Source organism: Malus domestica, chromosome 10 (assembly GCF_042453785.1).
Source record: "Malus domestica chromosome 10, GDT2T_hap1".
In the NCBI taxonomy this organism is placed as follows: domain Eukaryota; kingdom Viridiplantae; phylum Streptophyta; class Magnoliopsida; order Rosales; family Rosaceae; genus Malus; species Malus domestica.
Window position 1 is genome coordinate 8,705,432 of NC_091670.1, and position 144,179 is coordinate 8,849,610.

Sequence of the window (144,179 nt, forward strand, 5' to 3'; positions counted from 1 at the left end):
TGGGTTCATATTGGATGGATGATGTCTCTTTCTCTCCACTGTATTGTCTTTGAAGATGGGAAGGGAGGGGAGGCTTGACAAATATTGATCCTAGCCCTTCTCCTCCTAATATAGCAGAATGAGAGAGAGAGAGAGAGAGAGAGAGAGAGAGAGAGAGAGAGGGGTTAATCCCTCCCTTTATCTCCAAAGAATATGATATACAAGAAAAGAGAGGGAGAGGTGATATGGATGGAGCACTATTGTTAACTCATGGGAGACCAGATCACAAATTAATTATCAATTATCAATTAGTTAGAGGGTTGCTTTTCATACTTGTTAATCACGCGTGGAAGATTGTCAGCTTTTGATAATTCAAAGTAGGACTTACATGCATCAACAATTAATTATGTGTATACTCACTATTTTGAGCATCAATTACAATTTCGTATTCTTGATTAGATTTAATATTTAATGGGTGGACCTACTTGTTCACTCACTTGTAATTTGTTTATGGAGATGATTTTCACACACATTTTTTACCTTTTCAAGCATTATTTTTTATTTATGGTAAATTAAACGAAAACAAAAGACATGACTAAGCTGAATGTGTAGGAGAATAAAAATGATGTGTGTTTTTCATTTGGGTGATGCTACAGAGACTATCTCTTTAAACCATATTTTATAAACCGCATAATGTTGCGGTTCTTGGTTATATTCATTCTTTAAATTAAAAACATAACCATCAACCATCATATCATGTGATTTAAATAATCTCCTTAGCATTTTCCTTAATTTATTTCAAAGTACATATGTCACAATAAGAGCTATTCATATTCGTTATCATTGTCTAACAATCAACTGTGAAAAAAATATCAAGGTTGGAAAATCATCATTTGGTCTTTTTATTAAGGGAACTTTAACGAAAAACTTCCAGTATTATTCAGTTTAACGAAAAACCATACTTTTATACTAAAAAGTCAATTATGATACTATTTACTTTACCCTTTATTATTTTGTCATTGTTGTTAAAACTCAAAGTTTTCAAGCTATTTTTATTAATTTTCATTTTTTATTAAAGTAGGAATATGAACAATTTGATTATGACGTCGATAATAAGTCTATGGACAAGTAGGACGGCAGGAGAGACTTTTAGTGTGTTTCAGAACAAGAGGTGGTACATTATGTATTTATATATAAGTGATGAGATACTTATATTAAAAAATTAACTGCTTGAAAAATAAATTTTTTTATTTATATAATAACACGTAATATAATACCTTTATTTCGAGCATATTGAAATTTTCTCGACAAGTAGATCCTTGACACAAGTATTTTTATTTTATATTAGCAAAAAGTGCAAAAGGGGAAGAAAGCATAAAGACGCAATATTATATGGGATATAGATGCGCAATTTGGCAAGTAGCATTCAATCAATTGATGAAAGGCTATAAAAGCTTTCGATTAGCAGCATTATGTCATTGTCGGCAGCCAAACCACACCAGCTGCAACCTTCCAAATAATCATGTCAAGGAATGAAAATAGTTTGGAAAACGAAAAGGCATTCCAAACTAGAGGGGAAATGGTATTTTCTTCAACACAATAATTAACAAGGCCTAATTTTAAGCAAAATAGAAGCCTAGTTTTTGTTTTATTTTTCTATCAGCATAGGGAATGAGATGAGCAGAGGAGGATATCGGGGTGGTCCCGAGATTATTCAAAAGCTCGGATAATTGGCTGTGAAGAACTCAAAAGACTAATTAAGTTTGGGATGTGGTGGAGTAGAAGAGTAGCCATGGTTGCAGATCGCAATAAAGGTTTTGCAAACTCAAAGAGAAAGAAGGCTGTTTTTATTATTATTACTTTTTATTATTTTTATAAATGGTTTGGCCAAAACTATGTCGTATTGAGCCGAATCATTTAAAAAAAAAACAAAAATATTATTCATACCATCTATTTGTACCATCATGTGTACCATTTCTAATAGAGATGAGACTCACATGTGTTAGTGGGTCATACCTCTAGTAGCATAGGGAATGAGATGAGTGAGACTTTTTTTTTTTTAGAACAAACGATATTATTTACACTAAGAGGGTGGAGAAGTGAGCTAAGCTTTACAATGGACTAGCAATAATGTGGTTTAAACTTGCCTTTGGCGAGAATCGAATCTAAGACCTCTCACTTACAAGTAAAGAAGAATACCACTAAACAGTAATACTAAGTGGCAAAATGAGTGAGACTTTTAGAACTCGAATATGTTGAGAGGTCGATCCCTCGTAATGAAATGACTAAAAAAAACTTAATAAACTCACCAATAAAACTGTAAACCTCTAAAAAGTAAACAAATTTAAATATAAAATCCAAGTTTTTCATACAATAGGTTTTCTAAGTCATCAATCATTGGGAAGCATTATGCATAAGAAGCCTTGAAGAGTTGATGAAAGCTATTTTTGTTAAAAATGTCTCAAAATTCATACTACTATTTAAGAGTGATAAATGATCATGACAAATTAGACTAAAAATAACTTTTCTAGTTAAATAAAAAAAGAAAAAAAAGAAATCAACCCTTTTTACACATAGAAACTCTTTAGTAATTAAGTGTAAACTTTCTCATTCAAAACTTCAAATAATGAAAAAGAGACCATTGCCTTCTGTATTATGAGCATCTCTAAATAATAAGGAAAACTAATGAAAAATGCTTGAAAACTTTGAGTTTTAATGATAAGGACAAAATAAAGGGTAAAGTGAATAGTACCAGGTTTGACTTTTTAGTGTAAAAATGTGGTTTTTTGTTAAAGTGAACAATACCGTGGGCTTTTCGTTAAAACTCCCTAAATAATACCCTAATTTTTTGGGAAAATGGTGTATCTTTTCTATATGTATTACAATTAGGAAAATGCCTAGAAAACAATACAATACGAATTAGTTGCGTTTTAGAATTTTGCCTTATGCCCCCCTCCCCACCACAGGAAATTGCCTTACATGTTGCCTCACTCATTTGATGGGTGAAATTAATTAATGTTTGAACTGTAAGATAAATTAGGTTTACCTCTCTTTTGACTTGCGTTCTAAAAACAAGGTTCTAAAACACATTGTTGAACTTAACATGTTAGATGAACTCCCAAACGAGATGATGTAACACGATTGACTAATGTGACTTTGTTAGTACGTTTCAACTAAAACTTTAGGGATTGAAGACACAAAGAAGTGAAATTAAAAAAGGGAATAGGGTTTATGTTCAATTTTTGTCAAAAATAAATTTGAACCACATTATTGTCCGTCCATTGTGAAGCTTAGCGCTCCCCCACCTCCTTAGTGTAGTTTGTTAAAAAAACAAAAATTATTATTAGTACTCAAAAAATCTCATTTAGCATTCTAAATTTTTTACAATACACCTACAAAAAATACAAAATAAACTTTTTAAAGTGCTAATAGTAATTTCTTTTAAAAATTAAACAAAAACAAAGCACGGTGATGGTTGGCAGCTCCCCATGCCCCACTCCCATATGCACGTTATAGGATAATGGGAAAGCAAGGGAAAGCAAGAAAAAAATTCCAAACAAATAAAGAAATGGGAAAACCAGTAAATGACAAAACAACACTTTTTCAGGGTTAGATAGGGATGATCTTGACTGAATCATTCAAACATAAAAGAACGTGAAAGATATGTACGACTCGTATTCCTCTATATCACCAAAAGATACGCAATTTGTATGTAAGCATCAAAAAGGTTGAAGGAGATAAGAGATCAAGCATCTCCGTCGTATCTTTGGTTATTATAATATTATCGAGTCACGTTTTCTTCATCGTCTGATTGCAAAAAGTTTTAGGTTGCGTTGTTTATATAATTTTTTTTATACTTTTTAAACACTTCATATTAATTTTTGCGTTGTTTATATAATTTTTTTTATACTTTTTAAACACTTCATATTAATTTTTATTTTTTGATCATTTATGATTCATTTGAATTAATAGTCGAAAATTAAGAAGCATGTGTGAGAGGTAAACAGAAGTGTGTAGATAACATATCTAATATTTTAACTATTTTTTATGTTACGTACCAATATGTGGCTTAACAATTAGGTCATGCCTAAAGATCTAATGTATCCATACAACAATTAGATTGCATAAAATTTATATCACTGAGTAAGACATTATTGTAGCCAAACTCCAAAGATCCATTCATTGTTAAATTTATTTTCAAAATCTGAGAAAAGTGCATGCATTCATTTATTCTACATTTTATATCAAATCCAACAACGAATGACAATTCATTTTTTGATCAACATGTGATGAAGACAAGATTTCTGTATAATTATTCTTATCATTTTGATAATTGAATATAATTATGATTATTTGGTTGTAAAGTTCCAATACCATCTCCTTACATGGATGGTATTTTGGAGCATAAATTAGGAGATGCCTTGTTTTACAAAATTGTTTTCAAGTTTTTCCCCACTGAAGAGAGTGGGTGAATGACAGAAGGTGCATGTGTTTTTGTATGACAGACCATGTGAAAAAGTGCTCGCTCACCCACTACTCAATGTCTAGAGAAATTTTTCAGTGTGATCGTCACACGGAATGGTACACTACGTGTCGTTATATAAATGGTGAGATATGTGTGTTAAAAAGTTAATAACTTAAAAAATAAAATTTCCCACCACTTACATAAAAACACGTGATGTACCACTCGTTTTCCCGTTATAATTAAAAATTTCTTCAATGTCTGCACTACTACTTTTGTGATGCCATATAGTGTTTAAGTTGAGTACAAACTTTATGGATCTCCTAAAACAGTCTTCAATGCAAATTGTCTATTTGGGTTGGCCTGCCGTCAGTTTAGGTTTATACTTAAAAATACAAAGTATTTTGGTGATGAGGAGCACGGTGACGGTATACGAATGCTAATCATGTTCAATCTTTTCAGCTCAAAGCTGGCTGCTGTCGACATTTTATGATATCGACAGTTTAAGTCGAAACTTCTCCTTTTATCTTTTCGGCTTTTTCACCATCCTGTAATATTGTATAATAATTAGATTAAAAATTGTTTAAAGGTTTCTTAGGAAATAGACGATTTAAATTATCGTGCAACTATACATAATGAAAATAAGAGTCGAGAACGTTTAAATAAGAAGATTCTAAATCAAATACTTGCTAATTATTAAGTATGAACGCTATGATATGCATGTGCAATAGATTTAGTGGTTGAGCATCGTATGAAGTAAATAAAAAAACTATTATATTAATCTAGTCATATCATTCTATACAATGTTAAAAGAGACTTCAAATCCGAGTTTTTCTTTTCAGTGTTAGACACATAAAGTAGCTAGGTATATATTGTTCTAGCTGTACTGGCAACTTATATGCCGAGGGTGATTTCATGTATAGGAGTGACAAAGACCAAAAGCCATCCAATTTGATAATTATAGTCAATACGATCATACGATCATACGATTCATTGGTGACAAAGTTGATTCATTGGTGACAAAGTTGAAAAATTGTGAGTTGTGTGATCATCCTAATGACCATGACTCTGTTGCCATCTATCTCTCAAATTGTTGCGCATTATTATTTCAGTGTGCATTTGATTATAAAACTCACTTCTATTAGACTTCAATTTTTCTGATTTAGTGTGTGAGTTTGATTCCTAAATGTTCGCGTTCATTGTAGGAGAGATTTTTTAATGTGCATTTGAAATTGCTTTGAAAGCCTTTTAGTCATCTTAAAAGCATTTTCAAATAAGCTTCTTATATTGTGGTGTTCTAAGAAGCATCCTATTGTGTCCCGCTCTAGTGCTGAATCGGAGTACCGCTCTCTTGAGCATACCTGTCCCAAGACAACTTGGTTTTGCTTTTTGCTTAGTGAGCTTGGTGTTCATCTATCTTTCCATGTACTCTTACATTGTGATAACCTGCGTGCCACCTATTTAGCGACTACTCTTGTTCATAATGCTCATACTCGGCATATTGAACTTGATTACCACTTTGTCTGTGTAAAGGTGGCCCCTGATAATCGAAGGAAATGTGACATCTCCTATGTTGATTAACCATCTTCTCACCAAAGCTCCATCAGCCTTGTCATCATCAGCTTTGTTTCAAACTCGTTCGATCAGACTCGTCTAGTTTTCCAAGGTGGTGGCAGCAGAGGTGGTGATGGTGTTAGATTGGAGAAACTTAACCCCGAATCGTCTTTGTAATTATAGTATATATTATAGGAATGTTCCAGTTGTAACTACTTTAGGGTTCTTACCTAAATAGAACTAAGGCCATCTCTAACCGAGGGCTGGCCAAACGGCTCGTTTTAGCCATCTGGCCCTCCAAGATTCTCCATGATATTAATATTTTAATGAACAGTACATTGCCATATTTGCCTCCATCTCCAACCGAGGACCAAAGGGCCAGAGGGCTCGTTTTAGCCTTGTCACAAAAAACCATATCCAACCGAGGGCCAAAGGGCCATAGGGCCAAACATAATTTATTATTTAAAAACTACAACTAAAATGTTGTTTAAGTTTCATGTTGTATAATTTTTATGTTGGTTAATGTTATTTAATGTTGTTTCATATTGTTTAATGTTGTTTCATGTTACTTAATTTAATTTAATGTTGTATAATGGCTTAGGAAGTTATAGGAAAAAAATAGAATTTAAAAAAAATATGAAACAAATTTTGTCAAATAGAAGTTATAGGAAAAAAAATGGAATTTAAAAAAAAATATGAAACAAATTTTGTGAAATAGAAGTTATAGGAAAAAAATGGAATTTAAAAAACAATATGAAATAAATTTTGTGAAATAGAAGTTATAGGAAAAAAAGAATATGAAACAAATTTTGTGAAATAGAAGTTATAGGAAAAAAATGGAATTTAAAAAAAAATATGAACCAAATTTTGTGAAATAGAAGTTATAGGAAAAAAATAGAAGTTATATGAAAAATTTTGTAAATAAAAAAAAAAATAATAATGTAAAAAAAAAATCATGTCGGTTATAATCGACAGGAATAACAAAACTTAAAAAAAAAAAATAGCCAGCCAGCATCCAGCCCTTTGGCCCTTTGAAATTCCGTGGGGCCCTTCCAGATTCTCGAGCCCTCTGGCCTAGCTCTCGGTTGGAGACGGTTTTAGGGCTATTTTCGGCCCTCTGGACCATTCGGTTGGAGATGGCCTAATATAACCCTATATATTGTCAAATCCTACAGTCATATTCCTATAAGTTAAAATTTCTCTATAAAATAGATAAAAGGACTAGAGATACTCTAAGTGGTCATTTGCTAGTAGATAAAATAGGTATTACACACTCTTTTTTTTTTTTTTTGAACAAATTATATTATCTACATTAAGGGGGTGGAGGAGTAGGCTAGAAATAATATGGTTCAAATTTGCATTTGACGAGAATCAAATATAAGATCTCTCACTTACAAGTGAAAAGAAATATCGGTAGACCGTAGTACTAAGTGGCAGGAATTACACATACTTAAATGCTCTTAAAAATGGGCATATGTTATTATGTCAACTTTGGGTGCCGATCACCACTATTTGTCATCATTGAAAACACCTTCAAGACTTTAAATACTAATTGTACTTTATTTTGCAGCTGATTATACTTAAAGCACAACATAATTTTTTATTTTTTTTTAAAAGAACACATCAATCCCACACTAGCCCTTACTGTTACGCAATTGTCCTATTTTTTCACCCGTCTTATGTTGACATCCGTTATGAATTTTTTTGTTGATACAAGTATAAAGGGTTGGGGAGAATCAAACCTTTCCCATCACCTGTGAAGTTTCTAAAAGAATTATAATTTCCCCACCCACCATTATTCCTTTGGCATTCCTTATTATGCGACTACAACGACTTTAAGAATAAACACTTCATAAAGCAATTTATGAACACTATCTATTACCTTGCACACTTTTCACTTTTTTTCGAGTCACATTGAGTAAACTAAAAGAAAATCAATAAACAGAATTAAGAAGGTGCATTCGAAAACTCTACAAGAGTTGATCCTTTTAAACTTCCACTTACAATATCAATAACTAGAATTGAAAGAAGGTGCATTCGAAAAACTCTATGGAAGTCAAACCTACTAAACTTTCCACTTACAAATACTGAAGAATACCACTAAACCATCACAATAGTTTTTTTTGGGGAAAATTGGGGAACTTTAACGAAAAGCTCCCGGTACTGTTCACTTTAACGAAAAACCACATTTTTACACTAAAAAGTCAATCCTGATACTATTCATTTTACCCTTTATTTTGTCCTTATCGTTAAAACTCAAAGTTTTCAAGTCATTTTTATTAGTTTTACTGAAAAATTGTTGATTTGGATACGTTGGCACGGGCCCTTTTCCAAAGCTAGGGCTTTATTAAAGGGCCGGTAAATAAAGCATTCTTTGATGGTATAGGCCCCAAAGCTTCTCATCCATTCATCCCCACAAAGCGATAACAGAAGAAAACTCTTGATATACAAACTTGAACGCCCATTACTACTGGTCCCTCCTCTCCCTCTCCCTCTCTCTCTCCCGCCACAGCCCGTACCTACGAGCTTCCCTCCAATGGCTTCCTCATCATTACTCACGCCCGCGCCTCTGTCCGTACAAGTTCACCGGTGCTCCTCTTCACATTCTCACTCCCACCAGGTTCCTTCCTGATACAATTCTTCTTTAATCTCCGTATATAGAAGCTAATGAAGCTCTGAGAAAATGTAGTACAAAAGATACATGAAAACTGACTTCTGAGTGTTTTTGGTAATTTTTGTTGTTTTTGGTAGTTTCTCTGTCAATATTTGATGACAGTTTGTGGGTTTTCTTTTTCTGTAATATTCTGAGTAGGTGCTTTGCTGCATTGGTTTAACAACGTCATTTCTCAAGAAATGGGATGTTGCGGGGATGTTGTGGAGGCCAAAGCCGTTCGGTTCGAACAATCATACGGATTGGAAGAAAAGGTAATTACTTTTTTCTTCTGGCTTTGAGTAATGATTTTCCTTTTCCTTTGGTTTTCCATCATTCCATTTCCATTTCCATTAGAACTTGCCATTACAAAACCTTCTTGCAAAGGATGTCCAATAATTTGTAGCACTTATGCGAAGATGTTCTAATTTTTCATTGTGGGACATTTGTGAGATGATAATTGATTTTACAATGTGGGACATTTGCAAGATGTTGATAATTGATAACCCGCCACACTTTGATATCTGATGTCCTCATCGTCACCACTGTAGAGATACCGGTTTAATAACCTGATATTAGCCCCTTCCTATCTTTGTGGTAGCTCTGGCATGTCTTTACAAGTAACAAAAATGGGGAAGAAAAAAAAAATCTGCCCTATCCCAAACCAAATATAATGGTCCTATGATACAACACCTGCAAGGAAAGGGTACTAAAGAGCTCATACTCTCTTTCTCTCTCTCACTTCAGAAATATGACACTGATGTGATATCTTTTAGGGGATCACTAGGTGGGTATGACAGTGTTCTGAAGGGAAGGAGCTTACATACATCCCCATTTTCGTACTCTATCTACTCTTGGTCTACTATTATTATATTAAGATAGAAAAAAAAAAAAAAAAAACCCAAGAGTTGTCATTTAGTTAGTTAAAATAATGATTCTTGCCTGTTGTTTTCTATTTTATATTCTTTATTGTTGTTTTTCAGTTGGAAAAAGTTGATTAGTATGGTCAGTTAAAGCCGTTAATAAATAATTGTTTGCCTTTTTATAAAGAAAGACAAAGAAAATCAAGAATGGTCATTTATTCATGTTAAGTATCAGAAAAGAAAAAGAGGATCAGGAATGGTCATCTAGCTAGAGGGACTCTGGAGGACTACTTTTACAAGTGTGTTCTATTTTCGGTTTTTTGGATTTTTCCCTTTTCTTTTCTCTTCAAATGTTATGTTGTGTGTTATTGGTTTATTGTTGGAAAGTTCATTTTCGTAGTCTATGTCTCTATATTCTAACATGTTTTGTTCCATTTTATGGTTCCCCTGTCCATGAATCTGGGTGATGGAGTTTACAATACTCAATAGTAAACTTGTGTGTTTCGATCTAATAAAACAGGAGAACTTTGATCTGTGTAGCAAATCAAGATGCTGAAGAAGCATTCAAAAAGACTGTAGAAGTGGATAGGCTGATAGACAAACTGAGGGATTCAAATCCAATTGAAGTACGTAGATGTCTGATTGACTTACTTCCACCAATTATTTCCTTTTTAGCAGCGAATTAAACTGATTTGGATTTGTTTACTTGATGTTGTCCTGTCTCTGGTAATGAGACTATAAACTAGTTACAGAAGTTATTCTATCATCATCTTAAGTAATACTAGTAGTAAAGAGTATTACTTTATCTGAAAATTTGAAGAGACATGGGCTGAGACCAAGTTAATATTATAATTTTAAATGCACAAATGGCAGTAGTAAGAACAGGTCTTTGTTTCAATTTGTTTCAAATTTTTAAGATTTGTCAGATAAGACGGTAAAGGCAATTCTTTCAATAGGCCTTTTCTGGTAGTGCCTGTGAAGGACTAGGGTATGTAATTAATGAATTGTTTATATATGATTATGATACGAAAAAAGTAATACCTGTGAATTCTAAAATATTTGAATTTCTTTGCAATAGAGTTTCTAGTTTTAATTTGATGTATGATAATATAAAGTTTCAATCATATGGAGCATGTGGGGGAAAGGGGGTTTTGGGATATGAGTTGTTTGATTAACTATGGATTTCTTTACTGCAGCTTTCATTGACTTCCACCCGTAAAGTTATCACTGAAATTCTTATTGCTGGTTATGATTTGTGAACAGCTTCAGAAGCTTGTTGTTCAAAATGTACTGGCTTTTAATGAGGGTTTTTGGATACGGCTTGCGGCAAGAACTGATACCTGTAAATCGGAGGATGATAAAGCACGGTTTTGAACTTGGTTAATTCTATTATTTTTTATGATATTTTTGTTTTTTGTCTGCCTCCTTTTCGAGTTTGTGAAAGAAGGCTTAATCTTTTCCGTTCTTTCAGAAAGACTACGAGGAGTTGGCAATATCTATTATGAGCATAGTGGATCGCCTTGTCCATAAGACTAATGTATCTCTCTCTCTCTCTCTCTCTCTCTCTCTCTCTCTCTCTCTCTCTCTCTCTACACCCCATAATTCAAGGGGGATTATTCTTGTTTTTGGTTCATGTTAAATTGTATTCCCGAGTGTTTCAAGTACAATACAAGTTTACATTCTAGTTTTCCTTTCCTTGTAGGAAAAGATAGATTCAGCTACTGATGTCCTCAAAGGGGTTCTGAAACCTGTAGTGGATGATGTAGAAGAAATTCGATGGCCCCCTAGAGATCCTGAAGCTCTTAAGTTAATGGAGAAAGTGAGTCTTTCTTTCTTCCGTTTTGTTTTAATTTATTGCAGTGTTTTTCTTTTGGGTCGGTACTCACTGTTGAATATATGCAATTTGGTTGGCAGAATTTGAATTTGTATTATTTTTTCATCCTTTTGTGTACCTTTGGAGTAAGTTTTTTTATCAACTTATTTTAGCTTTATTGTTACTTGCTTCTCTTGCATTACTGCTTTGGTTTGATAATGATTGTACAGATGTTTACACTTTTGCCATATGTAGAAGATGTTTTTGAGAACTAAACAAGCCTTCCTGCCTGTTTAAATTTGTCGTCTGCATTTTCTGAAATTGCTAATGTTAGGCCATTGATTTAGTTTCAAATCATGTTTCATCAATTCTATTGTGAATATAAAAAAGGCACGTGGGGTTGCATCTTGATATAAAAATCTTTGGCATCTCCATTTCACCTGGAATCAATTAGTTTCATTTTGTGCTGCAACTCTAACATGGTATTCCATGTCAAATTTTATTGGATTAATAAAATTGATCTACGTCTTTGGCTCTCTCTAGTCACACGTGAGGGGGCGTGTTGAAAATCGTAACCACCCCCGCCCCCCACCCCGCATTAGGTGTCTTAAACATCAATATGCAAAGTTGTGGATATCTCCACCGGTACCAAATTGGTTGGGAATTCAATGCTCCAACAAAAACAAATTGTAATTTGAAGTTGTTTTTTTTTTCTCTTCATTATATTGTTTGTTCAATTTGTTCATCTTTTTCCTTTTTGATCATCAGGAAATATTCCACAGGGAGCAAGAAGGGCAACTAGATGAAGGCTTTCTTGCAGAAGTTAATGCACAACTACGACAAGTGAGTATGTTTTAATACTTTAATTGCTACTGCCTGAGTATACTCTTCTTCAAACCGTAGGATCTTTCATCCTTGGAGTAGTAATGAGCTAGTATGTTCTCACCTTGCCCTCGAATTGTAGTTTCTTGACAATTTGGATTGTGGGTTTTTGCTTGCATTTTTATATTGCATAAGAAGTTATCTTCAGTATTTTCATACACATATTCTTCTTCTTCATCCGTTTTAACTTAAGTGATGCTACTAGAATATACTCAGCTCCACAGTGTTGTCCTTGATATCTTGTTTTCATGAACAATCTCTTCCATTTGATGCTTTAGACATGCTAATTTATAAAGTTCCATACAAAACTTCAGAATTCAAATTCATACCTATTTTGGAATTCTGCTTGGATGCTATGATTTTTTTTTTCTTGGTCATTTCATATATGATTCAATTTGTGATGTATTTTGTTAGTTATTTTCAGGCGAAAGGAGATGGGGATAAGCCAGGGTTTGAGGCTATGTTACAAAAGGTTTTGCAGCTCTATGCTTCTACTGTTCTATCTAAACGTAGCTATGCAAAGAAAGGTAATTACAATGGCCACATCGCCTTTGCACATGATATCATTTGCTGGATGCATAAAACCAAATAATATGTGTCATCTCATAAACATGCATTTTCAGTAGTATAATTTTTGGGTCTCTGTTTCCAATCCTATGCACGTTGTCCAAACAAAAAGAAAAGGAGGAGGGGGGAAGAGGGAAGGCTTAGAGCCGCCCCCGGGGGGGGACACTTTTGCAAAGGTGGCAAACCAAATTTTGCTATACATGATAGAACAATGTTTATATTTTTAATACCTTGCATTATGTACTGTGCTTGTTTTATCTCAGAGTTCGGATTTCTGAATAACAGTACTATTTGCAGGGGATGAAATTCTGAAGCCCGAGAAGCTTCTTGAAACCATAATCAAAGGTGTCTGCCATCATTTATAAAAGAAAAATTGTCATTATAATCTAAATTATCTCGCAGTGTATATAGTTGTTGAAAGCTTACTGGTTCTTAAGAAAGAGATTGTTCTCCTAACCTTCAGTGTTTACCATTGACTAGTATGTTTTCTGCAGTGGTAGTTACTTTATCTTTATGAATTTGTTGCATTATAAATTGATGGTGTTTCCTTGGCCTTGGAGAATCTGGTGTCTCTAGCTGTTGTCGTCTAAAGGAATATATTTAGGGATTTGCAACATATTTGTGACTCTAGTATGTTGAAGGAATATCCTGAATGTGGGATCATAATGTTGAAAGAAGTGATTGAGAATCCCGTATAATAGAGACATATAGGGCTTCAGTTAGGTTTCAAGGCCATTGAGGGCACCCAACGTTTGTTTTACCCTAATCATCTTACAAGGGTAATTGGAAGAATTAGCTGTTAGAGTTTTTAGTATTTGTGCTGGAATTTTGTCATCAATTATTTATACAATCGGTTGTCAGCTTAACTTATATATGCCTCAGAGCTGTGAACATGACTTTCTCTGTGCATTTTGATCATTTAAACTAAGCATGGGGAGGTTGGTTGACCTTTCTGTTAAATTTATAAACAGTTAACTCAGAAACTCTACTTATTTTGATCTCATGTCTGGTAGATCTGTCTCATTCATGGACATTTCATTTGTTGCAGCTCCTGAGGAAGAATGGAACAAGCTGCTGATCAATGGATTGACAATTGGCAAAGGGGAAGTTTCTCCGCAGGAACTCTATGCTGTCATTAAGAAAAGGGTTGAGCGGACTCTGATCCGAACAGTGAGAAACAACCTTGGTCTTTGGATAACCTGTCAACGTTTCAATTTCTATTATCCAGATGTTGATTGTTTTGCTTTTTGGTTCTTTTCTCTTCGTCAGGAGGGTGGTTCATACCAGCAGCGTATTCTTACGGAGTATTTGAATGGAATCCAATCCAGAGCGGAGCAAATTGTCCAAGTACTTCAGGGCAATCTGTAGTAGTACATGTTCATGATTTGAAAATATGAACTTGAAGATTGGGCATCACAAGGGATTACCGGTATGCTACATTCCCAAAGTTAAGACGAACGATTAAGTTAGATGTGAATACCATGTCAGGTAATGATCTAATGCATACATAATGGTCACAATACTTGTTCTACTAAGTATCTTTCTATGTTAAAGAAATTTTATCCAATTTAGCACTTTTTCTGTCTGGCAAGAATCCAATGAATACAATTACGAATGCTTTTATCATGAAATTTAACAGAATCAGACGGTAGATATGGTGCAATATATAATATCAACATATGTCCAGTTTAAAAATCTTTCTTTTTTACAATTTTGGAATCATCAAATTAGACCAAGTGCACTTGGAAAATACTCACTTTGTTGTCCAATTACACATACGGCTTACAAGTAATTTTCAAACCATTCACATTTTAAAATAATTAGAAACATCATGTCTTGACTTAAAAAGACTCCCACATTTAGGATCGCTATCAATATAAGATTGGTACAGTTTATAACATGAGAAGCTATGTTGTTCAAGTAGCAGATGAATTCTCAGATTGGTACAGTTGATAACATGAGAAGCTATGTTGTTCAAGTAGCAGATAAATTCTCAGATTGGTACCGTTTATAACATGAGAAGCTATGTTGTTCAAGTAGCAGATAAATTCTGAGATTGTTGTTATTTGCCCACAACCAGCACACTTGATCTTAGTCCATACCTTCAAATCTTTATAGGTTGTGTTGAAGCATAAAAAAGCAATAGGCCCAGACGATATACCAATCGAAGTGTGGAAACTTTTGGGAGAGACAGGTATAACATGGCTCACTGACCTTTTCAATAGGATTTTGAAAACGAAGAAGATGCCAAATGAGTGGCGAACGAGCACTTTGGTGCCTATCTACAAGAATAAGGGCGACGTACAAAATTGCATGAACTATAGGGGTATTAAGCTAATGAGTCATACAATGAAGCTCTGGGAGAGAGTCATTGAGCATAGATTGAGGCAAGAGACACGGGTTTCGGACAACCAATTCGGGTTCATGCCAGGGCGCTCAACCATGGAGGCAATCTATCTCTTACGAAGATTGATGGAAAGATATAGAGATGGGAAAAAGGATTTACACATGGTCTTTATAGATTTGGAAAAAGCGTATGATAGGGTCCCAAGAGACATTCTTTGGAGGATTTTAGAGAAGAAAGGAGTACGAGTAGCATATATCCAAGCTATAAAGGATATGTATGAAGGAGCAAAGACTGCCGTAAGAACTCATGAAGGACAAACCGAAAGCTTTCCCATAACTGTAGGATTACATCAAGGCTCATCCTTAAGTCCTTACCTTTTTGCGTTGGTAATGGATGAGTTAACAGGACATATTCAAGATGATATTCCTTGGTGTATGCTTTTCGCAGACGATATAGTGTTGATAGATGAAACTCAGGAAGGGGTAAATGCAAAGCTTAACCTTTGGAGAGAAGTGTTGGAATCTAAAGGTCTTCGCCTAAGCCGATCAAAGACAGAATATATGGAGTGCAAGTTCAGTGCAAATGGAGGCCAAAACGAGTTAGGGGTGAGGATCGGAGATCAAGAAATACCAAAGAGCGACCGTTTTCGTTACCTAGGATCTATCTTGCAAAAGAACGGAGAATTAAATGGAGATCTCAACCATAGAATACAAGCTGGATGGATGAAGTGGAAGAGTGCATCCGGCGTGTTATGTGACCGCCGTATGCCACTGAAGCTCAAGGGAAAATTTTATAGGACGGCAATAAGGTCGGCGATGCTGTATGGCACAGAATGTTGGGCGGTGAAACATCAACACGTACACAAAATGGGTGTAGCGGAGATGAGGATGCTTCGTTGGATGTGTGGGCACACGAGAAAGGATAAGATTAGGAATGAGGATATCCGGGGTAAAGTAGGAGTAGCCGAAATTGAAGGAAAGATGAGAGAAAATCGGTTACGGTGGTTTGGACATGTGCAAAGAAGGCCTACTGACGCTCCGATTAGAAGATGCGACTATGGGACAGAGGTTCAGGGCCGAAGGGGTAGAGGAAGACCTAGGAAAACTTTGGAAGAGACTCTAAGAAAAGACTTAGAGTACTTGGATCTAACGAAGGACATGACACAGGATCGAGCACAATGGCGTTCTAAGATTCATATAGCCGATCCCACTCAGTGACTTAGATTTTCCAAGTCTCCAACCGAGAAGTTTTCCTCACTCGGAAAATTAAGGGAACACTACCCCAACCTACATGCTCCACTTAGAAAGCTTCAACATACAAGCTTCAACAAAAGAAAATTCAAAGAACTTAGCGAATAAGGCTTTGGTGTTTTTAACACAGTACGTTGAAATGAAGGAAAGCTTATTTATTGATATCCCCAATAAGCTACAAATATGTACATATACATGAGTCAAAATAAACACACAAGAGGGAGCCTTCACAAAGGTTGCTTAGGAGAAGTCTCAGCAGTCGATAGAGCCCCAGAAAGAGAAGGCACCGGAGGGGGATCATTTGGAGCCTCAGTACTGGACAGAACCCTAGAAGGAGGAGGCATCAGAGGTTGATCATTTGGAGCTTCATTACGCGGTACAGCTCCAGAAGACGAAGGCAATAAATGCCTTTGGAACAAACCCACAAATCTCTGATGATCAAGTAAAACCTGACCATCAGTTTCCTTCATCTGGTCAAGCTTCCTCTTCATGTTTGTAGCATAATCATGTGCGAGCCGGTGCAACTGTTTATTCTCATGCTTGAGCCCTCTAATCTCCTGTTTGAGACTCATCACTTCAGCCGCCAATGATTCAACTTGGCGGGTTCGAGCAAATAGGCGTTGGGCCATATTAGACACAGAACCTGCACACTGAACACTGAGAGCCAGCGAATCCTTAACAGCTAACTCATCAGACCGTTTGGAAAGTAGTCTGTTATATTTGGGAGTGAGAAGGTTCCTGGACACCACCGCAGCGGTCATATCATTCTTCATCACGGAATCCCCAACGGTAAGAGGACCAGTAGGGGAGACGAAGGATGGGCGCCATATGTTGTCTGGAGAAGGCGGGGCTGCCTCTTCAACAAGGTTCAAGTCAAAACGACGGTCGGAGGGGCCAGACATTTTCAAAGGTGTTGAAGAGAGAAGAGGTCGGACAAATCAAGATCTTAGAAGTGCAAGAATGAAGCTTCTACTGGTGGAGATTCAAGTGTGCTTTGGAACTTAATGCCAGCCCCTATAAAAATCTGCACTCGACGGAGCTTCAGAAATCGAAGAGGCGCCTGCTCAGAAATCGAAGAGGCGTTTGCTTTCTCAAAAGCTGGGCTGCTTAGAGATCACGAGGGTTGATCTCAGAAATCGAAGAGGCGTTTGCTTTCTCAAAAGTTGGGCTGCTCAAAGACCACGAAGGCCGATCTCAGAAATCGAAGAGGCGCTCGCTTTCTCAAAAGCTGGGCTACCCAGAGACCATGAGGGCCGATCTCAGAAATCGAAGAGGCACCTACTTTTCCAGCCTTGTCAGCACCTGTCACACGCACACTCAGCTTTGCGGAAATTATGGGCATTCTGTCGAAGACTTCTGGGGAAGTAGAAAACACATGAATCTTACTGTTCAATCACCCACTTCCCACACGCAACAATAGCTCATGGGTACCACAGATAACTTTGCCAAAGTTCTCTGCCAAAGTTGAGCACGTGAAGCTTGCAGCTCCCACTACATCGCTCTGACCAAGAAGGGTAAAAGAATAGCAAAGAAACAGCACTAACAAAGTTTAGACCCATAAATTTTGAAGGTCTAGCTACCATATTATTACCCACAAGGGTAAAGGAACAGTACCACTACTGGATAATTGGAAAGTCCATGTGTGTCAACCTCTGTGCTTCGTGGCAAGGTAGACTAGCAAACATGCCCAACCTTTACTCACATTCGAGAAAACACTCCTAATAAGATTGCTTGCTCCAAAATCGAAGAGGCACCGTCCTCCGAATCTCGAGAGCCAGACTCCCAACATGACTACTTTCTTAAAAATCGAAGAGAGGGTAAAGGAACAGTACCATTGCTGGATAATTGGAAAGTCCCTGTGTGTCAACCTCTGTGCTTCGTGGCAAGGTAGACTAGCAAACATGCCCAACCTTTACTCACATTCGAGAAAACACTCCCAACAAGATTGCTTGCTCCAAAATCGAAGAGGCACCGCCCTCCGAATCTCGAGAGCCAGACTCCCAACATGATTACTTTCTCAAAAATCGAAGAGACTGCTCCCCGAATCTTCGAGAGCCAGACCCCCAGCATGATTGCTTTCTCAAAAATCGATGAGGCATCGTTCTCCGAATCAATCGAAGATGCGCTCGCTTTCTCAAAAGCTGGGCTGCTCAGAGACCACGAGGGCCGATCTCAGAAATCGAAGAGGCACCTACTTTTCTAGCCTTGTCAGCACCTGTCACACGCACACTCAGCTTTGCAGAAATTATGGGCATTCTGTCGAAGACTTCTGGTGAAGTAGAAAGCACATGAATCTTACTGTTCAATCACCCACTTCCCACACGCAACAATAGCTCATGGGTACCACAGATAACTTTGCCAAAGTTCTCTGCCAAAGTTGAGCACGTGAAGCTTGCAGCTCCCACTACATCGCTCTGACCAAGAAAGGTAAAAGAATAGCAAAGAAACAGCACTAACAAAGTTTAGACACATAAATTTTGAAGGTCTAGCTACCATATTATTACCCACAAGGGTAAAGGAACAGTACCACTGCTGGATAATTGGAAAGTCCCTGTGTGTCAACCTCTGTGCTTCGTGGCAAGGTAGACTAGCAAACATGCCCAACCTTTACTCACATTCGAGAAAACACTCCCAACAAGATTGCTTGCTCCAAAATCGAAGAGGTACCGTCCTCCGAATCTCGAGAGCCAGACTCCCAACATGACTACTTTCTCAAAATCGAAGAGAGGGTAAAGGAACAGTACCATTGCTGGATAATTGGAAAGTCCCTGTGTGTCAACCTTTGTGCTTCGTGGCAAGGTAGACTAGCAAACATGCCCAACCTTTACTCACATTCGAGACAACACTCCCAACAAGATTGCTTGCTCCAAAATCGAAGAGGCACCGCCCTCCGAATCTCGAGAGCCAGACTCCCAACATGATTACTTCCTCAAAAATCGAAGAGACACTGCTCTCCGAATCTCGAGAGCCAGACCCCCAGCATGATTGCTTTCTCAAAAATCGAAGAGGCATCGTTCTCCGAATCTCGAGAGCCAGATACCACAGACCACTTTTTTCAAAGTGCTATGACAGAGTTAAAACATGTGAAACTGGCAGCTCCCACTACCGTGCTATGACCAAGCAGGGTAAAGGAATAGCATTACTACTTGTTGTTAGGGAGACTCCTATATATGTCGACCTCCATCCCCAACGGACAGGCAGACCTGCAAAAATGCTCAACCCTTCATCATATCTGAGAGGGCACTCCCAACGAAGCCTTTCGAAATATTCAGCTTTCTTTCCCCCCGATAATACCTCTGCAAACAAGCTATACTAGAGCAAGAATATCTCATATCATCAGGGTTAAAAGCAAGAGTATCCCATATCATGCTTTTTCCCTGTCTTTTCCTTTGGCCTTGTTTTTACCTGCAAGACAAGGAGAAAGAGAGCAATCAGTCAGCACTTGGAATCAAGCTTCCAGCCAGGAACTGACTGCCTGGAACCCCTTACCTGATTACTTACCTGGCATTGCTCTCGAGTACTCATCTTCAACATCTTATGTTTCCAGGGAAGATTCCGCATCTGCTTGAGGAACAGATAGGGCAAGTGCGAAGGATACAAGGAAGCATGTGGAGACAAGCGTAACAGCACACGTGCCGATACATCCATTACTCTGTCAAAAGCAAAAGTATCCCATATCAGCAGGGTGGAACGTACTCTAGATTTGATGGACTTGTTTTGACCCTCAAATTCTTCAGTCGGCCTTATACTCTGGAGGAAACCAGAACACCCTTCAGCTCAGTTCAAGAATAAGCCTGTGGAAAGTTACTTCTTCAAAAGCAAAAGTATCTCATATCATCTCTTCTCATTTTTCTTCTCTTTATCCTTCATGCTGCTGCAAGATGGGGAGAAGGTGAACAATCAGTCGGAGCTCTGATTGCTTACCTTGTCTGTCACCTCTTTCAGCAGACCCCCTAGCTCGGCGACTTGGGGGACTCCTACTACATGGTTTGTATCGCGCTTGACCAAGCCTGAAACTACAAGTAAGCTTCAAGTGAAATTGATACATTACCTTGTGCATCTCCACCAGTTAAAGATACCACCCCTGGATGGAGGAAGAGTACTTCCAGAGAAGATGTCACATCTACCTATGAGACAGATAAGGCAAGTCAAGACGACACCACACTCCGATACTTAGAAGTTTCGTGATTACGAGATCATTCTCCCATAATATTTCCTAATGTCATTTGTAATAAATCATTCACTTGTACTCACTAAAGGAGAGCTTGAACCTATGTACTTGTGTAAACCCTTCACAATTAATGAGAACTCTTCTATTCCGTGGACGTAGCCAATCTGGGTGAACCACGTACATCTTGTGTTTGCTTTCCTATCTCTATCCATTTATATACTTATCCACACTAATGACCGGAGCAATCTAGCGAAGATCACAAAAAGCGACCGTTTTCGCTACCTAGGATCTATCTTGCAAGAGAACGGAGAATTAGATGGAGATCTCAACCATAGAATACGAGCTGGATGGATGAAGTGTAAGAGTGCATCCGGCGTGTTGTGTGACCGTCGTAGGCCACTGAAGCTCAAGGGAAAATTTTATAGGACGGCAATAAGGCCAGCGATGTTGTATGGCACAGAATGTTGGGCGGTGAAGCATCAACACGTACACAAAATGGGTGTAGCGGAGATGAGGATGCTTCGTGGGATGTGTGGGCACACGAGAAATGATAAGATTGGGAATGAGGATATCCGAGGTAAAGTAGGAGTAGCCGAAATTGTAGGAAAGATGAGAGAAAATCGGCTCCGGTGATTTGGACATGTGCAAAGAAGGCCGACTGACGCTCCGGTTCGAAGATGTGACTACGGGACAGAGGTTCAGGGCCGAAGGGGTAGAGGAAGACCTAGGAAAACTTTGGAAAAGACTCTAAGAAAAGACTTAGAGTACTTGGATCTAACGGAGGACATGACACAAAACCGAGCGCAATGGCGTTCTAGGATTCATATAGCCGACCCCACTTAGTGGGAAAAGGCTTTGTTGTTGTTGTTGTTGTTGTTGTTGTGCATTAAGTTTCACATTTGTAATGAATCCTACCACATTTAAACCTTTCTATATCGCATATATTGTACAAATGTTGTGATTAATGAAATCGAAGTAACAAACATTTACGAAGGAGGAATACAATCAGCCATGTTTGACTGAAAGATTGATAAAGGGTGTTGGGTGTGGTGGCTGGGATAGAAAGAAATATCACCTCATCGAGAGGTGATGGCCTTAGGCGATGGGGAGAAACGATGGCTATATGAGAGGGGGCAGGGGGAATGAATTGTGGCTCTATGGAAGCTTAGATCAAAATGCAATTTTGCTAAATATTTGTTTTGTAATAAGATTCGGGGACCAGTTATTCTGATCAAAACCCAAAAATTAAACACATTGCTTCTTATAATTCAATTTGATTTTCTCCAATATCTAAATTTGTTGCCCTTTTATGCTACAGTACATCGCATTCTTACCGTCGTGTTTTAACATGTCGAGAACCGCAGTTCTAATAACCCTACGTTATATACCTATTTAAAAGGATTTGTCACGGAAAAGGAATTAGCAGTTCCATGTAAATAATCGTGGTCATAAGAGAAAGAATGACAAATAATAAGCTTCACTCATTTTGAACTGGATAATTTGGGGTTTCCATAAAAGCTTCATTTGAATTGTACATGACTTGTTCTCTCTCTTTTTTTTAGCTGTTATTGACACTACCAAAGTCATTATGCACTCTTTTAGTGTTATTTTTCTCTTAAATTTTTCTATGGAAAGGGTGGATGTTAATTATTTTGGAGTGACTATAACAACATCGCTAATCCATTGCATACTTTAGAGGGGTGTATTGTATATAGACTTTGATGGACTTTGTTTAACTCCAAGCCTAAGTATAACTTGAGGCTATTTAGTACTACATTATAGTAGTATTACTCTCCACTTGTAAGTTAGAGGTCTTATATTTGATTCTCACCAAGGAGAATTCGACCCAAATTATATGACTAACCCATTGAGAGGCTTAATCTACTTCCTAACCTCTTATTGTGGATAATAAAAGTATAGTAGTATTTCTCTTTACTTTTAGAAGGACCTTAAATCGCTTGGAGTTCTCGTACGTTCATGGCATTGGTCCGTCCCCTGGCAAATAATTGGCTAGGAAGCAAATGTTAGGATTTGCAGAAGTTGGGGGCATAGGAGAGGGAGAGATTTTTTTGTGAAATTAGAACACGGTATGATACACCATATGTCATTATACAACTGGAGAGACACTTGAGAAAAAAAAAGTTCCTCTAATTATATGTTCGGGCAGGAGATCTGGGTCTGGTCCCTCGCACAACTCCCTGAGGAGGTGGCACGTTCTTGCCTGTTAGGCAAGTTCTTGCTGCTTGGTGTGCTGCAATATAAGATGGTAGTTAGTTTAAAAGGTGCCTTTATGGGGCTTTTGGTGTAGGCCTTGAGGCTCGCAAATCAAAGCTAACAAGGGATTGAGCGTGCCACTGTTATCTTTATATTGTAGATTGTTGTATATAAGTGAATTAAGTTGATCACTTGAGCCCTAAGTTACTCAAACTTCTTGGTTATCAAATGGTTGTCATAGATGGGTTAAGTCTGCATTAGGTTCTTTCTCTTGCCTTGTAAACAAGGATTTTTAGTTCACGATCATGTATGCCCAAAACGGAGGGAGTTCAAGGCCCTTTCAACCACTTCCTTAATCAAAGTTTACTTTAATGAAAACTGGTTTTATTAACTTAATTGGATCTAGTTGCAGATGAAACTTTTAAGTAGAAAACAGGTGAAAATGACTTAAATACATAAGGGAACATGCATTAAACGATAGATCTACTACAGATAAGTACAAACAAAAGAGGCTCAGGCAAGATTTAACCTTGTTAGGCAAGGTTGAACTTCTTGCAGCCACTTCTCTTTGTGTTTACAGAGATTCATATGATAAGGTGGATGGAAAGTAAATAGGTTTTACTCGAGGAAATTCATATTACAAACGAAGGGAAGGTAACAAAGCGTTTAAACTAGACCAAAGATGGTTTTTCCTAAGGGAGACAGTTAAAAGTAACTGAGTCTGAACAAGTTTCAGCTTTCTGGGTACGAACTGGCTTGAGAGTAGAGTTTGTATATCTTTTGATTGGTTGGTTGAGTGTGTTTGTCTCTGGTGTCTCTTTCTCCTTTTATAGACAATTTGGCCCGACCCTTCTTTCCTTGCCTTTAACTGATATCTTTTGGAAGGCAGTGAGTTATCATCTATTTACTTGTCAAGCCATTAGAATTTGCTTTTTGGCTGGTGGTGAGTTGGTCTCTGTCACCCATCACTTCAATCATAGGCATGTGGCCTATGCCTTGGCTGAAATGGCTTCAATTTGCTTTGGGCCTATCGACTAGGTTTCGGGTAGGCTTCCATTTGCTTTGGAGTCCTTAGGCTTCATTATCATAAAGCCCAATGTTGAATATTAACCCAAACAGAGCCTACTCGAATTTGCATTAAAACTTTGGTCAAATTGGATCTTTCGTTGTTGAATAAAAAATTTGCGAGTATTGGTTGATGAACTTATCGTAGCATGGAGCAATGAATTTCTTGGGGTAACTTTCTTAAAACTTCTGTCCAAAATAAAAGATTTTATGGGGCAAATAATGAACAAAAGTTTAAAAGACCATTTTATAAGTAGTGATAAGTACAGAGACTATTATCCATTTTTTTTGTCTGAATAATAGATGATTTATTAAAAGATAATACAAAGGGATAGCCAAAAAATGCCAAACCAAAACCCAACGTGAATATTGGAAGTAAAAACTATATCTTACGTAAGATACGCTGTCCGACAGATATCACGGGAAAAACAAACAAAAAGAACCTCTATAAAATAATCTTCCTAAAAAAATCGTATGAGATAAAACTTCGAGATAGGAAAAAGAGTATCACAATCACACAAACTAAAGATAAGTAGTAACCCATAGCCTCTTCCATCCACATTCCACATCCCTGCTTACTATCAGATCCATATCACCTACAAAACAAATAAATAAATAAAACTAGAAATTAAAGGAAGTGGAGATAAGCAGATGTTAGGAGAAAATTAAAAATTCTTCAACTTCTAATTCGTGAACTAAAATTCTTGAGCGAAAATTCAGTGATTAGTGCTTCAATTTTTAAGTAACCCTTGGTTATAATTTAGTTAGCGTAATGCTAGGCCAAAAACTGATAGACTAAATTCAATTTGGTTAAACAAGTGATCATTTACCATAGTGGTGAAAAGATATTGAGTTCTTCTGTTGGTTAAAAGTTTAGTTTCAAAAATTAGTTTATTGGTTTCAAAAATTAGTTTAAGTAGCATATTTATTTAGTTTTTAAAAAAAGTTTTCTGTGGTATGACACGTGGAAGATGCCCATTAGGGGGATTCACGTGCACCAATGGAACGTGATGACTTGTACGCGGGGACACACCATCCTCTCCGTGCACCTGAGATTCCTGGAGAGCCCAGCCTTTTGTATAAAAACTCAACTGACTGTTCCAATCCCATATAATTCATTTCAAAATTCAGAAGAAAAGGGAAAGAAAAGCACCAGGCGGAAATGGATTTGGGAAAAATTTCAAGGGCAAACTCCATGGACGAAGAATTCGAATTCTTGGAAATTGAAGACGGAGAAGAACTCTTGGGTCTCACACACTGGGAATTCATCGACGCCTCCGACGCCGACTCAGAGGAAAACCACCACCACCACTGCTCCGACTCCGAACAAACGGATAAAGACGAAGAAGCAAATCGGTTCGATAGGCTTATCATCGGGCCCGCTTCATTTTCCCCTTCGATCCCTCCGCCGGTGGCCGATCCGATCCCCGCCCAACGTCGTCGCCGCCCCCATCTCGTCCGATTTGTGGATGTGGGTCTCAATCTCAAACTCCGTAGCGATTGGGACGACGGCAGCGATGAGGATGAGGGTCATGGTGAGGAGGAGGAGGAGGAGGAGGATGGGTATGGATTAGACGACGAGCTGGTGCCGTGGTCGGTGAGCGACAAGTTCGGGCGGCAGAGGATGAGGAAATTGGGGAAGAGGATGATTCCGAAGACGAACAATTCGAAGCGGTCTCCGTACATGGTTGCGAGGCCTGGCTGCGTTCGCGGGAAGCATGGCCTGGGATTGAAGCATATTTACTGACAAAGATTGGAGCTTTGGAGATTTGGGTATCTTTTTATAACTGGGATTAGATGTATTTAATTTAATATGTTAATTTGGTAAATATGGGGGGTTTGGTTTTATGTTGATTCTGTGTCTCTGTCCGACTTATGATGTTTCATCATCATTTAAGAATATAATATATTTTGTTGATGACGTTACTGTCTGTCTATGTTTTGTTATTTGTTCTACATTGGTTCTTTGTCTCTGTGCTTTGTCTTTTTTATGTTTTTCTGGAACTGGTTTGGTTGAGGTTAAAGTTTTGCCTGCTTGTGATGGATGTTGAGGTAATTAGGGAAGGGAAATGGAAATTTTGAAGGGCAACTATTTGGAATTGGGGTCCATTTGTGATGCAATTGCTGCCTTACATTTGATCAGTCTGATAGTTGATGAATATATCCGTTCCTACTCCGGAGCACCTTAGAATTTTCGATCCTCGACTTTACTCTATGATTTATGATTGAATTCTGATTTTCTTTTTCGTAGAATTTTGAAGTTTTGTTGGATTAGATTGATGTAGTTGTCCCTTCATCTTTGGCTTTAGAATTAATCAGAAAGAATACTGCGCCTTGAAGAATACTTCAGATGAAATTGCAAGTTTTCCCTTCATCTGTGATACGAGTGTCTAAGCTGTTAGATTTTGATTTCCACAAGTGCTAGATCTTCTATTTTTAATTTCAGCATCACACATTGTTACGTACCAGTGAAGGAAACTTGCAATAGTTGGCATTCCCCTTTGTACATTTGTGAATTCAGGCTACCAGTCATCAACATTTCTGGAATTTATGGTTCCATGTCCACATAGCAGTACAAGGAAATCCAAGTGTCAAATGCAAATTATCGTACATTATCAAGTGCATTTATGTTCCTTCTACAGGCTAGAGGACTGCGTTCCTCCTCTGCATCCAAGTTCAAATCCTGCATTTCGTATTACAATAGATTAAGATATCGCTACAATCTACACCATTCACCAGTTTTTTGTTTTGCTTGGTTTATCCTTTTGTTTTAACGGGAAATTCTTTGTCGCACATTTTTCTTCATGAAATCCAATACTTTTTCAAGACCAGTGAAGCTTGTTGGGCCTTTGAAGGATGCTTATTTATGATCAATTCCGGAAGCTGTATTGTTGCTCGTTCGATACCCAAACATGCCCTTACATGTTTTGGACTAGTTTCAGAGGATGGCCTTTTGTGGTTAAATTCATGATAATGATTTAAAGCCCCAACCAACCAAAGCATCACTTTTATCGAAAGTAAAAGTCGTCTTTCTTGAAAATCTCGCATCGATAAAACAAAAAGAAAATTAATGAAAAGGGTTTAAAAACTTTGAATTTTAACCTAACAATTTACTGACCTCAATTCAATCTTCCAATCTTTGGTGTCTTGCTATTTCATTTGAGCCCATGCCATTCATTTTTGTTTGAATCTGAGAGAGAAAGAGAAGTGAAGGGAGAGGAAGAAGAACCGTGTCTGAATCCTCCTCTTCCGTGCTCCGTCGCCCCAACCGTCACCACCTTCGGCGTCTCACCCGCTCTCAATCATCATCAGGTACTACTCTCACTCATCTCCTCATTATCTCCGTCCATTGACGTCGAGTAGAACTGCATCAGCGTCTACAACAACGTCGCTGGAGTTCCTGTTGAGATTCACCAGGAGGAGAGGGTCTACATCCTGGAGTTGAACTTCGGACATCTCCTGACTAGTAGCAATTACTATGATACGGTGAAGAAGACCACCGATGGACGCAACGGCTACGGCCCCAAGCTTACGAACATCTTCTCCACCAAGTTCATCATCAAGACGACGGACGTATAAGCAGGTATAAAATTGTGGATTCTCTAATTTCTGTGATATTTGATTTGTGTTTAGGGTTTTAGTGTTTTGTGGAATTTAGGAATTAGCATTTGGTCTTCTATTTTAGGGTTTGATGTGTATAAAATTGTGTATATTACGGTTTCGATGTTTGGTGGAATTGCAGAATTAGGATTTGGTCTTCTGTTTGTGGCTGTTTTGGTCTTCTGTTTGTGATTGTTCGTTTGATGTAATTTTGTTTTGTAACCTGTGATTTATTGAGGATTACTATGACTAATTTTTCAATGGGTTTGAAATGGATTTCCGAATTTCGATTGACCAAATATTGCAGATGGAGGTATACATGTATCTACCTATATGGGTTTGAAATGGATTTCTAATCGATGAGAGTTGATGTATACATGTACTCTACCAATAAAATTCACATTCTTTCCCAAATGCTCTTCAATTCACAACATTCGCTGGCATGCTTGTGTAAGTTTTTATAAAGTGATTGCAGTGATGGTAGTTTAGAATGGTTACAACAACAACAACAACAACAACAACAAAGCCTTTTCCCACTAAGTGGGGTCGGCTATATGAATCCTAGAACGCCATTGCGCTCGGTTTTGTGTCATGTCCTCCGTTAGATCCAAGTACTCAAGTCTTTTCTTAGGGTCTCTTCCAAAGTTTTCCTAGGTCTTCCTCTACCCCTTCGGCCCTGAACCTCTGTCCCGTAGTCACATTTTCGAACCGGAGCGTCAGTAGGCCTTCTTTGCACATGTCCAAACCACCGGAACCGATTTTCTCTCATATTTCCTTCAATTTTGGCTACTCCTACTTTACCTCGGATATCCTCATTCCCAATCTTATCCTTTATCGTGTGCCCATACATCCCACGAAGCATCCTCATCTCCGCTACACCCATTTTGTGTACGTGTTGATGCTTCACCGCCCAACATTCTGTGCCATACAACATCGCTGGCCTTATTGCCGTCCTATAAAATTTTCCCTTAGCTTCAGTGGCCTACGACGGTCACACAACACGCCGGATGCACTCTTACACTTCATCCATCCAGCTTGTATTCTATGATTGAGATCTCCATCTAATTCTCCGTTCTCTTGCAAGATAGATCCTAGGTAGCGAAAACGGTCACTTTTTGTGATCTTCGCTAGATTGCTCCGGTCATTAGTATGGATAAGTATATAAATGGATAGAGATAGGAAAGCAAACACAAGATGTACGTGGTTCACCCAGATTGGCTACGTCCACGGAATAGAGGAGTTCTCATTAATTGTGAAGGGTTTACACAAGTACATAGGTTCAAGCTCTCCTTTAGTGAGTACAAGTGAATGATTTAGTACAAATGACATTAGGAAATATTGTAGGAGAATGATCTCGTAACCACGAAACTTCTAAGTACCGGAGTGTGGTATCGTCTTGACTTGCCTTATCTGTCTCATAGGTAGATGTGGCATCTTCTCTGGAAGTACTCTTCCTCCATCCAGGGGTGGTATCTGTAACTGGTGGAGATGCACAAGGTAATGTATCAATTTCACTTGAAGCTTACTTGTAGTTTCAGGCTTGGTCAAGCGCGATACAAACCATGTAGTAGGAGTCCCCCAAGTCGCCGGGCTAGGGGATCTGCTGAAAGAGGTAACAGACAAGGTAAGCAATCAGAGCTCCGGCTGATTGTTCACATTCTCCCTATCTTGCAGGCAGCATGAAGGATAAAGAGAAGAAAAATGAGAAGAGATGATATGGGATACTTTTGCTTTTGAAGAAGTAACTTTCCACAGGCTTATTCTTGAACCGGGCTGGAGGGTTTTCTGGTTTCCTCCAGAGTATAAGGCCGACTGAAGAATTTGAGGGTCAAAACAAGTCCATCAAATCTAGAGTACGTTCGACCCTGCTGATATGGGATACTTTTGCTTTTGACAGAGTAGTGGATGTATCGGCACGTGTGCTGTTACGCTTGTCTCCACATGCTTCCTTGTATCCTTCTCACTTGCCCTATCTGTTCCTCAGGCAGATGCGGTATCTTCCCTGGAAGCATAAGATGTTGAAGATGAGTACTCGAGAGCAATGCCAGGTAAGTAATCAGGTAAGGGGTTCCAGGCAGTCAGTTCCTGGCTGGAAGCTTGATTCCAAGTGCTGACTGATTGCTCTCTTTCTCCTTGTCTTGCAGGTAAGAACAAGGCCAAAGGAAAAGACAGGGAAAAAGCATGATATAGGATACTATTGCTTTTAACCCTGATGATATGAGATATTCTTGCTCTAGTATAGCTTGTTTACAAAGGTATTATCGGGGGGAAAGAAAGCTGAATATTTCGAGAGGCTTCGTTGGGAGTGCCCTCTCAGATAAGAGAAAGGGTTGAGCATTTTTGCAGGTATGCCTGTCCGTTAGGGATGGAGGTCGACATATATAGGAGTCTCCCTAACATCAAGTAATAATGCTATTCCTTTACCCTGCTTGGTCATAACACGGTAGTGGGAGCTGCCAGCTTCACATGTTTTAACTCTGTCAGAGCACTTTGAAAAAGTGGTCTGTGGTATCTGGAAAGCTGATGTTGCGTGTGAAGATTACAGACAAGCTTTATCCAAGGAGATCCAGCTCTTGAAGTTGGGAAAGTGGTGCCTCTTCGGTTTTCGAACAAGCAATCCTGTCGGGGATCTGGCTCTCGAGATTCGGAGAACGATGCCTCTTCGATTTTTGAGAAAGCAATCCTGCTGGGGGTTTGGCTCTCGAGATTCGGAGAGCGGTGTCTCTTCGATTTTTGAGAAAGTAATCATGTTAGGAGTCTGGCTCTCGAGATTCGGAGGGCGGTGCCTCTTCGATTTTGGAGCAAGCAATCTTGTTGGGAGTGTTTTCTCGAATGTGAGTAAAGGTTGGGCATGTTTGCTAGTCTACCTTGCCACGAAGCACAGAGGTGGACACACAGGGACTTTCCAATTATCCAGCAGTGGTACTGTTCCTTTACCTTCTCTTCGATTTTTGAGAAAGTAATCATGTTGGGAGTCTGGCTCTCGAGATTCGGAGGGCGGTGCCTCTTCGATTTTGGAGCAAGCAATCTTGTTGGGAGTGTTTTCTCGAATGTGAGTAAAGGTTGGGCATGTTTGCTAGTCTAGCTTGCCACGAAGCACAAAAGTTGACACACAGGGACTTTCCAATTATCCAGCAGTGGTACTGTTCCTTTACCCTCTCTTCGATTTTTGATAAAGTAATCATGTTGGGAGTTTGGCTCTTGAGATTCGGAGGGCGGTGCCTCTTCGATTTTGGAGCAAGCAATCCTGTTGTGAGTGTTTTCTCGAATGTGAGTAAAGGTTGGCATGTTTGCTAGTCTACCTTGCCACGAAGCACAGAGGTTGACACACCGGGACTTTCCAATTATCCAGCAGTGGTACTGTTCCTTTATCCTTGTGGGTAATAATATGGTAGCTAGACCTTTAAAATTTATGTGTCTAAACTTTGTTAGTGTTGTTTCTTTGCAATTCTTTTACCCTTCTTGGTCAGAGCGATGTAGCGGGAGCTGCAAACTTCACGTGTCTCAACTTTGTCAGAGAACTTTGGCAAAGTTATCTGTGGTACCCATGAGTTACTGTTGCGTATGGGAAGTGGGTGATTGAACAGTACGATTCATGTGCTTTCTACTTCGCCAGAAATCTTCGACAGAATGCCCATAATTTCCGCAAAGCTGAGTGTGCGTGTGACAGGTGCTGACAAGGCTGGAAAAGTAGGTGCCTCTTCGATTTCTGAGATCGGCCTTCGTGGTCTCTTAGCAGCCCAGCTTTTGAGAAAGCAAGCCTCTTCGATTTCTGAGATCGGCCTTCGTGGTCTTTGAGCAGCCCAGCTTTTGAGAAAGCAAACGCCTCTTCGATTTCTGAGATCGACCCTCGTGGTCTCTGAGCAGCCCAGCTTTTGAGAAAGCAAACGCCTCTTCGATATCTGAGCAGGCGCCTCTTCGATTTCTGAAGCTTCGTCGAGTGCAGATTTTTATAGGGGCTGACATTAAGTTCCAAAGCACACTTGAATATCCACCAGTAGAAGCTCAATTCTTGCACTTCTAAGATCTTGATTTGTCCGACCTCTTCTCTCTTCAACACCTTTGAAAATGTCTGGCCCCTCCGACCGTCGTTTTGACTTGAACCTTGTTGAAGAGGCAGCCCCGCCTTCTCCAGACAACATATGGCGCCCATCCTTCGTCTCCCCTACTGGTCCTCTTACCGTTGGGGATTCCGTGATGAAGAATGATATGACCGCTGCGGTAGTGGCCAGGAACCTTCTCACTCCCAAAGATAACAGACTACTTTCCAAACGGTCTGATGAGTTGGCTGTTAAGGATTCTCTGGCTCTCAGTGTTCAGTGTGCAGGTTCTGTGTCTAATATGGCCCAATGCCTATTTGCTCGAACCCGCCAAGTTGAATCATTGGCGGCTGAAGTGATGAGTCTCAAACAGGAGATTAGAGGGCTCAAGCATGAGAATAAACAGTTGCACCGGCTCGCACATGACTATGCTACAAACATGAAGAGGAAGCTTGACCAGATGAAGGAATCTGATGGTCAGGTTTTACTTGATCATCAGAGATTTGTGGGTTTGTTCCAAAGGCATTTATTGCCTTCGTCTTCTGGGGCTGTACCGCGTAATGAAGCTCCAAATGATCAACCTCTGATGCCTCCTCCTTCTAGGGTTTTGTCCAGTACTGAGGCTCCGAATGATCCCCCTCCGGTGCCTTCTCTTTCTGGGGCTCTACCGACTGCTGAGACTTCTCCTAAGCAACCTTTGTGAAGGCTCCCTCTTGTTTGTTTATTTTGACTCAAGTATATGTACATATTTGTAACTTATCGGGGATATCAATAAATAAGCTTTCATTCATTTCAACGTATTGTGTTAAATACACCAAAGCCTTCTTCGCTAAGTTCTTTGAATTTTCTTTTGTTGAAGCTTGTATGTTGAAGCTTTGTGAGTGGAGCATGTAGGTTGAGGTAGTGTTCCCTTAATTTTCCGAGTGAGGAAAACTTCTCGGTTAGAGACTTGGAAAATCCAAGTCACTGAGTGAGATCGGCTATATGAATCTTAGAACGCCATTGTGTTCTGTCATGTGTCATGTCCTCCGTTAGATCCAAGTACTCTAAGTCTTTTCTTAGGGTCTCTTCCAAAGTTTTCCTAGGTCTTCCTCTACCCCTTCGGCCCTGAACCTCTGTCTTACTTGGATAATTTTTTTGAAAATTTCTGTTGTGATATTTTTGTAGTCTGTTGTTTAATGAAATCTGCATAGTTTGTCCAGTTGGGTTTTGTGTACAGACAAACTGATGAATGCTCAAAACTATAGGTTAAATCTTAGAAGAACAACTTGAAACGGGTTAACAAACTCATGTAAAAAGTTTGCCTATAGGAAATCCCGAAGACTCACAAGTTTTTCCGCGTGCTTGACTCTAGTTCATATAAGTTTCTCCTCGATAGTTAATGATTGTCATTTGTATGATATTTTCCTCACTTTTCATAGGTGAAAGTGGAAGATGCATCTCTTCTTGCATTAGAACACGAAGGTCGTCGAGCATTGTTAGCAGAACCTAAAGTCGACATGTTACGATAGATGGTCTCTTGCGTTTTGGTGAGAGGAATGCAGGAATATGCTTGAACATTGAAGATTTCTTGTAGATATGGCTTTGGGCTCACCTGCTTTCCTCTTGGTATGTGAGATGCAGTATTTGGCATTCTTATAAGTTGATCTAATACGATCGGGTGATTTTGAGCTTACTCAGTCAAATTTTTATTACACATTGCTTGCTTGTTCACGTAACTAAACAACCATTGATACATTGAAGTGTTTGCTTGTAGTTCATTAGGGATCTCAAGATCGAGCTGAGACAGGCAATGGTGACCCAAAGTATTTGTATTCTCAAATTGAAATGAGACAACTTAGTCAAGACTGCAAATGAGTTGATGCTATAACCTTGAAAACGAGGGTCAACCTTTACCTTATTTGCTCGTTCTTAAACAAACCTGAAATTGGTGCATTACATGAATAATGATATTTGATCAATTTTTTGCTAGGAACAACTTACAAGAGAACAATAACTTGGACTCATGTGTGTTAGAGGCAAGTGAATTTTACAGGTTGTAAATTGAAAAACTCATCGATTGGTCATTCTGCGTTGAATAATGTAAGTGTTTGTTTCCTTGTTTAACAATGCATTGGCAGTTTAACTGTTGTTCCTCACAGTCGGCTTCCTCAAAACCTCAATTGGGAGCTACTATTCTAAGTATCTCACTAAATGATAGAAAGGTATGAAGTTGGGCTGAAATTTGTTCTCTCAGTGATACATGTGATGATTTAGTAATCTAGTTCTAATTCTGTTAATGCATTAGCAATTAGCTCAAACGAATTGATTTATTTTCTTGCTTGTGTAATCTAATAGTCAGGATAATTGCATAATATCAATGCATATAGATTCAGAGTGCTCAACAACCCAAGATGTAGCCTCACGCACTCTGAATTAGGTTTGTCTATACTCCCATCATATCATTTTAACCATTTAATTGATTACCTTAGACCTCTTGAGCATATAAGGAGGATGCGAGAGACTAAAGCACAATCTTGAAATTTCACGGATTACCAAGATTTGGGCATTGCCGCATATTTTTGTAGATACTAAAGGCTTAGGCTTAGGCTTCCCATTTTATTGATGCATTGAGTGTTTCCTACATAACTCCGCCTATGTCTTACATGGCCGGTCCCAAGCCCGGATAAAGGAGGAGGGGGAGGGCGTCAGGTAGTCGACAGCCGGCACTCCATGATCACGTCGAATCCTTATGAAAATGAATCCAGAACAAAATCGCGCTAAAGCTAGGGCGTCACCCGTAAGTGGCGCGCTGTGTGGCCCGAGCACAGTGATAAGTGAGCAAGGGTCGCTGTATCTCCATCGGCACCCGGATGCAGTGTTAAATGAGCAAGGGGGCCATAGAAACTTCTTTTCGAACGACTCCACTCAAAGTTGTTTGGGAGCATATGCTCCTATCAACTTTACCCGGGACACACAAAAGAAGTACTTTGATCCTATTAGACGGGGGAGGGTGAAGAAGCTAGGACAGAAGGGTAGAGTTCAAGAGAGCAAAATGCGTTTAGGAACGTGGAATATAGGAACCTTAACGGGAAAATCTATGGAAGTAGTGGAAGTTATGGTGAGGAGAAGGATAAATATTATGTGCCTACAAGAAACTAAGTGGGTTGGTAGTAAGGCAAAGGATCTAGAAAACTCAGGGTTTAAACTTTGGTATTCGGGCACAAATAGAACGAGAAACGGTGTTGGCATCATCGTGGACAAGACCTTGGTACAAGATGTTGTAGATGTCAAGAGGGTAGGAGATAGAATCATGGCAATCAAGATTGTAATAGGACAAGAACTTATCAATGTGATTAGTGCGTACGCACCTCAAGTAGGGTTGGATACGAGTTCGAAGGAGAAATTTTGATCAAGATTGTAATAGGACAAGAACTTATCAATGTGATTAGTGCGTACGCACCTCAAGTAGGGTTGGATACGAGTTCGAAGGAGAAATTTTGGGAAGATCTTGGAGACTTGGTGCAAGGAATTGCTCAGACGGAGAAGTTATTTATAGGAGGAGATTTAAATGGACACGTGGGCAGGGAGACAGGCAACTATGGAGGTTTTCATGGTGGCCATGGTTTTGGGGAGAGAAACGAGGATGGGGAAGCTATCTTGGATTTTGCAATGGCATATGATCTCTTCTTAGCCAACACCTTCTTTAAGAAGAGAGAAGAACATGTGATCACCTACAAGAGTGGGTCGTCAAAAACACAAATAGATTTTCTTCTAATGAGGAAATGGGATCGTATAACTTGTAAGGATTGCAAAGTTATACCAGGAGAGAGCGTGGCTAATCAACATCGCTTGTTGGTGATGGATGTACATATCAAAAGAGTAAGACAAAAGAACAAGACTTGGAAGTGCCCAAGAACTAGATGGTGGAATCTAAAAGAAGAAAAACAAGCCATTTTCAAAGAGAAGGTAATCACCCAATGTGTGTGGGATAGAGAGGGGGAAGCTAGCCAAATGTGGGATTCCATGGCTAGTTGTATCCGAAAAGTAGCAAAAGAGGTATTAGGAGAGTCCAAGGGCTTTGCCCCACACCAAAAGGAATCTTGGTGGTGGAATGAGGAGGTACAAACAAAGGTGAAGGCTAAGAAGGAATGTTGTAAAGCCTTATACAAGGAGAGGACCGATGAAAATGGTGAAAGGTATAGAAAAGCGAAGCAAGAGGCGAAGAAAGCTGTCAGAGAAGCTAAGGTAGCGGCTTACGACGATATGTATAAACGACTAGATACCAAAGAAGGAGAGTTGGATATCTATAAACTAGCTAGAGCAAGGGAAAAGAAGACAAGGGACCTAAACCAAGTGAGGTGCATCAAGGATGAGGATGGAAAGGTTCTTGCTACAGAGAACGCGGTTAAAGACAGATGGAGAGGTTATTTTCATAATCTTTTCAATGAAGGACATGAAAGGAGTGCTTCTTTAGGGGAGTTGAGTAACTCAGAAGAGTGTAGAAACTACTCCTTTTATCGTCGAATCCGGAAGGAAGAAGTGGTTGTAGCTTTGAAGAAGATGAAGCATAGAAAAGCAATAGGCCCAGACGATATACCAATCGAAGTGTGGAAAGTTTTGGGAGAGACAGGTATAACATGGCTCACTGACCTTTTCAATAGGATTTTGAAAACGAAGAAGATGCCAAATGAGTGGCGAACGAGCACTTTGGTGCCTATCTACAAGAATAAGGGCGACGTACAAAATTGCATGAACTATAGGGGTATTAAGCTAATGAGTCATACAATGAAGCTCTGGGAGAGAGTCATTGAGCATAGATTGAGGCAAGAGACACGGGTTTCGGACAACCAATTCGGGTTCATGCCAGGGCGCTCAACCATGGAGGCAATCTATCTCTTACGAAGATTGATGGAAAGATATAGAGATGGGAAAAAGGATTTACACATGGTCTTTATAGATTTGGAAAAAGCGTATGATAGGGTCCCAAGAGACATTCTTTGGAGGATTTTAGAGAAGAAAGGAGTACGAGTAGCATATATCCAAGCTATAAAGGATATGTATGAAGGAGCAAAGACTGCCGTAAGAACTCATGAAGGACAAACCGAAAGCTTTCCCATAACTGTAGGATTACATCAAGGCTCATCCTTAAGTCCTTACCTTTTTGCGTTGGTAATGGATGAGTTAACAGGACATATTCAAGATGATATTCCTTGGTGTATGCTTTTCGCAGACGATATAGTGTTGATAGATGAAACTCAGGAAGGGGTAAATGCAAAGCTTAACCTTTGGAGAGAAGTGTTGGAATCTAAAGGTCTTCGCCTAAGCCGATCAAAGACAGAATATATGGAGTGCAAGTTCAGTGCAAATGGAGGCCAAAACGAGTTAGGGGTGAGGATCGGAGATCAAGAAATACCAAAGAGCGACCGTTTTCGTTACCTAGGATCTATCTTGCAAAAGAACGGAGAATTAGATGGAGATCTCAACCATAGAATACAAGCTGGATGGATGAAGTGGAAGAGTGCATCCGGCGTGTTGTGTGACCGCCGTATGCCACTGAAGCTCAAGGGAAAATTTTATAGGACGGCAATAAGGCCGGCGATGCTGTATGGCACAGAATGTTGGGCAGTGAAACATCAACACGTACACAAAATGGGTGTAGCGGAGATGAGGATGCTTCGTTGGATGTGTGGGCACACGAGAAAGGATAAGATTAGGAATGAGGATATCCGGGGTAAAGTAGGAGTAGCCGAAATTGAAGGAAAGATGAGAGAAAATCGGTTACGGTGGTTTGGACATGTGCAAAGAAGGCCTACTGACGCTCCGATTAGAAGATGCGACTATGGGACAGAGGTTCAGGGCCGAAGGGGTAGAGGAAGACCTAGGAAAACTTTGGAAGAGACTCTAAGAAAAGACTTAGAGTACTTGGATCTAACGAAGGACATGACACAGGATCGAGCACAATGGCGTTCTAAGATTCATATAGCCGATCCCACTCAGTGACTTGGATTTTCCAAGTCTCCAACCAAGAAGTTTTCCTCACTCGGGAAATTAAGGGAATACTACCCCAACCTACATGCTCCACTCAGAAAGCTTCAACATACAAGCTTCAACAAAAGAAAATTCAAAGAACTTAGCGAAGAAGGCTTTGGTGTATTTAACACAATACGTTGAAATGAAGGAAAGCTTATTTATTGATATCCCCGATAAGCTACAAATATGTACATATACATGAGTCAAAATAAACACACAAGAGGGAGCCTTCACAAAGGTTGCTTAGGAGAAGTCTCAGCAGTCGGTAGAGCCCCAGAAAGAGAAGGCACCGGTGGGGGATCATTTGGAGCCTCAGTACTGGACAAAACCCTAGAAGGAGGAGGCATCAGAGGTTGATCATTTGGAGCTTCATTACGCGGTACAGCCCCAGAAGACGAAGGCAATAAATGCCTTTGGAACAAACCCACAAATCTCTGATGATCAAGTAAAACCTGACCATCAGTTTCCTTCATCTGGTCAAGCTTCCTCTTCATGTTTGTAGCATAGTCATGTGCGAGCCGGTGCAACTGTTTATTCTCATGCTTGAGCCCTCTAATCTCCTGTTTGAGACTCATCACTTCAGCCGCCAATGATTCAACTTGGCGGGTTCGAGCAAATAGGCGTTGGGCCATATTAGACACAGAACTTGCACACTGAACACTGAGAGCCAGCGAATCCTTAACAGCTAACTCATCAGACCGTTTGGAAAGTAGTCTGTTATCTTTGGGAGTGAGAAGGTTCCTGGCCACCACCGCAGCGGTCATATCATTCTTCATCACGGAATCCCCAACGGTAAGAGGACCAGTTGGGGAGACGAAGGATGGGCGCCATATGTTGTCTGGAGAAGGCGGGGCTGCCTCTTCAACAAGGTTCAAGTCAAAACGACGGTCGGAGGGGCCAGACATTTTCAAAGGTGTTGAAGAGAGAAGAGGTCGGACAAATCAAGATCTTAGAAGTGCAAGAATGAAGCTTCTACTGGTGGAGATTCAAGTGTGCTTTGGAACTTAATGCCAGCCCCTATAAAAATCTGCACTCGACGGAGCTTCAGAAATCAAAGAGGCGTCTGCTCAGAAATCGAAGAGGCGTTTGCTTTCTCAAAAGTTGGGCTGCTTAGAGATCACGAGGGTTGATCTCAGAAATCGAAGAGCCGTTTGCTTTCTCAAAAGTTGGGCTGCTCAAAGACCACGAAGGCCGATCTCAGAAATCGAAGAGGCGCTCGCTTTCTCAAAAGCTGGGCTCCCTAGAGACCACGAGGGCCGATCTCAGAAATCGAAGAGGCACCTACTTTTCCAGCCTTGTCAGCACCTGTCACACGCACACTCAGCTTTGCGGAAATTATGGGCATTCTGTCAAAGACTTCTGGGGAAGTAGAAAACACATGAATCTTACTGTTCAATCACCCACTTCCCACACGCAACAATAGCTCATGGGTACCACAGATAACTTTGCCAAAGTTCTCTGCCAAAGTTGAGCACGTGAAGCTTGCAGCTCCCACTACATCGCTCTGACCAAGAAGGGTAAAAGAATAGCAAAGAAACAGCACTAACAAAGTTTAGACCCATAAATTTTGAAGGTCTAGCTACCATATTATTACCCACAAGGGTAAAGGAACAGTACCACTGCTGGATAATTGGAAAGTCCATGTATGTCAACCTCTGTGCTTCGTGGCAAGGTAGACTAGCAAACATGCCCAACCTTTACTCACATTCGAGAAAACACTCCCAATAAGATTGCTTGCTCCAAAATCGAAGAGGCACCGTCCTCCGAATCTAAAGAGCCAGACTCCCAACATGACTACTTTCTTAAAAATCGAAGAGAGGGTAAAGGAACAGTACCATTGCTGGATAATTGGAAAGTCCCTGTGTGTCAACCTCTGTGCTTCGTGGCAAGGTAGACTAGCAAACATGCCCAACCTTTACTCACATTCGAGAAAACACTCCCAACAAGATTGCTTGCTCCAAAATCGAAGAGGCACCGCCCTCCGAATCTCGAGAGCCACTCTCCCAACATGATTACTTTCTCAAAAATCGAAGAGACACTGCTCCCCGAATCTCGAGAGCCAGACCCCCAGCATGATTGCTTTCTCAAAAATCGGTGAGGCACCGTTCTCCGAATCAATCGAAGAGGCGCTCGCTTTCTCAAAAGCTGGGCTGCTCAGAGACCACGAGGGCCGATCTCAGAAATCGAAGAGGCACCTACTTTTCTAGCCTTGTCAGCACCTGTCACACGCACACTCAGCTTTGCAGAAATTATGGGCATTCTGTCGAAGACTTCTGGTGAAGTAGAAAACACATGAATCTTACTGTTCAATCACCCACTTCCCACACGCAACAATAACTCATGGGTACCACAGATCACTTTGCCAAAGTTCTCTGCCAAAGTTGAGCACGTGAAGCTTGCAGCTCCCACTACATCGCTCTGACCAAGAAAGGTAAAAGAATAGCAAAGAAACAGCACTAACAAAGTTTAGACACATAAATTTTGAAGGTCTAGCTACCATATTATTACCCACAAGGGTAAAGGAACAGTACCACTGCTGGATAATTGGAAAGTCCCTGTGTGTCAACCTCTGTGCTTCGTGGCAAGGTAGACTAGCAAACATGCCCAACCTTTACTCACATTCGAGAAAACAGTCCCAACAAGATTGCTTGCTCCAAAATCGAAGAGGCACCGTCCTCCGAATCTCGAGAGCCAGACTCCCAACATGACTACTTTCTCAAAATCGAAGTGAGGGTAAAGGAACAGTACCATTGCTGGATAATTGGAAAGTCCCTGTGTGTCAACCTTTGTGCTTCGTGGCAAGGTAGACTAGCAAACATGTCCAACCTTTACTCACATTCGAGACAACACTCCCAACAAGATTGCTTGCTCTAAAATCGAAGAGGCACCGCCCTCCGAATCTCGAGAGCCAGACTCCCAACATGATTACTTCCTCAAAAATCGAAGAGACACTGCTCTCCGAATCTCGAGAGTCAGACCCCCAGCATGATTACTTTCTCAAAAATCGAAGAGGCATCGTTCTCCGAATCTCGAGAGCCAGATACCACAGACCACTTTTTCAAAGTGCTCTGACAGAGTTAAAACATGTGAAACTGGCAGCTCCCACTACCGTGCTATGACCAAGCAGGGTAAAGGAATAGCATTACTACTTGTTGTTAGGGAGACTCCTATATATGTCGACCTTCATCCCCAACGGACAGGCAGACCTGCAAAAATGCTCAACCCTTCATCATATCTGAGAGGGCACTCCCAACAAAGCCTTTCGAAATATTCAGCTTTCTTTCCCCCCGATAATACCTCTGCAAACAAGCTATACTAGAGCAAGAATATCTCATATCATCAGGGTTAAAAGCAAGAGTATCCCATATCATGCTTTTTCCCTGTTTTTTCTTTTGGCCTTGTTTTTACCTGCAAGACAAGGAGAAAGAGAGCAATCAGTCAGCACTTGGAATCAAGCTTCCAGCCAGGAACTGACTGCCTGGAACCCCTTACCTGATTACTTACCTGGCATTGCTCTCGAGTACTCATCTTCAACATCTTATGTTTCCAGGGAAGATTCCGCATCTGCTTGAGGAACAGATAGGGCAAGTGCGAAGGATACAAGGAAGCATGTGGAGACAAGCGTAACAGCACACGTGCCGATACATCCATTACTCTGTCAAAAGCAAAAGTATCCCATATCAGCAGGGTGGAACGTACTCTAGATTTGATGGACTTGTTTTGACCCTCAAATTCTTCAGTCGGCCTTATACTCTGGAGGAAACCAGAAAACCCTCCAGCTCAGTTCAAGAATAAGCCTGTGGAAAGTTACTTCTTCAAAAGCAAAAGTATCTCATATCATCTCTTCTCATTTTTCTTCTCTTTATCCTTCATGCTGCTGCAAGATGGGGAGAAGGTGAACAATCAGTCGGAGCTCTGATTGCTTACCTTGTCTGTCACCTCTTTCAGCAGACCCCCTAGCTCGGCGACTTGGGGGACTCCTACTACATGGTTTGTATCGCGTTTGACCAAGCCTGAAACTACAAGTAAGCTTCAAGTGAAATTGATACATTACCTTGTGCATCTCCACCAGTTAAAGATACCACCCCTGGATGGAGGAAGAGTACTTCCAGAGAAGATGCCACATCTACCTATGAGACAGATAAGGCAAGTCAAGACGACACCACACTCCGATACTTAGAAGTTTCGTGATTACGAGATCATTCTCCCACAATATTTCCTAATGTCATTTGTACTAAATCATTCACTCGTACTCACTAAAGGAGAGCTTGAACCTATGTACTTGTGTAAACCCTTCACAATTAATGAGAACTCTTCTATTCCGTGGACGTAGCCAATCTGGGTGAACCACGTACATCTTGTGTTTGCTTTCCTATCTCTATCCATTTATATACTTATCCACACTAATGACCGGAGCAATCTAGCGAAGATCACAAAAAGCGACCGTTTTCGTTACCTAGGATCTATCTTGCAAGAGAACGGAGAATTAGATGGAGATCTCAACCATAGAATACGAGCTGGATGGAAAGAGTGCATCCGGCGTGTTGTGTGACCGTCGTAGGCCACTGAAGCTCAAGGGAAAATTTTATAGGACGGCAATAAGGCCAGCGATGGTGTATGGCAGAGAATGTTGGGTGGTGAAGCATCAACACGTACACAAAATGGGTGTAGCGGAGATGAGGATGCTTCGTGGGATGTGTGGGCACACGAGAAAGGATAAGATTGGGAATGAGGATATCCGAGGTAAAGTAGGAGTAGCCGAAATTGTAGGAAAGATGAGAGAAAATCGGCTCTGGTGATTTGGACATGTGCAAAGAAGGCCGACTGACGCTCCGGTTCGAAGATGTGACTACGGGACAGAGGTTCAGGGCCGAAGGGGTAGAGGAAGACCTAGGAAAACTTTGGAAGTGACTCTAAGAAAAGACTTAGAGTACTTGGATCTAACGGAGGACATGACACAAAACCGAGCGCAATGGCGTTCTAGGATTCATATAGCCGACCCCACTTAGTGGGAAAAGGCTTTGTTGTTGTTGTTGTTGTTGTTGTTGTTGTTGTTGTTGTTGTTGTTGTATTGAGTGTTTCCTACATACATTCTCCATTTATATATTCATAACAAAGAAGAACATCATAAATAGTTGGTTAATTATTTTGTTATTAAGTTTTGTATTTTTTGACATTTGAACGAGGTTAGAAATGTATGCATTTTTTATTAAGTTCCGTCACCAAAACTCAGGGCCTTCGTTTCCCAGTGGCATTTTTTATCATGTGGTACTTTCATGCATTTTGTTTATCCTCATAAAATAATACATTGTCTCCATGAAAACTAATTTATCAATTGTGTCAATAAATTAGAGGCAATACAACCCACTATGATGCAGTGGTGAATTCAGCAACATCTGGAGTACTTGCAGCCAGATTGAAATCAGATCGGTGCGAAACGATGCCTTGGAAAGACAGTGAAGGTAGAGCTGAATGGAACGAGGGTCCCTGTAAAGTTATTTCTTGATTATGTTGACCCTACTTACAATATGATCAATTATTATCACAATATGTTTGTTGATTAAGATCAAGATGCTTAACTATTATTATTATTGTTCTTTTATTTTCTTCAAACAATATGTTGTCTAAATTGTAAATTCAATGGATTCATAACTTTTTTTTCATCAGCAATGTCCAATTTTGTTGTTTCTTCTTTTCCTTTATTTTAAACTCAATCATTCAATTTCAAATGAAGCAACCATATTTTACTTTTGTATAATAAAGGCATGAGGTTTACATAGAAGGAATGTTGAGAATCGAACCACTTAAGCTACAAGTCAATTTATGTGAGCAAATTATGATTAACGATAACACGGAGTGTGATTAACAATGATGGTAGAACACTATGTAATCAATATAAAAATATTTATGAAACCGAACCAAAATAATCCATACTATTTATGGAAGAGAGCAAAACAAACATTATTTATTGAACTACAACAAAATAACGCACACTATTTCTGAAGTGAACCACTATTTCTTGAACTACAAACAAAATAACCCACACTATTTCTGAAGTGAACCACTATTTTTTGAACTACAACAAAATAACCCACAGGTTGTAAACAGTGGGTATGTTTGCCCACATGTATACAGTAAAGATTCATATGCTAAATAGTGAAGTTTTTGTAAGTTTTCAAGGTAGTTGCTCTATAAATATGGCACTACGAGTGTTCAAACACACGGATACAAAAGCAATAAGAGAAGAAAGATAAGTTAGAATATTTTCTGCATTCTCCTATTTCTCTTTTACCTACAATCATTCTGTTATAGTTAATAAACAAAACAGTGTGATATATTACACCCGCTTAGATATCGCTCTTAGTAAAGGTTATTTCTCTAACTTTTACCTATTTATAACACGTTATCAACACGGCTCTCTAACCCTAAAACATTTCTCATTTCTCTTGGCCGAAAGAAAAAAAGTTGTTTCCTTCAAGGATTTTACTATTCTTCTTCTTCCCCTGCCTCACCTGTTGGATATACCCTCGTGAAGAATTGTTCGCACCATGCCTGCTTTTAGTTCTCAACATAACAGTTACTTATATCTTTGATTTCTTGTTTGGTGCAGTTCCTAATTTCTAACCCAATGTTTATTTATCTTTGTTGCGATCAAAGATGATGCGGTATCATCGCCCATCTTGGACTGCAAATTTAATTTTACTGCAAATTTTAGGTGGAGCGGTATAATCGTCCACCCTACCCTGCATATTTAAATTTGTCTGCTCTACATATTTAAATTTCTACTGCTTGAGTGGTGCGGAACAATCGCCCATCATATACTATTCAATGAGAATGGTACGGTACAATCGCCCTCCTCATTCATCATGTAAATCTTAAGCCTAAAGTTTCGAGTGCTTATCATTTTGGCCTGAAGATCAAAATGAAAAATTTGTAAGAACCAAAAGTTCTAACAATATATTCCTCCAGAATACACATTATTGCAAGTTCTTACACACCTCAATTTTCTTTCAGAAAAGAAAATGGCGAACTTGGCAAAATTTGATTTTGTTGCCCTGGATATTACTAGGAAGAATTACCTTACCTGGGTAATGGATGCCAAGATTCATTTGGAGGCAACGAATCTTGGAAAAACTATTAAGGAGGATAATGGTGTATCCTCTCAAGATCGGGCAAAGGTCATGATCTTTATTCCTCGCCACCTTGATGAGGGACTGAAGAACGAGTACCTCACGGTTGAAGATCCACTAACCCTCTGGAAGGCACTGAAAAATAGATACAATCACCAGAAAATGGTGATTCTACCGAAGGCTCGTTATGAGTGGACTCATCTAAGGATCTAGGATTTTAAGATAGCGGCTGAGTACAATTCTGCTATGTTCAGAATTACCTCCCAGTTGAAGCTCTGTGGAGAAACCATTACTGAGGAAGACATGCTGGAACATATTTTTAGCACTTTTCATGCCTCCAACGTGCTCATGCAGCAACAGTATAGAGAGCGATGCTTGACTTAGTACAACCAGTTGATATCTGTGTTCCTTGTAGCTGAGCAAAACAATGAGCTTTTGATGAAGAATCATCAGTCCTGGCTTACTGGATCAGCATCATTCCCAGAAGTGAATGTTGCTTCCCATGAAGGGAATACCACATCCTCTCATAACAATAATTACAAACGAGGACGTGGCCACAAGCGAGGTCGAAAGGGCAAGAACCATGGTGTCCAGTTTCACAACTAGGTTCCAAGGCATAATATAGACCCGAGCTTTAAAAATGCAAATCGCTAGAAAGGCAAAGCTCATATGAACACTCCTAGAAATCTTGAAGGAGTTTTCCATAGGTATGGTGGCAATGGGCACTGGGCATGTACATGTCGTACCCCAAAACATCTGGTGGATCTGTATCAAGCCTCCCTCAAGGAGAAGGGTGTCGAAACCAATTTCCTCGACCAGGCTAAACAGATGGATATACCTGATCCAGTGTTCGATTTATCAGGACAATTGAACACAACCCACCTGGATGTTTCATACTTCATTATTGAAAGAGGGAATGAAGTGTTTGGGTCCGATTAAATCATTTATGTTTGATGTACTCTTGTTATTTGCACTAGTGATTTAATGCTTGAACTTTCAATTCAATAAAAGTAGTATTCCAATATGAATAAACTGTTTTTAATTGTAATTTCCATTACTCAGAGATCATGGATAAAAATTATGGTTATTCTCAAAACAAGAGCAATAGTGGAGATTTTTGTCTTGCAGACAGCGCAACTACGTATACAATACTTCGACATCGAAAGTATTTCTCAAACTTGATACTTGCAAAAGTAAAGGTAACAACAATATCGTTGTACGCTACTCGATCCATTCAAAATTTGTTGAGTTTTAAAGACATACGTCTAAATGGATACCACATTGAAACAAAAAATGCAGAAAATGTGGAATATCTATGCATTACCTCCAATGATACCCAGAAGCGTATATTGGAGAAGTTGTATGGTTTATCGAGTGAATTGTATTATACATATATAAAGACAATTGAGGCATATACTATCATGAACCAGAAGTTCATTGATTCAAATTTATATGCTTTGGCATGACCATCTGGGTCATCCAGGATCTACCATGATGCGTAGAATCATTACCAACTCTAATGGACATCTATTATTGAGCAGACACATTGATGTCTTAAATGATAACCCTTGCAAGGCTTGTTCCCAAGGGAAGTTGGTAATTAGACCATCACAACTACAGGTTGATGCTAAATCCCCATCATTTTTGCAAAAAATTCAAGAGGATGTCTGTGGGCCTATTCAACCACCTTGTGGACCATTTCGATATTTTTTGGTTTTGGTTGATGCAACTACCCGATGGCCACATGTTTGCCTATTGTCTACTCAAAATGTAGCGTTTGCAAGATTTCTTGCTCAGATAATTAAGTTGCGAGCACAATTCCCAGATTATCCTATTAAGTCAATCCGACTTGATAACGTTTGTGAATTTACATCTCAAACCCTTGATGATTACTGCATGACACTGGGCATTGATGTTGAACACTCTATTCCTCGTGTCCATACTCAAAATGGCTTAGCAGAGGCATTTATCAAGCGGCTTCAATTAATAGCTCGCACTCTACTCATGAAAACAAAATTGCCAGTCTTTACATGGGGACATGCCATTTTACATGTTGCATCATTGGTTCGGTTAAGACCTATAGCCAACCACCAATACTTATCAATACAACTCGTGTTTGGGCATCAGCCAAACATTTCACATTTACGGGTTTTTGGTTGTGTTGTTTATGTGCCTATTGCACCGCCACAACGCACTAGAATAGAACCTCAGCGCAGACTGGGAATTTATGTGGGTTTTGATTCACCATCTATCATTAGATATTTGGAACCCTTAACAGGTGATATGTTTACAGCTCGTTTTGCTGATTGTCACTTTGTTGAGACAGTCTTCCCGTTGTTAGAGGGAGAAAAGACTGTTCCAGAAGAACGGCAAGAGCTGACATGGGTTGTTCCCACTTTATCTCATTTTGATCCACGAAGCACTCAATGTGAAGATGAAGTGAAAAGGATTGTTCATCTTCAAAGTATTGTTAATCAAATGCCAGATGCATTTAATGATGCTTCGAAAGTGACAAAGTCACATTCACCAGCTGCAAATACACCTGTAAGAATTGATGTCGCTGTTGGACAAAATAAAGTGGTAGTGAATGATTCATCTGGTGCACGCCTAAAGCGTGGTAGACCACCAGATTCAAAAGATTTAACCCCTCGAAAGGGAAAGATGAGGGCACAACTGAATCCATATGAAATCATTCATGAAAAGAAAGCGAATGATAAATCCACAATTCATGATTCTAAATTTTCTGAAAAAGAAAATGTCCTTGATGAGACATATGTCCCTGAAGAGACAGAAGTACATGAAAGTAAAGAAATCTCCATAAATTATGCATGTACTAATGAATTATGGGATTGAAATGAAGTAATCATCAACGATATGTTCGCTTTCGCAGTAGCCACTAAAATCATATTAAGCGATGACATTGAGCCCCGCTCTGTTGATGAATGCAAACAGAGACATGATTGGCCTAAATGGAAAGATGCAATCCAAGCAGAATTAAATTCATTGGAAAGGCGAAGTGTTTTTGGACCAGTAGTCCAAACCCCGCCTGGTGTGAACCCCGTATGTTACAAATGGGTATTCACAAGGAAACGCAACGAGAAAAACGAGATTGCAAGATATAAAGCAAGGCTCGTTGCACAAGGTTTTTCACAAAGACCTGGAATTAATTATGAAAAGACATACTCTCCTGTAATGGACGCAATTACGTTCCGTTACTTAATAAGTTTAGTGGTTTCAGAGAAACTTGATATGCGACTTATGGATGTCATTACTGCGTATCTATATGGAGAATTAGATACTAACATATATATAAAAGTCCCATAAGGACTTAAGTTGCATTAAACAACTAACAAACCACGAAGTATGTTCTCAATCAAATTAAGGCGATCGTTATATGCGCTAAAACAATCTGGGTGAATGTGGTATAATCGTCTCAGTGAGTATTTGATCAAAGAAGGATATGCCAACAATATCATATGCCCTTGTGTGTTCATTAAGAAATCAAATACTGGCTTCGTTATAGTGGCAGTATATGTTGATGATATAAACCTAGTTGGAACTCCTAAAGGGCTCAATAAAACTGATGAGTATCTAAAAAGCGAATTTGAAATGAAAAACCTTGGGAAAACAAAATATTGTCTCGGCCTGCAGATCGAGCATTGTGCTATTGAAATTTTGGTCCATCAATCAGCTTACATTGAAAAAATACTGAAGCGATTTGGCATGGACAAGGCTTATCCACTTAGCACCCCAATGGTCATTCGTTCTTGGGACATTAAGAAAGATCCTTTCCGTCCAAAAAAAAAAGATGATGAACTAGTCCTTGGTCCAAAAGTACCATATTTGAGTGCAATAGGTGCTTTATTGTATTTAGCACAATGTACTAGACCAGATATAGCTCTACTCCAACAATTCGTCATTGGAAGGGAGTCAAAGATGTTCTACGATACCTTCATTCGTAGGACAACAGACATGGGTCTTTTCTACTTAGACAAGTCCACAATTGACCAGATCCTTGTTGGATACGCAGATGCTAGTTTTCTCTCCGATCCGCATAAAGCCCGCTCACAAACTGGATATGTGTTCATTAATGGAGATACATCAATTTCATGGCGCTCAACGAAGCAAACATTAGTTGCTACATCTTCCAATCACTTGGAAATAATTGTTTTACATGAAGCAAGTCGTGAATGTTCTTGGTTAAGATCAATGATCCACCACATCTGGAATTCATGTGGTCTACCTTCAAAGACAGACACTCCAACTGTTATTCGTGAAGATAATGCAGTCTGTGTTGCCCAGATGAAGGAAGGATTCATCAAGGGCGATAAAACTAAACACATATCTCCAAGGTTTTTCAGTGCACATGAGCTTGAGAAGGCTAAAGTTATTGAAGTCAGACAAATCCGTTCCAATGAAAATTTGGCAAACTTGTTCACCAAATCTCTACCAAAGTGCACATTTCAGAAGTTAGTGCAGGGAATCGGATTATTTCGGCTTACAAATTTGAAGAATGTGGAATCAAGGGAGATACAATTCAGGGGAGCATCCATGATACATGCATGTTGTACTATTTTTCCTTCAATTAGGATTTTTCCCACTGGGTTTTTCCTATCAAGGTTTTAACGCGGCAACATAAACATGCTTAACACCATATATCAACAATCAGAGTAAAGTTGTACTATTTTTCCTTCGCTATGGTTTTTTCCCACTGGGTTTTTCCAAGCAAGGTTTTAACAAGGCAACTTGTGTTGATATGTGGGCATCCAAGGGAGAGTGTTGTAAAGAGTGGGTATGTTTGCCCACATGTATACAGTAAAGATTCATATGTTGAATAATGAAGTTTTTGTAAGTTTTCAAGGTAGTTGCTCTATAAATGGAGCACTACGAGTGTTCAAAACACACGGATACAAAAGCAATAAGAGAAGAAAGATAAGTTAGAATATTTTCTGCATTCTCCTATTTCTCTTTTACTTACAATCATTCTGTTATAGTTAATAAACAAAACAGTGTGATATATTACACCCTCTTCGATCTCGCTCTTAGCAAAGGTTATTTATCTAACTTTTGTCTATTTATAACACCACACTATTTTTAAAACAATAGTATAATCACCCACACTATTTCTGAAAGTGAATCAAAATAACCTACACTATTTCTGGAACTACAACATAATAATCCACACTATTTATGTATCTATAGCATATAACCCACACTATTTATCAAAGTGAACCAAAATAACCCACATTATTTCTAGAACTACAATGCAATAACCCACACTATTTCTAAAAATAAACCAAAATAACATATACTATTGCTAGAACTACAACATAATATTTCACACTATTTCTAAAACTACAGTATAATCACACACATTATTTTTAAAAGTGAACCAAAATAACTTACAGTATTTATGAAACTACAACATAATAACCCACAATATTTATGGATCTACAGTATAATAACACACATTATTTCTGAAAGTGAATCAAAATAACCCACATTATTTCTGGAACTACAATGTAATAACCCACACTATTTCTAAAGTAAACCAAAATAATATACACTATTACTAGAACTACAACATAATAATCCACACTATTCTGAAACTACAGTATAATCACCCACACTATTTTTGAAAGTGAACCAAAATAACTTACATTATTTCTGAAACTACTGCATAATAACCTACACTTTTTCTAGAATTACAACATAATAACCCAAAATCTTTTTTAAAGTGAACCAAAATAATCTACATTATTTCTGAAACTACAACATAAAAACCCACACTTTTTCTGGAATTACTACATATAAACCCACACTATTTCTGAAACTACAACATAATAACCACACTATTTGTGGAAAGTGAACCAAAATACCCATACTATTTTTAAAACTACAACATAATAACCCACACTATTTCTGAAATTGATCCAAAATAACTCACACTATTTATTAAAGGTAACAAAATAAACACCATTTATGGAATTAAAACTAAATAACTCAAACTAATTCTAGTTTTGAACAAAAAATAACGCACACTATTTCTGGAACTATAGCAAAATTATACATTATTTATGAAACTGAAAAAAAACACACTTTCTCATGGTTATAAAAGATGTTAGGTGCTAATCAGGTGACAAAATGAGGTTTAGGAGGATTAGGCAGATGTAAAGTAAACTTATTATCTATCTTTGGTGCCTTGGTAATTTTCATAGAATAAGATGAAAGTTTAAATAATTACAACTCCGTAATACTTTACAAAATATTTTTCAGAAATCATATGAATTTATTGTAAATTTAAAACAAAATAAAGTGTAAAACATGTAACAAAAAAAAAGCATTTGAATGTGACAAAAAAAAAAAAGCATTTCAACAACAATTTTAAAAAAAATTAAATAAAAAATGGAGGGAGCACTGAGATGCGACGCCTGGAGGGAGGTGGGGCCCCACACCATTTCTTAAGCATGTTGGGATGCTAGCTGTTCAAATTACATTGGAAAGCGAATTACTAAAACATTAAATATGAAAGAGTGATAGCAAATGGTAGACCTGGCAGTTTTTGACACGACACGGTGACACGACACGAAAACGACACGAAAATAACGGGTTTCGGGTCAACACGATAACTTATCGGGTCACTATCGGGTGACCCGTTAAGAACCCGTTAATAACGGGTTCTTAACAGGTATACACGTGGGTAACACGTGGGTAACCCGTTTCGACCCGTTAAGAAAAAAAATATTTTAATCATTTTAAAGTTTAATTACTAAAAGATTTATTATAAAATACAATAATCATATTAATATATACAATATATTCTATATTAAATATATAGTTTTGTATTATTGTTCTATATAAATTATAAAAAAATAAAAAAAGTTTTAGTCATTATTTATTTTTATTATGAGAGTTCCTTATTATTATTACTAGGATAAATTTTACATAACATATTCTTGTCCAAAATTAAAATATACTAGTATAGTATTTGTATATGCAAGAATTAAGAAGACATACATACAAGTATGAAAAATATGAAAGAATATATAAACACTCGTGATTTATCATTATTCCTTCACGAATAGATAATTGTTACACTTATATTATCGTTTAGATTTTTAAAATCCTTCAAACCCTCATGAATAATGTTTTTTATTTGAGGGCAAAATTAATAAAATTAATAATAATTATTGTAGAAGTGTAAAAAATGTAAAAAAATATATATACAATCACTCATATATAAAAAATGTAAATACTTTAAATTAAAGATCAAATTTATTCATTACATTCTTATAGGGTCGAGGAGTGTATATGTACAAAATCATCAAAATCGGAGCTAAAATAACCGTTAAATTGTGATTTTTCGTTTATAACCGTCGAACACTTTTGTTCCGTTACGTAATCTCTGAATGTTTGTTTTTTACAATTTTTTACTTTTGCAATCTCAGAATGTGTACAAATAAGTTTGACGGTTGGATCGTTGAAAAAAGTTTCGTAGAATGCATATTGCATCAAAACGGTAGATAAAACAAACACTTAGAGTTAATATTATACTTCTATTAAGTATAAAATAAGTTTTTGTGGTATCCACTAGTGTAAATACTTTAAATTAAAGATCAAATTTATTTATTACATTCTTATAGGGTCGAGGAGTGTATCTGTAAAGAATCATCAAAATCGGAGCTAAAATAACCGTTAAATTGTGATTTTTGGTTTATAATCGTTGATAACTTTTGTTCCGTTACGTAATCTCTGAATGTTTGTTTTTTACGATTTTTTACGTATGCAATCTTGGAACGCGTACAAATAAGTTTGATGGTTGGATCGTTAAAAAAAGTTTCGTAGAATGCATATTGCGTCAAAATAGTAGATTAAACAAACACTTAAAGTTAATATTATACTTCTATTAAGTATAAAAAAAGATTTTGCGGTATCCACTAGTGTAAATACTTTAAATTAAAGATCAAATTTATTCATTACATTCTTATAGGGTTGAGGAGTGTATTTGTAAAAAATCATCAAAATCGGAGCTAAAATAACCGTTAAATTGTGATTTTTCGTTTATAACCGTCGAAAACTTTTGTTCCGTTACGTAATCTCTGAATGTTTGTTTTTTACAATTTTTTATGTATGCGATCTCGGAATGTGTACAAATAAGTTTGACGGTTGGATCGTTGAAAAAAGTTTCGTAGAATGCATATTGCGTCAAAACAGTAGATTAAACAAACACTTAAGAGTTAATATTATACTTCTATCAAGTATAAAATAAGTTTTTGTGGTATCCACTAGTGTAAATACTTTAAATTAAAGATCAAATTTATTCATTACATTCTTATAGGGTCGAGGAGTGTATCTGTAAAAAATCATCAAAATCGGAGCTAAAATAACCGTTAAATTGTGATTTTTCATTTATAACCGTCGAAAACTTTTGTTCCGTTATGTAATCTCTGAATCTTTATTTTTTATGATTTTTTACGTATGCAACCTCGGAATGTGTACAAATAATTTTGACGGTTGGATTGTTGAAAAAAGTTTCGTAGAATGCATTTTGCGTCAAAACGGTGGATTAAACAAACACTTAAGAGTTAATATTATACTTCTATTAAGTATAAAATAAGTTTTTGTGGTATCCACTAGTGTAAATACTTTAAATTAAAGATCAAATTTATTTATTACATTCATATAGGGTCGAGGAGTGTATCTGTAAAAAATCATCAAAATCGGAGCTAAAATAACCGTTAAATTGTGATTTTTTGTTTATAACCGTTGATAACTTTTGTTCTGTTACGTAATCTCTGAATGTTTTTTTTTTACGATTTTTTACGTATGCAATCTTGGAACGCGTACAAATAAGTTTGATGGTTGGATCGTTAAAAAAAGTTTCGTAGAATGCATATTGCGTCAAAATAGTAGATTAAACAAACACTTAAAGTTAATATTATACTTCTATTAAGTATAAAAAAAGATTTTGCGGTATCCACTAGTGTAAATAATTTAAATTAAAGATCAAATTTATTCATTACATTCTTATAGGATTGAGGAGTGTATTTGTAAAAAATCATCAAAATCGGAGCTAAAATAACCGTTAAATTGTGATTTTTGGTTTATAACCATCGAAAACTTTTGTTCCGTTACGTAATCTCTAAATGTTTGTTTTTTACGATTTTTTATGTATGCGATCTCGGAATGTGTACAAATAAGTTTGACGGTTGGATCGTTGAAAAAAGTTTCGTAGAATGCATATTGCGTCAAAACAGTAGATTAAACAAAAACTTAGAGTTAATATTATACTTCTATTAAGTATAAAATAAGTTTTTGTGGTATTTACTAGTTTAAATACTTTAAATTAAAGATCAAATTTATTCATTACATTCTTATAGGGTCGAGGAGTGTATCTGTAAAAAAATCATCAAAATCGGAGCTAAAATAACCGTTAAATTGTGATTTTTCGTTTATAACCGTCGAAAACTTTTGTTCCGTTATGTAATCTCTGAATGTTTGTTTTTTACGATTTTTTATGTATGCGATCTCGGAATGTGTACAAATAAGTTTGACGGTTTGATTGTTGAAAAAAGTTTCGTAGAATGCATATTGCGTCAAAACAGTAGATTAAACAAACACTTAGAGTTAATATTATACTTCTATTAAGTATAAAATAAGTTTTTGTGGTATCTACTAGTGTAAATACTTTAAATTAAAGATCAAATTTATTCATTACATTCTTATAGGGTCGAGGAGTGTATCTATAAAAAATCATGAAAATCAGAGCTAAAATAACCGTTAAATTGTGATTTTTTGTTTATAACCGTCGAAAACTTTTGTTCCGTTACGTAATCTCTGAATGTTTGTTTTTTACGATTTTTTATGTATGCGATCTCCGAATTTGTACAAATAAGTTTGACGGTTGGATCGTTGAAAAAAGTTTCGTAGAATGCATATTGCGTCAAAACAATAGATTAAACAAACACTTAAAGTTAATATTATACTTCTATTAAGTATAAAATAAGTTTTTGTGGTATCTACTAGTGTAAATACTTTAAATTAAAGATCAAATTTATTCATTACATTCTTATAGGGTCGAGGAGTGTATATGTAAAAAAATCATCAAAATCGGAGCTAAAATAACCGTTAAATTGTGATTTTTCGTTTATAATCGTCGATAACTTTTGTTCCATTACGTAATATTTGAATGTTTGTTTTTTTACAATTTTTTACGTATGCAATCTTGGAATGTGTACAAATAAGTTTGACGGTTGGATCGTTGAAAAAAACTTGTCATTACGAGTGTTTATATATTTTTTCTATATTTTTTTACACTTCTACATTAATTAAAAAACTATTAAAGACTTTAGGTAAGCGAAAATATACTTAAAACAAAATTGCGTTTTTATGTTTTGGATGTGATAATATGAAATGTATATACTTATTTAGTATTATGTTTTTCATTTGATTATTTATTGGTTTAAAATATATTTTCCTTAACGGGTAACGGGTCGGGTCATATTACCTGTTAATATTATCGGGTCGATTTCGGGTCGGGTCATTTTACCCGTTTATTTTAACGGGTGTTACACGACACGACCCGTTAAGATATCGGGTATGACACGAAAACGACACGAACACGGAAAACACGACACGAATGCCATGTCTAGCAAATGGGATGGAAATGAAGACAGAAACTTTTATTCTTCCTCTCTTTCCGTTAGCGGTAATTATCGAAAGTTATATTTAACTGTGTTGGGCTTTGTATTCCAGCCCGGGTATAATTTTATGGCCTTTGTCCTTATGGTTAAATTTTAGAAGCTTTTGATTAAACAATATTTTAAGCTGGTTTTTGGTTAAAATTGTCTTATTCCAAGCTATTTTCATTAAAATTTTCTAAAATAAACTACAAATAACGAGACTTTTTAAAATAAAATCCCACACTTGGCTCCTCTAACAAGTGATTAAGTTGTGGATGATAATAGCAATGTTAGACCACTGACCGTCTTTCTGAAATTTAATTGTCTTTAAACAAATGTTCTCTCTCCTTTTTGTGTGTGCTTAGCTTGTTTTGTAATTGACAAGTCGTATTTTGTTGTGTCGTGCGCTAAATGAGCTAGAAACTTGTGTCATGCAGCAATTCATTTTACACATCTTCAGCTCGTATTTTGTGTGTCACTTTTGAAGGTCGAGCCTACTCAAATTTGCATGAAATGACACCATTTGGCGCTGAAAGTTGGCCAATTCTATAATCACATAATTATGTCCTACTGCCACAAATTTTTATTCATTTTGTCACTTACTAGAAGCAGTGCCCTCAACCATCAATTCGTTTTCAATGGCAAAGCATTCTTTAGAGCAGTAAATCAACAATCCCAATTTGTTTTGAGTCAAGGTGTCAGTGATTAGATTTGTGTGATCACCAATAACAAGCTATTACTATGAGAGCAAATTTTCGCCTTAGATTGAATTGACGAAAACCCACACACACAAGAAAAGAGACAAACGTAGCTAGACTAACACTGGTGTGTAAGGCATAAAGACTGTATGAAGTTATAAAAGTGTGAGTGAGAATTCTTAATTACCGGAATAAAATGGTTGGCATTCACTATTTATAGAGAATTGAGGAGTTAACCCTAGCGTCCAGTTTCGTTCTCTACACACCGAGGAATATTCCTTTGAGATTCTTGGAATATGCTTTGTAAAGTCTAGCCATGCTAAGAGATTGATAAGCAAGCCCATTACATATCAGGGTGATCTGCATAAGTCAAGTGGCGATCGACATGGACTGTTTGCGATGAATTGGACTGGGGGGCCTGTTGATTTTGGGCTTCTAGGACCTTCGTAGAGAATGTGACATGTTACTCCGTTGGAGTTCAACTAATGGTCTGCGTATTCCGTCAAGGACAAAGTAGATATATTTGATAAGTTGTACACATGATGTGTTCCTATTGGTCGGAATTTATTCCCACAATCATGTTGTTACATGTGAGAGTAATTTGAAGTTGGACATACCAAAATACAAAGATGTTGGTGTGTGAGAGTAAGTTGAGATTATCAAGTAAGTGGAGTCACCTGCCTCACTGAAGTTTTCCTACCTTAGCACATACGGGTGACAACAATGAACCAAATGAAATCGGTTTGTCAGGACAATTTAAATAGCAGCAGCCAAAACCACACCAATTCCATCTCCTTTCGTAGATAACTTGATTGAATTTAACTTTTGGGAGGCGTTTAATTCACCGGACTAGGACTTGATTAGGCTATTCACCAATTCTAACTTGGATTAACCATGGGTCTAATTAACAATTGGGTAAGTTGGAATTATACCTTTTCTATGTGGGCTTATTTTAGATCATTTAACATGAAAGGACTAAATAGAACCAACCTAACCCAAATCAATCAGTTAATTAGTCCAAGCCTTTGGAGTATTTTGTAGTAAACTAATTTGGAGAGTTCTAGAGTGACTTAATTTGATTGCGTAATGGTTGTGAAAAAAGGAATTAATGCCGTTATATACTTTAAACTGCCTTTTTGCTCTTATAGTTGGACCTCGTTTTCATCCCTAATTTGAAGAGACCTCTTACTTAAATATATACATTACAAACTTTTTTTCTTGAGATTATATTGTCAAATCATTATTTAACTGTAAATTTGAACAACACATTTAGACAAAAATCAAATGAATTAATGAAAAAAAAATCTCACAATTGTGACAACTTGAGTTATCTCATTGCAATAGGTAAATACTGAGAGAAAATAAAATGCAAAAGGATTAATGTTTTGGACGAGTGGTGTGTTCAACAGTACTTGGTAGGTCACTAAGAGTAAGCTCAGACACAGTTGGTAGAAGATCTTTCTGCTGGTACTTACTGTTCATATAATGCGCGCACTCAAACTCCAGAAACACCTGACGCCCCGTCTGCCCGGCCCCTACAACAAATTGGCCATACTACCACGAGATGAAGACATGTATGTAAAACCATAAATTATTGCAAAATTTTAGAAGAAGATAAAAGATAAATCAAGACAAAAGAGAAATGCAAAGTTGAGGAGGAAGGAGGTCAGAAATCATTGCGAGTTTTCGGGTGCAAGGACGAATATATGTAAAAGCTGAAATACTTGTAGGCTGTGTATAGTTGCATATAGTACCTTTGCTTAGATGAATGAGAAAATTTGTGGCTCTAGGCAAGTTAGCTGTAGCAATATTTACTATTGGTACTGTTTATATTAAACTGATTGACATCAGATACTATTCCTTGATGCTTTGGCTTAAAGGAAAGGAGAAACAGAAAGAAATATGTGCGCGTGTTGTATATGTAGTGCAAAAAATGTCTTCTCTTATCATACAACCTAGCAACGTAAGCATCCTATGTTAACTGTCAGCAGTGTGGAACTTGATTGGTTTATAGGTTGTGAGATAAAGTTACATACGAATTATATTTAGAAGGAAAAAAATTCTGTTGGGATTCTATTCTATATAGCCTTCTATATATTACAATGTCAGAGCTAACATAATCAATAATTCATATTCACAGTTGACAACTTTACATTGTCAAGTCGTCTTTCAACTTAAAGTGTGTAGTAGAGTTTTAGAGTTCTAACACATATAGACTTAAAAGGAAGATTAACTCGATACATAAATCTAAAGTAACTAGTTAGATATAGACAAAACATTCTAATAAGTAACTGACGTGGCTTTGATTCGTAGTGGTAGTCATGGTTTAGGGTTATAGGTTTACATTAGGGTTTTGATTATTGCGGGTTGTACGAACTTGGCTTTGAGTCTTGCTTATATGGTGGGAGTATGATTCTCTCCTCTTTTTTTTCTCCTTCCCTTCTATTTGAACGGTTATGGTTAAACCACGTCAATATCTTATATTAATTTTAGGGACACTTTGGATGCGGTCCCTAGCTATCAATATTCTTTGATTGAAACCTGGTTAGTTTTTAGTTTTTTATTGAGGTCTCTGACATTAATGTAATAATGTAAGTTACTATATTTTTTTAATTAAAAATTAAAAATTGAAAATTGTAATTGTTTATATTAATGAGATTTTAAATAAAACCCATAATTTATGGGATTAAAAATAATAAAATATAAATTATTCTCTCTATTATATTGTGTGTGTGTATAGATATACATATATGTATGGGTACATTAACCAAAATTAACAAAACAAAAGTTATTGTACCAAAACATGGATACATTCTCAAATCAACGAAAAATAATGTACTCATATAAGTTTAAACATAGATTAAAAAATTTGAATGGATTTTATATTAAAAAATGGTACATTTTACATATAACAAATTGATATATTTGAGAATGGGTACATTTAAGATTAAAAAAATTGAAAAATTATATGAATGGGTACATTTAAGATTAAAAAATTGAGAATCTTTTTATATATAAAAAAACTAATAGGTACAAACTTAATTTAATTTAATTTTTTTATTATTTTGGAAATGTTTGAATTGAAAATTAATTAGAAGTTTAATAGAGGTGTGAGTATTAAACCCTAAATTAATTACTAATTTTTATATTAAAAAATTATATAATAAACATGTAAATTCATTATCACATTAATACTAGGGACTTGAATCAAAATTTGAGAAGTAATAAGGTGTTAGTCAATGAACAGTAAAAACTAAGGACTGGATACTAATTTTCCCTTAATTTTATATAAAAAGAGAAAGACAAAAGATAGAATGTGAGAGGATGTGAGAGAAATGGATGAAAAGAGGAGGAGAGAAAATTCTAGTCCTATATGGTGTGACATGGGCTTTCCTTTTTCGAGTTTATTACTTAGTGTCTGTAGACGTCTTGTGGGGTCACAGTTTTTCTTATGCAATATTGTTTCTTCTAACAAAAATTAAAATATTAGCTCTCGTTACAGAAACTCTAGCATAGTCTTCAAGTTTATTTTCGACATAAACCTTAACTTCGATAAAACATTGTATCTATACTGAGAATAATATATTTTTGTTGGACTTACATCGCTAGACGAATACTATTGTTTATGATGAATCTAAACATCACATGTTAGGTTAGGATCAACATGATCAATGGATCGGATCCACAATACGAAAACATATGAACTCATGTTGTCGGATAAAAGAACATTTCCTCAAGCATGTATTATTTATTATTTAAAATTATAATTTGGTAGTGAACCAAAGGTAATCTGGTAGAGAAAATGGTTTCCCTACACTATTTTTCTATATTTTTGTTATTTCTGACATTTAAATTGAATAACGCTAGTAAAAACAAAAAACAAAAAAAAATAAATAACTTTGTGAGAATCAGGAAGAATGGTGGGCATAAACTTTTTCTCCTTAATTAATTTCACAACAAGACAAAGATACACTTCCAAAACACAACCATGCTTTTGAATTATCATCAATGTTATCTTTAAAGTTTAAAGAAGCACCGACCTTTTCCACATCTCTTTGATCTCTCTCTCTCTCTCTCTCTCTCTCTCTCTAGTATCTTTTTTTTCTTGCAACTGCCAGGTAAGACTTTGCTGAAAGACACAGTGAAGAGGGAGTGAGAACAAGAGTTTGCTTCAAAGCTAGAATTGATGGGGGCGTCAACTTGCATTACTTTTAATGGTGCAATTCTACTACTTTCCAACTATTGATCTCCTTTTGAACTACACAACTCCTATTAATTGTCTACCACTTAACAAGCAAAAAAGCTGCTGGCCTCACACAACCCACAAACACAAATTAAACCCAAAACCCCCAAACACTCAGATTGAAAATCATCAAAACTATATATCGAAATTCCAATGATTTTTTTATACAATTAAGGGTTACAACTCTTAATTATAGATAGACATGAAGAAATTAAGATGGTGAGGCAAGGAAGAGGAGGAAGAGAAGAAGAAATAATGGGTTCCAGATGCCAAGACTGTGGGAATCAATCAAAGAAGGAGTGTGTGTACATGAGATGCAGGACTTGCTGTAAGAGCAAAGGGTTTCACTGCCAAACTCACTTCAAAAGTACTTGGGTTCCTGTCCACAGAAGGCGCCACGCTCATCACCAACAGCTTCCTTCTATTGATCCACAGCACCCACCTCACCTTCATCAAGGGCACAACTACAACCCTAGGAGGACAGCAGCTGGACACGTCATCACCAATTCCTCTTCATCTGGTACTTGTATTACTATTTAATTCATATGTATAGATCATGATTTTTTCTTGAGGAGGTTGACGAATGTGATCTCCGTGTACTAACCCTAACAGTGTTCTTTCCCTTTACTCTTATACTAGCTAGTACTATACCACTGTTTAGGAATATTGTAATTCTTTCTTCAGACAAACACATCGATATAATTTTTCCTTGATTCTTTGTATAAAATGAACATCAATTTTAATATAAATATTATTTTTCATCTTGCTAATATGGGTTGTGTATTTTAGGGCAAAATCAACAGGTTAACAATTTTCCAGCAGAAGTGAATTCCATGGCCAATTTTCGCTGTGTTCGAGTGCGCTCCGTGGAGGATACGGTCAATCAGCAGGCTTATCAGACAAGTATGGTAATCGGGGGGCATGTATTCAAAGGTATACTTTATGATCAAGGCCCTGATTACACCACTGCAGCTGGCCAAAGTTCCAGCTCCCAGCATGTAATGAATAAGCAAACTAGTAATTTTATTAATGCTACTGCTTCTGCTTCAAATATTACTGCTTCCACTCCATCAGCTGCTGCAGATCATCAAGTGCCACATCATCATCAACTTCCTTCTTCTTATCCGTTGATTCCTTTTAATGCATTCATGCCTGGTACGCAATTTTTCCTTTAACCCAAAATAATGATGAGCCTTAACTAGGATCTCTGTAATTGGTTCTTGTATTTAAAAAATAAGGATACATGATTAATTATGTAATAATAATACTTTTCATACGATCATCCTAACCATTTTTATTTATACAGTAAAGCCTCTATATATTCATAATGTTTGGTCAAATCAATTTTATAACTTTTTGGAGGTTATTACTTAATAGAGGTGTAGCTAAAAAGTTTAATTTTACTTGGTTTTTGTTAACGAAATTTGTATGGATACAAAGAGCTACTAATGGAACACGTCAATTTCCAAGATGTAACATTGGAAAAAGAATGACACCCAATCTTAGAAATCTATTGCATATATGTATGTAGTACTCTCTTTAATGTTTCTCTATAAACATGCTTGAGAAGCTGAGAACTTTATGGTGTCACCAAGAACTTGTCCATGTTGATGGGCATTACGTACCAGCAAGCTCAAAGGTGTGATATCAACTCTAAAAAATAAATTTGTCTCAAACAATTATACAATTTTTTTTTAGTTCATCTTAAACTTTTATTCGTGACATGTCATATTTTTGTACTTACTGACAATAATTATTATATGGAAGTGAGTTTTCTTAATACAGGACCTAGAAAAATTATTACTTATTATAATGTGGAGTTTATTCCTATATATAACTGGTCTAAATTTTTTAAACTAAATTTGCAAACCAAAGGATGTGGTTGTAGATGATTGGATTACTAATTAAGTGTCGATTAACACACTTGTTTTTTATTGGTAACACATCATTTAGTTTGCAATTTGATTTAAAATATTTGGTCTCCCTAACATTACCCGTATACTATATATATGTTCCACCAAATATTGGAGTGTAAATAATGAAGGAGACCAAAGATCAAATCCCCTCCTTATTAAGTTATATAAATAGCAAGATACATAGTATGTGTCATTGTAGATTTATGTACAGCACATTCATATATACCAAAGTAAGAAACACATAAATTAAAAAAATGAAGAAGCTAGATGAGCTTTAATTAATTAATTACATATACTTATGTTTGTTTCAAAATTCAATGTTTACATTATGTGATGGTGTTCTCTGTGATATTCTCTCTGTGAAATGTTGTTGTATGTATATACAAGAAAATTTTGAAATTTGTCTTCTTGCATAGTTTTTTATGGTTAATTCTCATCTTCAAGGCTAATATACTTGTAAAGTATAATTGTTTATGAACTTCGAAACCACTTTTCTCCAGCATTTCCGTTTCTTTGCCGGTTTGATGCAATGTCTGGAGCAGTGAAGCATGTTTTTGTTTTATAAAAATCTCAAGTACTTTGCATGTGCATCAAACTACATATATTTACAATTAACCAAAACATCCAAGAAAATGTATACATACAGAGACACGATCTCAGAGGCCTGAAGCAGTGAAGCATGGCCCATATAGAATTCAAGGAATTGCTGCTCATCAAAAGCTGGTTTTGTTTATTTTAATAATTTGGATCGATATTATACAAAATTCAGAAACGTTAATTGTTAGTCATTTTGCACATAATGTTTGTTATTTTTCTTGAAAAAACGTTTTTTTTTTGCTAGAAAATAAAATTTATTTATTGATAAAACATGTGTCTACAAGTTTCAATATCTCTATAAAGTTTCTAACAAAAAAAATATATATCTCCATAAAGTGTAGCACTAACATGCATACTTAATAATTATTCAAAGTGGGTATCATATAATTATATTCTAATTTTTTCACAGTTAGGGGAATCATAAGGTTTGGATATTTTATTATTAAAAGTACCAAAAAAAAAAAACTCATATAATTGGAGCATCTTTTTGTGAACTGAAACTTTAAGCACTAATTAATTAAACAAATCCCCATGCCTAATTTTTTTTTTAATCTTTTATGGTAAAAAGACATTCACACATTTATTATATACAGGAAAAGATATATATATACACTTCTAAATGCCACTAGCTCTGGAATATATCCTTAGTGCTGGAAAAAGATAGAGACATTGCAGGAGTATAAACGATAAAAGTTATTTTTTATCATTGTAGTGTATTTTCGTAGTGTAGGAATCCATACTGGATTACTTGCCAATTGTAGTCATATGAAATTGAAAAAGTTGGACAAAAGGCTTCAATTCGAAAACATGTTGGCAAGTTTGGATGGAGGAAGGAGGGAAAAAAAAAACAAATATATGCATGAGGTACGGCAATCTTTATAGCTTTCGATTAAAAGGGTTTGTAAAGAACAATGCTTGTCTATTCAAAGATGAGTAGGAACTTCTACTCAAAACTCTTCTTGTTCAAATCACAGAGCTTTGTGCTTATGATCAGAACTGTTTATATTATAAATCACATTGTAAAGATCATTTATGTAAAAAATGAATAAAACTAAGGTTGTTTAGTTAATTTATTCTAGCAAATACATAGACGGTTTATAATGCTTTTACCAATTCCATCCATTTTTTTTTTTACAGTTCGATGACTAAACAACCTTAGTTTTAGTTGATTTTTTACAAGGGGGATATTTATAGAGTGATTTATAATATGAACGGTTCTGATTATAAAAATAGAGTTCTATAAATCGACAACGAATAATTTTGAGTAAGAACTTATGCTTTGAGTAGCCAATTGTTCGTTTGTAAATTATGATTGTTTATTTTTATTCTTTTATTCTTTTTTAGGTGTTAATAAACTTTGTCATCCTGAAAGCAAATGATACATTGAAATGCGTCATGAACCATATGCAAGCACCAAATGAACTAAATTACCAACCAAAAGACGCTTGAAAGCATATGATATATTGCTCTTATTCTTTAATTTTACATACACATGGAGGAGAAACTATCATTTTGTTTAGTATAGGGGATTGAGTTTGAATGGATAACATTCTAAATTCAAGACATATTGAAGGTAGATGAGAATGATTCTTCATTTTGAGAGGAGACATGAAGAAAACTTCTCCCTTCCAATCCTCCCGAATGATTGGAATGGATAAGTTTTTTTCTTGACTAATCATTATTCTACCTCTAAGTTGGTCACAGTTTCATTTCTTCTTTAAAACATATCTTGAATTAGTATCTTATCTATCCCAATTCAATCATGTATACCAAACGAGTCCCATGAGAAGTGATAAATGCTGGATACGGCTTCTCTTTTAACCCAATTTCCTCCTAATCTATCTAATTAATCTGTTTTTAATGACTACTGACTAACCTAGCTAGATGAACATATATTAAAAGACGTTTTTTAATTTCCTTCATGTAAATAGTAGATTTTCACAATGAAAAATTGTATATAAATATGTGTATATATATTAATGTACTGTTTTTTCAATGAAAAACCATATATTACAGAGAGGCTGCTTTAATCTGTGCTTCAATTAGAAGTATAGAAAAATGTTTGACCTTGTTAATTAAACTACCAAAGTCTTTCATAAATTATGTTGGAAAACATCAGCATAAAGTTGTAAATCCACAAACTAGTTAGCATATCCTTTTTTAAAGGTCTCATATTTATATAAACACTGTATACATGATCATTAAGATATTCTTATCTCTACTAGTAGCTACTGTGGAATAAAACCTAATTAATTACAAAACAGAATGTTAAGCTTTGCAATTTCAACGAATAATATGAATATTTCTGTAACCAAAACCTAGAAATGACATATATAAGTAAAATATAAATACAAACCATTCAAGTGGTGCTGTACATGTACGATGATCAATTTGCATACCCTGTCATGGTTTTTTGCACTGCCGGCGACAATCGAGCCAACAAAACAGATTGTGAGCTTAATTTAGGTTTTACAAGATCTTGAATCAAAACCTCCAACTCCCATCCCCGATTTGCTTTTAGCTAATTTATGTCGGATGGGTTCATTTCTGACAGTTTAATGGGATGAGTTAAAAGATTTTGAAAGATTTTGAGTTAACAATTCTAGAGTAGTATGCAATGTTTGAACTTTATCCTAGCTATGCATATAATACCATGAAGAAGTACCCATCGTTCGTAAATTGCGAAACAGATTTTCATATTTTATTTTATTGATTAAGCAAATTTCACCTCCTTTTGCCAATTATATGTGGCTTTATCCTGACTCCTCTTTTATTTAGTTATTAGATTATTTAGACCATCTCCAATCCTTGGGCTAAAAGCCAAATTTTTTAGCCCGAAAAATTTGGCTTTTAGCCCAGAAACATCTTTTCTGCTCCAACCCTTCTACCCTAAAATTTTAGCCCTGAATTATTAAAGAATGAATTTAGGCTAATTTTTTTCTTAAATAAATATGTAGATTATTGTAAATTAATTTTATGAACATTTTAATCTAAAAAAAATTAAATTCCGATAAACATTTGGCATTTAGCCCGGGGGGAAAGCTGGGGGGAATTTGGCCTAGAAATAACATTTGGCATTTAGCCTAAAATTTTAGCATGGGTTGGAGAGTGTTTGGGGGGGGGTAATTTGGCTTTTAGCCCAGGTTTGGAGATGGTCTTAAGAGCTTAGTATGGTTACGTAGTTCATATATGATCAAATATTATATATTTTTTCTTTTTGGTTGCATATCTGATCGTTAATGATAAATGTATTAAGTAAATGCATGTATTGTTGTCATTCTCGCAAATTGGATAGCAGATTTGAATTTTTCGAATGGTAAAAAAAACCACAAGCATGCATTTCACATACTAAGGGCCAGTTTGGGCTTTTTTGTTTTTTATAAGAAAAAAAAAACTGGGTATATTATCTTTTAAGCACAATCAACTGTAAAATCAAATATATGTTGCGGTCTCTTGCTATTCGAGATTTGGGTATTAGATGGCTTCCGTGGGCTCTTGCAAAATCTTTGAGTTGTGAAACTGGAATAATCCATGAACACGAGCACTCGAGAAAGACGATCGCCATGGTAAACATTCGATGAGGAATGTGGTTGTTAGGAATTTTTGTTGGGAAAAAGTCATAATACACATAATTTGAGGTTTACAGAAATGATCATTTTGAGTAACGACACAACGATGACATAATGATAATACAACAATGATATAATAATGAAATAATAAACACTGATCATTTCTGCAACATAATGTTAAAATATGTTTATTGTGGTAATTGCCCCTTTTTTTATATTAATTTTAGAGTTTATTTTTGCAAGGCAAAAGTGAACTAAAAATGATAAAAAAATTTGGGTTTCAAAAGTTTGTGTTTTAGTCCGGCAATGCACCGAACCCTTTACTATTTTCATATTACTTAGGACATGACAAGTCAATACAACTTAGTCCTGAAGCTAGTCCACTTCGTGGCGATATGCCGTAACAAACAAAGCGTAAAAGCCCAAGTAACCGTACACTTTGATGAAGAACTTATTTTTATGAATAATAGTATATAGTATACATAGTGTGTGATTTAAAATTTAAAAAAATAAATTAAATTAATGTCAATTTACATAAAAAATTAGTGGAATGGAAGTTTTTTTTTTTTTTTTGACAAACGATATTATCTACACAAAAGGGAATGGGTGTGTTTCGTCTCACAATGGACTAGCAATAATGTGGTTCAAATTCGTCTTTGGTGAGAATTGAACCTAAGACATTCTCACTTACAAGTGAAAAGGAATACCACTAAACCGTAGTACTAAGTGAGTAATGGATTGGAAGTTAGAAAAAGTAGAAAAAAGTTGAAGATGAAAGAGAGAAAGAGAGAAGAGTTTAGGGCATTGACAGGATGACATAGCTGTGAGGTTCAAGAAAAAAAAAAAGCAAAAACTTGTTTTGCGAAATTACTTTAATGCTCACATTTTTGTCTTTTTAAGTTTTTTTTTTATTTTTTTTATTTTTTTTTCAATTATGTATAAAAGGATATATAGTAGTAATTCCATTGGTTTGGTTCCCAAACAAGGTTCTATTAATACGTAGTTTAGATAATTCGAAGTTTACATAAATGATAATTTTTCTGTAACGACAACATATTAATCATATAATTGAAGACATAACGACAACACAACAATGATATAACGATAACATAATAAACATTAATTATTTCTGCAACAAAATGACAAAATATGTTTATTGTGGCTAAGTGCCCTTTTTTTAAATTTATTAAATTTTATATTTTATTTATTTATTAAGGCAAAAGTGAACTAAAAATGATAAAAATTTGGATCTCAATAGTTTGTGGTTTAGTTCGGCAATGCACCATACCTTTACTTTTACTATATTACTTAGTCCATGACAAGTTAATACAACTTAGTTCTTAAGTTAGTCCATTCGAGACAATATGATGTAACAAACAAAGCATAAAAGACCAAGTAACCGTATATTTTGATGACAAATTTAGTTTTATGAATACTAAATGTAGCATACACACTCCGTCTGTGATTTTTTTTTTTTTAAATTAAATTAAATTTATGTCATTTATGTAAAATACTAGTGGATTGGAAGTTAGAAAAAAGTGGAAAAAGTAGATGTGGGTGCAGGAGAGAGAGAGAGAAGAGAGAGTTAGATAAGGATATTTGAATGACATGGTTATGAGGTTCAGAAATAAACAGCAAAAACTTGTTTTGCAGAATTACTTTTAACTCACATTTTTGTCTTTTTTGATATTTTCTTTCAGTTATGTATAAAAATGTATAATAATAATTTTATTGGTTTTGGTTGACAAACATAATTATATTAATATGTAGTTTAGGTATCATTCCGATACGAGAGTAATTTGCCTAAATTACGTGATCGTTGAGCTAATTTCTCAACTAAAAGGTAAGTGTTTTCAGTAGAGTGTTTACGAATTTTGAGATAAATAAATAAAATAAAACAAGAGAAGAGAGAGATGGACATAAACTGATTAAAGTTAAAGCCCCCTTCTCATTTAACTGGAAAACATCCAATAGTTTCACAGCTCAAAACTCTAGTTTTCAGAATTTGGATTGCACCCACACTCACACAGACCTCAATCGGCCTTTTGGTTCTTTATTCATTTTTATTTACCTCCTCTGGACGTACAATTTTAGGTGAAATGTCAATTTAGTCTTTGAATTATCACCTAAGTGAAAATTAGGTTCCTAAATTTTTTTTAATAGAAAAAGCAGTCCGTAAATTATAAAAATCTGCCAATTATATCCCTAATATTGACACACCCTGTCCCGAAAGAGGGCATGCTGGCCGTCACGTGAGAGTGACGTAACCATTTACATAGTTCGGAAGCTTTAAAAATACAATTACTAAGATGAAACACCCGAGGGTGAGTCCTACTTTTGTGAACTCTGTCAGAATACCGTTGGATTCCTCGTGGCCACCAAAGCTCTGCTATCTAGAACCTGGAGGGGTGCAAAACAAAATTGAGTGGGTCAGTAAAACAAAGTTTTTCAAAAACATTTCATGTAAAACATTTCTAACCCCTCGCTGTAAAACATGTATACTTTCCCAGAAAATAACATAATAGCATATACCTTCAAATATCTCAAATCATCAATCTTTATCAAAACCAGAAAGTATGCCATGCCATAATGTCAAAAACAGAATATGGATGCATCAATATAACAGGTGAAATAAGGAATTAACCGATTGGATGTTTTTGAAATTATCACATTGGAAATGTGTGGTTTGGGTCGAAATGGAAGACAAGTTAAATCCTAAGTACATCAGGCCGTCTTTGACTATTGAAGGAATCGGTGTTCTGACATAATTCACAAAAGTAAGACTCACCCTCGGGTGTTTCATCTTTGTAATTGTATTTTTAAAGCTGCTAAACTGTGTAAATGGTTACGTCACTCTCACGTGACGGCCAGCATGCCCTCCTTCGAGACGGGGTGTGTCAAATATTATATTTAACGCTACTATATTCAATTTTCCGTCAATTTAAGTCATATTACTTGCATGTGATACACATGGAAGGTTAGATTTGTTGATGCACAAAATCAGCGAGGACTTTGGTACAACAGAAAGTGTCAGGTTTGTGACCTTCGCTTGGTTGCTTCGATCACTAGTGAAGATAAGTACGTAAATGAATAGGGACAGGGAAACAAACACAAGATGTACGTGGTTCACCCAGATCGGCTACGTCTACAGAGTAGAGGAGTTCTCATTAATTGTGAAGGGTTTACACAAATACATAGGTTCAAGCTCTCATTTTGTGAGTTCTAGTGAATAGTTTAATACAAAATGACATTAGAGATTATTGTGGGAGAATGATCCCTATTTATAGAAGAGAGTTTCTAGCTTTGTTCTAACATTGACACGTGTCGTGTTGTGATTGGCTTCTGATGTTGACACATGTCGAGCTGTGATTGACTTCTGATGTCGACACGTGTCGCATTGTGATTGGCCTCCTGGTTGAAGGGAAGCTCTTCTGGGTCCTTGACGGTATAACGTTGACCGGTGCTCAGTAGTTTCGGGATTGGTCAAGTATGGTACAAACAAGATTGATAATTTTACATAAAGAAATGGTGTACAGAGTTAACTTTATGGGGTAAATTAGATGTTATATTTGCTTAACTTTTGAGGGTAAATTAAACATTTAGATGTTAGATTTGCTTAACTTTGGAGGGTAAATTAAACATTAGATTCGCAACCTATATGAAATGTTAATGGCTTATAGACGAGAAAATAACAATATTACAATCTAAAGTGTGTCAAGTGACTTAAGTTGACAAAAAATTAGATAAAATAACTTTGAATATAATAGTAGAGATGAAATTAACAAATTTTAATGAATTTAGGAACTTATTTTACCCAAAAAAGAATTCAATGACCTAATTTTCATTGAGGTGATAGTTTAGTGACTAAATCGGCATTTCATCCTACAATTTTTGTTAATAATATTGTTGTGCCTTGTAAGTTAAATTTTCAATCCACAGAGAAACCTTCAAATTACACACACATATATAATTCAAATTTGCATTGCATCTAATTAAAAAAAAAAAAGAAAAATTAGAAAGCCGAATAATACCTTATGGCAATGTTGTATAAAGGAGTAAAAAACTTTGAGACGGAAAAACTATGTCTAGAAACAATAGAAGATGGTTAAAAGTGGCATAAAAAAGGCTTAATTACGACATTATGCCTCTTAAACTCAAACTCATTCTCATTTTGTATCGTAAAACACTTTTTTTTTTCTCTCACTAGGCTCCATAAAAAATCGGTTAAATCTTCTAATGTGACACAAAGGAGAGAGGTAGTATATTCCTTTGTTGTCCCTTCCCTTCCTTCTGCCGTGGAAGAGCAGCCATGGCTGCCATCTCCCCCATCGGCCACCCCTCATTCTTCTTCCTTTGCCCACCCTTCCTTCTCCATCCACCATGGGAGAGTTGATGGTTTCACCTACTGATGGCAACCCATTTTAAAAAAAATCCATAACCCACTTACAAATACTTAATACTACGGTCTAGTAGTATTCCTCTTCATTTGTAAATGAGAGGTCTTAAGTTTAATTCTCGTTAAATGCAAATTTGAACCACATTATTGTTAGCTCATTTGGAGGCTTAGCTCACTCCCAAACCCCGTTAGTATAGATAACATCATTTGTTAAGAGCAATTCCACCCATGGAGCCCTTCCCCCTCACAATCCACTATTCAATCCACCATATTAAACAGTAACTGCCTTAAATGAATAACAACTACCATTAATGAACAGTAATTGCCATTTACATCTCCACCCTTGGAACCCTCCCCCATGGCAATAAGCAATTAAAATAATAATTTTTTTTGTTTGTTTAAATAATAAAAAACCTCTCTCTCTCTCTCTCTCTCTCTCTCTCTCTCTCTCTCTCTGACACAAAAAAAATAAAAAATTGCAAAGCCCTTGGGCCACAGACCCGTCGACTCCCCACCCCCCCTTCGCTCGGGCTCCCACCCTCACTCGGGCCCTTCCCCGCTGGAGCTGCTCCCACCGGCCCTCAGGCCCTTTCTCCTCCACTGTCGCCCGAGCAACCAGCATCCGCTGGAGTTGCTCTAAGAAAAAAAAAAAAAAAACCCCCACTTACAAGATATTCCTCCGTTAATGAACCTTTTCCAAGATCCCACCTTTTTTGTCCTCTCCCATCCAATTATAAGCCAAATAAATGGCTTTGTCCTTCACCCACTTTACAAAATTACTCCACTTCTTCCATTTGGAGCATTTTTACTTTATCACTCAATTCAAGGTTCAGACGACAAAAATAAGGTTTATATAGTGAGACATGTACTTCTAGGGGGTTAAGGGAGAATAAGTATAATTCTCTTCCCTCTTAATTTTCCCCTCTCTTCTCCTTTCATACTGTCCTTTTTTGTCTTTACCTCTTTATAAAAATACTAATATAAAATGCTGATGCAGTTTAATCATAACTGTTTAAATAGGAGGGGAGAACAAGGAGCGAGAGATTAGGAAAAATGAGTATGAAGGGTAAATGCTAAATTCATAAATTTATGCATTTAGGTGTATTGGACTCTACGATCCTTGATCCACCAATTGGTGTCCCTCAGACCCATCGAAGTTGAGCCCATAAAACAAATAAAAAGACCTATCCAAGCCAACTATATTTCTGGCGGGAAAATCATCACATCTTCGCGCCAAAATCCGACCCACCAAGCATAGCAACACTCTGCGCTGCCCATACCAAACCCTCCAAACCCCAACACTCTCCCCTTCTCTCTCTCTCTCTCTCTCTCTCTCTAGCCATGGCTTCCGATTCTTCTCCGGCGGACTTCAACAACGGTAACCCCCTTCCTCTCTCTCTCTCTCTCTCTCTCTCTCTCTCTCTCTCTCTCTCTCTCTCTATTTCTCTCGAACTTCGGTTGTTTTCATGGGTCTGTAAATCTCATTTTCTTTTCCTTTTTTCTTTTTTGATTTTGATGTCAAATCTCAACAGGGCCTTCTTCTCCTGATGACTCCTTATCGAGCCCAATCGGCAACACCTTCTCCTCTCCGGCGGACGCCACCCACCGCAGGAGGCGTCGATCCATTACCCCCTCGGAATTTGACACCCCGCGGGCCCAGCGGTCCCGGTTCGCCGCATCCGAAACAACCCCAACGGGCACGCGCCGCGCCAACGGCCATAGTGCTGGCCCTGCCCCGACCCCTTCCTCCACCGACGGTGATGTCCCGCCATCTTCTGAAGGCGGCGACGGGTATGGCATGGATGAGGACCGACCCACATTTGTCTGGGGCACGAATATCAGCGTGAACGACGTTAAGGTGGCGATCGTTAGGTTTCTGAAGAATTTTCGGGATGAGTCGCAGTGGAATACGGAGAGTGAGTACCTTACAGAAGGGAAGTACATTGAGGCCATCAAGAGAGTTATTGAGATGGAAGATGATTCGCTTGATGTTGATGCACGCAATGTGTTTGATTATGATTCCGACTTGTATGCGAAGATGGTCAGGTACCCACTCGAGGTTCTTGCGATTTTTGATATTGTTTTGATGGAAATGCTGCCCATCATAAACCCGTTGTTTGAAAAGCACATCCAAACTCGGATTTATAATCTCAAAACATCCACATCGATGAGAAATCTCAACCCATCTGGTTAGTTTTCAGCATCCACTTGTATTTGCAATCCAATTTTCTCTCTTTTGCTTTTGGGTTTTTGTTTGTTGTTGATCAATGTAATGTGTATATGGAAATATGGACTGACTTGAGTATATCTACTACTAGACATTGAGAGGATGGTTTCGTTGAAGGGAATGATTATTCGGTCTAGTTCAATAATACCAGAGATAAGGGAAGCAATATTTCGATGCCTCGTGTGTGGCTACTACTCCGACCCTCTTCCCGTAGAGAAAGGTAACCTTGTTGAGATCACATGCTTATTTGCTTAAATTTGATTTAGATTGATTTCTCTATTGTATGCTGAATTTTTGAGTGCTATCAGGGAGAATATCTGAGCCTACAATATGCTTGAAGGAAGAGTGTCAAGCCAGGAATTCCATGACACTTGTTCATAATCGATGCAGGTAATCAAGTGTGAATATCTTTTGTTAAGTTGTTTAATATGTTTGTTCTGTGTAATTTCACCTTTTGCATCTCCAGGGGTCTCCTTTCTTTTTGCAGTTTTTCTTAAACAACTGATGCATTTGAGATGTATATGATTTTAAAGTTTTAGTGGAACATGGACTCCTGTGTAAAAATGGGCTTTTGAATGCTAGCAATAAAAGATTGACACTAGAGTAAAAATTTCAAGAGGCACAATTGTTTTTAAACTGAAGCAAAGTTCTAAAGAGTGTGCTAGTCATGATTGTGGCTGAAATGGGCAAACAATCACATCTAAAGCCTTTATCCTATAGGTTTAGACTTCAGATCAAGTCAGTTAGAAAACATTACGACTATATTCTGAAAAGTACAACCGAAAGGCGAAATAGTGTGGAATAAAACTTGTGAAATAAACTGATTTGAGAAAGTGACCTTTACAGTTTTCAGTTAGAGTTTTTCAAAGAAATCACTTTAATGGGTCCTGCTTTTTCAATCAGGTTTACGGATAAACAGATTGTGAGGCTCCAGGAGACTCCGGATGAGATCCCTGAAGGAGGGACACCACATACGGTGAGCTTGTTGATGCATGACAAACTGGTTGATGCTGGAAAACCAGGAGACAGAATTGAGGTAAGTCCATATATTGTACCCCTTTGTATGACCGTAAGATACCTATCTTGTTTGTTTATCTTGAATGTGTTCCTTTCCCGTAGGTTACTGGGATATACAGGGCTATGACTGTTAGAGTTGGACCAACACAGAGAACTGTAAAATCACTGTTCAAGGCACGTTTCTATCTTTTTCTCTGTTAAATTTCAAGATCTTTTCAGTAAGGTGTTCTGGATATAAATATCCTTTTCTTTTGATTGCAGACTTACATTGATTGTCTGCATATAAAAAAATCTGATAAGTCAAGAATGCTGGCGGAGGATCAAGTGGAAGTTGACAATACCTTGGTTGGAAACTCAGAAGAGATTCTTTTTGATGAAAAAAAGGTAACCAATGTATACTATCTTCTTCACTTGCAGTCACATCAGACTTTGCTTGTATTGTCTGTATCAATGATATCCTTGCTGAAATTTCAGGTGGAACAATTGAAAGAGCTGGCAAAACAGCCAGATATATATGATCGATTAACAAGGTCTTTAGCACCAAACATCTGGGAGTTAGATGATGTAAAAAAAGGCCTTCTTTGCCAGGTGCTTTAAATGCTTAAATCGCTTAGCCGTTAATTAATTAAGTAGTAGTGAGGCGTCTGTACGGAGTTGAGTCAGCTGTAGTTAAAAAAAAAGTTTCTCTTTCATTATTTTCAAAATTGGTTCTTATTTTTAAATGGCCTAAATGCAGCTTTTTGGTGGGAATGCTTTGAAGCTTCCATCTGGTGCTCGCTTTCGTGGTGATATTAATATTCTTCTTGTTGGTGATCCTGGAACCAGCAAGTCCCAGCTGCTCCAGTACATACACAAGTTAGCGCCTCGCGGAATATACACTAGTGGAAGAGGGAGTTCTGCCGTTGGATTGACTGCTTATGTTGCGAAAGATCCCGAAACAGGGGAAACAGTATGTTTTTGTTTATTAAAAACTTTATCTTATGGTATTTCATGAAAACACATGAAGTTGAGTGGAGGCATTTTATGACTCTTCAGGTTTTAGAGAGTGGAGCCTTAGTTTTGAGTGATAGAGGCATTTGCTGCATTGACGAATTTGACAAAATGTCTGATAGTGCAAGGAGCATGCTACATGAGGTTGGTTATTCTTTCACTTTTTTTCTCAAATATGTGGGAGGAATGTGCATTTTTTCAAATGCTTATAAACTTATCTTTTCTTTTTAAGTTTGGACACTTTGTCTTCGAAATCATGTTGAGTGATATGTGAAGATCCAGATTAGATGCTTTCAAGTTTAATATGGCAAGTTTGTAGATCCAATCATATGCTTCAAAGTTTGACATTCTAATTTCTTCTTTTTAGCTAATCAGAGACGCAAGAATAGTATGCCAGTATGCTAAGTGGCATTAAGTATACTACGTAGTATATTATCAGGGCTGTGTTCTAGTATTCCTTTGTGCACAATGCAACTATTTTCCCATTGATGGCTTTATTTCTAAATATACTCATACTCCCCCAGGTGATGGAACAGCAAACTGTTTCAATAGCTAAGGCAGGAATTATTGCTTCCCTTAATGCTAGGACTTCGGTCTTGGCTTGTGCAAATCCAAGTGGTTCACGCTATAACCCTCGCTTATCAGTAATTGACAACATACACCTTCCTCCTACCTTATTATCCAGGTGAGAAGATACACATGACATGCTTCTAGCACAGTAACAAGGCCTAAACTACGGCTTAACAATGGTTTTGCATACATTCATCTAATTTAAAGACTTATTGTTGTAAAGAATGTCAAACTGGTTTTTTTGCATACTTGTGAAAGTTATCTATTGTGGAAATTGTTGTTAACTTTGGGTGTAAAGAAGACTTGAAAAAAAGAATGTCAAACTTGTTTTCTTGCACAGTTTATTCAAGGTCTCTATTGTAATGGTTTTGAGTTGCTCTCTGATCATTAGTTTTTCTCAGGTTTGATCTGATCTACTTACTCCTTGACAAGGCTGATGAGCATACAGACAGACGCCTCGCAAAGCATATTGTTGCATTACACTTTGAGAATCCTGAGGTCTGGTGAATTATGATTTCTCTTATCTAAGTACTATGTTTTTTTTGGTAAATATTTATAGGACTAGTTTTAGCACATATCTTGTCTATCTTTAAATTTCCATGTCTCCAATTGCAGAGTGTACAGCAGAATGTCTTAGACATTGCTACGTTGACTGCATATGTGGGCTATGCCCGAAAGCATATTCACCCACAATTATCTGATGAGGCTGCTGAAGAGTTGACTAGAGGTTATGTTGAGTTGAGGAGGAGAGGAAATTTTCCAGGCAGTAGCAAAAAGGTAAATTTACATCAATCTTAATACAAGGTACTCTTCATATATATTCTAGGTCCAGAAATTATAGAAGAATGTTCACATAATATATAGTTATACACTTGTGACAATATTTTCATACGATGTATCATTTTTCCCTATCAAGTGAAGATTCATTTTGCAATTTCTTTATTTCATCTCTTTCTTTGATGAAAAATGTTTTTGTCTTTATTTGCAGACTACATTGATTGGTGCTTTTGACCTAGATCTTCAAATAAATTTGTCAATTCTTGCATCAATCAATCTGTGTTTTTTTTCGTTAAATAAAAAGTGAAAGCTGGCATGACCATATCATATTCAATTAATTGATTATTTGACAGGTGATAACAGCAACACCCAGGCAGATTGAGAGTTTGATACGACTTAGTGAAGCTCTAGCTCGCATCCGTTTCTCAGAATCGGTTAGCAAAGATTGCATTGTATCTTAACAGTTCACAATATATTTATCTGGAGTAAAATTAATAAAATTATGGCCTGATGCGTGCAGGTTGAGAAGCATGATGTTATTGAGGCATTTCGGCTTCTGGAAGTTGCAATGCAGCAATCGGCAACTGATCACTCCACCGGTATTTACAGCATTTGTGTCCACTTTTTCTTAATTATACGTTCCCTGAAGACAAACACAGCTTAACATCATGTTTTACTTGTGGTTTGTTCTTAAGGAACGATCGACATGGATCTTATCACCACTGGAATTTCGGCAAGTGAAAGAATGAGACGAGAAAGTCTCGTATCATCAGCTCGCAACATAATTATGGAGAAGATGCAACTTGGGGGACCCTCAATGCGCTTGTTAGAGGTGTGCTTATTTACAAGATGTACAAACTAGAGTCATGTAACTATCTTATAAACATCATCTTGATGTGTTTAATATGTCCTGCAGCTGCTGGAGGAGCTGAAGCAGCAGAGCTCTGGCGGCGAACTCCATCTCAATGATGTTAGTATATTGCTCTCTCTCTCTCTCTCTCTCTCTCTCTCTCTCTCTCTCTCTCAATACAAACACAGATTGGCATGCTGATGGCTATGCTTTTGTTGGCATTTCAGCTGAGGACTGCAATTACGACACTAGCAACTGAGGGATTTGTGGCTTTTGTTCACGGCGACAGTGTCAAAAGAATATGATGAGAGAGGACAGAAGAAATGAGTGACACTTGACATTGGTTCTTTTTAGTTGCCACAATTAATTGAGACACCTCTAAACAACTGAAGATATATCACACCATATTCAAGAGTTGTTTTTGCAGGTGATTGTTGTGCGTGTAAATTATTTGGTAGTCTTTTTTGTTTGTTGGTCAAGTAGTTTAGTTGAACTACCTACCTATCAATATAATATAACTAGTTCATAACAAGCAGTTGACGATACAGAATTTGTATTATCGCCAACTAGCTTTTGGTCATGTGTTAGTAGTCTTCACGTAGTTGGTTAAAGCCTCGTGTTCATGAGGTGCGACAGTTGCAACAATTTATGTTTCGTGTGTAAAATTGAAATTTAACTAAAATTTGAGGTCACTCTGCTCATCATCGATCGCGTTCTTGGTAAATTGCATTTTTGCTTCATTGATCCTTGGACTGAAATTTCAGTTTTGTTGCATGCTGATGACTGTCATGGGTTAATTACTTTTCACTTTAATTCCTTTCCATAGTTAGTCTTATCCCTCGTAGAAATTTGTTAGGTGTAGGGCAGAGTGTGTAGCCACAATTTGTTCTTGTATTTTTATGCTACAAGTGGGGTTATTTCTTTGACTGAAAAGAGGGAAATCATTTTCGATAAAAAAAAATGGAATATGTTTGTACTTTTGTTTTTGTAATTACTAGAAGACTTTTTTTTTTTTTATCCAAAAGAATTCTTGAAATGGTATAACTCTTCACTTTGATTCTTGATAATGAAAATCGATAGACATTGTTCCTGAGTTTGTCATCTGTAAATTATTTTGGTTGTTTTGTAAAAATATGTCAATATCCTCGATAAATTGTCATGTGAACGATCACGTGACTACCTTTTTAGGTATATCAATCCCTTTACTTAACGAAGATATTGATAAATTTTTTTTCTTCAGAATAATCAAAATGATTTACAACAGCAAATTTAGAAACTATTTTTATCGATTTTTATTGTCAGATACCAAAGTTAGGAATTATGCTAATCTCACTAACCTTTTTGTTAAAGCCTTACTAGAATGTTGCAAAAACTTCTTGAAACCAGGTCATGGAGTCAAAACAAGATTGCAATCCTGGGAGTTATTGAGGATTGTAACATTAGATTGCAATGCATTGTATGACGATTATCGCAAGATAAAAAGCACTTGACCGAAACTCATCATACTAGACGTGCATATCAAAGGCAGCTTCTTCATCTACGCTCTTGCTACTCGAGAATTATAACACTCACTTTAAGGAAGTGACACAACCTTGATGGCGGTCATCAATCACTCCAACAACAACGATGTTTGTATATTGTGTGTCTGTAAGGAGCAATGTTGATTGGATACTGTGAAAGTGACTGGAGTTGTTTAGAAGATGACATGAGGAGTGCCTCGGGGTATGCTTACTTATTTGGAAATGGAATGTTCTCATGGGCTTTTGTGATGCAACATTGTGTAGCTCTATCAAAAGCTAAAGTGGAGTACATTAGTGCATCAGAGGCAACTGCTCAAGCCACTCGGCTTAGGTTTGTTTTGGAAAAATTTTAGTGAGCTTCAAACTGAGGCAACTCCACTGAAATATGACGACACTTCCGCAATTGCCATCGCTAATAAAATCCTATATTTCACTAGAAAAACCAAGCATATCAACAGAAGGTACCATCTCATCAAAGAAGCAATTCAAAAGGGTGTGGTTAGATAATAGACATACTTACAAAAGCACTGGCAAATGATTAGTTCAACTATCTCAGAGAGCTTGGTGAAATCAGTTAATAATTTAAAGGGGAGTGTTGACCTATAAATTGGTGATCTAATTTTTTGTTTGAATTATAAATTGGTGATCTAATTTTTTGTATTACTAAGTCAATTATAATGTTAAAATTGGCTTTGTGCTCATATTGCCAGGTGGATATTTTTAATTGTATTTGTTTGTTATGACTTATAGGTCTAAGAAGAGCTATATCTTAAGCTTATAAGTTGTAGGATGGATGGCTAGGATTTCATGATGTAAAAGAGAATCCTCCCTCAACTATGTAACCTAACGATAGCTGAGGTCGTAAGGTTTTTAGTCTTATGAATAAGATTTGCAGAGTAACATTCTTTTGAATCGCAGTCTATATTCTTCCTCTATATCATTCAACTCTGATACAATTTTGTTCTTGTTCAAATATACAAATTACAAACATACGTATACACCACCAAATTCTAACAATACTAACTTGGCTATTGAGAACTTTTGGCCGGTACCACACCGATACTTTAGGAATTTCACGATTGTTTGTTCTCTTGTGTAGGTGACTGTTCTAGCACTTTCCTTCATCTGCGGTGGTGCGGAAATTTAATTCAAACGCCAATGCAAATGTAAATTTAATGCAGTCACTCTTGAAAATAATTCATTTAACACTACAGTTGAATTATTTCATCACCATCCATAAATTATTCGCAGGCTAATGACTTAAAACGTTGATATAGTTTCTTCAACACTAGTGTGGAATTATTTCATCACTACCAATGTAGCTAAGATGTAAACTTGACACATTCCTAAAGGTACACTTTTATTGCAATGGCAATGCATCGATTCTTCGGGTTATCATTTGACGATAACATGCTTTTCGAGGCCAGGAATGTGAGTTTTCATAATGTAGTCTTCCCAATCAATGCACCTGGGATCAAAATTAAATTCTTTTGCGTCTATGTAACTCTCATTTGTCACCCTTCGCAGCTCCTCCGAATTGGTGTCATCAAATCTACCAGGGAAAACATGTTAATCATTATCATAAGATTTATGCATAATTACAATTAACCATAAAACTTAGTTTAATCACCAAATAAAGCATACGTACATGCCCTTGAATAACAGATAGGGTTTGTACAGCTCTACCATGCGCATTACCAATTTGAGTTTTCGACTGTAATTAGCATATATATCCTTGAAATATCGGCATGATGCCTTATTTACGAACTTTAATCCCTTCAAAGATGCAAAGAAGAATATATGAGAGGAAAACAATAAAAAGAGAAGAAACAAAACAAGCACGTGCGATATCAAGAATAACGAAACATACTATTAAAGGAACATTAAGTACTTTATAGTCCATGTTTTTAGTTTTATTACTAGCAAGGAATAGGTTGAACAAACCTGCAGAGGTATCATGAAGCGAATTTGCATGTACATGCGGAAAGAAGCCATAGTCCTAAGCATTCTAAACTTCGCAACCTTAATAGGCTTTCCGTCCTTCGTCACCCAGGGAAATTTGGTGAAGTATCGAAAGCCAATATCGTGAATATCACAAAATTTTACAGGGTTGCGAAATGAAGATCCCACATGGTAAATGAGAATAGAAGATTGATTTGCATTCACCACTATCGCTGAAATTATTGAATTTACCACCATGTCAACAGGAATCTGTGTAATTTACAATTCGATCTTCAGTTATACATATCTAAAAGAAAAAAAAAAAATCACAAATACAATTGAACTTTAGGGTGTAAGCAATTACCAAGTCGAAAAAAGAAATTCAGCAATATTATATCCCCAATTTGTACTTCAACAAATATTCCTTCTGTTGTAAACTTTCTAATTTAAGCGTGAATGTGTAAATTCTAAATTAGATTTGATTCTAAAAGCACTAAAATTATGACCCTTATAATAACAAGAAGTTTAGAATGCTATATTATGTACTTAGGGTGAAGTATCATTTGACCCTCTGAATTATCACTTTGTTGAAAATTAACCCCCTAAACTATTTGGTAATTAACACTTAAATTTTTAAAATTTGCCAATTGATCCCCTGTCGTCTGATTCTATCCATAATTCTGTTAAATTTATGGGCAAACTAGTTTTCTCATCATTCATTTCAACATGTCATCATCGACCACTAATAAAAATATGTCACATGGAAATTTGTATTGTTTTATTTTTTGGGTTAATGTCAGTTTACTACCTTGAAGTTTCTTGGTTTTCAACATTTGGTACATCAAGTTTTTTCGTCCCAGTTTGATACCTAAAGTCATAATTTTGGGACAGTTTCATATATCCGTTAAGTTTTCTATCAAAAACTTGGGTAAAAGACTGTTTACTACCCTCATGTTTCATGGTTTTCAACATTTAGTACATCAAGTTTTTTTCGTCTCAGAGTCATACCTAAAGTGTAAATTTTGGGACAATCTCATACATCCGTTAGTCAAACTGTTAAATTTGCGGTTAATTGTGACGTGGCGCCCATGTGGACAATGACTGGGCGCCACGTGTCAACCACGTTTTTTTTTTTGTTTTTTCTTTCTTCTTTTCTTCTTCTTCTTCTTCTTCTTCTTCTTCTTCTTCTTCTTCTTCTTCTTCCACCCGACTGCAACATTTTTTTTTTCCTTCCTCCTTCTCCTTTCTTCCCCTTCTTCTCCTTCTTCCTTCTCTTCCTCCGAATCTGGGGAAGTTTTTTTTTTCTTTCTCCTTCTTCCTCCTTCTTCATTCCTCTTCTTCTTCTTCTTCTTCTTCCTCCGAATCTGCCCAGATTCGGTTTTTTTTTTTTTTTTTTTTTTTGAGGAAGATGAAGAAGAAGGAGGAAGGAGGAAGGAGGAAGGAAGAAGGAAGAAGGAAGAAGAAGAAGAAGAAGAAGAAGAAGGAGGAAGAAGAAGAAGGAAGGACAAAAAGAAAAGAAAAAAAGTTGCAGTCGGAGGAAGAAGAAGAAGAAAGAAGAAAAAAAAAAAAGCCGAATCTGGGCAGATTTGGAGGAAGAAGAAGAAGAAGAAGAAAAAGAAGGAGAAGGAGAAGAAGGGGAAGGAAGAAGGAAGAAGGAAGAAGGAGGAAGAAGAAGAAAGAAGGAAAAAAAAAAAAGAATCTGGGTAGATTCGGAGGAAGAAGAAGAAGAAGAAGAAGAAGAAGAATGAATAAGGAGGAATGAGTAGGAAGAAGAAGGAAGAAGGAGAAGGAGAAGGAAGAAGAAGGAAGAAGGAGAAGAAGGGGAAGGAAGAAGGAGGAAGGAAGAAGGAGAAGGAGGAAGAAAAAAAAAAAACAAAGTTTGTAGTCGGGTGGAAGAAGAAGAAGAAGAAGAAAGAAGAAAGAAGAAGAAGAAAGAGAAAAAAAAAAATCCCCAGCTTCGGAGGAAGAAAAAGGAGAAGGAGAAGGAGAAGGAAGAAGAAGGAAGAAGAAGGAAGAAGGAGAAGAAGGGGAAGGAAGAAGGAGGAAGGAAGAAGGAGAAGGAGGAAGAAAAAAAAAGTTTGCAGTCGGGTGGAAGAAGAAGAAGAAGAAAGAGAAAAAAAATAAAAAATTCCCCAGATTTGGAGGAAGAAAAAGGAGAAGGAGAAGGAGAAGGAGAAGGAAGAAGAAGGAAGAAGGAGAAGAAGGGGAAGGAAGAAGGAGGAAAGAAGAAGGAGAAGGAGGAAGAAAAAAAAAAAAAGTTTGCAGTCGGGTGGAAGAAGAAGAAGAAGAAGAAGAAGAAAGAAGAAAGAAGAATAAAAAAAAAAAAAAACGTGTCACAAAAAAAAAACGTGGCTGACACGTGGCGCCACGTCATTGTCCACATGGGCGCCACGTCACAATTAACGGCAAATTTAACAGTTTGACTAACGGATGTATGAGACTGTCCCAAAATTTACACTTTAGGTATGACTCTGAGACGAAAAAAACTTGATGTACTAAATGTTGAAAACCATGAAACATGAGGGTAGTAAACAGTCTTTTACCCCAAAAACTTCGTTAACTGATGACGTGGCACCCACGTGGACAATGACTAGGAGTCACGTGTCAATATGGACCCACGTAGATATTAAAAAATAAAATAAAAAAAATTAATTAAAAAAAAATCTTGTGTGTTCCCTCTCATTTTCCCCGCCAATCCTAGATTTTGGTCTCAATTTTTCGAGAATCCAAACAGGAAATGAAGGACCCAAATCCAAGATTTCACCTTCTCGCATCCTAAAGATGCTACCCAAGTCCCCAACGTCTCTGTCGTGGAAGCTCGAGAGCTTAGCTACTAGCTTTCCCTAGGTTTGCAACGCCACCGTCAAGCAGACGAGGTCGAAATAGACGACAGTAGGGAGGATAATGGTGGGGTCCGATCGGATGTTGGCATTGATTAGGTTCGGTTTCATCTATGTCGGATTGGAAGGAGGCGTGGAGGGGGATGGTGTCGCATTCGGAGCGTGGGGAGTCGAAGAAAAGAGGAGGTTTGGGTGGGTGGGTGGGTGGAGTTGAAGAGGGAAGGGTGGATGTGCAAGAAGTGATGTGGAGAAAATGGTTGAGTGGGTGCAAATGAGAGAAAGGAGGGACGTGAAGTACGAGATAGCCAAGAATAATTTTTTTAATTAATTTTTTTTTTTAATTTTTAAGTTTTTAAATTTTTTTTAATATCCACGTGGCTTATATTAACTCCGCCGTGTAAGTTTATCTTACATTGCCGGTCCCAAGCCCGGATAAAGGAGGAGGGGGAGGGCGTCAGGTAGTCGACAGCCGGCACTCCATGATTACGTCGAATCCTTATGAAAATGAATCCAGAACGAAATCGCGCTAAAGCTAGAGCGTCACCCGTAAGTGGCACGCTGTGTGGCCCGAGCACAGTGATAAGTGAGCAAGGGTCGCTGTATCTCCATTGGCACCCGGATGCAGTGTTAAATGAGCAAGGGGGCTATAGAAACTTCTTTTCGAACGACTCCACTCAAAGTTGTTTGGGAGCATATGCTCCTATCAACTTTACACGGGACACACAAAAGAAGTACTTTGATCCTATTAGACGGGGAAGGGTGAAGAAGCTAGGACAGAAGGGTAGAGTTCAAGAGAGCAAAATGCGTTTAGGAACGTGGAATATAGGAACCTTGACGGGAAAATCTATGGAAGTAGTAGAAGTTATGGTAAGGAGAAGGATAAATATTATGTGCCTACAAGAAACTAAGTGGGTTGGGCGTAAGGCAAATGATCTAGAAAACTCAGGGTTTAAACTATGGTATTCGGGCACCAATAGAACGAGAAACGGTGTTGGCATCATCGTGGACAAGACCTTGACACAAGATGTTGTAGATGTCAAGAGGGTAGGAGATAGAATCATGGCAATCAAGATTGTAATAGGACAAGAACTTATCAATGTGATTAGTGCGTACGCACCTCAAGTAGGGTTGGATACGAGTTCAAAGGAGAAATTTTGAGAAGACCTTGGAGACTTGGTGCAAGGAATTGCTCAGACGGAGAAGTTATTTATAGGAGGAGATTTAAATGGACACGTGGGCAGGGAGACAGGCAACTATGGAGGTTTTCATGGTGACCATGGTTTTGGGGAGAGAAACGAGGATGGGGAAGCTATCTTGGATTTTGCAATGGCATATGATCTCTTCTTAGCCAACACCTTCTTTAAGAAGAGAGAAGAACATGTGATCACCTACAAGAGTGGGTCGTCAAAAACACAAATAGATTTTCTTCTAATGAGGAAAGAGGATCGTATAACTTGTAAGGATTGCAAAGTTATACCAGGAGAGAGCGTGACTAATCAACATCGCTTGTTGGTGATGGCTGTACATATCAAAAGAGTGAGAAAAAAGAAGAAGACTTGGAAGTGCCCAAGGACTAGATGGTGGAATCTAAAAGAAGAAAAACAAGCCATTTTCAAAGAGAAAATAATCACCCAGTGTGTGTGGGATAGAGAGGGGGAAGCTAACCAAATGTGGGATTCCATGGCTAGTTGTATCCGAAAAGTAGCAAAAGAGGTATTAGGAGAGTCCAAGGGCTTTGCCCCACACCAAAAGGAATCTTGGTGGTGGAATGAGGAGGTACAAACAAAGGTGAAGGCTAAGAAGGAATGTTGTAAAGCCTTATACAAGGATAGGACCGATGAAAATGGTGAAAGGTATAGAAAAGCGAAGCAAGAGGCGAAGAAAGCTGTGAGAGAAGCTAAGTTAGCGGCTTATGACGATATGTATAAGTGACTAGATACCAAAGAAGGAGAGTTGGATATCTATAAACTAGCTAGAGCAAGGGAAAAGAAGATAAGGGACCTAAACCAAGTGAGGTGCATCAAGGATGAGGATGGAAAGGTTCTTGCTACAGAGAACGCGGTTAAAGACAGATGGAAAGGTTATTTTCATAATCTTTTCAATGAAGGACATGAAATGAGTGCTTCTTTAGGGGAGCTGAGTAACTCAGAAGAGTGTAAAAACTACTCTTTTTATCGTAGAATCCGGAAGGAAGAAGTGGTTGTAGTTTTGAAGAAGATGAAGCATAGAAAAGCAGTAGGCCCAGACGATATACCAATCGAAGTGTGGAAAGTTTTGGGAGAGACAGGTATAACATGGCTCACTGACCTTTTCAATAGGATTTTGAAAACGAAGAAGATGCCAAATGAGTGGCGAACGAGCACTTTGGTGCCTATCTACAAGAATAAGGGCGATGTACAAAATTGCATGAACTATAGGGGTATTAAGCTAATGAGTCATACAATGAAGCTTTGGGAGAGAGTCATTGAGCATAGATTGAGGCAAGAGACACGGGTTTCGGACAACCAATTTGGGTTCATGCCAGGGCGCTCAACCATGGAGGCAATCTATCTCTTACGAAGATTGATGGAAAGATATAGAGATGGGAAAAAGGATTTACACATGGTCTTTATAGATTTGGAAAAAGCGTATGATAGGGTCCCAAGAGACATTCTTTGGAGGATTTTAGAGAAGAAATGAGTACGAGTAGCATATATCCAAGCTATACAGGATATGTATGAAGGAGCAAAGACTGCCGTAAGAACTCATGAAGGACAAACCGAAAGCTTTCCCATAACTGTAGGATTACATCAAGGCTCATCTTTAAGTCCTTACCTTTTTGCGTTGGTAATGGATGAGTTAACAGGACATATTCAAGATGATATTCCTTGGTGTATGCTTTTCGCAGACAATATAGTATTGATAGATGAAACTCAGGAAGGGGTAAATGCAAAGCTTAACCTTTGGAGAGAAGTGTTGGAATCTAAAGGTCTTCGCCTAAGCCGATCAAAGACAGAATATATGGAGTGCAAGTTCAGTGCAAATGGAGGCCAAAACGAGTTAGGGGTGAGGATCGGAGATCAAGAAATACCAAAGAGCGACCGTTTTCGTTACCTAGGATCTATCTTGCAACAGAACGGAGAATTAGATGGAGATCTCAACCATAGAATACAAGCTGGATGAATGAAGTGGAAGAGTGCATCCGGCGTGTTGTGTGACCGCCGTATGCCACTGAAGCTCAAGGAAAAATTTTATAGGACGGCAATAAGGTCGGCGATGCTGTATGGCACAGAATGTTGGGCGGTGAAGCATCAACACGTACACAAAATGGGTGTAGCGGAGATGAGGATGCTTCGTTGGATGTGTGGGCACACGAGAAAGGATAAGATTAGGAATGAGGATATCCGGGGTAAAGTAGGAGTAGCCAAAATTGAAGGAAAGATGAGAGAAAATCGGTTACGGTGGTTTGGACATGTGCAAAGAAGGCCTACTGACGCTCCGATTAGAAGATGCGACTATGGGACAGAGGTTCAGGGCCGAAGGGGTAGAGGAAGACCTAGGAAAACTTTGAGAGAGACCCTAAGAAAAGACTTAGAGTACTTGGATCTAACGGAGGACATGACACAGGACAGAACACAATGGCGTTCTAAGATTCATATAGCCGATCCCACTCAGTGACTTGGATTTTCCAAGTCTCCAACCGAGAAGTTGTCCTCGCTCTCGGGAAATTAAGGGAAGACTACCTCAACCTACATGCTCCACTCACAAAGCTTCAACAAAAGAAAATTCAAAGAACTTAGCGAAGAAGGCTTTGGTGATTTAACACAATACGTTGAAATGAAGGAAAGCTTATTTATTGATATCCCCGATAAGTTACAAATATGTACATATACTTGAGTCAAAATAAACAAACAAGAGGGAGCCTTTACAAAGGTTACTTAGGAGAAGTCTCAGCAGTCGGTAGAGCCCCAGAAAGAGAAGGCACCGGAGGGGGATCATTCGGAGCCTCAGTACTGGACAGAACCCTAGAAGGAGGAGGCATCAGAGGTTGATCATTTGGAGCTTCATTACGCGGTACAGCCCCAGAAGACGAAGGCAATAAATGCCTTTGGAACAAACCCACAAATCTCTGATGATCAAGTAAAACCTGACCATCAGATTCCTTCATCTGGTCAAGCTTCCTCTTCATGTTTGTAGCATAGTCATATGCGAGCCGGTGTAACTGTTTATTCTCATGCTTGAGCCCTCTAATCTCCTGTTTGAGACTCATCACTTCAGCCGCCAATGATTCAACTTGGCGGGTTCGAGCAAATAGGCGTTGGGCCATATTAGACACAGAACCTACACACTGAACACTAAGAGCAAGAGAATCCTTAACAGCCAACTCATCAGATCGTTTGGAAAGTAGTCTGTTATCTTTGGGAGTGAGAAGGTTCCTGGCCACTACCGCAGCGGTCATATCATTCTTCATCACGGAATCCCCAACGGTAAGAGGACCAGTAGGGGAGACGAAGGATGGGCGCCATATGTTGTCTGGAGAAGGTGGGGCTGCCTCTTCAACAAGGTTCAAGTCAAAACGACGGTCGGAGGGGCCAGACATTTTCAAAGGTGTTGAAGAGAGAAGAGGTCGGACAAATCAAGATCTTAGAAGTACAAGAATGGAGCTTCTACTGGTGGATATTCAAGTGTGCTTTGGAACTTAATGTCAGCCCCTATAAAAATCTGCACTCGACGAAGCTTCAGAAATCGAAGAGGCGCCTGCTCAGAAATCGAAGAGGCGTTTGCTTTCTTAAAAGCTGGGCTGCTCAGAGACCACGAGGGTTGATCTCAGAAATCGAAGAGGCGTTTGCTTTCTCCAAAGCTGGGCTGCTCAGAGACCACGAGGGCCGATCTCAGAAATCGAAGAGGTTTGCTTTCTCAAAAGCTGGGCTGCTCAGAGACCACGAGGGCCGATCTCAGAAATCGAAGAGGCACCTACTTTTCCAGCCTTGTCAGCACCTGTCACACGCACACTCAGCTTTGCGGAAATTATGGGCATTCTGTCGAAGATTTCTGGCGAAGTAGAAAGCACATGAATCGTACTGTTCAATCACCCAATTCCCACACGCAACAATAGCTCATGGGTACCACATATAACTTTGCCAAAGTTCTCTGACAAAGTTGAGACTACTTTTCCAGCCTTCTCAGCACTTGTCACACGCACACTCAGCTTTGCGGAAATTATGGGCATTATGTTGAAGATTTCTGGCGAAGTAGAAAGCACATGAATCGTACTGTTCAATCACCCACTTCCCACACGCAACAGTAGCTCATAGGTACCACATATAACTTTGCCAAAGTTCTCTGACAAAGTTGAGACACTTGAAGATTGCAACTCTCACTACATCGCTCTGACCAAGAAGGGTAAAAGAATAGCAAAGAAACAACACTAACAAAGTTTAGACACATAAATTTTGAAGGCCTAGCTACCATATTATTACCCACAAGGGTAAAGGAACAGTACCACTGCTGAATAATTGGAAAGTCCCGGTGTGTCAACCTCTGTGCTTCGTGGCAAGGTAGACTAGCAAATATGCCCAACCTTTACTCACATTCGAGAAAACACTCCCAACAAGATTGCTTGCCCCAAAATCGAAGAGGCATTGCCCTCCGAATCTCGAGAGCCAGACTCCCAACATGATTACTTTCTCAAAAATCGAAGAGAGGGTAAAGGAACAGTGCCACTGCTGGATAATTGGAAAGTCCCTGTGTGTCAACCTCTGTGCTTCGTGGCAAGGTAGACTAGCAAACATGCCCAACCTTTACTCACATTCGAGAAAACACCCCCAACAAGATTGCTTGCTCCAAAATCGAAGAGGCACCGCCCTCCGAATCTCGAGAGCCAGACTTCTAACATGATTACTTTCTCAAAAATCGAAGAGAGGGTAAAGGAACAGTACCACTGCTGGATAATTGGAAAGTCCCTGTGTGTCAACCTCTGTGCTTCGTGGCAAGGTAGACTAGCAAACATGCCCAACCTTTACTCACATTCGAGAAAACACTCCCAACAAGATTGCTTGCTCCAAAATCGAAGAGGCACCGCCCTCCGAATCTCGAGAGCCAGACTCCCAACATGATTACTTTCTAAAAAATCGAAGACACCGCTCTCCGAATCTCGAGAGCCAGACCCCCAGCAGGACTGCTTTCTCAAAAATCGAAGAGGCATCGTTCTCCGAATCTCGAGAGCCAGATCCCCGACAGGATTGCTTGTTCGAAAACCGAAGAAGCACCACTTTCCCAACTTCAAGAGCCGGATCTCCTTGGATAAAGCTTGTCTGTAATCTTCACACGCAACATCAGCTTTCCAGATACCACAGACCACTTTTTCAAAGTGCTCTGACAGAGTTAAAACTTGTGAAGCTGGCAGCTCCCACTACCGTGCTATGACCAAGCAGGGTAAAGGAATAGCATTATTACTTGATGTTAGGGAGACTCCTATATATGTCGACCTCCATCCCCAACGGACAGGCAGACCTGCAAAAATGCTCAACCCTTCCTCTTATCTGAGAGGGCACTCCCAACGAAGCCTTTCGAAATATTCAGCTTTCTTTCCCCCCGATAATACCTCTGTAAACAAGCTATACTAGAGCAAGAATATCTCATATCATCAGGGTTAACAGCAAGAGTATCCCATATCATGCTTTTTCCCTGTCTTTTCCTTTGGCCTTGTTCTTACCTGCAAGACAAGGAGAAAGAGAGCAATCAGTCAGCACTTGGAATCAAGCTTCCAGCCAGAAGCTGACTGCCTGGAACCCCTTACCTGATTACTTACCTGGCATTGCTCTCGAGTACTCATCTTCAACATCTTATGCTTCCAGGGAAGATACCGCATCTGCCTGAGGAACAGATAGGGCAAGTAAGAAGGATACAAGGAAGCATGTGGAGACAAGCGTAACAGCACACGTGCCGATACATCCACTACTCTGTCAAAAGCAAAAGTATCCCATATCAGCAGGGTCGAACGTACTCTAGATTTGATGGACTTGTTTTGACCCTCAAATTCTTCAGTCGGCCTTATACTCTGGAGGAAACCAGAAAACCCTCCAGCCCAGTTCAAGAATAAGCCTGTGGAAAGTTACTTCTTCAAAAGCAAAAGTATCCCATATCATCTCTTCTCATTTTTCTTCTCTTTATCCTTCATGCTGCCTGCAAGATAGGGAGAATGTGAACAATCAGCCGGAGCTCTGATTGCTTACCTTGTCTGTTACCTCTTTCAGTAGATCCCCTAGCTCGGCGACTTGGGGGACTCCTACTACATGGTTTGTATCGCGCTTGACCAAGCCTAAAACTACAAGTAAGCTTCAAGTGACATTGATACATTACCTTGTGCATCTCCACCAGTTACAGATACCACCCCTGGATGGAGGAAGAGTACTTCCAGAGAAGATGCCACATCTACCTATGAGACAGATAAGGAAAGTCAAGACGATACCACACTCCGGTACTTAGAAGTTTCGTGGTTACGAGATCATTCTCCCACAATATTTCCTAATGTCATTTGTACTAAATCATTCACTTGTACTCCCTAAAGGAGAGCTTGAACCTATGTACTTGTGTAAACCCTTCACAATTAATGAGAACTCCTCTATTCCGTGGACGTAGCCAATCTGGGTGAACCACGTACATCTTGTGTTTGCTTTCCTATCTCTATCCATTTATATACTTATCCACACTAATGACCGGAGCAATCTAGCGAAGATCACAAAAAGTGACCGTTTTCGCTACCTAGGATCTATCTTGCAAGAGAACGGAGAATTAGATGGAGATCTCAACCATAGAATACAAGCTGGATGGATGAAGTGTAAGAGTGTATCCGGCGTGTTGTGTGATCGTCGTAGGCCACTGAAGCTCAAGGAAAAATTTTATAGGACGGCAATAAGGCCAGCGATGTTGTATGGCATAGAATGTTGGGCGGTGAAGCATCAACACGTACACAAAATGGGTGTAGCGGAGATGAGGATGCTTCGTGGGATGTATGGGCACACGAGAAAGGATAAGATTGGGAATGAGGATATCCGAGGTAAAGTAGGATTAGCCAAAATTGAAGGAAATATGAGAGAAAATCGGTTCCGGTGGTTTGGACATGTGCAAAGAAGGCCTACTGACGCTCCGGTTCGAAAATGTGACTACGGGACAGAGGTTCAGGGCCGAAGGGGTAGAGGAAGACCTAGGAAAACTTTGGAAGAGACCCTAAGAAAAGACTTGAGTACTTGGATCTAACGGAGGACATGACACAAAACCGAGCGCAATGGCGTTCTAGGATTCATATAGCCGACCCCACTTAGTGGGAAAAGGCTTTGTTGTTGTTGTTGTTGTATCCACGTGGCTTATATTAACACGTGGCGCCCAAGCATTATCCACGTGGGTGCCACGTAATCAGTTAATAAAGCTTCTGACGAAAAACTTAATGGAGGTATGAAAGTGTCCCAGAAATATGACTTTAGGCCATCTCCAACCGATCCGGCCAGAGGGCCATAAGGCTAAAAATAGCCCGAAATAACACGAAAACTGTCTCCAACCGAGGGCTAGGCCAAAGGGCTTGTGAGCCCCATTGGGCCAAAAAACCAAATCAGGCTAATCGGCTGGCCCAAATAAGCCAGCCAGCCAACCGTAGGGCAACCCAAGTGTTCAAATCCAACAACTACCTTGCGCCAAGTAGCCGTTGGATTTGATTTTTTTTTTGGACAAAATTTTAAAAAATAAAAATAAAAAATTCTAATTTTTTTCCTATAAATACCTAAGCCATTTCTCACATAATTTTCACCATTCCATACTATCTTACTTCATTATATTTCAATTCTTCACATTCTATTCTCTTACCTCTTCCAATAATCTTTCATTCAATTTTTTCAATAATTTTCAAATGGCCACATCTGCAAGGAAAGGTAGGGCTTGGACCCAAAAAGATGATGAAGCTCTTTGCAGGGGTTATAGATGGGTCTTGAAAGATAGTGTGAGGGGAAGTTCTCAAACAAGTGAAGGTGTTTGGACTTGTACGTCAAAAAAGTACTATGAGTTCTACGAATGCACCACTCCACCAAATTTCCAAAATCACAAGAGTTGTTCTTCAAGATAGAAAAAACATCTTCATCCAAGTTTGAATAAATGGCATCAAGCAGTGTTAAAGACCGCAAGCAGACATGAAAGCGGAGCCAATTACCACGACGAAGTAAGTGTTTTCACAACTCATTTTAAATATTTAATTATATTACATTTAATTTCATAAATTAATTTCCTTTAATTTTTGTAATTATATTTTTTAGGTACACCAAGTGGAGGAATTGTATATAGAGGACAACTCCAAACCCTTTAGTCATCACGGTTGTTGGGAAATTTGTAAAGGGTGGATGTTATTTGAAGATCCACCTCAACAAAGAGTTGGTCCTACGCCGGTGTTCAGAAAAGCATCCTTAAATGAGGATGGGGATGAAGATGGATCTCCTACCATTCAAGAAACAAGGGTAGAAAATCCGTCTCCGGGTGAAGGTTCCATACCTAGGGGTACGAGACGAAACAAGGCCTAAAAATGAAGGAAAAGGGCAAGGCAAAGGATGATTACGCCTTTCAACAGGAAATGGCAGCCTCATTGCGATTAATGGTGGAGCAAAATGCTTTTGTTGCAGAAGAAAGGAACTGTAGGCACGAAGAACGGGTAAAACAAATACAAGAAGAGATGGATGATAGGAACATGCAAAGGAACACTTCAGATTACGCTCCAATGAATAAGGCATATTTTGATAGGAAAAAGAGGGAAATTATGGTCCGACGGGAGTTGTTTACATCCGACTATACTCCTTCAATGGCAGATGATGATGATGATGATTATAGTGTTTAAATTTAAGTTGTTGTAGTCTTTAATATTTAAGTTGTAGTTTTTAAATTTAAATCGTAGTTTTTAATATTTAAGTTGTAGTTTTTAAATTTAAGTTGTTGTAGTCTTTAAATTGAAATAATAAATTATGTTTGGCCTATGACCATTTGGCCTCCTCGGTTGGAGATGGTATGAAATATGATCTGACACTGTTCATTAAAATATTAATTTCTTGGAGAGCTGTAGGGCTAAAGGGAGCCCTCTGACCCTACTTCGGTTGGACAGTGCGATGTCATATTTCATACCATATCCAACCGAGGGGGGCAAAGGGTCAAATGCCAAACATAGCCCTATGACCAAAAACCATCTCCAACTAAGGGGGCTAAAAGGCCATAGGCCAAACATTATTTATTATTTTAATTGAATTAATATGGTTACTTAAATTAAACTACCTCAATAATTTTTCGAGATGTAATCTCAATCATTTTTCGGATAGGATTTCCAGTGAAACGTGTCGCTAGAGTGAGTAACTCTTTAGACTTCTTGTCGATATGTATTCTCAATAATTTTTCGGATGAGATTTCAAGTGTCACGTGTCAATATGTGAGTAACTCTCCAGATTTCTTGTTGATATGTAATCTCAATAATTTTTTGGTTAGGATTTCGAGTGACACGTGTCGATATGTGAGTAACTCTCCAGATTTCTTGTCGATGTGTAATCTCAATAATTTTTTGGATAGGATTTCAAGTGCCACATGTCGAGATGTAATTAGTTGTGCAAATTTTAGATAGGATTTTTATCACGTGGCACTTCTTATCTTCAACTTCCAATGTCCATAAATAGGGTGGATATTGGGCTATAATTCACACACCTTCATCTTTGCCCTCTCCAATATCTATTTCAATTCAAGTTTGCAATGAATTCCAACTTTGGATCCTCTTCGCATTCCAACTGGGGGTCCTCATCCAATTTCGAATTGGAAGATAAATGGGCGTAGATGAGACGAGAAGATGAGGAGTCCAATGAAGAAAATGAAGCATGGCGCAACACAACATATATGACAGCAATGGTTGGGTCATGGCGTGTGAGCCAATTGAAGAACAACCTTAATAGGGTGGCTATGTTGTTGGTTTCTCTTACAAACCACGAAATGGAGAGATGGCGCATGAGACTCTGATGAACAATTACTTCAACCCCAACTCGGTGTACACAGAAGAGAATTTTAGATGTCTCTTCCAGATGTGGCGTCATGTGTTCGACCGTTTACTTTATGATGTCTAACATGTCAATCCATACTTTTGACAGAAGCTGGATAGAGCAGGTCACCCTGGTTTCTCACCTCATCAAAAGGTTACTATTGTACTTCGCATACTGGCCTATGCCTCCCTAGATGATGCAATGGATGATACATATGGTATGTTCGAGTCTACATGCCTTGATAATCTTGTTGAATTCTATCACATAGTTGTTTAAATTTACAAAGAAGAGTACCTCCGTGAACTAAATGAAGTCGATTTGGATCGGCTCATTCATAAAGCTGAAGGCCGTGGCTTTCTGAGCATGATAGGGTAATTAGATTGCATGCATTGGCAGTGGAAGAACTATCCCACCGGATGGAAATGAGGCTTTAGCAAAAGATCAAGAAGGCCAACTATTATGCTAGAGGCGATTGCCTCGTTTGACATATGGATCTGCATGCTTTCTTTGAAGTCCCAGAATCCCAAAATAACATTACAGTACTTGGGCATTCATCCATCTTCAATAACCTGACGGAGGGTAAATCACCTCAACTTGACTATTACATCAACGGGCGTCAGTACAATATGGGGTATTACTTGGCATATGACATCTACCCAAAGTGGGCGTCACTTGTCCAAGCAATTGCAAACTCTGTGGATTACATCAAGAGGCATACTAGAAAGATGTTGAGAGAGCTTTCAATATTCTACAAGCACGGTGGAAGATCATTAAGGAACCGACAAGAGGGTGGAGTTTAGATAAATTGAACTTCATCATGATGTCGTGTAGCATATTACACAACATGATTGTGGAGGATAAGCGAGATGGCTATATTGATGGAGAGTCTGATGACGACCAAGATGATCCAAATAGGTCAAGGAGGGCTAGTGCAAAAATATATGATGGACCTAATTTGCCTTTGGATCCAAGAACTGATAATATCTCTTTAAATGAGTACATGAGGCACCATAGGATCATACGTTCGCATGCCATAAACAAGTACCTACAACAGGATCTTGTTGCATATCTTTGGGCTAAAAGAAGCATGGAGTAGATGTTTAAGTTTTTTGTTGTTAAATGTTTTTTTTTAATGTTGTTTAAGTTTGAATAACTTCCCCAAGTAGTACTAGGGTGGAGATTGTGTTCTTTAATGTTGTTTAAGTTTAATGTTATTTAATATTGTTTAATATTGTTTGGTGTTGTTTAATGTTGTTTAATGGCTTAGGTAATTATAGGAAAAAAATTAGAATTTTTATTTTTATTTTTTTAAATTTGGTCCCAAAAAAAAAAAAAAAAAGAAATTCAAATCCAACAGTAACCTAGCATCAGCATGACTTCAGCTAGCTGTTGCTAGCTGGCGTCATGTTGATGCCAGGTAGCCATTGGATTTAAACCATTGGGTTGGCCCAGGGCTGGCTGGCTGGTTGGTTCGAGCCAGCCAGTTGGCTTGATTGCACAATTTTGGCCTGGTTGGGCCCATGAGCCATTTGGCCTAGCCTTCGGTTAGAGACGGTTTTCGTGTCATTTCGGGACATTTTTAGCCCTATGGCCTTCTGGCCGAATCGGTTGGAGATGGCCTTAGGTAAAGACTGGGACAAAAAAACTTGATGTACCAAATGTTGAAAACTAAGAAACTTTAGGGTAGTAAACTGAGATTAACCATTTTTTCTGAACAAACGATAATATCTACACTAAAAGAAAATTAAAAATTAAAAAGAAAAAAAAAAGAAAAAACCCAACATTTCCACAAGTCGAAACCTTAAGAGAGCAAGCGAAGATGAAGTAAAATCCCTTAGTCACCAGCTCTTGACGGATGAACCCTAGGAGTGAAATCTATGTTGTTGCGCAAGGACTACAAGCTTGATCAGGGTTTTGTAAAATGCTACAGATCGAAGTCGATCTTCGGAAATGTTGGTAGTCAGAGTTGGTATTTATAAATACTCATTTCTTGTTGTAAAATATTAGTATTTTTTATGTTTATTTAATTATTTAGGTTTTTCTTGTTAGCTTAGGATTTGAGCCCAACCTATCTATGAGACCAGCTCCAATAGAGAGGGCTAAAACTTCAAAAGCCAAAAAATGCCGATTTGCCAAAAAACTTATCTTTAATCGATGTCTGGGCTATAATTCTATGCAGCCCACCAAGCCATTATTTGGTCAAAGGGGCATTAGGCAATCTTAGCTACCTCTTAGCCCCTTTTGGGGCCTAGCTCCTCAGTTGCAATAATTGATTCAAATTCAACGGTTAGATTTGAAAACATCCAAAGTTAGTTTAATTGAATTAACCAATAAATTTAAAATATAAACTTAAAAATAATAAATTATTGACAAGGGTATGTTTAGCTCATTCGGTTGGAGATGGTATATGAGTCTGACACTATTCATTTAAAAATAATTTTTGCAGGGCTATAATTTTGGCCAGAGCTATAGTCCCTTTTGGTTGGATATGACCTTAGGGTTTCTTAAGTTTTGTTCTCTACAAATGTAGTTCGTAGTTTAGTATGATAAACAAGACAGTCAAGATGTAGTCATTTGGTTGTAGACATATCGGCAATCTTGTTTAATAAAATAATGTTCATAGTTATATTTCGTTCGTTCGTCGGTTTATTTTCAACTTGGTATCAGAGTAGGTTTGATCCTTCCAAATTTAATTTGCTTCTGTTTGTTCATATTAGTTTATCTGTCATTGATAGTTTGTTTTGTTCAGTTTTGTACCTTGAAACTTTTTTTGCTTTCTCGTTTGGGTTACTCCTTGTTTGTCGTTCATTTTTAGAAAGAAAAAAAGAAAAAGTTGAAGCTTGGAATCCCCGTCGTTCAGTCTAGAAGCCCGCATCACCAGTGTGCTCGATTATCGGAACATCACCGTATGCATCCCGTTGACCCAAGTCTTATGGACCTACAACAATGACCTGTATAGGTTGTTCCATGTGTAAGAATGAGTCTTACATTAATGGGAGGGGGACCTTGCATGGGATTATAAGAGGTTGGTTACTCCTTATATTGCCAACTAATTTTATAGTGGAACCTCAACTTTCTTCATGGTATCAGAGTAGGTTGTTCTACGTGTGAAGCCAAACGGCCGCAGCCGCACACGCTCGACTTCACCCCATTGTGTTTTTCATGTCTTAGGCTTGAAAATTAGCCACACATGAGAGAGTGTGTAGAGAATGAGTCACACATTGATGTGAAGAGGGACCTTGCACGGGCTTATAAGAGGTTGGGCTACTTCTCATATTGCCAATTGGTTTTATGTTGAAACTCCAACTTTCTTCATTGACGAAGCCCAGACCCGAGAACCACAAACTCAGGTCGCGTTCGTCTCCGCCTTGGATAACCTACAGTTTAACCCGTACCACCATCTCTGCTGCTACATCCACCCGCATTGCTGCTGTAATCAGAAATCCAGAACCCGACCACTGTTTCCCATCGATGAATCTCTACTCGAACCACTTGCACTCAACCCACACCATTGCACCTGCAGCTTGACGCGTTTCCGCAACCCGTTGTCCTTCGTTGTCGTGCACATAAGCCTATAAACCTCCGCACCTACTCAACCCGAAACCCCTACTTACCCTACCCGCATGAGTTGGATATGTCACAAACCGTATGAAGTCCCTTTCTGCAGTTTGACTTTGCACTACGTTGTTTTGTTTGCCGCAATCCCTTAGGTTTGAGCGACTTGTTTGCTGCAATTGGTTTTGCACGAATTGAAGAAAGGCAGAGAGAAGGAAGGAAGAAAACAAAATAAGGAAACAAAATGAAAGAGGACAAAAAATCTTTGCTGTTTGGTTTTGGCCCACACAGGCAAGTAAAAATTGGTTTAGTAATTTTTAGGTCCACACGTGTTTCTAGCCTATATGAAGTTTTCTGTGAATGTCACTCAAGTGCTTGTACTGGTGAGCATTCGAGTGATTAGAGAATTGTTACTGGCACTGGCACATGAATCTTTGACTTGCACCGATGGAGTTTTGTATGGGAATTTGTATCTTTAGTTAGCATAATGAAACTTGCATCCACATCATGTCGTGTACCGTCATATGTTTGACGAGGGGGTGTTAGAAAATATTAGTATTTATTTAATTATTTGGATTTTTCTTACTAGTTTAGAATTTGAGTCCAGCCTATCCGAGTTCGGGTTTCTTAAGGGGTTTTTTTTTTTTTTTTTTTTGAACAGATGATAGGGGGGGTGGGCTTAGTTTTATTCCCTATAATATAGTTTGTAGTATGATAAACAGTCAAGATATAGTCATTCGGTTGTAGCCGTCTCGGCAACCTCGTTGAGTGTAAAATAATGTTCATAGTTACTAGTATATGCGCACATACAAATGAGTGAGAGAGAACGTGGGAGTGAGGAGAGGGATAGAGGTTTGCTTGTTTGTTTGTTTGTTTTTTTACATTTAAAAAAAAAGATGATAAAATCACTTGTAGGTGAGGCTTAAACAAAAAAAGAAAAATTTTGTTTTGTAAAATTACATTACTGTCCTTAACTTTTTTGTTGTAATAGGAAACAAAAATGTCTTTTTACCCTCTTTTGATTAACAAAAAAAATTTCATTAATATATAGTTTAGATATTTCGTTTGTTCGTTAGTTTATTTGCAAATTTTCTTTTATGGTATGCTTGTTTTTGCAAAAAGTCTCCATCATGTTTTGTTTGTTCTCGAATTCCTCCATTTTTAAAATTTTGAGTCCTATTATATCTAAACATGCACCTGTCATATGTTCTCATTTATTTTATAACTAAATTGTAGATGACAAACTAATATAAGGTGGTAGGAAAAATATGCCAGGTGGATGTGCATATCGACACTCGTAATTTTCTTTTAATATAGAAGATTTAATTACGAAAATGACCCCAACAAAGTTTATGTGCATGGCACCCCGCTAAGAAGCTTACCCCGTAGACACATTTTACGCACATGCATGATCTACATAATATGTATAATGTATTTGTGCGTTGGGGAGGGGTTTGGTGATTGATTTACTTTGAACTCACCATATCAAATACCGACGTAGGATCAACAAGTAAGCATTTCAACTTTCCTTTACCATAACCAGCAATTATGCTATCAATGGTTCTGTAGTCACACAAAATATAACAGATATATGAGTTTAGCTGTCACCTTGTCAAAGGAGGATCATATTTTCTAAATGAAAACCATCATACAGTTTTTACATTCTCACATTTAGTTCTAAAGAGGACCATACTAATTGTACTAGATAAATATATGTTTGAAATAAAGATTTTAGGGTACATGCAAGGCAATGCTCATTACCTCAAACCTTGAGTCCAACCTGGAAATGGCTCCTTATAAGTGCTAGTAACAACGGATGGGCGGATGATAACTAGAGGTAGATTATCTTTTGAGTGATGCAGAAATATTTCTCCTATCGCCTTTGTAAATACATAGGTGTTTGGCCATCCATAAAGTTTAGCCCTAATAATTGTATCAAATAAATACAAATAAATTAACAGAAGTCCAGAACTTAATTTGAATGGCACAATATATGTTGAATTGTTAAGAGTTCAAAAAACAATTCTACCAACACTTTTACTTTTTTTTTCCCTTTTGATTTAGTAAGCCACAGTATAAAATTCATATGTGAAGAGTAATATAGGGCACAATTAGATTAGATAATGATGCTCTAATTAAAACCTTTCAATGCCCAAATCCTTCATGGTACGGGTAATAATTTCTTCAGAAGCACCTTGTGCTTTTCTTTCATTCAATTTCTCCTCCACCAACTTCTTTTCATGTAATTCGAAATTATTATTTATTATGTCGTCAATTAATGAAGATGATAAGTCCTCTGCTATGAGTCCTGCCCTTTCACCACACACATAAGCTGGAAAAAAGTTCACCAATTAATCACCATAAATTAAGCAAAAACTACGTATCCATTCAAGGAGTAAGACTTCAAAAAAGTTTTATTATGTAAAAAAAAAGGGATAAATAAATAAAGGTTGTACCAAATTAAGGACAAACAAACACAGAGAACTGACCGGTTGATACATGGAGAAGCATCTCCAGTTTTAAACATTTCTTCGCAAAACTCAAAACATGAAGAACTCCGAATGTATTCACGTCCAGCGCAATATCATACCTGCACACAAATATCAGTCTACTGCGTATCTATTTTGAAGGACAAAGACCAACTTTGTATTTATTTTCTTGACTTAGCAATCACATGACCCTGCAGATATTACATACTGGGAGAAGAGAAGGAGACGCTGACTCACCCTAGAGCACTTCCATACCATGAATATATCGGCTATTGGGCAATCCAATCCCTCCCTTCCCTTCCCAAAATCATTCCAGCCGAGCCCGACAAACAACCCAGGCTTAAATTGCCAGCCCATAGACTAGTGGATCTGACGTCAAGCTAACGTCATTTTTTTTATAATTTTCTTTTTTGCCAGTGCGTGCATTACATGCAGGACAATAGCGAGTGGCCCGACAAGAAAACAGGGCTGGGGCCAGCCAGGCAGGTGCACTCACCAGGGGCGACGTGGCACTTTCTAGTCCGTTGGATTTCTCTTTAACGTTCCAGATTTTTTGGAAAGAAAATATAAAGAAGGAAAAATTAGACAAAGTCCAATTGTTATCGATGGCTTACGTGTCAAAATCTGGTTTGTTGGATTACAATTTTTTTTGTAATCTAACAGTCCATATAAATTAGTTTTTTTTTGTGTAAATGCGTACCATGCTTTCGGGTAATACATGTGGAGTGACGAGATTAGTTAAAAATCGTATCCGAAATTAATAATAAAATTGTCTTCTACTATTTTAATAAAAATATTTTAATACCAACAGCCTGGACAATTTTTTTTAGGGATGAAGATGCACTTGGGTAATTACTGTTCACTAAGGGCAGTAATTGCCAAGCTCAATTGCTTGGGCAATTTGATAGGGGTGGAAGTGCTTGTATAATAGGAAGTTTTAACGAAACACTTCTAGTACTGTTTACTTTTAACGAAAATGATATTTTTACTCTAAAAAGTCAATTCTGGTACTATTCACTGACAACACCTTTTTGTCTTTTTGATTAAAACTCAAAATTTTCAAGCTCTTTTCATTAGTTTTTCTTTTATAATAAGGACCGATGAGATGACCTCCATGCGATCGAGGAGTGCTTCGTCAAGAAATTAAACAGAAAGTGAGATTTGTCCATGAATTGCAATGTACAGTTAACTACAATGGTTACCATTGTAAGGCTTAGCTCACTCCCTTTATATTATAGATAATGTCGTATATATTCCAAAAGATTTTATTTAAAAAACTTTATTTTAGTCCTTGAAAAAAATTGCTTTTACACTAAAACCTTGTGTAAGATTAAAAACTAATTGTAGTCCGTTGACTCAATGTCCATATCACACTACATTTAATCATCTCATATATTTAACACACCCATTTTTTACTTCTCGCATCCCTCGTTAATTTTTGTGCTTTGATCTTCGTCAATTCATTCGATCTGAATGTCGAAAATTAAGAGGAGTGTGTGAGAAGTAAAAATGGGTGTGTGGATAGCACACCCCTATATTTATTATATTTTGATGTTTTATTTCTCCTTTTTCTTCCTAATTTTTATGTATTAATTACATTTAATCTTAATTTTTATTTCATTCATCATAATATAATTTCTTGTAGACATTTATAGGCTAAATTATAACAAAGGTCCTTAAACTATACCATAAGTTTAGTTTTGGTCTCCGAACTCTACTAATAGTTGCGCTTGTTCTCGAATTATGCCCTGTCTTGCACTTGTGGTCCTTTCGTTAACTCACTCACCTTTACTACAATTTAGCCTTTTTTTATATAATATATTCCGATACATTTTGTGTTCTTCATTTAGGTATATTAATTCATTTTAATATATTTTTGATATATTCATCGTACATTAACTCAATATAATACAATTTGGTAGACATAAATTTCGCTACTAATTTACACACACACACACACACAAGCCTTTTTTTTTATATAATATATTCCGATACATTTTGTGTTCTTCATTTAGGTATATTAATTCATTTTAATATATTTTTGATATATTCATCGTACATTAACTCAATATAATACAATTTGGTAGACATAAATTTCGCTACTAATTTACACACACACACACACACACACACACACACAAGGATTGAGCTAACCCACACAATGAATTATATCAATAATTTGATATCGAATTCGCCATTCATGAGAGTAGACTCTTAGAACTCATACTTACAAGTGAAGAAAAATATCACTAGATCGTAGTACAAGTCGCTTGTAAACTATGACTAAAGTGGAACTTTAAATAGTATGATCCATATAACTGAAACTTTGTTAGCGAAATGAGAACGCATGCATTACCTCAATTGTATGGTGAATACTCTTACCTTTCATCAAATTTGGTCGTTGCTGCAGAGTTGAGTATAATTTGTATTTCATTCAACATTTCTTCCCTAAATTTGAGTCTTTCACTCCCAGGTTTTCCGAACTTACATCTCCTGGGATAGCCACAACTTTTTCCGATATAAAGGAATCAAAATATGCACCCATTTTCTCCCTTAGAACCTTGAACAACTCCTTTCCTATGATCTTAATATATCAAAACATTAAAATAAGGTGCACGTCAGAATTGAAAAGAAATCTATTATATGAGTTATATAATCTATATGGAAGTTGTAAATTTGTATATTTAGGTAAACCTCATTATGCATGCGATCCCTGGCTGAGTTGATATCCGGAGCTCTTAAAAGAGATAGACCTTTTTCACATCTGGTTGAACCCTTAGTATTTTTTCCAAAAATACTGCATGCCGATTTCAAATACAGTTACAGAGAGAGAGAGAGAGAGAGAGAGAGAGAGAGAGAGAGAGAGAGAGAGAGAGAGAGGACAGTGTACCCATTGCAAGGAAGCCTGTGGCTCCAGTAACCAAAATGGTCTTTTTTTGAAGATATCCTTGAATGGTCTTCGACTCCATTTGTGAAACTCAGAATTATATTGTGAGAGAGAAGTATTTTGGTCTGAGTAAAGTTCAGATGCTTTCTTGGATTGAGAGTGGTGGAGGGAACTAAGTCGTGGTTGGATAGTATTTATACTAAAATTTAGAATGGTTTCAAAGGCATAATGGGAATTTTGGCACTATTGCATGAAATTTATTGATATTTCTTTGGATTTGTAAATATGAGATTTTGTGTTCGATTTTCATGAATAATGAATTCGGCACTAAATTATTGTTGGTCACTGTTTGTCCCTCCCCTTCCCCTATTCCCCAATATCATTCTATCAATAAAAAAAAAGAACTCTTAATCAAGTTGGTTAGAGTTTTGGAGTATGATTTTCTCCCCTCCTATTACCATCCTCTCCTCTCACACTCTTCTTTTTGTCTTATTTTCTATATAAAAAAATTGAAAACAAGATATAGACGTTGAATAATCGCAACCGTTTAAATAGGAGAGGATGAAAGAGGAGATAGATTAGGAAGGGAGAAAATCCTACTCCGTGAGTTTTTTCTATATGCACTCAAGTTCAACTCACCTACCACCTAATTTAAATAAATTTAATAAAAATGTCGCTGGTATAAAAAAATTCAGATGTTTTTCTTGGTAAATTAAAAATGTCGAGTAAATTAAGTATCATTTGAGGTTTTAATGTTTTTCAAAGAATGAAACCCTTTCTTGAGCTACTAGGGGAGGTACTGTTCAATAAGAAAATGTTGAAAACCCTTTAATTAAACAAACATAAAACCCAAAACCTTTTTTCCAATGTCACAATGCCATAAAAAAACCAGCTGACCCAGAAGATTAATGCTGAATGATTTGTGTGTACAAAAGTAAAAGCACAAACCAAAACTAGATAATATACCAATAAATAAAGAGAACTTTCATGAAAAGGGCTTGGGTTGAGTTTATTTTAACAAAAAAATCATGTTATAACTATATCTAATGAAAAAGACTTAAATTTTAATGAAAAACTCTTAAATTTTAATAAAAATGACAAAAGAACTTAAATTTTAATGAAAAATACATCATTTTAATATTAAAAAAATGACATGCGGGACACGTGCGTTCTCACATATACTGTTTATGAAACTTACTATACTGTTTATAAAACTTAATGATACTACATAGTTTATGAAACTTAATGGTACTACACTGTTTATAATGCACTGTGTATATATATATATATATATATATATATATATATATGTATATTATTTATTTTGCATTTAGTAGGTACGAGTGAAATCTACATATATCACTTTTATATAAATTATTTATTATATACATGGAAAATATAGTATCGGACATGTGTTTGTGTTATCTTGCTTTGTCAAATGCCTAAAAATAGGTGTCATCGTTGTTACAGTTAACTAATTCATACATAATATAATATGTATGTGTATTTTCATGTACTTTTTCCTATTTAATTATATTTGTTGGGGGCGAGGGAGGGAGGGGGGTTGGAGGGACGCACACTGAGTACACATGTTTATATTTTATGTTTTTTTTGTCTTTATCATTAAATAAAGTTATTAGATAATTTTTGGTTAAAATGCAAAGTTTTGAAGCGATTTTCATTAAATTTCTTATAAATAAATGGAAAATACTTAAACCTATTTATCTATTCATTGGTAATAAATGTACTTTTACAATATGAATATTATACTTAAAATTGTTTATTCTCTGTCACTTAGTACTACAATCTAACGGTATTCCTCTTCATTTATGAGTGAGAGGTTTTAGGTTTGATTCTTTAGAAAGTTGTTTATTCTCTTTATTTTTATCTAAATATTATTTTTGTAAATGTTTAGTTTGGAATGGCTTTGAACATCTCTAATGACGTTCTCTATTATAAACTTAAATTTTAACGAAAAATAATACAAAGTTATATTAGGAGCTCCCCATAAATGCTAAAAACACTTAATAACAACTTTCATGACCTCCTGGCTCCAGCCCGCCCTTCCCTTCACTTCTCTTCCTCCATCCATAGTTCCATACCACCCTTTCAATCCCTCGTCACCCACCCCCTTTCCCTACGAAGGCACAATCTAATCTCAACTGATTAGCCACCAATAGAAAAAGGCCCTTTCTGACGTGTCACTGGCGGCTACCTTAAACCACAATTTATTGAGCATTGACAATATTGCTCAATTTGGGATTGAGATTCACTCTGAATCTCTATGTTCTTATTAGAAGTTGCACATACCATCAAAGTTAAAGTTCTTTGCTTGGTTGGTCACTCGAAATAAAAATTCTAACCAACCAACAAAGATTCAAGAGAAAAATGACGTTGGATACTAGTTGTCCTATATGTGGCGGTCTTGTTGAAATTTTAATTCACCTTTTGAGGGAGTGCTCTAAAGTTAGAGTTGTTTAGAATTCATTAAAGGTCCGTAGTAATATTCAATAGGTTTGGTACTTGTTTGAAATGTTTAAAAAAATTGAGGCCAATTTAAAATGACACTAAAGGGTTGGAGGGTTTCAAGTATTTAATCTAAAAAATAAAAAGGAGAAAGATGAACAAGAAAAGGATAAGGAGACAAAGAAACCAAAACACAAAATTGACTAATGCAATCTTTTAAAAAAAAATCAAATGTACAATATAAATTATAAATTAGAGGTTGGACATCATTATATTGATCATCCATCTCCCAATATCACATTTAATCGAAAAATTCCACCTATAAATGTAGGAGGAGAAGAAGAATATTATAGAAGTGGGCTAAACCCTAAGGATAATATAATAAGTCAATTTTGGAGTAAACTTGGCAAGATAATTCAATTAAATTAGCGTGGATAACAAGTTACTACCTAACTCAAAAATGAAACAAAAGACATTATACTTAACAGTGACTCACAAAATTGAACTTATGTTAATTTTCTCAATATATGCCCGAACTGACTCACCGCCAAAACACAAATAATTGCATCTTCCGAAATTGACGAAGAAAGTCTGGTTGTTCGTAAGTTGGTTGGGCGTTAACAAGGGTTGGTGTGTAGCAATTTGACTGAGAGTCCAATGTATTAAATATCGATGATATCGGAAATATCGGGATATTATCGATATCGATAAAAATTGAATAAAAACCACAGAAATTGTAAGAAAAACTTGGAAATTTTTATTGAAACTTTGTAGGATGTTTATTTAGTCAATTATCTATTAGTTTATCACAAAAAATTGGAAGGAAATGCATTGCATGATAGATATAACTAATTTAAGTTGATTATATAACGAGCTGGCAACATTGTGAGTGTAGAAAATATGTAGTAATTAATGAAAGAAGTTTAAACACACCATAATCATTTATATATAATGAATTAGTACAATATTTTACACTTTATACATTGCATGATAAGATACATGAGTGACTTAGCAAGGTAAAATATCGATGATATTGGAAATATCGGTAGTCAAAAAACACGAAAATTTCGATGGAAATATCGGGATATTATAGATATTTTAGACCATGACTGAGACATAAGCCAAAAAAAAAAAAAAAAAACATAAATGAACCATAGAGATACACGTAAGCTTATAGCGACCTTCCCTTGTTCCTTCGTTTTCAAATTGTTAAATTTGTGCGATCCTCCTCCACAAACAAAAAGAGTGTAGTCGTTTGATTAAGAGTTCTTTTGCCCCAAATTAAACACTGGGCTTACATAACCTGTGCGCTAAACCACTGGAGGCTTAGACCATCTCCAATCCTTGGGCTAAAAGCCAAATTTTTTAGCCCGGAAAATTTGGCTTTTAACCCAGAAACATCTTTTATGCTCCAACCCTTCTACCCTAAAATTTTAGTCCGGAATTATTAAAGAATGAACTTAGGTTAATTTTTTTCTTAAATCAATTTAAAAAAAAAAAAAATAAATATGTAGATTATTGTAAATTAATTTTATGAACATTTTAATCTAAAAAAATTTAAATTCCGATAAACATTTTGCATTTAGCCCGGGGGGAAAGCTGGGGGTATTTGGCCCAGAAATAACATTTGGCATTTAGCCTAAAATTTTAACATGGGTTGGAGAGTGTTTGGGGGGGGGGGTAATTTGGCTTTTAGCCCAGGTTTGGAGATGGTCGGCACAATGTTTAAAATATAATTATAACATGGCAGCTATGGACGACAAACCTATAAGAATAATCAGATTATGAGATGTTACAGATAGATTTGGTATTCGTGTCGTGTTTTTCGTGTTTGTGTTGTTTTCGTGACACACCCGATCCCGTTAAAGTAGTGTGATATGACCCAACCCGAAATTGACTCGTTAATATTATCAGATAATATGACCCAATCCATTACCCATTAAAGAAAATATATTTTAAATTAATAAATAATGAAAATGAAAAACATAAATTTGACCCAAAAAAATGAAAAACGTAATACTAAATTAGTATATGCATACCACATTGTCGCATAAATAGTACTTCAAAACATAAAGAAAACATTTGTCTTTTAAGTATTACATACTCCAAAATACGAGCTTAATGAAAAAATATTAGTACATTACTACAAACTACCAAATGTTCCAGGATATGCAAAATGAAGGGAGATGCATTTCAAGGTTGAGGAACCTTGCACGGTTTTTACAATAACCAAGGGAAATTGTATTGGAATTTTGGCTTGATATATTATCTTTAAGAGTTATATTAACGATGTTTTCATTAGGCTTTAATGTGTATTATATATTTTTTAATCTCACTATTTGCCTATAATATACTATAAAAATAAATAAATAAATAAAACTTAATTTTTTTTTAATTTATATAGAATAATAAAACAATAATACATATTTAATATACACTATATACATATACATATACTCTATAGCTATTGTATTTTATAGTAAGTTTTTTAGTATAAAAATTTAAAATCATCAAATAACTTTTTTCTTAACATGTCAAAACGGGTTACCCGCATGTCACATTCGTGTAAACCTGTTAAGGACTCGTTATTAACGGGTTCTTATCGTGTGACCCGCTAACAACCTGATTAGTTACCTTGTCGATCTGAAACCCATTATTTTTGTGTCATTCACGTATCGTGTTAACGGGTCGTATAAGAAATTACTAGATCTAGTTGTAGAGGGTGTGTGTCAGTAAGAAAAGCACCTTATTTCAAGGGAAAAACCCTGTAATTTCAAGGAGACTAAGTGTGAACTCGCCCATTGCCAAGCTTGTCACATCAACCACTTGACATGAAAAGTGATGCATCAAGGAGCTGGGTTTATTTTATTATGGGTAAATCGCCAAAATTGTCCTTGAGATTTGCATAACTCATCACTTTGGTCCCTGAGATTCCAAATCGATAAAAGTGGTCCTTGAGATTGTCCACCATCCATCATTTTGGTCATTTCGTTAAAAACTCGGCTAAGTGTCCGGAAGCTCTTGGCCGGAAGTTTGGACAATTTTCAAAGCTTCGTAACTCAATCGTTTCTTAACCAAATTTGACCCATAATATATCAAAATGAAGATAGAAAAGTGTAGAATAATATTATACCTATTTCGAAGCCCAATGGTTGCCGGAGATGGCCGGAAAATAGCCTCAAAGTTGACTGGTTCGAGTGAAAACTGGAAAACTCGCAGGAAATTGGGTAAACTTTAAACGTTTCTCTTCTTCAATACTCAACGAAATCAAGTGATTAAAAAACGAAAATCATACTTCTCGACGAGACAAAGAGAATGGTACCTTTTTCGACTGCTAGATTGCCGTGGTTTGGCCGAAAACAGCTCGAAAATGGCTCAAAACTATTGGAACAAACCGGCGAAAAACTAACACTGTTTCTGGAAAAAAAAAAAACTAACACTATCTCTGGAAAAAAAAAACCAAAATATAAAACTATTTCTGGAAAAAAAAAAACACTGTTTCTGGAAAAAACTAACACTGTCTCTGAAAAAAAAGAACCAAAACATAATACTGTTTCTGGAAAAACCAAAACATAACACTGGTTCTAGAAAAATAATCTGATACAATGTTTGTTTTGTTTATGTACAAACAAACACTGTATCTGAAAAAAAAAAAACCAAAATATAATACTGTTTCTGGAAAACAAAAAAATAACACTGTTTCTGGAAAAAAAAAAGTTGGCAAAACTGTATATGGAAAAAAAAATACATTGTATTTGAAAAAAATTGAACAAAAAGCTAACAGATCTCAAATTTATTTTCTTGAAAAACAAATGATGAACTCCATTGAAGAAGAAAAATTGAAAAACAATATCTCGAATACATTATGAAAAATTGAAAGGTTAATAATCAAATGAATGAGGAGGGAAGGGTAGAAATTCACCTTTGTCATTTTTGCCGATGTCGATGAAAGTGCAGATCCCTTGCTCATCTTTACAGAGAAGAGAGAGAGAGAGAGAGAAATTTTGGGAGGGAGGGAGAGAGAGAGAGTGACAAAATCATACCGTTTTGCTTGTAAGAGATCGTTACCGATTTTCACAGAGATTGAGACTACTCAAAATTAGGTTTGGGGTCGAAGCTGTGGTTTTTACATAGTGATAGAAATGGAGTTGCTATGCAAGATTAGAAAGAAAAATGGAAGGTTTTGAATGTTAGGCAAAAATGGGGAAAGAATATGAGAAAGATCCATAATGAAGAGAGACTAACGGACAAAAGCTTGCCGTTAGGGATAAAATCGTAAACTCAATATTTGGGCCATTTTAATTAGTCTGATTAGTATTGGGCTTTGTCCTAACCATTAAATAAAGGTATTACATGGTTTGTGGTTAAAACTCAAACTTTTCAAGCCTTTTTCATTAGTTTTCCTTTTAATTAATGGCAAACCTGGCAGGAAATTTCTACCATCATGGGGTCTTCGTCAAAGGGATCCTCTCTCACCCTATCTATTTTTGTTTGTAAGTGATGTTCTTTCTTCGCTTATTTAAAGAACGGTGGATTTGAATTATCTTAGTGGAATCAAAATTAGTTCAATTAGTCCATGCATTTCGCATATGTTCTTTGCGGATGATACCTTTATTTTTCTCCAGGCAAATCAACAAAATTGCAGGAATATTGTGTAGATCCTAAAAGCTTATTGTGCTGTCTCGGGTCAACAAGTTAGTCTTAACAAATCAAGTGTTTATTTTAGTGCACATACCCCAAGGACAGTTATGGAGGAGATGGGTGGGATACTTGGGATGCCCATTGTTGATAACCTTGGTACTTATCTGGGTCTGCCAACAATTTGGGGTAGGTCTAAATGTCAAGCATTGGGATATATTAAAGATCGATTATTGAGAAAGATTCAGGGATGGAAACAGAAATTGTTATCGCATGCGAGTAAATAAGTACTGATTAAAGCTGTTGCTCAAGCTGCTTCAGTTTATCAAATGAATATTTTCAAATTTCCTGCACATTTTTGACACACCCCGACCTAGGTTAAGGCATGCTGGCCGTCACGTGAGAGTGACGTAGCCATGTGCACATTGCGGAAACGATAAAGATAGCAAATATACGAATAATTAAAAACCACAATCTAGAATGCACTACTAGCCAGAAAGTGATAGGAGTTAGTTACAACAGTAAACACTCCTAATTCAAAGCATAAAGTCTAGGTGCAGTCCAGTAGGACAAGTACTAGTTATACAGTACCAGGAATGTCCTACTATTATATGGATAAGTCAGAACTACCGACGTCATTTAGCCACTAACAACAATCTTACTTAAAACCTGGAGGGGCGCAAAACAGAAAACGTGAGTGGGCAAAAACCAATGTTTCACAAAACCATTTCATTTAACAATATAACTAACCCCTCGCTGTAAAACATGTATAATTTTCCCAGAATCAAGATATAAGCATGTACATATATATATCCGAAATATAACAATTCAACTCATGCTTTACATAATCATATTAATATGTATATATGTCATGCCAAGATATAATAGAGTAAACCATTCAGGTAAGGATAATTTCATAGAAATGTGCTATGTTTGCTGGAATTCCTAGCTCAAACTCAATCTAGCCAGAGTCACTACTATGACCTATACGGCAATATACTGCACATAAGTCGGAACCACTGAAATGGTCTGTACGACAAGGTTGAGTGTAATATAGTTATGCTCAATGCTACGCCCTTATACTAGCTATGCGATAAATCGTTAGTCACCTACGAGTCGGAACCACCTATAGTGGTCTATACGACAAGATTGTGCACCTAAACTGGATCCAATGTGAGCATATGGTGCGGGAGGTGACATAATATACAGGCATGTGCCAACTCTCTCTGACTAAATCGCAATCACCCGGGGGTGCAGGTTTATGAGCTTATCGTTTCTCAATCATATCTCATATAGACAATCAACATGTTCATTTCATTTATTGAATGGCTGCACCTACCTCTCGTTAGACTGCCTGCGTACCCTAAACAGGGATCAAGCCGTTCGTAGTTCACCTAAACCAAACATAACTTACTTGTGCCTCCACAGCACCACAATTATATATATATGCAACCATGAAATGCATATTCAGAATATAAAGGCATTTGACATATTATTTCAAAGCATACTTTCTAAAATGCATTTCTGGGAAATATATCAAGTATATAACTATATACTGAAAACAAAAGCCCACTTACTGATATGTCGACGGGTCGTAACCCCCGAGTCACTTGTGGATATGCTCGTCCTCTTGATAAGTCTCACATATATGCGAATTAACTATAAAAATGTTATTTTAAAGCATATAGGCAAAACTAGCTAATAACTTCTCATACATAGCTCAAAATGGGTATATGAATATACCAATGTGACCTACACAACGTCACGAACATCGTGATATTTTTAGAAAAAATTTCCTATAGCTCACACGCCTTCACGCTCCAGGGAGGGCACAGCATCACGCGCCCTCACCTGTATCACCTTCAACCTCTAGACGCTGGAATAGTGCCACCGGCGCCGGATTCTGGGTAGACCTGCAACTGCCCATTTCTCTCTCGTTTTAGCACCATTTTCTACGAAATTTTCACCTAAATGTCACAAATTTCAAGAGGAAGAAGGTTATACCTCTTTGGAGCCTCAAATCCTTCGAAAACACGTTAGAAAAATCTCATCAAAATCGACCACCTTCGAACCTCGTGATCCCGACGTCAAAACCGAGCCAACGAAGCACTCCGAGCTTCGTGAGAACCTCCTAGAGTTCACTGAAAGCTTGGATTGTCCTAAAACATAACCATTCAAAAGTTCATGAATAGTGTTCAACTCGGAGGTTGAGTTTTCAACGTGAAATCGAACGAGTTCTTACCTGAAATGGGTACCTTTGAACTCGTACGGTCCTCACGAACACAATGGTACCATTTTCTTCCTCGATCTATGAAGATTTGGCTCAGTTTCAAGGTGGTCCGTACGAATGAGAGTGAAGAGAGAGAGATTCCGCAAGATGAGATAGAAAGAACGGGAAAGAGAGAGAAGGGCATGGATTTGTGTGGTCCAAAAATGCACACCAATCCCAACTCTTTAATCTTTTAGTTCTAATTGGGTCCAATTATTTAGGGATAAGACTAATTGACTCAATTCTTTAACTCCACACAAACACACATCCGACGCTCAAGGGTAAATTTGTCTTTTCCTAACCACAATGATAAAATAAAGTACATTTCTGGGACGGGCTGTGATAATCTCCCAACTTATAAAATTTCGTCCTCGAAATTACATACAACCACTACATCCACTAATAATCGTAAAACAAGCGTGGATACATCTTTCTCATCCGATCTTCTGTCTCCCAAGTAGCTTCTTCTACTGAATGATTTCTCCATAACACCTTTACCAAACGGACGGTCTTGTTCCTTAGTTCCTTATCCTTCCAATCCAATAGAGTCATTGGTTCCTCATCATAAGTCAAATCCTGATTAATTTCCAAAGGTTGAGGAGGAATCACATGTGAAGGATCTGAAACATAATGTCGAAGCATCGAAAAATGAAATACATCCTGCAACTTGGATAACTCTGGAGGTAACTCAAGCCTGTAAGCAACCTCACCGACTCGCTCGGTGATCATATATGGTCCAATGCACCTATGACTCAATTTTCCTTTCTTTCCAAATCATACAACACCTCTCCAAGGTGATAGCTTCAGGTTAGACTTAATTACCTGAACATTTTGAGTAGTCACATCCACAATCTCAGGGCCCACTGAAACTTTTTTGCCAACCTTTGACCAACATAGAGGCGTATGACAAGATTTCCCATAAAGTGCCTTAAATGGTGCCATACCAATGCTCGAATGATAACTGTTGTTGTAGGCGAACTCCATCAAATCCAAACAATCATGCCAACTATCTCCAAACTGCAGCACTGAAGATCTTAACATATCCTCTAATGTCTGAATAGTCCTCTCAGATTGTCCATCTGTCTGAGGATGATATGTCGTACTATAAAGCAATCTCGGACCAAAAGCTTCTTGGAATGCTATCCAGAACTTGGAAGTAAATCTGGGATCCCGATCCGAGATAATATTAACTGGCACACCATGATACTTCACAATCTATGATATAAATAACTTAGCTAATCGGCTTAACGAATACTTTTCCCTCACTGGAATAAAATGTGTTCACTTCGTAAGCCGATCAACTACCACCCAAATGCCGTCAGAACCATTTTGTGTGTGAGGAAGCTTATACACAAAATCCATAGTAATATTTTCCCATTTCCACTATGGAATGGCAAGTGGCTGCATCAACCCAAACGACTTTTTCCTTTCAGCTTTAACCTGTTGGTAAATGGCACACCTGCTCACATATTCGGCAATTTCTCTTTTCATACCTGGCCAATAATAAAATGGTCTAATGGTATGATACATCTTAGTACCTCCTGGATGAATCGCATATGCCGAAATATATGCTTTATCCAAAATTTCTTTCTTTATTCGGCACATACATTCTGATTTCCTGCATAAGCATGCCATCAGTTTCTCGAATCTCAAAATCTTTCTTTTTGCCTTGATGCCTTACTTGAATTATTTCCTAAGTCTCCTCATCATTCATCTGAGCCTCAAGCCCACGATCAATTAAAACTGGCCTAACCTGAAAATTAGCAAGCAAGGCTTCTTCTCGATCTTCCACTCCTAACTCCACTCTAGTGGATCTCAACTCTGCTAGGAGAGGAACATGAAAATCATAGATGGCATTAAGTCTAGCTGAAGTCTTCCTGCTAAGTGCATCAGCCACTGCATTGACACGACCAGGGTGATACTCAATCGTGCAATCATAGTCACTAAGTAACTCAATCCATATCCGCTGACGAAGATTAAGATCTCTCTGAGTAAACAGATACTAGATACTCTTATGATTTGTGAAGATCTTACATTTCTCACCATAAAGATAATGTCTCCAAATCTTCAAGACAAAGATGATAGCCGTTAACTCTAAATTATGCGTAGGGTAATTCTTCTCATGAGGTTTCATTTGTCTCGAAGCATAAGCAATTACCCTACCATGTTGCATCAATACACAACCCAAACCATTCAGAGAAGCATCACTATAGACCTCATAATTACCGCTATCATCTGAAAGTGCTAGAACAGGTGCATGGATGAGATAGTACTTCAACTATTGGAAACTTTGCTCACATTTATTATCCCACTCAAACTTAACATCTTTTCGAGTCAACCTCGTAAGTGGCAAAGCAATCACTGAAAAATCCTTAACGAACCGTCTATAATAGCCTGCTAAGCTAAGAAAACTCCGTACCTCGGTGACGGTTCGAGATTGCTCCCAATTCTCCACAACTGCCACTTTCTGAGAATCCACTTGAATGCCTTGAGTAGAAATGACATGTCCCAAAAATGCCACTTGATTCAACCAAAATTCACATTTGCTAAACTTAGCATATAGTTGGTGTTCCCTCAAACTGCTCAACACCAACTTCAGATGTCTAACATGCTCAGCCTTAAACTTAGAGTATACCAGGATATCGTTAATGAAGACAATAACAAACCTGTCCAAATATGGCTGGAATACTCGATTCATCAAATCTATAAAAGCTGCTGGTGTATTAGTTAACCTGAATGGCATCACAAGAAACTCATAATGATCATATCGAGTACTAAATGTGGTTTTAGGGACATCTTCATTTTTAATCTTCAACTGATAGTAACCCGACCTCAAATCAATCTTAGAAAATACACAGGCACCTCTGAGCTGATCAAACAAATCATCTATACGAGGCAATGGTTAACGGTTCTTAATGGTCACCTGATTCAATTGCCTGTAATCAATGCATAGCCTCAAAGTTCCATCTTTCTTCCTCACAAATAAAACTGGAGCTTCCCAAGGTGAAGTACTCGGCTGAATAAAACATTTATCCACTAACTCTTATAACTATACTTTCAATTATCTTAATTCAGCATGAGCCATTCTGTAAGAAGTCAAGGATATAGGATTCATACCTGGAAGCAGATCAATAACAAACTCCACTTCTCTATCTAGCGGCAATCCAAGCAAATCCTCTGGGAATACATCCGGAAAATATCTGACCAAACGAACATCCTCCACACTACTAGGAGTATCATCATTTAGCACCACATGAGCTAAATATCCCTGACAACCTTTTAACAACATTCTCTTTGCTTTCATGACTGAAATAATACCATGTCTCACCCCACTAGGCTTTCCTACAAATGTAACTTCAGGTAATCCAAGACAATTAAATGTGATTGTCTTCCCATAACAATCTATCTTGGCACGATTATAGTACAACCAATCAGTGCCCAAAATCACATCAAAATCCATACTATCCAACGGTATAAGATTAGCCGGCATAATTACATCCTCTACTACCACTGGACATCCTGGATATACCCGATCCACAAAACATATATCCCCTCTAGGCATAGAAAACTCTAAATCATATCCTAGAGGTGTAGGATGGGGTTATGTCACTTGAGCAAATGTATAAGAAATAACTGAATGTGTAGCACCATAATCAATCAATACTCTAGCAAAATGACCAAGAATATTTAACATACCTATAATTAAATCTGGATTATTCTGAGCATCTTGTAGTGACATGTTGTGGATACACCCCTGACTCTGCTGTCGTCCACCGCGACCTCTGTTGGCATGAATACCACGTCCCTGCCTCTGCTGACTTAACTGCCTCGAAGATCCTGCACTACTAGCAACAATCTCTCCCTGCTGGGGCTGTCCCCCTTGATACCAATGAGATTCTCCGGCTGAAAGAGGCTGATAAGACATATATCCTCCCTGATGCTGAGGATATCCACTCTGATAGTGAGGATCCTGATAGTACTGCTGCTGTCCAGAGGTGTAGGAAGCGGCGTCACCCTGGTAGCGGTAGGCACCTCCTCGTCCAGTCTGAGTATAACCACCAGATCCTGAAGCGTACTGGGTAGGTGCAGATAGTGGGAAGAAAGACTGCTGGGGTCTCTGCTGACTCTGAGGACATTGAGCAGCCCTATGACCCATTTGTCCATAAGTATAACATCCATTGCTGCCTCTTCTACACTCCCCAAAATGCTGATTATTACACATGCGGCATAAGAGAGCACCAGATCCACTTGAGCCACCAAAATCTCTCTGTCTCTGGAACTTAGGGCCTCCAGTAAACCTGCCACATCTCATCTGCATATTGGTACTCAATCCTCCATTAGAAGAGCTAGAACTGCCACCACCCTTCTTAAAGTTCTGGGCGGGGTCCCTGAAAAGCTTGCCATTTTCCTTTATTATCTCGCCTCTGGCCCCCATTATTTCCTTCCTCATCCTCACTCTCACTAGGCATGTTCTCTGAAGCCTCAATCCTCAATAGAATCTAATAAAACTCCTGGTAAGAGGCACATTGAGTCGATGTCGCTATGGAACACCATTTCTTCTTAGTACCCAAACTGAAATGGCGAAGCATCTCTACCAGATTAGCAGCAACCTCCGGATTATATCTAGACAGATCAGTAAACATCCTGTAATACTCATTAGCAGACATCTTTCCTTGCCTCAGATGAGTAAACTCCTGTTTCTTAAAATTGATATATGCAGGAGGAATGAACCTTTTCTGAAACCGCTCCTTAAATACTCCCCAGTCCACAATCTCTTCTAGGGTCATCTCGTAAGACTCTTGTCTCCACCAGGATGCAGGCTATTCTCCAAAAAACCAGGTAGTCGTCTCGACCCACCTATCTAGAGGAAGATTCCCCTGACTCTGCATCACCTGAAAGGTCTTCTCCACATGATTCAACCATTTTTCCGCCCTCTCATGACCTTCATTTCCCATGAAGGTATTCAATTTTAGATTATGAACTGTCTCAAGAGGTGTCTTCTGAGAAGTACAGAATGTTGTCTGAATGACAGAAACTATAGTTTCCCCTAATTGAGCAATATCAGGGAACCTAAATTCAGCTGGTTGACGAGGCTCTCTACGAGGCGGCATAGTTCTAACATAAGACATCACAAGGATTAAAACATTCAAGAATTATACAGGATTGCTAAACCTAGGCTCTGATACCAAACTGACACACCCCGACCGAGGTCAAGGCATGCTGGTTATCACGTGAGAATGATGTAACCATGTGCACATTACGGAAGTGATAAAGATAGTAAATATACGAATAATTAAAAACCACAATCTAGAGTGCACTACTAGCCATAAAATGATAGGAGTTAGTTACAACAGTAAACACTCCTAATTTAGAGCATAAAGTCTAGGTGCAGTCCAGTAGAACAAGTACTAGTTATACAGTACTAGGAATGTCCTACTATTATATGGATAAGTCAGAACTGCCGACGTCCTCTAGCCACCAACAACAATCTTACTTAAAACCTGGAGGGGCGCAAAACAGAAAACGTGAGTAGGCAAAAATAAATGTTTCACAAAATCATTTCATTTAACAATATAATTAACCTCTCGCTGTAAAACATGTATAATTTTCCCAGAATCAAGATATAAGCATATACATATATATATCCAAAATATAACAATTCAACTCATGCTTTACATAATCATATTAATATGTATATATGCCATGCCAAGATATAATAGAGTAAACCATTCAGGTAAGGATAATTTCATAGAAATGTGATATGTTAGCCGGAACTGCTGTGGTAGTCTGTACGGCTGAATTCCTAGCTCAAACTCAATTTAGCCGGAGTCACTACTATGACTAATACGGCAACATACTGCACATAAGTCGGAACCACTGAAATGGTCTATACGACAAGGTTGGGTGTCATATAGTTATGCTCAATGCTACGCCCTCATACTAGCTATGCGATAAATCGTTAGTCACCTACGAGTCGGAACCACCTATAGTGGTCTATACAACAAGACTGTGCACCTAAACTGGATCTAATGTAAGCATATGGTGCGATAGGTGACATAATATACAGGCCTGTGCCAACTTTCTCTGGCTAAATCGCAATCACCTGGGGGTGCAGGTTTATGAGCTCATCGTTTCTCAATCATATCTCATATAGACAATCAACATGTTCATCTCATTTATTGAATGGCTGCACCTAATCTCTCGTTAGACTGCCTACGTACCCTAAATAGGGATCAAGTCGTTCGTAGTTCACCTAAACCAAACATAACTTACCTGTGCCTCCACAGCACCACAATTATATATATATGCAACCATGAAATGCATATTCAGAATATAAAGGCATTTGGCATATTATTTCAAAGCATACTTTCTTTAAAATGCATTTCGGGGAAATATATCAAGTATATAACTATATACTGAAAACAAAAGCCCACTCACTGATATGTCAACGGTCGTAACCCCCGAGTTGCTCGTGGATACGCTCGTCCTCGTGATAAGTCTCACCTATATGCGAATTAACTATAAAAACGTTATTATAAAGCATATAGGCAAAACTAGTTAATAACTTCTCATACATAGCTCAAAATGGGTATATGAATATACCAACGTGACCTACACAACCTCACGAACATCATGATATTTTTAGAAAATTTTTCCTATAGCTCATGCGCCCTCACACGCCGGTAAGGGCACGGCATCACGCGCCCTCATGCGCATCACCTTTAACCTCCAGACGCCGGAATAATGCCACCGGCGCAGGATTCTGGGCAGACCTGCAACTGCCTATTTCTCTCTCGTTTTTGCACCATTTTCTACGAAATTTTCACCCAAATGTCACAAATTTCAAGAGGAAGAAGGTTATACCTCTTTGGAGCCTCAAATAATTCGAAAACACGTCGGAAAAATATCATCAAAACCGGCCACCTTCGAACCTCGTGATCCCGACGTCAAAACCAAGCCAACGAAGCACTGCGAGCTTCGTGAGAACCTCCTAGAGTTCGCTGAAAGCTTGGATTGTCCTAAAACATAACAATTCAAAAGTTCATGAATAGTGTTCAACTCAGAGCTTGAGTTTTCAACATGAAATCGAACGAGTTCTTACCTGAAATGGGTACCTTTGAACTCATAGGGTCCTCACGAACACAATGGTACCATTTTCTTCCTCGATCTATGAAGATTTGGCTCAGTTTCAAGATGGTCCATACGGAGGAGAGTGAAGAGAGAGAGTTTGTAAGAAGAGAGAGAGCACGGGAAAGAGAGAGTTTACAAGAGTTTAATGTTGCTTTGTTGGCAAAATAGTGTTGGAGAATGTTGATGGAGCCTGCTTCTTTATGGGTCAAATTTATGAAAGCAAGATACTTTCCTCATTCTTCATTTTTCAAGGCTAGAAAAGGAAGTAGGGCCTCGTGGGCTTAGGCAAGTTTATTGGAAGGGAGAAAGATTCTTTTGAGAGGAGGCCAGTGGCAGGTGATGAATGGTAGAAATATAAGGCTTTGGGTGGATCGTTGGATTCCTTCTTTACTGAATAGACATCCTTATCCTTCAGAGTCTTCTAATATAAATTGGAGCCAGAATATTGCTTCCATAATTAGGCCATCTTCTCATGAATGAGACCTCCAACCCATTAGTGTGGATGCAAATTTCTTCCTCCTTGATTTTGGACAAAATTGCACCTACAAAACAATTAACACCTTAGGTCAAGGCCAAAAGCCTCACACGCCCATGATGATTTTTGGGGGGGGGGGCTTTGGCCGAAGAACCTCTGATGCCAAAGTTAGAATTTAGAGAGAAAAAGTGTTTGAGAATTCTAGAGAATTTTAGCAAGAGTTGGAAGTAGTTTTTGGGAGAGAATGGTGAGCTATATATAGGGATATGGCCGACCCTATTAGGAGAATAGGGACCGGCCATTTAGGTATTTTTTTTATGTAAATTGTGGTTAATTAGCCATTAATAGATTAATTAGGTAATAAATCTATTAATTGACTAATTAACATATTTTGAAAGAAATTATTTGGGGAGTTATGGAATGATTAAGATAATTAGCTAATTGATTAGCTAAAAAAGGGAAAATGAGGTAAAAAAAATATATGGAATGAAATAGGTTTTGGAAGTTACCCTGTAGAAGGGATTTGATGAGATAGGTTTTGAATTGTTACCTATTTTGGGCATTTTTGACTTGGTTGAGGGATGATACCCGCTACTCGCGCGTAGGAATCCTGTTATGCCTCAAGGGTATTTTTGTCATCTTTTGTCCGAAAATCCATGTGTCGCCTTGTGATTATTTTTGGCTCCACAATTAGTTCTTGTCTATCTCAACGTGAGATGGAATAGATAAAAGAGGTACAAATTGGAGACCTTTCCTGTGATGATCGATTCATTTGGCTTTTAGAAAAGAGGTGTAAGTGTACAATTAAGTTTGGTTATCATTGGATTCATCGCAGGGAGGCTCCAATTCAGCATAGGAGATCATTGGTTATATTCTTTAATTAATGCTAATATGGGAAGTAAGCAAGATAAGAACCGAATTTTATCACAAGTGGCTTTCACATGTTGAAATATCTGGAAGGAGAGATGTAATGCTATTTTCAATCAGAAGACTATGTTGCCTTTGCAGGTAATTCATAAAATTAATTGTGGCCATGCTGCTTTCATGGAGGCTAACAAAAGGTCGAACAGGGTTGATGTGGGATCGGGAACTTCTCCAGGTAATCAAGCAAATTTGATTCAAGATTCTCAATCAATCTCAGTTTGGTCTCCACCCGAGATTTCATGGTACAAAGTAAATGTTGATGCAAGTTGGATCTCAGCAATGAAATAAGGATATGTGGCCACGGTGATCAAAGACTCTAATGGAAAATTTATTGCTGCTAGGAAGCAAAGTATTTTGGCAGAGGGAGTGCAAGAAGCTGAGGCAAAAACTATTTTGGAAGGGTGCAAGCTTGCTAATCATTTGGAGTTAGGGAAGGTTATAATTAAATCAGATTCAAAGGAAGTTGTCTCTAGCTTATGCAATACCATTTATCAGGGAAGGTGGGAGGCAGTTCTGGTGCTTTGGAAAGCTATGCAACTGAAGGGGTCATTCCAACAGTGTAGATGGTCTTGGGTTCCTCGATCCGCCAATATGGTGGCTTACAGATTAGCTTCTGCGAAGTACTAGGAGATGAGCAATTATACTTGGGTCGAAAGACCCCATCTTCGATTGTACATATTTTGATCAAAGATGGTCTACCTTGCCCACATTAACTAGAGTCGGTGTTGGAGTGATTTAGGGTGACATGTAGTTGTTGACTGTGTTGGTTTTTAACCATGTATCACTCTGTTGTATGTTGTTTCTCTAGTTTGTAGCGTTGTTTGTCCTTTGTGTGGGCTTTTCTGGTGTATTTTGGCTTTGCCCTGGAGTAATTCCAGTTTAACAAAAAAAAAAAAAAAATCAATCATAGATACATGTAGGGATCAGTCTTAGTACGACGAACGTAAAGCTTATAGCGACCTTCCTTTGTTCTTTCGTTTTCAAATTGTTAAATTTCTGTGGCCCTCCTTCACAAACAAAGGGATTCAATCAAATTGAGTTCGTATAGTCGGTTGATTAAGAGTGATAACTAAGTATTTCATGTTTTGATTGAGACTGATGATTAAGTATTCAATCAAAACATTGATTTCTATTTCTTAACGATGGTTTCCGATTTAGTTAATTTTTTGTACATATAATTTTGTGTTCTTTATATAGGCCCCTATAATTCTGGTTTCCTAAACATAAACCCAACTATCTTTAACATCCAAATAAAACCCAAAATTCTAATTTTTTGACATGTAGGCAAGGAAGTAACCTATTACTACAAATTATTTACAGCTTATGCCACTATACACTAATTATGTTAATGAATCATATTATTATCTACAATAATGGTGAGTGAATTTTGTTGAGTTTTAATAGGCATGGTTTCAGGGTTTTTTTATCCTCCCGTTAAATCCTTATTTCATCTACTTTTTTTTAAGCAATCTAACATTTTAAAATTCAAAGCAAGTGGCATTTTACCACAGTGATGGAAAAATGTTGAGCTCTTGCATGACAGCGTAGATTCAAACCCCGTCCATGGCTAATTTAACATAATTTATCACTTGACCAAAAAAGAAAAATTTCAAATTCAAATGATAGGTGTACTATTTGTGGGTTGAAAACAGTAGTTTTTCTTTCAAGAGTTGACTAAGACAATTATAAAATTTACTTATACTTTTCTGTAAGTATAAGTAAATTAACTTTAAATCATATAACAAATCCTATATATAAATTTATTTATGATTAGTTAATTTTCCTAATATAAATTCATTGCCTAATTAATATACTTATAAATAAATTCATTGCCTAATATGCCTAATGTATACATTTTTTTTAATAAAAAAAAAAGTAAAACATGCCTAATATAGGTAATAATACTTGCAAAATAAGTTAGGGTGCTTTTCCAAAGTCCCAGGTAAAATTAAAATTCATGCGTGGAAGGCTTCATTGGATATTCTCCCTACCTGCGCTAATTTGGTGACAAAAAGGGGTTGCGGTGGATAATTTATGTGTTTTATGTAGTTCCCCTCTGGAATCGGCGCTATATGTTTTTAATCGTTGTCTATTCGCACGAGCTACTTTTTTCGCATCCAATATTGTCCAGGACCCGGCAGCACCGCCGCTTCCACTTTTATGGACTGGCTCTCCCACCGTGCAATAGCTCTCCCCTCTGGTCAATTTGATCTCTTATTAGTAATTACCAGTTTTATTTTGCGCGCACGAAATTCACTTCTCTGGGAAGACAAGTTTGCAGAACCCGCAGTGGTGAGCCAACTTGCAGGGCTGCATCTTTCTGATTACCTCAGTGTTCAGCCTATCTCTTTTCCTCGAATTGTGCAGCCTCCTTCTCATTGGCTCCCTCCCCCAGCGCGTTGGATCAAGATTAATGTGGATGGCTCTTTTTGTTCATCTACAAATTATGGGGGCGTCAGTGTGGTGTTCAGTGACTAAGCCAGTAGTTGAAGTTTTGCTTGCAAAGTACCTCACTTGACTAGACCTAACACGGTTGAGATTCTTGCTGTTTGAGAAGGGCTTTAGTTGGCTGCACAGAAAAATTGGCAGCTTGTTATCTTGGAGCAATTTGATGCGCTACTGGTTGTCCAAGCTAAAGGCAGTTTACATAGTCGTTCTCTTGCCACTGATTTACTGATTGATGATATTAAAACTCGCCTGCAGGGATTTGAATAGTCCAAAGTTTGCTATGTTTGCCGATCTACCAATGATGCGGCACATAGAATAGCCAAATTGACCTTTTTGTCTAATTTCACCAGTTGCTGGTTTGAGGAGCCTCTAGATTTTCTTCTGCATGCTCTCCTTGATGATTGTATGTGTTCTTAATATTTTGAATAAAACCATTATCGTTTCTCCAAAAAAAATAAGTTAGGTAGCTTTAATGAAAAGCCCTTGGGCTAAGTGTATTTTAACAAAAAAAATCATCTAATATCTTTATTTAATGAAAAAGACTTAAACTTTAATTTAAAAAAAAAACACTTAAATTTTAATGAAAAATGACAAAAGTTTAATATAATAAAAAAATAAAAAAAAACTGATGCACAGGACCTGGCCGCGCGTCCACCACACACAGACATACTCTCCTCTCCCTCACTATTTCTTAAATTGTACACTGAATATTTCTTAAACTGATTATTTTTTAAATTGGATATTGATTTTTTCTAAAACTGTACCACACTATTTCTTAAATTGGACGCTGATTATTTTCAATAATTGAACACGGGCACTACCACTGTTTTTTAAACTGAACACTGGTACTATTACTATGTCTTTAATTGAACACTGATTATTTCTTAAACTAACTATTTTTTAAACTGAACATTGATTATTTCTTAAACTGACTATTTTTTAAACTGAACACGCATACTTCACTATCTCTTAAACTGACTATAGCTCAAACTGAACACTGGTACTTCACTCTACTCACAATCATATCAGCAAGTGTCGCCTGCAATTACTCCATAAATATGTAAGAATTATGTAGTTTCCTCAACACAATGATAGTACAATTTCATAAATTGTTCAATGATTAAACCACCAAGTAAATTTTAGTGTAACTGAAAACTCATTAACATTAGCAATGACTACAAAAACAAACAAATAAATAACTCACCATTCTTTCGGGTTCAAGCTCTGCAAGCTTTCCAACAATGGGTGCGTAATAAATATGAAAATGAAAACTTTAGAAGCTTCCAAAAATATACTGAAAGCCCTAATGAATTACAAAAATAATGGGAAGGGAGATGGCTAAAGCTAGACCCAGCAGTTTCTGACACGACACGGTGATACGACACGAAAATAATGGGTTTCGGGTCAACATGATAACTTATCGGGTTATTATCGGGTGACCTGTTAAGAACCCGTTAATAACAGGTTCTTAACGGGTATACACGCGGGTAACACGTGGGTAACCTGTTTCGACCTGTTAAGAAAAAATTTATTTTGATAATTTTAAAGTTTAATTACTAAAAGATTTATTATAAAATACAATAGTAATATTAATATATACAATATATTCTATATTAAATATATAGTTTTGTATTATTATTCTATATAAGTTTAAAAAAAAAGTTTTAGTCATTATTTATTTTTATTATGAGAGTTCCTTATTATCATTACTAGAATAAATTTTACTTAATATGTTGTTGTCCAAAATTAAAATAAACTAATATAATATTTGTATAGGCAAGAACTAAGAAGACATACATATAAGTATGGAAAATGTGAAAGAATATATATAACACTCGTGATTCATCATTATTCTTCCACGAGTAGATAATGGTTACACTTACATTATCGTTTAAATTTTTAAAATCCTCCAAACCTTCATGAATAATGTTTTTTATTTGATAGCAAAATTAATAAAATTAATCATAATTATTGTAGAAGTGTAAAAATGTAAAAAAAATATACAATCACTTATAGTGACAAACTTTACAACTTTCATGAAGGGGTCAGCTTCGAAATCCAACACTATAATTCATAAACCTTAAATTTATATTTAACCGTCGATTGCCATTTACACTTTATTCTTCTTACTGAATTTCATTTTTTTAATTTTCTTTTTTGAAAACATGATCATATGGTGGATGTAAGAAGATGAACGGTTCAGATCTTTGATATCATGTTTCGATAGTTACGGTTAACTGAAATATGAGTTGATGTCATATAATTTGTAGAAACTTTATAAACATCAAGCAATATTTTCACTAACCGTAAAACTCTGAATATAATATCAACGATCCAAACTGTTCATCGTCCTGCATCCTCTAATAGATCAAGTTTTCAAAAAAGAAAATCTGAAAAAACAAAATTTGATGAGAACAATGAAGTGTAAATGTAAACAATAATCAACGGTTAAATTTTGATCTATGATTTATATGATTATAGTGGCAAATTTCGAAGTTAAACTTTTCATGAAAGTTGTAAAGCTTGTCATTACGAGCGTTTATATATTTTTTCTATATTTTTGTACACTTCTACATTAATTAAAAAACTATTAAAGACTTAAGGTAAGTGAAAATATACTTAAAAGAAAAATACGTTTTTATGTTTTGGATGTGACAATATGGTATGTATATACTTATTTAGTATTATGTTTTTCATTTGATTATTTATTGGTTTAAAATATATTTTCCTTAATGGGTAACAGGTCTAGTTATATTACCTGTTAATATTGTCGGGTCGATTTCGGGTCGGGTCATTTTACCCGTTTATTTTAACGGGTGTTACACGACACGACCCATTAAGATATCGGGTATGACACGAAAACGACACGAACACGGAAAACACGACACGAATGTCAGGTCTAGCTAAAGCTGACAGTATAGTGAAAGGAAATTTTATGCACTTAAATGAAATTTAACTACTATTCCAGTGGTTTAGTCATAAGTATTTCCTACTTAGAAATGGTTTTTAACAAAGAAAATGAGAAATCAGAAAGCATGGTTTTTTCGATGGTTTTTTTTCCTTTTTTTTCCTTATCATTAAATAAAGTAATTAGATGATTTTTGGTTAAAATTCAAAATTTTAGAGCCCTTCTCATTAGTTTTCTTGATAAGTTATCTACAAAATAAATGATCTCACATCCCATCCCAATTTATCGTATTTTATTCCCTGACACGGGGAAATTACGAAAATACCCCTGATGGGCTATGTGGACATCTGAGTCCTTGTCACTATTTGTACCTTTTCTCGTCATTCTAGGTAGTACATGTCCTTACGAACATGTGATCGTAAATGAGACGTAAATCAAACGTACATCAAACGATTAATCCACATTTCCCAATTAGGGGCAAAATGGCAACTTCAAACCCTTGAGATTCCACAATTGTTTTTTGAGACAACAATGGCTTGTTAGTATTGCGGGTTGCAGATTATGATACCATTGGCCTATTCTTTGGACTCGATAGACAAGTGGGCAAGTATGCCCATTCACTTTAGTATTTTCATAATTAGGCCTAGTGTCTAATAATTATTGTTTGAGCTTGACCAAAGACGCATACACATATTCTTGAAGTAATCGACGATATGAGGGCATGAGTGCAAGCATAATGAAATTTTAGAGTTATTATGACAAAGAATCTACTACGATGTTCAAGAGTATTCTTGTAAATTTTACATCCTATTGTCCACTTCCAGTTTTTAACTAAAATTTTCTTTTGGGTTTCTAGGCCGTGGGACACACCCAGGTGACCCACTCTCTTGTGGACTACTTTAGTACACGTGTGTGGAACCATGACAAGGTGACGTAAGCATATATAATTCAATTTACATCCATGGTTAATGGAAACTTGAATTCCGTTTAATCTAATTAAATTAATCCAATGATTTAGATTAATCGACGTGCTTGTGTTCATGTAAAATAATTTGAGGACACATGCATAAACTTAAGTTTAGAATTCCAACATTTAAATTTTATATGAAGATGAATTCGCTGTTGATGCTCCCAAGTGTTAGCCCTCTACTAGTTGTGCCGAAGAAGTTGAAACACGCCCAAATCTTTAATATTAATGCTTTGATGTATGAGATTTTGTCTTTCAATACTTTGCACTTTTGTTTCAAGTTATTTTAGTATTTACTCCCAAGCATTTCAGTTTAAGTTATTATTTGATGTCCTTAAAATTTGCTTTACTTTATTTCTTGTCTAATAACTTCAGCAAATCAATATTTTTCTTTGTTCTAAATTCATGTTAAAATGGCATATAACACTAATCAGAAGTCCTTGGTCCTAAGGCAGAGAAAAGAACCGCTTATGGACTTAAACCCTCCTTAAACAAACCCTTAATCGAAGAATGGCTTATGGCTCAAGTAACTGATCTATTCATGTCCAAATGACTTACAATCTTTTGGTCTTGGCCAACAATGTCACCATCAGCATTTTCCTTAGCTTTGTTAGAAAGCTTGAGCCACAAAGACATATTTCAAACTAATACTGAAATTCACCATGCTCGCAGGGGGAGTTGTGTGAGGCACATTCCAGGCCCAACAAGAGTGATAACTAAGCATTGAATGTTTTGATTGAGAGTGTTGGAAGTATGCCCACAAAGCTACTCATTTGATGTAATAGCTTTTGGAATACTTATTGTATTAAACTATTATATGTTTAATGAAGGGCAAAACTTATTGTTAATCACTATTTATTGTATCATGTGTTTAAGCAATAAGGGAATCCAAGGAAAGTATTTAATTTGAGAGAGAAGTGATCTAAGTAAGTTAGATTAACGAGACATTTCTCTTATGTTCATTCCTAAAAGGTTCCTAGCCATAGGATTACCAATTGGGCATTGACAATCCACTAAGGTTAGTATGTGTTATGTCAACTCAAGCGTGAGTATGACTAGTCTCAAGTCATTTAGTGTTGGACACTAAGACAAACATGTAGGTGCTTAAAAGGATAATCGAGTACACTGAACAACGATCAAAAGAGAGTTCGAACATACATATCATGTAAGAACTCATTAGTTGCAATATGCAAAGTAGTCATTTGACCTGAAGCATCATAGATGTCTAATGGTTAGGTCCTTGATCTTTGATCATATCAAAGGCATTCCATCAAGAGTGTCCACGACATTGTTGGGGTCAAGATATCTAGTCATGTAGGCATATGAATGCACAACAAGGGATCTCTAACCTTCCATGATGGAGGGAGAATACTCTAAGATATGATTCGGGAGTCTTTGGCCAAAGCATATGAATATGACTTAGGAAGTTTGTTCCAAATCATATTCAATTGAATCATATAAAGAAGTATCATATTGGATAGTAGACATGAAACAAACTATCACTCAAACAATGTGATTAAGAGTATTGTATTAAAGAAGGACCGTATTGCATTGTAATTGTAACTGGATAGGTTCTCCAACCACTTCTACTTAGCTTGGGTAGCCATGACATACTGCTAGGTGTCACTCATGGTTTGTGGAAGCCCTGAAGATTAGCAAACACTAATCTTCAACAAAGGGAGAATTGAAATGTTGTTTCAATTCACAATCGATCGTTAAGAGTAACAATCGCCCACTGCCTCGCTAATTGGAACCTAATGGATCGAACACCGAGTAAGGATGAAAGTGTTGTCCTCTTTATGATCACTATAAGGGATGGATGAATGTTTTGTTTGACAAAACATTGTTCTTTATTAATGAATGATTAGATTATTGTAATCTAATTGATTGTCTCTATAGTAGAGATGATATGGTAGTGTTAATTATTTAGAATATAACAATGCTTAAAACCCAAAAGGTTGCAAGGTGGTGACTAATCCCAACTGAGTTGTGATACCTCTAAAACATAAATTACGAGTTGGTCATAGATGGATGCTTTGGATCGTTAGATCCGGATCCAATGCCTTCTTGTTAAAATTGTATAGAGGCAAAATGTTTGAATCTTTATTCTTTTGGAAAGGAAGAAAGAATCACAAAGTTGTTGAGGTTAATTCACTTAGATGTTAGTGGCACTTGTCCACAACATAATACTACTCATGTTGTATGACATTCACCGAAGATCACTCTCGGTTGGACTATCATTTATTTTGAATAAACACAAGTCCGAATACTTTGCAAAAGGTTTCAAAGAATTCAAGAAATGTAAGTTGATGAGTAAGATGTCTAAAGTATTTACCTCTTTAGATTTGATCCAAGGGAAGGTAACACTTTAGAACAGTTTCCTTGAAAGATATCAAGGAAAGAAGCATCATATGATAATGGATTTCTCCCTTAAGAGAAGAACGAACTCGAATAAGATTTAGTTCGTTAGATATTATTAATTGCCCATATATAGGATATATACTTCTGAGACAATATGATTGTCAATTAGAAGATCTTCCAAAATTTTCATGACTCCATAGGATGTAGTTGGAAAGAAAGACAAATCTTAATCATGTTAAGATTTGGGGTTGTGTGCTAATAAGCAATATTTGTTTAAAAATTATCTTGTGGGTATCCTTAAATTAACATTTGGATATCACTTCTATAAACCAACTAACAAATGTTGTTTGTTGGGTAGTTCATTGTAATCCTACACTAGGATTTGCCTAAGATAGAGCACATGAACGAGGGATAGAACTCAAAGAATGGGTTCTTTGAGAAACAAGATAGTGATAAACAAATATAACAACCTAGTTCCTATACCACAAGCTCCAAGGTAGTTGAGAAGGATTTATAAACCGTCTCAGTTGAATGGTTTGAACTTTATGACTATGTCATAGAGTTACACCTCTTAATTTGAAAGAAATAAGAATGAAAATCCTTATGACTACATTGAGTGTATATACGATATATACTCAAGGAAATGGTAAAGTACCATTTGACCCGAAATAATGAAACCTCCATAGCTAATTGGTAGCTTAAGGTGACTACAATCAAAGAGATTGGTTGACTTTGAAGAAACCATCTTTGACGTAGTCTTGGTTTCAATTAATTCGAAGATTGCTAGCTATAACTAAATGGTGATTCAATGTTTGGACATAATATGGGTTTCCGAAACCATTATTAAGATAGTCTTGATAATATATGTCTAAAACTATGAATCACAAGACATGTAAGTTGTAGAGATCCATCCATCATGGATCTTAGCAAGCTAGTGGGAGCTATAAACGTCTTATGAGAGAAAGATCAAATCGTTTGATTTCTCATAAAGATGTAAATGAATCCTTTGTTTACTAGGTTTACAAAAGATTAGTGGGAGTTAATCATGTTCCTAAAATTGAATATATATATATATATATATATATATATACACACACACACAAATATATGATATATTAATTTTGGAAATGAAAAAGAATACTTTTTCGTTAAAGTTATGACTTTAAACATTCTATAACGATAGAATGTATATGGGAGACATAGTCTATAAATATGGGATGTAAATCTATAATGATAGATTTCAGGATATAATTTGATTATATCAAGCCCTAATGATAGACAAAAGATGCTAGGAAGTTTCTTATATGATGATAAACTTCAATCAGAAGAACAACTCTAGTAAGACTAGGAGGTAGCTCTTCTCAAAGGGAACATACCCTTTGACTCCCAAAGAAATAATGCGTAAATAGAATCCTTTATGCATACGCAGAAAAGTGATTTACGTATTTCATATTGTATGAAAACATTGATATGAGTTGTACCTAGAAAGGTACAAGATGATATTAGTGCAAGCCCAGGATCAGAACCATGGAAACTGTCAAGTGAGTCATTGAGTATTTAAGAAATACTAAAGGATAGATTCCTCAAAGAATGAGGAAGAATTAGAGTAACGAAATGGAAGCGTAAATGTATTAGATTATGAATCTAATCCATCATTGGATGTTTCTTCATTATGAATGAAGAGATAATCAGATATCTCTTTATTATGACTAAAAGAGATATTTGGATGGAAACATTAAAAGTAATGACTTTAGTGTGTTCCATTGTGAATGCAAAATATATTGCCATATAGAAGCTTACAACAATGTTGTTTGGATGGGAAAGTTCATTTAATGAACTCTCTATTCGGTTCCAACCAGAAAGTGTCTCTAGTGTACCGACACTACGACACTAATGGAGCGATAGCTCAAGCCAGGGAATCAAGGTCTCATCACAATCCGAACTCAAATGAGAGACTGAACCACATGATTGAGAATCATGTATAATGGTGACGTCGTTATTCTCAAGGTTGCTTCTATGGATAACATATAGATATCCATTGTCTAGGCCTACTACTCAGCCATTTTGGAAATGACTACAGAAGAGGTATCATCACTGATGACCAAGCTGATTGGCTCTAGTGCAAGTGGGAGATTGTTGGAAATGTGCCCTAAAACCAATCATATGATGATACTTTACGGACATTTCACATGTTAAACTAATCTAGTTTAATATCAATGGCATAGATTATTGTTTTAAGCCGTCTCATATAAATGTTATATGCTTAAACGATGAGTCCAAGGAATATGTAATTAGGAGAATGTAATTTAAAGAAGTTAGATTCATGAGACCATTATCTTTCGTATACATATCCTAAACGTTCCTGATCATAGGATTGCCAATTGGGCATTGACAGTCCGTTAAGATCAGTATGTGCTATGTCTTCTCTTAGTGAGAGTGACTGGTCTCGAGTCATTGGTGTGACTGACACCAAGACAAGTACGTAGGTGCTCAATAAGGAATGAGTTCACTGAACACGATCAACGAAGAGTTCTCATACTCATGTCACATGAGAACTCATGGTTGGGATAATGCAAAGTAGTCCTTTGACCTGAGGCATCATAGTTGTCTTGTGGTTAGGTCCTTGATCTTTGATTATGTCAAAGTCACTCCATTCGCGGGTGTCCACGGCATAGTTGGGGTTAAGCCACTTAGCCATGGAGGCAAGTGAATGCGCAACAAGGGATCTCTAACCTTCAAACCGTTTGAGGGAGAATACTATATGATATGATTAAGAATCTCTGGCCAGAGTATGAATGAGATTTAGGAAGTCGTTCCAAATCACATTCAAAGTAATCATATAAGTAAATGAATCACATTGGATAGTAGACATGAATAAACTATCAAACCAAACAATGTGGTCAAGAGTATTGTATTAGAGAAAGACCGTATTGCATTGTAATCCTAAACTGAATAGGTTCTCCACCTCTTCTGATTAGCTTGGGTAACCATGACATACTGCTAGGTGTCACTCATGGTTTGTGGAAGCCCTAAACGTGTATAATCACTAAAGGGAGAATTGAAAGTAAGTTTCAATTCACAATCGATTTGAAAGAGTTCTAATCGCCCACTGCCTCGCTAAAAGGAACCTAATGGATCGTACACCGTGTAAGGTAGAGATTGAAGAAACAACGGAAATGAGTATGGATAATTAAATGGTTTAATTATTTATTTATGGCTATGATTAATTAATATGTTAATTAATCAAACGAATAAGTTCGTTATAGACCTAGGGTTAGTTTTGGGCGGCAAGGCCCAATGGGATTTGAATGTCAAGCCCATTAACTCAAGTTGTATGACAACTTGAATAAACAAAGGGCTTGAAAGCCCAATAAACCCTTAAGGCCGGCCATTTAGAGGAGGGTAGTGAACTTGCTTTAATTACAAGTTTGCCACTCCAATGAAGGAAGGTATAAATATGACTTTATAGCCAAAATTCATTTAGGGTTTTTTTTTTGGGGAAATGATGAGAACACAAGCTCTCTTTTCTCTCTAAAGAGGCCGGCCACCCTAGAGGAAAATAGCTAGTAATCTTACTTCCTCTAGGTCACTCATTTCTTCTTAAAATCTTACCTTGGTGTGGAGACTTAGAGGTTCTCAATTTTGAGAACTTGGAGAAACCTATTCTTCCATCCAAATCCATAGATCTAAGAAGCAAGGAATGAAGGCCCTATCTCTTGGGTGATTATCCTTTGCTTATGCAAAGAGGAATCAACAAAGGTATAATTTCTCAACTCACTTTGTTTTGAGTTGAGTCTTGGTTCACCTAACTACTAGGCTTTGAATTTAATGGGTAATGTTTTGTTTTGAGTGCATGCAAGCATGATTCCGCCTTTAATTTGTTAATTGCATGCTATAGATGTTGCTCAAATGAACATGTTTTTCACAAAATTTCCTTCAGTTGGAAGGATCGAAAGTTGTTTATCGTGACTGCCGAGACTTCTTAAAGTAACATCGAGAGAATCCCCTCCACATAAGCTCGAAGATCAATGACCCAAGGGTTTCTGAAAGACTCAGTCCCCTTCCACGACCCAGGCCAGCTGCCCATCTAAGGAAGGAACGACAGGTCCCAGAAGAACATGAAGGTATAGGGGACTCGGAGGTATTTCGACAGACTCGCCTTAAAAGTCAGTACAGCGAGTCTAAGGAAAAATCACACGTTCTTCTCAAACTTTCCTACTTCCGAGAGATGATGGAGACTTACGGAAGAAAATTCCATTGGTACATGACTCCATTCAGGACCCCCTTGTCCTACAACTCCTTGAGAAAGTAAACAAGTTAAAGGTCGAATGTTAGGCCGAGATACCTGACTGGAACCAACCCATGCCTGGCCCTCTCACAAGGAGGATCCTCGACACCCCCCTTCAAGCGAAGACAAAACAAAAGCTTGGTTTACAACTCTATACTGGAAGGGAGTGCCCGATTGAACACTTTAACCTCTTTGAGTCCACCATGGCATATCGGATGCACACCAACGAAGAGCGATGTCTTCTCTTCCATTCCACCCTCTTTGGCGGAACTCTAAACTGGTATTGTCGTCTTCCACCTGAGACAGTAAACTCATTTGAAGAACTAAGGAAACTGTTTATCTCTCAACACATCTTCCAGACCGATCGCTTACATTCTACAGATGACTTGTACACTATTCGCCAGAAACCGAACGAGTCACTACGAGAGTATGTCGGTCGCTTCAGCCATGAGTATTCTCGCTGCGCTGAGGCAGATGACAAGACCGCTCTCAAAGCCTTCACGGCAGGCCTACGTGATTGTTTCTTCAAGTACATGATCAATGCCAACACTTGGAAGACTTATTCTGGGGTGATGGCACATGCTTACAACCACGCATCCGCCAAAGCAAGGACATACCAAGGGAACCCCCATATGGTTAACCCCTATCAACAAGTGGGAAGTGGAAGTCAAGTTCTACCAAGTGAGGAGATCTTGGCCATTCAGACACCTATTGCATCATCTCCTGCCTCATTTAGCCACTCGCTAAGTCACCAAACGTATTTGTTTCTTAGTAAGAGGAAGCATTTTTACTCTCAGCAAGCCCATTACAACAAGAGGGATAAAAGTTCTTATCAAGACAACCAGGGGTGAACGTACCATCGACTATTATGACTATGGGGCCAAGCCTCACTCTTTCAAAGTGGAGGACTAGGTACTGAAGGAAATGCTATTATAAGAAGGCATACACATTACCAATGTTTTGACTCTCAACCACTTGAGATCTTTTGTCACACAAGCCATTCGAAAAATATTTAAAGAAGAAGGAATTCAAACAACTTCCTTTGAGTCTTTTACATTCCTAGCACTGGAACACTTGGTCTACGCTGACCTACCCCTATACTCTAACTCAGAGCTTCAACATGCGTACTTTGACACAAAGTATGTGATACTAAGTGTTACAACCAACATGGTTCACATATCAAAAGCATGGATCCCTTCATGCATAGCAAAACATTCATAAGCATCACTCATGTCAATCAACATAAATATCATACATTCCAACACATTCATACATAAACATCATACATTCCAACACATCCATACATAAGCCAACTGTGCTTCAAAAGGGTTCAACATACTTTGTGTCATTCGACACTTACTACAATGTGCCTCAACACCTTGCCCTTATTCTCACCAACCAGGTGATGAAATGTGAAAAAGTAACTCATCTTCATGCCACCAACTAGGTGATGAAATGTACAACCCGTACTCTCTTTCATGCTACCAACCAGGTGATGAAATGTACAACCCGTACTCTAATATCATTTGGCAACTTGCCACTTGTTGATGCACAAAACCGAAGGTCTTGGAACAACGTAAATCCGACCGTGAATCTGCAAGTAATGTAAATAACACAAGATGTATCGTGGTTCACCCCAAGGTTTGGGCTACGTTCACACTGATTGTATTTATTTGAGGGAGAGAGAGCTCTGAGAATGAGAGCATTGAGAGGGGGTGAGAGGGCCTAGGAATTGGTTTTCCCTAATTGTGAGGGTGATGAGTCCTTTTATAGAATAAGGACTCCTCACTTATTACATATTTACCCTTTCCTTTACCACATAATTACATTTAAGTTCCCCGAGTATTTGTATGAGATCTAAATACGAGGTCCTAAATATGGTATAAACAGTAGTCCCCCAAGTCTTCAATCAAGAGAGTCTTTTGGTTGGAGACTTGAAATTCAGTCCATGTGTGGGCCGAAATAACTAGATGTTGTCTTGAACTGATGCTCAATATGAGGCAATGCTCAATCTGAAATGACGCTCAACTAGAAGTAGCATACGTTGCAGGCTGATCCGCTCGTGGCTTATATTGCCTTGGTTGGCTCGGCTTGTGGCGTTTGAAGGTGATGGAGTCCCTTTTATAGTATAAGGGCTCGCTCCTCAATACATAAATATGAGCTAGAGTTGATGCTCACGGCGAGACGGTTGCTCAGTAGGCGGTCATGCTCTCTAATGATGGTGACGGAGTCCCTTTTATAGAATAAGGGCTCGCTCCTCAATACATAAGTGATGGGTTAGGAGTGATGCTCACGGCAAGGTGGTTGCTCAGCTGGCGGCGTTGCTCTCTAATGAAGGTGAAGAAGTCCCTTTTATAAAATAAGGGCTCGCTCCTCAACACATAAGTGATAGGCTAGAGTCCCCCAAGTATTTTTTATGAGGCCTAGTTGAGGCCCAATATATGGTACATAATGTAGTCCTCCAAGTCTTCGGTCAATAGAGTCTGTTGGCTGGAGACTTCAAATTGAATCCATGTATGGACCGAAATGACGGTTGTTCGGAGGCGGTATTTGTATACCCTGCACTGAAGCTTTGTAAGTGAAGCTTTGAAGCTAGAGCTCTGTAAATGACGCTTTTGAAGCTAGAGCTCTGTAAATGAAGCTTTTGAAGTTGATTGACATGAGTGATGCTCATGAATGTTTATGTTGATTGACATAAGTGATGCTCATGGATGTTATCATGAGTGATGCTCATGAATGTTAACATGAGTGATGCTCATGAATGTTGACATGAATGATGGTTATGAATGTTTATGTATGATTGTCATGAGTGATGCTTATGAATGTTTATGTATGAATGACATGAGTAATGCTCATGTATAATTTGGAGTACTGGGCGTACTTTTGATCACCTGGTTGGTGGCATGAAGGAGAGTACGGGTTGTACATTTCATCACTTGGTTGGTGGCATGAATGGCTAGTTGCCAAATGATATTAGAGTATGGGTTGTACATTCATTCACCTGGTTGGTGGTAATAGCGGCAGGTTGCCAAACAATTTTGGAGTATTAGACGTATTTTTGATCACCTGGTTGGTGGTAATAGCGGCGGGTTGCCGAATAATTATGGAGTACTGGGTGTACTTTTGATGACCTGGTTGGTGCTATTTGGGGCTTATGGGCCTTCGCCCTCTACAAAACATTCCAGCCCATTTATTTTGGGCTTTGCCATTTTTTATTTTTTAATTTTTTTTTACCCTCTGATGGGGTTTATACATATTACCCTCTGATGGGGTTTTATACAGATGTTTCCGAAAGATAAGGAAAATAAATTACATCATTCTTTTCTCTTTTACAAATGGCAGACAAGGAAATCACGTGGAGTGTCTCTTTTTTCCTTCTGCTTTTGCCGATAAAATCAGTGGAGTCTTCAGATTGCAGATGGCTTTTACTTTCTCAGAAATCAGAAAATGATTTCACATGCAAACCGCGAGCACTTTCTCCTTTTGCTTTCTCAGAAATCAGAAAATGATGGCTTTCTCCTTTTACTTTCTCAAAAATCAGAAAATGATGGCTTTCTCCTTTTGCTTTTCTTGATCTCCCCGCTCATTCTCTGTCCACCAATTCTCTATGGCCTTGGAGACCATCTGGCTTTAAGCTTTTAATTGCCACTGTAATCCTTGAAGGGTAACTACAATTCTCAAAAGCTTCACACACTCTTGATCAAGACAATGTGAAGCAAAACCAATTTATGGTGCCAACAAAAGCTTCAACACCAAAGCTTCACCTACAAAGCTTCAACACAAAAGCTTCACCTACAAAGCTTCAACACAAAAGCTTCGCCTACAAAGCTTCAACTCCAAAGTTTCACCTACAAAAGCTTCAATTCCAAAGCTTCACCTACAAAGCTTCAACACAAAAGCTTCACCTACAAAGCCTCAACTCCAAAGTTTCACCTACAAAGATTCAACTCCAAAGCTTCACCTACAAAAGCTTTAACTCCAAAGCTTCACCTACAAAGCTTCAACACCAAAGCTTCACCTACAAAGCTTCAACACAAAAGCTTCACCTACAAAAGCTTCAACCCAAAAGCTTCAACCCAAAAGCTTCAACACAAAAACTTCACCTACAAAGCTTCAACACAAAAGTTTCACCTACAAAAGCTTCACACACTCTTGATCAAGATAGTGTGAAGAAAAATCAATTCATGGTACCCAACAAAGCTTCAACCTCAAAGCTTTACCTACAAAGCTTCAACACCAAAACTTCACCTACAAAGCTTTACCTATAAAGCTTAAATATATATATATATTTCGAAAATTCGAAAATTCAAAAAAAAAAAATTGCCTAGGCCTCCTCTTCTTTGGGCCTAACAACTTTCATAACAAATATATATGAAGGAGGAGTTTTGGGCTACCACTTAGAAAGGAAAATGGTGAAGTTTTGTTACTTTGGAAACTTGGCTACTAGCAAGACACCTCATTCATCAACTCCCTCGACCAGAGACTTGGGGGACTCCTACCATATGCTACTGCACCTTGATACTCGGAAGTCTCACGACCACTAAGTGACTTGGATTTTTCAAGTCTCTAACCGAGAAGTTTTCATCACTCAGGAAATCAAGGGAGCACTACCTCAACCTACATGCTTCACTCACAATGCTTCAACATACAAGCTTCAATAAAAGAAAAAATTCAAAAAACTTAGTGAAGAAGGCTTTGGTGTATTTAACACAATACGTTGAAATGAAGCAAAACTTATTTATTGATATCTCCGATAAGTTACAAATATGTACATATATATGAATCAAAATAAACAAACAAGAGGGAGCCTTTACAAAGGTTGCTCAGGAGAAGTCTTAGCAGTCGGTAGAGCCCGAGAAAGAGAAGGCACTGTAGGGTGATCATTTGGAGCCTCAGTACTGGGCAAAACCCCAGAAGGGGGAGGCACCGGAGGTTGATCATTTGGAACTTCATTACGCGGTACAGCCCTAGAAGACGAAGGCAATAAATGTCTTTGGAACAAACCCACAAACCTCTGATGATCAAGTAAAATCTGACCATCAAATTCCTGCATCTGGTCAAACTTCCTCTTCATGTTTGTAGCATAGTTATATGTGAGTCTGTGCAACTGTTTATTCTCATGCTTGAGCCTTCTGATCTCCTATTTGAAACTTATCACTTCAACCGCCAATGATTCAACTTGGCGGGTTCGCGCAAATAGGCGTTGGGCCATATTAGACACAAAACCTGCACACAAACACTGAAAGCCAGAGAATCCTTAACAGCCAACTCATCAGACCGTTTGGAAAGTAGTCTGTTATCTTTGGGAGTGAAAAGGTTCCTAGCCACCACCACAACAATCATATCATTCTTCATCACAGAGTCCCCAACGGTAAGAGGACCAGTAGGGGATAAAAATGATGGGCGCCATATGTGGTTTTAAGGAGGCTTGGTTGCCTCTTCACCAAAGTTCAAGTCAAAACGACGGTCGGATGACCCATATATTTTTAGAAATGATGAAGGATAAATGAGGTCTAATGAATCTCTGAAGTATAAAAATAAGGGTAAAATTCCTATAAGCAATAACTCTCTGAACGTACTTCTTGCACACAATTGGTGCCTCTATAAAAGAAAGGGCAACATGGCCGTTAGTTCAAAAATTGAAGAGGCACCACTCTCCGGACTTCGAGAAACGAATTTTCCTAAGTAAAATATGTCGACAATCTCCACATGCAACATCAGTTCATTAGGTATCACAGATAACTTTGCCAAAAATCTCTAGCAAAGTTTAGACACATAAATTTTGAAGGTCCAGCTACCCTACTATTGCCTATAAGGGTAAAGGAACAACACCACTGCTTGATAACTGGAAAGTCTCTATGTGTGTCAACCTTCGTGCTCTGTGGCAAGACAGACTATAAAAAATGACCAACATTTACTCACATTCGAGAAAACACCTCCAACAGGTTGCTTGCTCAAAAATCGAAGAAGCACCGCTATCTAAATCTCGAAAGCCAGACTCCCAACAGGATTGCTTCCTCAAAAATTGAAGAGGCACCGTTCTCCGAATTTCGAGAGCCAGATCCCCGACAGGATTGCTTGTTCGAAAACCGAAAAGACATTGCTCTCCGAACTTCAAGAGCCAGATTTCCTTGGATAAAGCTTGTCTGCAATCTTCACACGCAACATCGGCTTTCCAGATACCACAGACCACTTTTTCAAAGTGCTCTAACAAAGTTAAAACACGTGAATCTTGCAGCTCCCACTACATTGCTATAACCGAGAAGGGTAAATGAACATCATTACTACTCGTTGTTGGGACAATTCCTATACACGTCGACCTTCATCCTCCACAGCCAGGCAGACCTGCAACTAAAAAAAATGCTCAACTTTTCTTCACATCCGAGAGGGCACTCTCAGCAGAGTCTCTTGAAATACTCAGCTTTTCCCTCCTAATAATACCTTTGCAAACAAGCCACACCAGAGCAAGAGTATCTCATATCATCAGGGTTAAAAGCAAGAGTATCCCATATCATGTTTTTCCCTGTCTTTTCCTTTGCCCTTGTTCTTACCTGCAAGACAATGAGAAATAAAGCAATCAGTCAGCACTTGGAATCAAGCTTCCAGTTAGGAACTGACTACCTGAAACTCTTTGCCTGATTACTTACCTGGCATTGCTCTCGAGTACTCATCTTTAACATCTTATGCTTCTAGAAAAGATACCACATCTGCTTGAGGAACAGATAAGGCAAGTGAGAAGGATACAAGGAAGCATGTGGAGACAAGCATAACAAAACACGTGCCGATTCATCTATTACTTTGTCAACAACAAAACATATCATCAAGGTCGAACGTACTCTTGATTTGATGGACTTGTTTTGACCCTCAAATTCTTGAGTCAGCCTTATACTCTGGAGGAAACCAGAAAACCTTCCAGCCTAGTTTAAGAATAAGCCTGTGGAAAGTTACTTATTCAAAAGCAAAAGTATCTCATATCATCTCTTCTCCTTTTTCTTCTCTTTATCCTTCTTGCTGCCTACAAGATAGGGAGAATGAGAACAATCAGCCGAAACTCGAAATCAAACTTCTAATCTGAGACTGATTGCTTGAAACTCTAATTACTTATCTTGTCTGTCACCTTTTTCAACAAATCTCTTAGCTCGGCGACTTGGGGGACTCTTACTACATGGTTTGTATCGCGCTTAACCAAGCCTGAAACTACAAGTAAGCTTCAAGTGAAATTGATACATTACCTTGTGTATCTCTACCGATTAAAGATACCACCCCTGAATGGAGGAAAAGTACTTCCACAGAAGATGCCACATCTACCTACGAGACAGATAAGGCAAGTGAAAACGATACCACACTTCGGTACTTAGAAGTTTCGTGATTACTCAGCGGCTTGGATCTTGCAAGTCCCTAACCGAGGAGCTTCCCTCACTCGGGAACTTAGGGGAGCACTGTTTGTACCATACTTGACCAATCTCGAAACTACCGAACACCGGTCAACATTATACCGTCAAGGACCCAGAAGAGTTTCCCTCCAACCAGGAGGCCAATCACAGCGCGACACGTGCCGACATCAGAAACCAATCATAGTGTGACACGTGTCAACATTAGAAGCCAATCACAACATGACACGTGTCAATATCAGAACAAAGCTATAAACTCTCTTCTTTAAAAGGAGATCATTCTCCCACAATTTTGCCTAATGTCATTTGTACTAAATCATTCACTAGTAGAGCTTGAACCTATGTACTTGTGTAAACCATTCACAATTAATGAGAACTCCTCTACTCCGTGGACGTAGCCAATCTGGGTAAACCACATACATATTATGTTTGCTTCCCTATCTCTATCTATTTACATACTTATCAACACTAGTGACCGGAGCAATCTAGCGAAGGTCACAAACTTAACACTTTCTGTTGTACCAAAGTCCTCACTAATTTTGTGCATCAACAAGAACCAACCTTCACTTTAAAACAAAGAAGTCATATTTTCTCTTCTTTTATTTTGAACGTGCAAACAAGGTCCTAGGATTTTGATTTCGTTGAATTTGTTAGAGCAAGAAAAGGGCTTAACTTCTTCTCATCGAAAGGTGAGTAATACTCAATTCGATCATGAGTTCTAGTTAGAAACATGTTATCTTAGAGTTCATTTACATTTAAAACATTGCGTTGTGATTTGGATAATATTAGGGAGGTTAAATTTGTAGACTAATTTTGTAAATTAAATGACATAGAAGTTGATGATTTGATTATTATTTAAAGGTAATGCAAGAGAGACTAAATGTGTAGACAAAATTTTGTCAGCTAAACATGTTGAATCTTGTGAACATTGAGAAACTCAATGGTAACAATTTCAATGCATGGAAACACCAAATTGAGATGAACTTGGGAATGCTAGAGTTTGGTATGGCTTTCAAAACTCCACAACATGTTGCTCTCACCATTCAAGTACTGCATCTGAAAGGGTCTTCCACTTGGTACCAACTTCAATCTCCTTTTTTTTTTTTTTTTTTATCAAGCGCATGTAATACACACACATCTTGGGCGAGTGGCCCGACAGTTTATGTTGTTGTGGGTCCCATTGTTGTAGTTGCAGAAGAAAGCCCAATGACTGCCCAACGTGGCGTGAGGAGACCTGTTGGATTTTCAACGACAAGTTTTTTTAAAGTTTTTTTTGTGCCACGTGGCACGTTTTAGAGCATCGAATTCAATAATAAAAAAAATCAAATGGTCATGATTAATCTAATTGTTAAAAATGGAAAAAGAAGGGAAAAAAGGGAAAAAATATTTAATTTTTCTGTAAATATCCAATCATCTTCTCCATTCACCCTTTATTTTTAATTCATTATACTTGTTTTACTGCTATACTTTGTTTGGTATTTGAAATTAAATTACTGGAGTGAAATAGAAAGTTTTATTTTCAAAAAAACAAACTTTTAAAGTTCACATCTTTGCAAGGCCAAGGATCGGGGTAGTCTAGGTATTAGATGGGCTGACCACTTCAATAATGCTTGCCTTGTTAAACTAGGAGAGAAGGATAGCTTATGGGTGAAAATTGTCAAAAATAAGTACCTTAGAAATGAAAGTTTCATAAATTGTAAAGTCATTCTCTTGCTTGGAAAGGTATTCTTAAAAGTAGAGATGTTATTTGCAATGGTATGAGATGGATTATGGGTAATGGTAAGGATATCCTTTTTTGGACCCATCATTGGGTTTTTCCTTACCCTTTATTCCATCTCATCCCGTAAGACAACCGTGGAAACTTGAATTGGAATTTAAGCGTGAATGATTTTATTGAAAATAATTGTTGGAATAGAGAGCGTCTTCTGCAAGTGCTAGACAGTGATATTGTTAGGAAGATATGTATGATTGCTATTCCTTGGCATAACAAGGGGGACTTCTTTGTGTGGGAGCATTCTTCGAATGAGGAATTCTCAGTTAAGTCAGCCACGTGGATCCAAGGTAATGACAACCAAGAAGTAAATAGAAATAAACTTCTAAAATGGATGTGGAGTTTAAAAATTCCTCCAAAAGTATTTTTGCTTGGCTTTTTATCTTGGAGAGACTACACACTGGGTTGAGACTAAGTAGACATATTCAAAGTATTAGTAAGAGTAGTCCTGCTTGTAATGGGGATGAGGAAAAGTCAAGATCATCTTTTCCTTTTGCCATCACGCACTTCAAATGTAGCATTTATCCTAGGTGAGTCCGTGGAAAAGTAATAACCATCAAGTTAGTAATGTAATTGACTGGTTTGAGATCCTTAACTCTGATAATGAGAAGGAGTTAAGTGATTTGAGTAAAGCAATTTTAATTTGGTGGCAGTTATTGCAAGATCAAAATAAAAAGTGTTTAATAGCATAGATCCAAATGCAACTAAAAGTCATTGTGTGGCAACAAAAGTAGGTACTTCTGGCAACAATT

At 37.3% G+C, this 144,179-nt stretch overlaps 6 protein-coding genes, 1 long non-coding RNA gene and 1 pseudogene across 9 annotated transcripts in view; 5 read left to right on the plus strand and 3 right to left on the minus strand.

Annotated features, from left to right (window-relative positions):
- The window catches only part of LOC103445121 (B-box zinc finger protein 20), a 1,754-nt gene extending 1,486 nt beyond the window's left edge, over nucleotides 1-268 (minus strand). Inside the window, exon 1 of the mRNA XM_008384103.4 lies at nucleotides 1-268. This exon is cut by the window's left edge and continues 412 nt beyond it. The gene's annotated coding sequence lies outside the window, so the exon portion shown is untranslated.
- Nucleotides 269-8,374: 8,106 nt separating this feature from the next.
- LOC103445120 (uncharacterized) lies at nucleotides 8,375-14,401 on the plus strand. Of its 3 annotated transcripts, none has more exons than XM_029109555.2 (11): nucleotides 8,375-8,615; nucleotides 8,808-8,920; nucleotides 10,049-10,134; nucleotides 10,772-10,870; nucleotides 10,980-11,045; nucleotides 11,211-11,327; nucleotides 12,090-12,164; nucleotides 12,628-12,730; nucleotides 13,068-13,115; nucleotides 13,819-13,940; nucleotides 14,040-14,401. In XM_029109555.2, the coding sequence occupies exons 2-11, from the start codon at nucleotides 8,854-8,856 to the stop codon at nucleotides 14,136-14,138; spliced, it is 882 nt and encodes a 293-aa protein (XP_028965388.1). In that variant the 5' UTR covers nucleotides 8,375-8,615; nucleotides 8,808-8,853; the 3' UTR covers nucleotides 14,139-14,401. The 3 variants fall into 3 exon arrangements, with proteins under 3 accessions (XP_028965388.1, XP_008382322.1, XP_008382323.1); XM_008384100.4 differs by having other exon boundaries at nucleotides 8,382-8,615; nucleotides 10,029-10,134; XM_008384101.4 differs by lacking the exon at nucleotides 13,068-13,115 and having other exon boundaries at nucleotides 8,415-8,615; nucleotides 10,029-10,134.
- A 10,445-nt stretch (nucleotides 14,402-24,846) lies between these two features.
- On the plus strand, nucleotides 24,847-25,743 carry LOC114827545 (uncharacterized). Its single transcript, XM_029109556.2, has one exon. The coding sequence runs from the start codon at nucleotides 24,980-24,982 to the stop codon at nucleotides 25,562-25,564; it is 585 nt and encodes a 194-aa protein (XP_028965389.1). The 5' UTR covers nucleotides 24,847-24,979; the 3' UTR covers nucleotides 25,565-25,743.
- A 1,442-nt stretch (nucleotides 25,744-27,185) lies between these two features.
- On the plus strand, nucleotides 27,186-43,132 carry LOC139188903 (uncharacterized). The gene is made up of 7 exons (XR_011572305.1): nucleotides 27,186-27,400; nucleotides 32,879-33,065; nucleotides 33,214-33,341; nucleotides 33,430-33,475; nucleotides 33,578-33,661; nucleotides 33,799-33,876; nucleotides 42,822-43,132. It is a non-coding gene; the product is annotated as an uncharacterized lncRNA (long non-coding RNA).
- A 16,884-nt stretch (nucleotides 43,133-60,016) lies between these two features.
- LOC103445118 (protein SHI RELATED SEQUENCE 3) lies at nucleotides 60,017-61,504 on the plus strand. Its single transcript, XM_008384097.4, has 2 exons — nucleotides 60,017-60,742; nucleotides 61,012-61,504. Exons 1-2 carry the CDS (start codon nucleotides 60,439-60,441, stop codon nucleotides 61,395-61,397), a joined length of 690 nt encoding a protein of 229 aa, XP_008382319.1. The 5' UTR covers nucleotides 60,017-60,438; the 3' UTR covers nucleotides 61,398-61,504.
- Nucleotides 61,505-71,904: 10,400 nt separating this feature from the next.
- Nucleotides 71,905-77,835, plus strand: LOC114827546 (DNA replication licensing factor MCM4). The gene is made up of 18 exons (XM_029109557.2): nucleotides 71,905-72,078; nucleotides 72,233-72,889; nucleotides 73,019-73,147; nucleotides 73,236-73,317; nucleotides 73,831-73,963; nucleotides 74,047-74,118; nucleotides 74,206-74,328; nucleotides 74,419-74,532; nucleotides 74,681-74,893; nucleotides 74,980-75,078; nucleotides 75,459-75,619; nucleotides 75,906-76,002; nucleotides 76,120-76,281; nucleotides 76,635-76,715; nucleotides 76,802-76,880; nucleotides 76,977-77,113; nucleotides 77,198-77,251; nucleotides 77,359-77,835. Exons 1-18 carry the CDS (start codon nucleotides 72,042-72,044, stop codon nucleotides 77,434-77,436), a joined length of 2,508 nt encoding a protein of 835 aa, XP_028965390.1. The 5' UTR covers nucleotides 71,905-72,041; the 3' UTR covers nucleotides 77,437-77,835.
- Nucleotides 77,836-79,818: 1,983 nt separating this feature from the next.
- LOC103445140 (fatty acyl-CoA reductase 3-like) lies at nucleotides 79,819-103,550 on the minus strand (annotated as a pseudogene).
- Nucleotides 103,551-114,456: 10,906 nt separating this feature from the next.
- Nucleotides 114,457-117,198, minus strand: LOC139188540 (uncharacterized). Its single transcript, XM_070806132.1, has 5 exons — nucleotides 116,460-117,198; nucleotides 115,881-116,345; nucleotides 115,399-115,649; nucleotides 114,922-115,041; nucleotides 114,457-114,750 (listed from the first exon to the last, which is right to left on the minus strand). Exons 1-5 carry the CDS (start codon nucleotides 117,196-117,198, stop codon nucleotides 114,457-114,459), a joined length of 1,869 nt encoding a protein of 622 aa, XP_070662233.1.
- Between the last annotated feature and the right edge of the window lie 26,981 nt (nucleotides 117,199-144,179).

Excerpts from the sequence above, each read along its gene's own strand:
- LOC103445120 (XM_008384100.4), top strand. The coding sequence starts at position 8,532 with ATGGCTTCCTCATCATTACTCACGCCCGCGCCTCTGTCCGTACAAGTT. Across the intron at positions 8,921-10,028 it reads CATACGGATTGGAAGAAAAG|GAGAACTTTGATCTGTGTAG; the intron begins GTAATTACTTTT and ends CTAATAAAACAG. Across the intron at positions 11,328-12,089 it reads CTCTTAAGTTAATGGAGAAA|GAAATATTCCACAGGGAGCA; the intron begins GTGAGTCTTTCT and ends TTTGATCATCAG.
- LOC103445118 (XM_008384097.4), top strand. The coding sequence starts at position 60,439 with ATGGTGAGGCAAGGAAGAGGAGGAAGAGAAGAAGAAATAATGGGTTCC. Across the intron at positions 60,743-61,011 it reads CACCAATTCCTCTTCATCTG|GGCAAAATCAACAGGTTAAC; the intron begins GTACTTGTATTA and ends TGTGTATTTTAG.
- LOC114827545 (XM_029109556.2), top strand. The coding sequence starts at position 24,980 with ATGGATTTGGGAAAAATTTCAAGGGCAAACTCCATGGACGAAGAATTC.
- LOC114827546 (XM_029109557.2), top strand. The coding sequence starts at position 72,042 with ATGGCTTCCGATTCTTCTCCGGCGGACTTCAACAACG. Across the intron at positions 74,329-74,418 it reads TTCTTTTTGATGAAAAAAAG|GTGGAACAATTGAAAGAGCT; the intron begins GTAACCAATGTA and ends CTGAAATTTCAG. Across the intron at positions 75,079-75,458 it reads CAAGGAGCATGCTACATGAG|GTGATGGAACAGCAAACTGT; the intron begins GTTGGTTATTCT and ends ATACTCCCCCAG.
- LOC139188540 (XM_070806132.1), bottom strand. The coding sequence starts at position 117,198 with ATGGGGGCCAGAGGCGAGATAATAAAGGAAAATGGCAAGCTTTTCAGG. Across the intron at positions 115,042-115,398 it reads TCTTCATTAACGATATCCTG|TTGAAGTACTATCTCATCCA; the intron begins GTATACTCTAAG and ends AGTTTCCAATAG. Across the intron at positions 114,751-114,921 it reads TATTGATGCAACATGGTAGG|AGAGATCTTAATCTTCGTCA; the intron begins GTAATTGCTTAT and ends CTGTTTACTCAG.